Raw genomic sequence first — 144179 nt, forward strand, 5'->3', positions numbered from 1 at the left:
GGTGGTCATGCCACCCTGCTCCTAGAGATGGGAGCTGGAGGAGGGAGGGGGAACTCAGAGACCCTGACGGAAATAGAAGGAGCAGTGGAGAGTGAGGTGTCTGGGCAGTCTTGGCACTATTTATGACCCAAAGACCTTGTTCTGGGTGGACACAAACCTAAGACCACCTGTGACTTCTCCATTCAAAAATAGGCAAATTTTACTGCTACACACTGATAACAGATAAGAATAATGTAGACAAGACAAACAGTTCTATATCTACGAGTCCTAAGGCCATCACAGAGGGAACATATGCCTCACTAGTGTGAGATTCATCTTGTAGTTCTTTCTTGAATGTCATATGTCAGCAGCCTGGAGGTCGAAGGCCAAAGCCCTCTCCCAACTCCCTCCTCCTGCAGTAGGGTGGGTGAGATGGGCTGGTGGTATGTCCTCTGTCCATGGTGGCTTTGGGTTTCCCACTTGGGGACCCTTTGCTGCTCTGAAATCTGTCCTTTTGTATCCTTTGTCCCCTCTCATGACTCTCCATCTCTGGATACTATTGATTGGTTTGTCATACTGTCCATGTTCTGTCCTGTCCTTTATTTCAACAAGTCCATCATATGCGCACACATCTTAATTTAGCCATTTAAGGGTGTCTCCTAATTTGGTCCATCCACCAAAACCAGAAACCCCAAGGGTCCTGCAGCTGGGTACTGTTACCTAATGCTACCTTATCTCATGTTACGGAACAGTGTAGGACATGTCTTCTATTTCCCAGCCTGTATGTCTGCCAATATCTACTTTACCTATAAGCCTATTCCCAAAAGCAAACCTCTAAATATAATTTTCTAGCCATCAGGCAGAAGCCTACGGGCCACAAATTGACCCCATGTGGGTGCCTTGTGTTGCAGTATTGCCAATTTACAGTTTGCTAAGAGTCTCCTAATATTTATTGTTTTTTTCTTGAAAGACTGAGCACAAGGATTGATGACTACCTGAGAATCTTAGATTTCATGTAAAGTCAAAATAAGTGCCTAGCCTTCATAGTTGAAGAAAAGCTTGAAAACATGAACCCTAAAAGCATCACAAACTAAAAGGAGAGAAACCCAAGATTTACTTTTAAAAAATCTCATGAATTATAAGTCAATATCATGACTATGAGTACTTTCTGTCAACATTCTTAAATGTCTAAGGTTGGCAACACTGGATTTATGTTTTTGGTTTGCATTTGGCCTGATTCCCAGACTCCAAAGTCTGAAATTCATTAATGGAAACCATTTTGAAACCAAGCAAATGCTGATGTCTCCCAGAGTAGATTTATCCTCCCAATGTCCTTGTCAGTGCTAGTGAAACTATGGCTTTTGTCACTTGTAGAAGAAACTGGAGAAACAGAATTACACTTTTTTGAAAAATGGTGAGACTTCCAAAATTTGTCTTCATTCTGCACCAAGACAAAACTGAGACCTTTGAAAATTTTCACAGCCCCCCCTCCCAAACAAAACCCATAGACAACCAAACAAAATGAAGTCAGCCAACATACAATCCTCACATACACAGAAAATGACCAGTTACAGAGTTTTGTGATTAGTGCACTTGTTTGGGATGTGAAAGGCCAAGATTCAAGTCCCTGTTTTGAGTGGAGCTGGAAACTGGCTGCTGGCTATACAAGTGTGACCCCTCCTGTCAAAAAATTCCTGACCATCTCTGCCTTCTGTATCCCTAGAACCCTGAGACAGCTGATTGTTTCCTGCTACAGCCAACATAGGGAAACAGAGTGGTCTTAAGTATGATGCAATGTTAAGAGAAAGGAGGGAGGCACATGAAGAATTGAAGTGGCTCAAGATGTGACAGACATTGACAACAATGGACTACTGTGATTGGGAGAGCAGAGGACAGTGGTTATTTAAATGCAGTCTGACACTAGTGTTTTTTGAATAGGAGTCTAGCCAAGGTGAGAACAGGTGCAGACACTTTCTTTCATCCATGTTCATATCTCCCATTTGAGGTTAATGAAATTTAGGAGCCTACAGTGAGAGGAATGGTGTTCCACAATATGAACCACGGTCTATTACTAACGTTCTGCTGCTCTGTGGCTAACAGCTCATTAGTATTGAAATTGGTACATACATAGTTCACTTGCAATTTAGGATTCAATAAGCTTCCTATTTAGACCCTGAAATGCTATGAATTTATGTCCAACCCAAGCCTGTTATAAAGCTACTGCAAAGACATGCAATTTCATAGAGAGATAAGATATAGATCTGCTGTACTCTGGTGATTCACTTTCAAAAGTGCATCTTGTCAGACCATAATTTGATATTCTTTTACCATTTCTATAGGGGAAAAAAATCCCTTTAATTTAAAAAAAATCACATTTTTGCCCTTTTGTTCAGTAATGACACAAATAGTAAAATGTTCAGATTACATCAGGGAATGGAAAGGCATCATGAAGAAAAGACACTGACAAAAGTTTCATTTTCTAGTGAAATAGCATCTAGCTTAGAGAACTGCATAATCCTAGGGGTTGGGGGGGATTGGGTAGGGGGGAATAAAATCTTTTTTCTTCCTTTATTATGCAAATATAACTCTAAATATTAATAGATTGTACATGTTTGTTTCCAAGAGGAGAGCAGATTGCAGAGAAAGGTGGGGTTTATTCTTTGTAGTGGCTTTCAGGAACTAAAACGGGATTTATAACCAAGTTACATATAAATGCTTCCATGACTAGGTAGACCAATGCACCAAGTACATGTTTTCATCAACAATGTATATCTAGCTGTGATCATTAGTACCTCTTTGAAAGAAGAGCACCTGCATTTCCCCCCCTCTGCTTTTACAAAACTCCCATCTAGACATCCCTCAGTTGGCAAAAAGAAGGAGCTCAAAAGGTGATGACTTGAACAATACAGAACTGATGCAATACATAAGTGAATGGTTTGTTAATAAAGTGTCAAAGTATTTGTGTAAAAGGATGTTGGCCTGTTAAAGGCAAGTGGAGCTCTCCACACCTTGGATATCTTTAAAGCCAAGATTCTCAGTATTCCAAGTCTCCAGTGGACTTCTGCAACTCTTCATGCAACTAGGTTAAAATTAAAGCCTCACATTGTGAACAGGGAGAGAGTCTATGCAAAATGGTTCTCCATATACAAACTGGTGCTTGGGATCTTCTGGGCCTGTGAAGAAGACTGGCTGTTTGTACTGTGTCCTATGACTTGTTTCCATAAAGATAAGATCCTTCTACTGCTTTCAGTGTTACACTAGCCACTACCACTTCTACTAAAAGGAGTGTTTGGAGTCAAAAATTTACGTCTCCAGTGTAAATTGGGAATGAGAGTTGCTACAAGGAGTAGCAAACAGACACTTATAATCAGAACAGGTGATTATTCCTGGTAAAGGGAGAGAGCTGCCAACATGCAATCCAAGCTCCAGAGTGTGAATTATTTGCATCTAATTATTGTTATTACTTCATTAGTCCCTGCCTACATGCCAGCCCACCTCCCCTCACCCCTTTCCATCCAGGTCTTCTGTCTTAAGTGACAGACTGTTTGTGGTGACAGAAATTAGCTGCAATATTTTTGCAAAGTGCCTGACACAGTGATACCCAAACCTACCTTAAATAACAAGAATACCCACTGGAAAAGAGCAAAGCAAGGCTCTCTGAGAGACGACAGAGGCTGAGCACTGTGCTTTAGTCTGAGAAGTCTATAGGCACAGACAGAAGAGCAGCTCCCTGTTGTAACTCATGACACTTCACAGGAAACAGCATGAGTTACAAAGATTCCCCAGATCCAACAAATGTTCACTGTTGGGTCTTGGGGGTTGCAAGACTGAGCTGCTGTTCAGAACAACTGCAAGCCAGCAGCTGCTCTTCCCTAACAATGTCCCTTCCTCCTACCAGTCCTGGCACCATTTTCAGAATAAGAGGGGGGAAAGGGAATGGAGGGAGTTCATTCTGGGGGTTGCCCAACTGATGCTGGAGGGTGGATGGGGCGGCTCCCATCCACCCACTCCACCTTCCAGCACTGGCTGGAAAAACTCCAGACCAAACTTCCTGCACTGCCTTTCCCCCCTCCCATTCTGAAGACAGTGCCAAGAGCAAGGCTGAGCTGCATCAGCCCAGTCCTGCTCCAGGTGTATGCAGGCAGAAGTTACTGAAGGCGTTACATTTTGGAGCATCTTCATCTGAACCCTCATGCTATGAGGGTTCAGACTGTCACAGGATCAGGCCCTTTTAAAATATTCTGCAGCTGTGCACATGTGTTTAGTCATGGCTGCAGAGTGCTTTCAGAGGCTAGATCAGGCAAAAACTGTCACTTCTGTCTGCATGTTATGGCTACTGAAGTTTGCATGCAATACAGATATTTAGAAAAGCAAAGATTCAATGCACAGATGACCAGTCATCTCAGTTTCATGAATTTATATACCAACTGCAATTTATGAGTAATCCTGTTTGTGAAAAAGACTTTCTGAAACTGGGAGGCGGTGGGATGCCATGCCGTAAGACGAGCATAGGAAAAGTGAAACCACGGTGAGTGGAGCCACCACAGTAGAACTTCAAAGGAAAAAAAAAATGGACACACTGGAAGGAGCAGGGGATGGCTCCTGCATCAGCATGGGCACGTTTTTTACGTGCCTGCCAGGGCCGATTGGCTGGTCAGACACCTGGGGATAAAATTAAAAGCCCGGCCAAAGAGCAGCAGGGGGTGCTGGGAGAGGAACCCCCAGCTGGTCTGGAGGGGTGGGAGTGTACCCACGGTCCCAGGGAGGAGACCTGGTGGGCTCCCCAGGAGGGGGGAGCCTCAGGGACCCGCAATCAGCTTGAGCCAGGGGAGTTGCCCACAGAGCCAGAGTGGGCACTGAACGGTGCCACTGAAGAGTGGGGTCCATGGGGACCCAACAGCAACTTGATACAGATACTACCAGTGGGCAGTAATGACTCCATCCAAGGAAGGGATGACATGATGGGGAACGAGACAGCCAAGGACAGACAATGCCTAAACAGGAAAAATGGGGCTGCAGAAGATGCTCAGGGAAGGAACACCACTGATTGATTGTGGCCATCAGACCCTATGACCTGGAGCATTGAAGACCACCCGGAACATCACCCTTGATGACGCGAGTGGTAACATCGTGGTTGGTGGTAGGTGGGGTGTAGGGAAGGCAGAGCCCCACAGAAAGGGACCAGAACAGACAACCAAGGGAAGACTTCAGGGGGCAGGACCAAACATCGTCCTCCCAATTTAAACCAATTAAGCATCAAAGACGTGGCAGGCAATGCCCCCTGGGGAACCACCCTGCAGTCGCTTGCTGACTAGAGCATCTGGCCCAAGAAGCCACAGCAAAGTCTGAGAAGCATCCCTACCCGTGACATACCAGGGAGAGGCATGGGAGGTTACACACTTCTTCCTGATTTTATAGGAACTCTTTCTCTAGACATTTTTTCTGTCTGCACCTAGCTATGAAACTGGTTATTAGCTCTTGCTTCAGCAAGTAACATTCCTGCTCACCTCCAAATTAGAATAAACCAATGTTCACTCACAGGGAATAAACCCCAAGAATCCCTGAAAATGTTAGAAAGTGTAGAGCACCTCCCCACTTCCTCATTGGCACTTCCCACAGAAGTCAGATTGCACCTGCACTCTTTGATCAGTGTTCTAGACCAATGGAGTCTGGTTTTGACATTCCTCTACCTGTAAGTGGCTCTGACCCAGGCCTACAAGGAGGCTGCCTTTCTTTCTCTTGCATGTTGCTGTGCAGCAGTAGAAATCAACCAGAGCAAAGTGTCATGGATTAAATGGTAAAGAGTTTGGTCTGATGTAAAGGGCCAGTCAAGAGAGCCACCATAACAACAGCAGTGTATAACTGAGCTTGGATTTCTTACATAAATCCATGCACTCGTTCTCTCCCCTGAGGACCAATGCACACAAGTAGCTTATGTTAGAATTTATGGTCTCATTCTAATTAGGTTTTATAAGATCAAGATGTCATTAGAGCCTCTGTGTTTCACATCCACATTTTTCAGCTAACAACCCTAAATAAACAGGGCCCTCAGCAGAGAGAGAAGCACACAAAACAAGCTGGATCATTAGAGCACCATCTGGCTACAAGATCCCCCCAGCTGCATGCAGTTGGCACAGCACATTGCCAGTAGCTATGTATAATGGCACCAAATAATTTCCACCCCCACTCTCCACCATTTACGACCCCTGATTCAAACCTTATCAATATGGCACGGTGTTCCATTAAATTCTTTAATGTATAGCGTGCGGGTAAAGTTCACAAACAATAGAGAAATTGATTAGTGGAATAATAAAGTATTGATCAGGCATGCGCCTAACAATGAAGCTTTGAATCAATAATGAACCCAGATCCATTCAGGGCCCTATTAAATCAGTAGCAAGGTCTCCAGGAATGGCAAATGGGAAAATAAAACCACTTCATATTGCTGCATGTTTTCTGCATGCATTGCTGTGTTTTGTGCAAGGTATCTCAGCTCAAATAAACAAATACCTTTTTCTATGCACCACCTCATATGCATACAAAGCTACAGCAGAGCTCTTCTACGAATTAGAGCAATATACAGACTTATCCTCCTGCAACACATTATATATATATATCACACAATTAACTGGTTAATCACGCACTAAATTTAGACCAGCCACATGTGCAAAGTAATTATCATGCCACAAAAATGACTTTCCAGCTAGAAAAAGAGCCAACTAGCTACAAAGTTAGTGCTTAAAAATGTGTAATAACTTTATAGCTGCTTTGTATGCAGTTTTAATTTAAATGTATATTAGGGCCCTTATTTGGGATGTCAACTTTCAGCTAGAGTTGGTCAGAAAATGCTGATCAGGTGCCCATTGGAAGCTTACCTACTTCCCTGACTGCTCACTTGGTAGGATGGTTGGGAGCATAAGGATCTATTCTCTGTGGCTTCAGTGCAGCGTTGCCATGCAGATGGCCACAGTGCTCTGGACCCAGTCCCTTGGGGTCCCTGGCTAAGAAGCATCCCACCCTGCAGACTTCTATGAGGTCAGTGGTATCAGGAATCCTGGCACTTATTGGCTCTCTGCCATGGAAACAGAATCCTGGAAGCTCTGGTTCCATCTAGAGTTCTGCTTCTTTCTTTGCAGCTTGGAACCCAAATGCATGGGAACTGGCAGTATTGACCAAAGTCTGATGGCTTTTAGCTATGCGCTGGGAAGCCTGCAAGTACTGACACCCAACAAGTCAATCCATGGTTCTCAGGACTCTCAGGCAACCTTGGACCTCCTAGCTGAACCTAAGTCCATCCTGACTTCTAGGTCTCTACTCCACAATGTGGAATTCCCTAGTTTCCCTGGACTTCAGAGGAGTCAAGCTGTGTCCAGCTTCCCAGGGGAAGCCCAGTGAGTGCCCAGGAGTTGAGCCATCTCATTCAGTTCATCCAAATCTAACTGAAACAGTTCCCCTTCTTTAAGAACCAAACAGATACCAGAATTGTCTTTCTGGAGGAAGTTCCAACAGTTTTCTTTTCATGGACATGAATTTTGAGCAGCTCTCTTTCCTTCCAGTATATCACAAAGCAAATATGTTCAACTTTGATCTATTTAGAAAGCTTTCTGTATGTGCTATTTTTTTTAGTTATCCTGTGAGGGCCAAAGCTTTTGGCAGGTATGCTACAGGTTAGCCCCATACCAGCCCAGAGTGGGCATATCTACACATAAGCTTTAATGCTCATTAGCCTATTTTAATGCACATTAAAGCATCACAAAAAAAAAATGTCTTTAGCTAATGTGCATTAAAATAGGCTAACGTGCCTTTTCTGGTACCTTACAATGTAGGTACTAGATTTAATGCACACTAATTAAATCACATTAATAAGCATGTAAGCCACTCAAATTCCCTTCCCCTGCTTCCCAGCTTTCTGCTTCTGGCCCCATGTGCCACTGTGCTGCCTGTCCCCTTCTCAATCTGCAATATGCCACAGGTTGTCCACCCCAGAACTACTACAATCAACTCATTCTCCTCCTTCATTGTTGCCAGCTAATGAGATTCTTCTTGGTGGTCCCTGAGTGTATGACCTTATGCTGTACTATTGACTAGTCTCCTTATTTTGATTTTCTCCAGTCTTCAAGACCATCCAGTTCTTCCTGGGTGACATTCTGATCCTCCTCTGTATTGAGCATGCTGTCCAAATTTGTACTATCACAAAACCTAATCAACATGCCTCTAAACATATATCTTTACATACTTTGAGTGCATAAAGTTCCTTATGTGCATAAAAGATATTTGCATGCAAAAAGTGATGTGCTCTGTGTTCATAAGTGGTTTCAGGAATGGGGCTTTAATTGCAAGTCAAATTATTTACAATGCGTAAGTTTTTCAGCTGTTGCTTTTAATGAAGCATCAAGTTGTAAAGACTGTGAGCGTTCTTATCACCCCCCCCAATACTGAGCTGACGGGATACACATATATGTTCAAAAATAGTGGTAGGATCCCTTTGGGATTTACTCATTTGGGGACAGAACCAAAGCTCATTGTAATAAATGGAAAGCCATTGATTTCAGTGGACTTTGGCTATGGATTTTATGTCCCCATTCCTTTTTTCCCTCTGGTTACTACCATGTTGCCAATGCCTGTGACTGCATCTCAAGCCTCATGTTTATGGTAGAATTCCAGCTGTGTAGAAGCTGACAAGAATTTTGCAATTGATTTCTCTGGGGCCAAGAAGACAGTTTTGTGTTTGCCTTCACATCCCAGTTGCTGAATTTAAGAGATTGCCCAAGATTTTCAGCTTTCATTTGGAAAAAAAAAGGAGGGTGTTTTTAGCATTTATTGTTGTGTAGAAAAGCTTGAAAACCTAGTGAGGATCAGAAGCCAGGAGACAAAGAAAATGGACCCAGTGTTTCATATTGGAAATTAAAAATGGACCCAAAGTTTCACAGGAAGTTGAGTGCCTCAGTAGAAGGACTCAGGTACATTAATGCAAGGAGCATAGGAAATAAACGGGAGAAACTAGGCCTCCTGCTCTCCATTGGCCATTACAATCTAGTAGGGATTACAGAGAGCTGGTGGGACTCCTCACATGATTGTAGCGTACCCATAAAGGGCTATACCATGCATACAAGAGACTGAGTAGGGAAAAAAGGTGGAGGTGTAGCTCTCTATGTGAAGGAGCAGTACACCTCCTTGGAGGCCAACATCAGCTCCGAAGATGAATGGCTTGAAACCCTCTGGGTCAACTGGGGTGGGGAGGGGGCATGGCAAGAGAGATCTAACTGTAGGTGTATGCTATAGACCACCAAACCAGGGTGAGGAACTTGATCTACAGTTCTCCCAAAAACTAACAGAGGCTGCATGGGCAAGGGACATGTTCATCATGGGTGACTTCAATTATCTAGACATCTCTTGGGGGGAACACTCAGCCAAGTTGGATCGGTCGTGTTCCTTCCTGACCTGCATCGAACAGCTTTTCCTGACCCAGGAGGTGCATGGGCCAACCAGAGGTAATGCTCTTCTAGACTTCGTCCTGGCCAAAGGAGATGACATGGTGACTGACTTAAACATACAAGGCAGCCTGGGTGATAGCAACCACGAAGCCATTACATTCATTGTCCATTGCAAGGCAGACAAATTGGATAGCAGGCTTGAAGTTTTGGACTTCAAAAATACAAATTTCAACAAGCTCAGGTCATGAGTAGGGAATGTGCTGAGGATCCAGGGACCGAAGGTGAAAGGAGTGTATGAAGAATGGTTGTTCCTAAAGGACACGATCCTTGAAGCATAAAGAAGTCCATTCCCATGCAGAGGAAATGCAGCAAAAGGGCTGGGAAGCCCTCTTGGCTAAACAGGGAAATCATGGTCCTCTTAAGAAAGAAGAAAGAGGCGCACAGTCAATGGAACATAGGGTCAGCCCCAAAGGAGGACTATATAGCAATGGCCCGCTTGTAGGGATCAGATCAGAAAAGCTAAGGCAGCGACTAAACTAAAATTAGCAATGGGAATCAAGAACAATAAGAAGTCCTTCTTTAGGTACATAGGGAAAGCGAGGAAAACGAATGGGAGTGTGGGGCCATGGCTCAACAACTCAGGACTGCTAGTCACCAGCACTCAGGAGAAAACTAAACTCCTGAATGAATACTTTACTTCGGTCTTTCACTGGGCCAAGGGGAAAATCAAGCCAAATAGAGTACAGAATGAGCAAGGTTCAAATGACTGCACCCCTACTAGTGCTAGAACTGGTGTGTGATCAGTTAAAGAAATTGGACCTATACAAGTCAGCAGGACCAGATGAACTTCATTTGAGAGTGCTGAAGGAGCTGGTTGAAGTCATTGAGGAACCCCAGTGAGGCTCTTCCAAAACTCATGGGTCTCTGGTGAGGTCCCCAAGGACTGGAAGAGGGCCAATATTGTGCCCATCTTCAAGAAGGGGGGGAGGAGGGAGGACCCGGATAACTATAGGCCAGTTAGCCTAACTTTTATCCCAGGGAAAATCCTGGAAAAATTCATTAAGGAGTCTGTGTGTGATAGACTTGCAGAAGGTAGGATTCTGAATGACAGGCAGCATGGCTTCATCACAGGCAGGTCTTGTCTTACCAACCTCATCTCCTTTTATGATCAGGTGACTCACTACCTGGATAAGAGAGAGGAGGTTGACATTATATACCTCAACTTCCAAAAAGCTTTCTATCTGGTCTCCCGTGATGTTCTCCTGAGAAAACTGGAAGACTGTGGGCTTAACTGTGAGCCAGTTAGGTGGGTAGGAAACTGGCTGCGGTGTAGGACCCAGAGAGTTCTAATGAACAGATTTGTGTCCTCTTGGCAGGAAGTGGCCAGTGGTGTCCAGCGGGGGTCAGTACTTGGTCCAGTGCTATTCAACTTCTGCATCAGTTATTTGGATGTGGGGGTGAAGAGCTCACTGGCCAAGTTTGCAGATGATACCAAGTTATGGGGAAGTGTAATCATGCTTGAAGATAGGCTTCAGATACAGGCAGACCTAGACAGGCTGGCAAGTTGGGCAGACCAGAACCAGATGAAGTTCAATGTTGAGAAACGTCAAGTGTTCCACCTGGGAACGAACAAACCCCTGCACACCTACAGGCTTGGCAGCACCAACCTGACCTGAACTATGAATGAAAGGGAGCCGGGGGTAATAACAGACCACAGTATGAACGTGAGCAGGCAGTGTGACGCTGTAGCTAGCAAGGCTAACAATACCCTGGCATGCATCTGCAGCAAAATCAAAGAAGTGATTCTCCCACTGTACTCATCATTGGTGAGACCACAGCTGAAGTAGTCCATCCAGTTGTGGGTGCTGCACTTTACCAAGAACATGGTAAAGCTTGAGAGAGTCCAGAGAAGGGCCACCTATATAATCAGAGACTTGCATGGCAAGCCATACGAGGAAAGGCTGAGGGATCTGGGACTTTTCAGTCTGAAAAAAAGAAGGCTGAGAGGGGACTGGTAGCAGCGTACCACTACATCAAGAACTGTTCATCAGGGCACCCTTGGGGAAAACTAGGAGTAATGGTCACAAACTATTGGAAGACAGTTTTTCTTAAGGTTGAGCCTAAAACAATTTCACAACTAGGGTGTCCAGACTGTGGAATAAGCTCCCTCCAGAGGTGGTACAATCGCCTACCCTGGAAATCTTCAAGAGGAGACTGGAAGGTCACCTTGCTGTGGTCACCTGACCCCAGTTGTCTTTCCTGCTTGGTGCAGAGGGCTGGACCTGATGATCTTCCGAGGTCCCTTCCAGCCTTACTATCTATGAATCTATATGTTTCTGAAAATCTTAAACACCATTCTTAGATGAATCACAAGGTTGTCTGAGGGACTAACTTACAATTTTTAAATGCCTGGCATTGGCTATACTTTTAGTATATTCAGAAAAGAAGGAAGTTGCACTTACTATCCTAGTTATTAAAGCCAGGGTCAGCAACCCCTGGCATGCATGCCAGAGCATGGCATATGAGGCCATTTTGCACAACATGCCACAGCCAGTTCATGGTCTGGACAGCTACCATCAGACATGGAGTCCAGGTTGCTCACATCAGGCTGCAAGCCCTGTTGAAAGCAGCCTGGACTGTGTGGCAAGTAGCCAGTGCCCAGAGCCAGGGCCAGCTCTGGCAGGCAGCTGGGAGACTGCAAACAGCAGCATTGGTGTCCAGAGCCCTGTGGCAGCAGCGGCTGCATGCATGCCTCATGACACATGGCAGGGAAGAGAATGGGAAGTGCAACCCTGACCCTCTCCTGCCATGCTCCTGGAGGCATGCATGCACCTGCCTCCAGCAACAAGGATCAGGCCCTTTTTGGCTGCCCCTGGCATGACAGGTCAAGGCATGGGTTGTTGTTGGGGTATTTTTGGCATTCCGGCTGAAAACATTGCTGCCCCCTGTATTAAAGCATCACTTGCTTCTCTTGCTATTTGCTAGGACCACTCAGAGGTCACAGGTCTGTTTTAAACTCTTCTTCCTGGTTCATTTCATTTGGATTTTTTTTAATTGATTAAATTAGTTTGAAAACCACACACTTCTTCTTACTACCAGTCAATGCCCTAGTCACCATCTTTATTAAAGCCTCAGTTTCTTCTTGGATGATACATGCTCATTAATTGTTCAACGCTCCTTTTCTTTACTTTAGAGATCCACCATGCCTATGGGATCTAAATAAATAATAAGCAATAACGGCATCTAATAATAATGCAATAATGATGTTTGTATTTGACTCATTCCAGGTTTATGATATATTGAATGTCTTAATGAACGAATAGAAGGAATCTTGAGCCATGTCTGCTGGGTGAATACAATTCCACACAATTTCCAACATGGTATGATATTTGTGAGCTGCATCCAAATCAGAAGCAGTGCTAATTAGTATGGGAGTGGTCTAGTTAGCCCTGTCACTAGTGCTAATTAGTCCACCTAAAGTGCTAATAAGAAGCTTAGTCTTGTGGTCAGCAGGTTGATGACCCCATCTGGCCCACCAAGTGATTTCATCTGCAGCATTTAGCGACAATTCAGCAGCAAGGGGAAACACCTACCTATCACAGACCAAGCTTCATTTCAACCCATCACTCTCAAAAGGTTGCCAGCCCCTAATCTGTACTACTTCTGGTTCAGGAGGCAGATGGCCATGTTTGAAAGTGCCAATCCCTGGCACAGTAAGGATAGTTTCATACTTGTTTGGGGCTGGAAGGGACCTAATAGATCATTGGGTCCAGCCCCCCTCCACTTGGACAGGAAAGACGGCTGCTATCAGATGACCCCATCAAGATTTTTGAAGATCGCCAGGGTGAGGGACTGTACCACCTCTGGGGAGAGCCTGATTCAAACCCTCGGCATTTGACTTGTAAATAAGTTTTTCCTTATGTTTAGCCTGAAGCAATCCTCAATCAGCCCATTTTTTCTTGTCCTCCCTTAGGGGTCTTGGTAAACAGTTGTTCCTCCAGGCCCTAATGTACACCCTTGATATAGGTTTATAGGCTGCCACCAAGTCCCCTCTGAGTCTTCTCTTCTCCAAGCTGAACAGTCCAAAGTCTTTCAGGCTCTTCACATATGACCTGGTCTCTAGGCCTCTAATCATGCATGTGGCCCTCCTTTGGACCCTTTTGAGCTTCTCCACATCCTTCCTGGAGTGTGGTGCCCAGAACTGGACACAGAACTCCAGCTGCAGCCTCACCAAGGCCAAGTAGAGAGGGAGGATGATATTGTTAGCCTTGCTGGAGATGCCTCCGTAGATGCATGCCAGTGTTCGATTAGCTCTGCAAGCTACCGTATCGCATTGGTGGCTCATGTTCATTTTGTTGTCTATCACAACACCCAGGTCTCGTTCAGATGCGGTGCTAGCAAGCGTATCACTGATGAGCCTGTAAATTTGTTCTGGATTATTTCTCTGCAGATGGAGCACTTTACATTTCTCTGTATTAAAAGACATCTGGTTGAGGTCCACCCACCTTGCAAGCCTGTCCAGGTCAAACTGCATTGCCATCCTGTCTTCCAGCATGACTACAATCCTTCATAGTTTCATGTCATTGGCAAACTTTGCCAGCTTGCTTTTAATACCCGAATCAAAATCGTGGGTGTAGGCATGCCTTTATTTACCATACGGGAAATATTTCATCACATGGTAAGCAGAAGCTAACCCCAAGTAATTAGCTTTGCTTTCTCTCCCAGCTAGGCTACAGTTTAGCTTCTGCTTGCTGAGGGGTAAGAATGGGCATTTGGATAATTCCTGTGGATAAGCTAAGACACCACATAACTTCACCTTCTTTTATCTCATGGTAAAATTATGTACATGTCCATACCCTAAGAGGCCTTGAAGTGGAAAGAAAGAGCTCCATGAGATTGTTCTCTGTTCAGAGGCCCTTATTGCCCAGTGACAAACTCTGCTCTGGCTCTTTTTTTTAATCTTTCATAGAGGCACAAATTGGGAAGATATCTGGTGTCCTCTGACTACTCTATGCTTCCCAAGGCCCTTTGCTAACCACAGAAAGCAGAGCATCCCTGTGTTGCTTCTACTTACGTCAGGTGGCCACAGGACCCCAAACTACAAGCTGAACAAAGGTGACTGAAAGCTCTTCCCCAGCTCCATGTATATTCCAATCAAGGAAACAGGGTAAGTGGGTATCAGGCATGGAGTCTGCAGACAAGTTCTAGGAGGCCAGTGGAAAGCAGGGCATGTTTCTGCAAGGAGGGTTAATAATGAGTGAGTATATTCTGCATTTCCCATTGTGGGACCAATGCCTCTTGCTATTAGCGATGTCATCAAAAGCTATTTGCATTATGTTAATCTCTCTAAAGAAGTCCATGAGACTGTGTTAATTATACCAATTGATTATCTGGCCCTGGGTTTTTACACCCAATATTATCTTTGAGGCATGCTATGACACTGCATGTAACCTGCTTTTAACAGGCAAATGACATCAGTGAGCCAGATTTTCGGCTGATGCAAGTAACTCGATTGACTTCAAATGGAGCCATGCCATTTTACACCAGATTACATTCCAATCCAGAGTTATTTTTTTTTTCTAATGGAGGAGTATGTGTTTCTCTTTGCTCTTGGTATCACTTTATGAACACTGCAAGTGATTGCGTTTTCATACATCAGGTGAGTGAAGCCACCCCCTGCCCCAGCTAGACAAGCAGAGATATCAAATTGCTCCTTTTAGCACTACATTTACTGTTTCCAAAGGTTTAAGAGAGCAAGAGCAGCTCATTCAGTTATTCACTTGGACTCAGAGCTGTTAGACATGGATCGTAATGGATAGTATTGATTGAAAGAAACAAAGCAGTTTTTTATCAGGGGATTTCTAGCTAAGATGAGAGGAGTTTGCTGGCTCACTCACTTGACAGCAAAATACTGTATTACAAGATCCACTGAAATCCCTGTGGATGGCACACCAGTGAAAGATAGATGTGCTAAGTAGTAAAGGTATAACAAATGAATAGTGAACAGAATTAGCAAGGGAATGGTTGGAATGGAGTCTCTAGTGCTTCTGGAATCTCCAGTGCTGGGGAAATAATTCCTTCTTGTGTAAACTCCAGAATGGGAACTTGGAGAAATTGGGAACCTCTTGGCAGTTAGAGTCACCCCTAAATCACCTGTGATTAGAAAGGTGAAGTTCTTTGTGATATGGTCATTGTGGAGGCTGTTTGTTGGGGAACCCAAGGCTGCTTGTATTACCCGAAACGGTAACTTAATCTTGACTAACAGGCAACATATGGGATGATATAGGTGGCTATGGTCCTGCTTTGAGCAGGGCATTGGACTAGACATGACCTCCTGAGGTCCCTTCCAACCCTCTTTTTCTATGATTCTGTGATTCCTGTGGAACAGACTGTGAGGAATGTCCTCAAAACCAGGGCTGTGTAAAGACCAAGTGGTTCAATAGTAGGTTATATGTGTATACAGTATATTGAAAGGCTTTCTGCCTCTGCATAAGGCTTTCACTGGCTGAGCTGTTCTGTTCAGTTGTCTTTTTTGCCCCAGAATCTATCAACCCATAAAACTTCTGGATAAGCAGAGACTGACATTGCCTAAATGCCAAATTTCCATACATTTCAATAGGAATTGTGTATGCAAATCCCACAGGCAGCTTTGAAAATCTCAGCCGTGGACTCATAAAACTCATCCACACTTAACTTCCGAGTCTTTTACTGTTCTCCAGCCTGCAATAAAATATTGATCTGAGAAATGAGTTAAAATCCCTGATACTGTAACATTCACAATCTATTCTTCACCAGTGCAAAGCCCCACGTCTTTAATTTCTAGCTTGAGTCTCTTGTCACTGAAGAAAGAAACAGGTCATGGCATGGAGCTTTTCGTTTCCTTTATTGACTTCACTGATTTTGGATGGGTCATGAAGGTTACAGACATTTTTGGAGGGAAAAATACCTTGCAGTAAGGCTCATTTATGAGCTAGGCAACACTCTATAATAGTTTCTCTTGTGCTGCTTGAACTTCCTTTACAATACCACACTGCCCTCTGACTGTGGTGAGTCATTCATTACCTGCCTTTGAAACAAAGTGGTCCCCTGTCTTTCCTTGATCCTGCTAACAAGAAAGCTCTAGGGGGGCTCATTACCTACTTCTGAATGCATGTATAACCCCTCTCACAAGGGGATGTGGGTGTGTGGATGTGGTGACTCAGTTTCCCCCAAGAGTACCTCAGTTTAACAAGAGGATACAGACAAGTGGGATTGATTTATTTATGCCCACGGTTCATTAGAACACAATTTGTGATATAACCCAGGGAACACTGCATGGAAACCTAATGACAAAACAACCCCTTTCAACAGTGCAACTTAAAACCCCAACTCCAAGTCTCACAAGGACCCTTTGTGGTGAGAGTCTTCACCTTCTGCAAAGCCCCAGATGTCCCAAATAACCAAAGACTTTCACCACTTCACAATCTCACTGATCACACTACCGTCAGCAGCCTTTTAAGTGCACTTCACTCTGTAGCAACCATCAGTTCCTTTCCTTGCTGGGGTCTCCTCCATTGGGAAGCTCATCCTCCTCCCAGCTCAGACCAGGCTCCTCCACAATCCCCCTGAGGCCTCTTTCAAAAGTGCTTGGAGCGTATCAAGGAGCAAGGCCTCTCCAGTGCTCTAGCCGTGCTGGCAAAATGGTCCTCACGTTGCAGCTCCTCTTCCCCTCCTGCTAGCCCTCAAAGCAGCCTGGGAGCTGTAATTCAATCCATTGTCCCCACTTCTTCATTTTCTTGGGCTTGGGGTGGCCCCACCTCTGTCTGCTTAACCCCTTGCAGGGGCAGAGCTTACATACGCTTTTTTTCACCTTAATAAAAATACATTAGGATGGGCTTTCCAAACACAAGGTTCACAAGCAGTTTTCAAGGGTTAAAAGACAACCTGCCTTTACTTATAGCTAGAGGGGAGTGGATGCCAGAAACTTATCCTGTTGTAATATGGGGGCCAGGTATGGAAGATGCTGACACCCATGTTTAGGCAGGGCTCCAGCATGTGAGAGAGGTCTTGGAGAAAATGATCCCTGCACAAAGAGTTTACAATGTAAGGACATGGTCCTTATGGCAGTATGTGTAGAAATGAATGCATGCCTATGCACTTCCTGTTCAGGGGATGATTCACCTGTGAAAGGCAACTTGAGCCTGTGTTTTCAGGATTGGGGCCTAAAGTTAATCAAACCTGATGAAGGAGGAGAACACTTTGTCTTAGGAATGGTTCATGACCACCTGTCAAATGCAGGTCACACACAGACTCACTCATATGAGGGATCAATATCCCAGCTTCCAGATGCACCAACAAAATGTAACTCCAACCATCACCAGCCTCCTGTCTTACAGTAAGGCGCCTTGGACCTTCCCCCTCTGAACATCTGAAATCCTGTGTGCCACCTCAAGCATCTTCTGCCACTGAGGTTGCACTGCCTTAATGTGCTCCAGCTTCCCACTTCTTCTTTGGCCCATAGCAGAGATCACCTTCCTCTTCCCAGTCACTGACAGTTTTGTGGCCCACTCCATGGCCCACCTTTACTTCCCACAGCCTTACACAGTTCTTCTCCCCTCTCTCTCTTGCCTCCATAAGGTCTCCTGAGAAGAAAAAGAAACAACCTTGTCAGTGCCCACTTCTTCAGACCCCCCTCCCCTCCCCAGCTTCTTGAGACTCTCCCTTTGATCCTTTCCCCCAACATGTTCCCATTTCCAAGCATGCCCCATCCCACCTATGCCTGCACATTTGCCCCAAACCCAGAAACCAGCTGGTGAAGCTACTATTAGCCTCTGAAGTTGCTCTGGGATCTGTGCCACCCTTTACTGGGACTCATGCATAACACAAGGGACATGTTGAAGGAAGGTCACACTTCTTTAGTGAGGTCACTGGAGCTGTACATTGAATTAAGGCTCACACCCCACACTGTACATCTAACCAGAGGGTCCCCCTGCTTCTGCTTTGTCCAGGGCTCTCCAGCTTTTCCCCTGACCCACCCAGCCTCTCCCATACCACTTCAGTCAGGTCCTTTCCTGTAGGCAGCAACATTAGGCATCTTAACTTTGTATTTTTTTGGTTTCAATTTGGTTTCTGTGTTCACAGGAGAGGCAGCAGAAGGTAGTGAGAAGGGCTCAGATCCACTTCAGAATTAGAAGGTCCCAAAAGATCTTGACTCTCACATGGGAGGGCAGGGGAAAGAGCTTAGACTCCCCTAGAGATCCCCCTAGGATCCATGCACACACAAAAGAAGGGAGAATGTAGAGCTGAGAGTCATCCCCACTTACAGTCTCCTCACTTTCCTTGTTACCTATCTCTGTATCAGCATCCAACTATAAGGAAAAGTGTTGGGGGGGGGGCATATCTCAGGAACCCCTCCTTTTTTCAAATGATCTCCAAATTGGAACCCTCACCTACTCTGATTGGTCATGAAGCACTCCCAACTTCAGGACAATGCAAGGAAACGTGTGGATTTTGACACGCTTAGCTAAGTCAAACTAAACCAAAAAGCATTCTCAACTTTAACCATAGCAGAACTGCTGCTCCAGTATAATTAAGCCAGACAAGTCCTCCGGGTACAGTTGGACTCTTCATCTCCTTTAACCCTTTTGGTCACCTGTTTGGGGCTTAGCACTCTCACACATTCACTCATATCAGGATTAAACCAGGGAACTTCACAAGTTGCTATGTAGCTGGAGCTGAAGGGCCAGGCTCTTCTATGGATTGTTGTAAGAGGCTCATGTCCTCTATGGATCAAGACTCAGGGAGCCTCCAATACACCCACGCACCAGTGCCTTCTAGAGAAGATCTGCCCAGGGCCAATTCAGAGGCATTATGGGACATATTGAAGCCCAGCTGGCCACAGCAATGAATGGTTCTGCTACTTGTACCCAAGGATGGCTGCAGTGCATTTAGTTCCCATTTATGAAGTTTCCACAGAGGGCTAGAAGGAAGGTTTGCAGCTTATCCTTGCTTCCATCTAGCTGTTCCACGCCCCAGGACAGAGAACCCTGTGTGAGGTGTACACTTAAGAGGAGGGCAGAAGAAGTGCTTCAAGGACATCCTCAAGGTCAGCTTGAAAAAAATGCAACATGCACCGTATCCCATAACAAAACCTCTGTTAGTGCCAATAAAACTTTTTAAACATTAATGAATCTTTGCTAACTGACATGAGTGGAGATGTAGCAATTGGGTTCACTAAATACAGTTTAACAGGGAATCCTAGTCCTGTTACTAAGAGGCAGGGATGCCCCTTAAAGACACAAATCTACAGGAACACCAAGCACCAGGAGGGTAGGGGTTAATAGCTCAAACCCCCAGGCCAGTTAGCTGAAAGGAAGGGGATAGGCTTCTGGGCACATATAAACCACAGGGCCGAGGCTGGCAGGAAGAGGTCTCTGACAAGTGGCCAGGGGAAGAGAGCTCCTGCACGGCAGAACTACCCAGGAACGTTGTGGTTGCTGGGCAGACTGTTGCTGTGGCTAATGAGGCTCCAGGAGTTTACAATGTACCCAGAGCTGGAGGGTACTCAATACTCAAGGAGTAGTTTGGGGTTTTTAAGGGGCCAGAGCCTGGCTTGTAGGACTTGTATTATGTTATAGCCCAGGGGCTCATATTTATGTTGTCATTTTGTGGACCAGGCTGAGGCTATTTGGGGAGGGGGAGGCCTCATTGGGGCACACTGCTGTGCAAAGCCCCAGCACCAGAGGGCACAATGATAGGGGGTGATCAGACCCCAGTACCAGGGGGTGCAATGTCAAGGGTGATCAGACCCCAGCACTGGGAGGGCATGATGTCGGGGAGTGAGCCGACCCAACACCCTAGGGTGCAGGTCAACATGTATATACCATCTGTGAGGTGTGAGCCACCACGTAGGGGAGGTTTGGAGTAGTGGATAGTGACCCCTAGCATTGGGGTAGTAAATGGGCAGCCTCCAACCTGAAAAACATCATAACTATTGTTCCATCAAGGCATGGCAGGAGAGATAGGTGGGTGGATAGCCCAGAGACAGAGGGTCAGGCCTCTGTTAGACAGGCCCAGGGATGGACCCCTGTCACATACAGACATACCATGAAGGAGAAGAACTAACAACAATGAACATTATTTGTGGAGCAGTAGGTAGCCTCTGCAAAACCTTGGTCCTTCTCACTAACAACTGATCTAAGGGACCTCCCTAGATACCGCAATAAATGGGAGTTTGTATAGCTTATTTTTATACTGGATGATAGCAGTGCTTCTCCCTCTCACTGGTATGTTTGGGTGTTTATACACGTATTCTGAGAGTGGGGGTGGGGGAGTGCTTTAATTAAAGCACCCAGAGTGTCTTGTGTATAAGCATCTCTGCGCTTAAAAGTGGCAGTAGGGGTGCTTTATCTAAAGCTTGTCAGACGAGCTTTAGGTAAAGCATCCCCACTGCCATTTTTAAGCATGGGGATGCTGATATACAACACACTGGAGGTTGCTGGAGTGTGATAATTACCACACTCCAGCAGACTCAATTAATTACAGCATGTTGGAGCAGACTCACTGCTCATGTATAGGTGCCCAATGTTCCTAAATAACCATTTATTTTGATTCACTTTTGATCTTAATTATAATTTCCTATATTCTTGTTCTGGTAAAATATTAACCTGAGTGTCAGTGTCCAGGTTAAATGATACCAATGCTCCTTGAACTTCCACTGGCAAAATCTAGTCCCTTTCATTCATTCTCTTGCTCCAACTATGTCTATATAAAACTTGTCTGATACGCTTTCAACTATATGCCCTTGAAGTTTTAGTGTGTAGGATCTGCAGCATGTAGAAAAATGGTTCCTCTTGTTAGAGTTAAAGCAGAACTTTCAAATGTTTGGGGCCATGTTGCCTTCCATGCTTGGTGCACGTCTGCCTGTGAGCTCTCCTTCCCTTAGAGGGTTCCTTACTAATAAAAAATTCCACCTTATGAAGAGCTTTTTTTGCCAGCAGAAAATTCCACCCTATGAAGTGATTTCTTCTGACCACATTGTTTCATGCCCACTGAATGGACACCTGTGGGTGCATTCAGCACTGCAGCCTGGGCCCTCATATTTTCTGTTACCCTGCACATTTGGATAGTATTTTCCTAGGGACAAGTCTCTCTCACACAATAGCCTTTCTTGTGAAATGCCACAAATAATCCTATTTCTAAGCAGAGATTCTCTGAAGCTCCCAAAAGCATAGTTCTTACACATTTTCTTTAGTTCACTAATATACTGATCTATGTTTGCCTGCAGATAAAAAATCTGTGATGTTCAAGGGTCCTATTCTTTTTTTGGCATGTAGGACTCCTCAAATTTGGACAGTTGTTTATTTAATTTTATATTCTGATCTTTTGCAAAGGTAAAGGTTTTATAAAGAGCTAGGGCTTCCTCCTCCAAAATGTGCAAGAAGATTGAGGATTTAACATAGTCATTTTTCTCATGTGCCCCTGTGGCTGGTAAGGAGCACTCAACCTTTGTTTGAATGCCCTCCAGTTCTCTGGTACATTGCCTGACATAAGAATTGCAGGTGGATGTTGCAACACTTCTGTGGCCAACTGTCCTTAGATTATAACTGTGCAGGAAGATTACTTACAGTGGCTCTTATCCTCCCATGTGGCTGTGTTGCTCTACGTGCTCTCAAGTCCCATTTTTTTTTCAACTTGGAACTCAATTTATTTCAAATTCTTTCTCATTTTTCACTACTGACACCATGTACTGACCACCATGTTCAATATAAACACAGGCATATGTGAATATGAAGAAAAGATAACTATGCACTTTATTTGTAGAACAGTAGGCAACCTCTGCTGTTCCTGTTGCTAATTAACTGCTGAACTGAGGGACCATCTCCCAATTACCAGTTTCCTCAGTCTTTTTTTGTTAGGGATCATCTTTAAAATATAACTTCTATCAATACAAATTAATCTACATGAGTTTGAGGATCCAGTCAAGATGTTAGGAGTGCTACAAGCTTCCTGCCAATCCCCTTCTATTCACCAGGGCTAGGGACAGAATATGCATATAAACTGGCTTAAGTGATCAGAAACTGGTTTAAACCTGTAACAGAACAGAAGTTCTATGCATAAACCAGTTTCAAAGTGGCCGAAACTGGTTTAAGATAAACCTGGTTGAATGTAATATCAGACTTAACTGATCTAGGTCAAACTGGTTTATGGAACTTCTGTCCCAGACCAGCAGTTTAAAATGAGACAGATACCTGGGGCTTGATTTTACTCTACCTTTTAGGTATTTAAGTAGGCTTAAAGGCCTAAGTGTGTTTCTATTCCATCCTGTTGGAAAACTGTTAATGCATCTACTTCTGTAATACACCTGCTATCTTACCCTTAAGACTGAATCACAAAAAAACAGTGAGGTGGAAGGACCCACCCACTTTTTAAATTGACTATTTTTCAGGAACTTAAGCAGATGCTTAAGTCCACTTACACGTCTAATAGGTGGAATAGAGTCTGGCCTCAAGTTTATGTCTGCAGAGCATCATCCTCAGCATTTCCAGAGGGCTGGCCTTAAGTATGTACCAACCGCTTGCTTCCATTCACCAAACTCAGAAATGCGGCAATGAAACCACTTCAAGTTGGCCAACCACATTTCTGGGTTTGGTGCTTATGAGCAAGTCCACACGAAAGTGGTTCTTTCCACATATGCTGTGAATGCAGTGCAAACAGATCAGTAGAATAGCTGTGAAAATGAAGGGAATGAGGAAATAATAGGACTACTTGTATTATCCTTGGGGTAGCGTTTTTTTGCACCTTCCTCACTACCCTCTGTTGAGCTTAATGCTCACAGGGACATTGATTACACATCTGGACAGAAGTGCATGTACCCTACCAGAGGGACTTTCACAAATATTATTGAGCTCTGGTTGTTACCATGATGCTTAGGGACCTAATGAACACCTAATTAATTTGTGGCTTTGTAGATTTTGTGGAAAGAGTGAAATATGGGGTTGTCTGCAAAGTTTGCACAATCAACAAAAAAAAAAATGTTCGTTCCCTGTGGGAGCCAGGGTCCTTGCTGCCAGAAAGGGAAGGGCTGGCTGGTGTGTGGGTTGGCATGAAGGGCAAGAGACAAGATGGCTGTGTCCCCCTCATCCCTCCTTCCCCCACTGGGGCCTCTCCATCAATCAGCACTGAGAGCAAGGCTGCATAAAGGACAGCCAGCAATCAAGACGGCAGCCATCCCATCATTCCTCCTCCCCACCCCCCAGCCCCCAAGACCTCTGCCAATCTGCCCCAAGGAGCAGGGCTGCCATGGAATAACTGTGGATTGAGAACTTCACACCATGATCAACCTGTGAAAATTGGTAAATCCCCCTATGATTTAGGTGGACCACTATCAATAATCATATAATTTTTATAGTACTAATTTTAGAATAAAAGCAACTGCTGCTGGCTACACCTGTACAGAAAATAGGTGTCTGTCCTGCATAGTTTATCAAGATTTCAGAAGATTTTCCTGCTCTGCTTTGGGATAAAATTCAAAATATAAAAACTAGCAAACCAAAAGCTGGGCACAGGTGAAGAGTGACTGCACAATATTTAGTTTAGATTGTTCTGAAATGTTTTGCTATGATCTTAACATTTATTTTACTTATTTTAAAGCTACAAAGTAATTAAATGAAAACATAGATTTGAATTGAAAAATGGAAATTTCATTTAAAAAATACTGAAGCAGGACCATTTGATGATTTTTTAAACATTTTTTCTTCCCTATTTTTTCTTCTGCAATGGGGAATATGGCCAAACCCACCCCTCTTTTTGTTGTTTCACTTTTTATACAGGAAAAAAATATGTAATTGAAAAATTCCTGACAGGCTATACTTAATTCTGGCTGAGTCCCCATAGTATTACAGGTAGGAAAGTCTCTTATTGCTATTCTAGTGAGTGCCCTAAGAAGTCTGTTTTCCCAAACTGCTTTCTCTTGCACACAATTAAAATATATACAGCTTTTACATACAAAGCGCCTCAGCAGGAGTCTCTGGCAGCAAAACAACTGTAAAATCTACATTAATGGGCCAGTCAGGATGAGTTTATGACTGCCTTGCATCACCAGAGTTATACAAAGTAGTCCAAGCTCCTGAAGAATCTAGCACAAAACACACATGGGAGTTCATCTCTGCATTAGCAGGTATTTTGCAGGGGTGTGATATATCTCTTTTATGCCTCAAAGAGGGAAATGAGGAAGGGTGGGAATGGGGGAGAGAGTGAGGTACAGATGATTGGAATATTAGGCACAGACAAAAAGGCATCTCCCCATTGTAACTCATGGCACTGTACAGGAAACTCCATGAGGTACAATGATCCCCCGGATCCAAAAGACATTCCCTGTGGATTCTAGGGGTTGGGAGACTGAGTTGCTGTTTAGAGCAACTTCAAGCCTGCAGCTGCTCTCTCCTAGCAATGTCCCTCCCTGCCTTGTCACTGTTTGACAGAAAGGGATGGAGGAAAGGGAGTGGAGAGAACTCATTCTGGGCGGTTGCCCAGCCATTCTGGGCTGGTTGCAAAGCAGCCAGCACTGAAGGGTGAGGTAGGGGGTTCCAATCCACCTGCCCCACCCTCCAGCACCAGCTAAAAAAAGCACAGACCAAACTCCTTTCACTTCCTTAACCCCCTCCCATTCTGAAGACAGTGCCAGGTGAAAGGGCTGAGCTGCATCAGCTCAGCCCTGCTTCTGGGATGTGCAGACAGAAGTTACTGAAGGCACTACATTTTGGAGCACCTTTGTCTGAACCCTCCTGTAATAAGGATTTAGATTGGATCAGGCCCTTTTAAAGCACTCTGCAGCCGTGCACTTGTGTTTGGTCATGGCTGTAGAGAGCTTTTAGGAGCGGATTGGGCAAAAATTGTCACTTCTGTCTACACCTATTAAGCTTTGGTCTGAAGCTTATCTTCAGCCCTTATTCAGCAGGCAAATGCCTAACTGTAAGCTCAGGGCCTCACGAACATTAACGGGACTATTCATGTTTTTATGGTCAGACACAAACAAAGGGAGTTAATGCATAACAAATATATTTCTTTCTGGTCCTTAATGCCTAAAAAAATGCATGACTGCTCATTCGTATTGATGGCTACTTCTCATGGAATAGAGCATATGATATTTTGAGTGTAGTTTAAGTGAAAAAAAATTATGTTGGCCTTATAACTAGAATTATTTAAGCATACAAAAAAAAATCTCTGGCTCACTCACTCTGTTACAACAACACAAGTAGATGCCCCCCCCCCCCCCACACACACATACACTCAGCCTACACGACCTATTTCAGTTGGATTTTTTAGAAGTGCAAAATATATTCAAATCATCATTTTGAAGGGAGCATGTCAGCAAAGACAGAGCAATGTCCCATGCTTTGTTGGATGTGTTCAACATGGCTTATTATTTCCCACCTCCTACCACATCTCCAAATTTTCTATTTCCTACAACAAAGGCTGATTGTGGAAGAAAACATTCCTAGGCAGACTCTAGACAATTTAATCCAGGACACAGTTTAAAGCATTGGAATCTCTCTTTCACAATGAGAGCTGAAATGAACCAAACCAGAGTTTTCCACAAAGTAGGGATATGTAGTATTTTAGTGTTTAGATTGGAGGGGGGGTTAGGTCTTCCCTTTCATGGAACAATGAGGCCACCCAGTGGTGAAAATGAATCTCCATGTTGTAAATCAGGGCCTGCAGTACTGAATGGATCGATACTTGAATGAATTACATTTAGCATTCTCCATTCTAAACATTAAAAACATCATGCGTTAGACTAAACAAATCATGCCACTGGCTTTAAAATAGGGTGTTTAAAGAACAGTGAGCAGTAGGTGCTTTGTATTTTCCTTCCAGCTTTGTAAGCTTGTATGACACACACAGCTCACGTTTTTAAATCTTTTCTCTACAACAAAGAGAGCTAAAGTATTTTTTTTTTCTTTAATGAAAACTGAGACTCTCACCTAATCTGTGGAAGTAACAAGATCTGAGGCTTCATGAGATGCACAAAATACCACAAGGTTCTTTACAAGAATCAGCAGCACTGTGACTTGCAATCCTATGCTTTGGGGCTCAGCTGACTTTGTAGCTCATACATTTGTACAGAGGGGAAGGTAACTGCTAGCTCTCCTCAGATTTGCACAGATGCTGGGGAATCCCAGTGTTTATAAGCTAAATCCCATTCCTTTCCCAGGGCAGGGAGAAAGCAACAGGCCCCCAGTGGAAGAACACAGAGGAAATTCCAGGAAGCAAACTTTGATTATTGCCTGACCCTTCCCTAAGGGGGTACAAACCTCCCACAAAGGGGCCTGACCTGCCTTTTGCCCTGTGTTCTTAATGCCATAATTGAAAGCAGCACAACTGGCCTGGACTCTGCTTCAAGCAGTCATGGTTTCTGCGGTGCTTCTGCAGGGATAGGAATATGAGCTTCAGCCATCACCAACAGCTGAGTACAGAGGAGTGGAATAGAGGTTTAAGGCTGCTTATCAAACTGGTTGAGGAAAAATGAGCCTCACTGATTTACAAACGAAGTAAATGTATATTTATATTTCTACATATATCTATATGTCTGTATTAGAGGACTCACCTTAGTGCCTGGGTATACTTGAGAACAATGTATTTCAGCTTCCTTTCAGCTGCAAGAACAGAACTCATCTCCGCATAGGAATCGGAGTGGGAATGGCATTAAAGCTGGGGTTTGGTTCACTAGTTATATTCATTCAGCACTTTCAAATTAAGTTCCAGGAGAGACGCATGCACAAGAAATCATGGCTTTGCAAAAACATTTAATGCTCATACATCTTTATAAAAAGGTGGCTGTCTGTTTAGCCATGAGACAGTAGAGCATAGCAATACTTCTGTTTTTAGTGGGCACTTCTACATGTGTGCATTTACTGCACAGTAACCAAAATTACTGCGCAGTAACCAAAATAATGTATCGGGTAACAAATTTACACCCAACTAGTTACTGTGCAGTAAATCATGTGTAGATGCCTTATGCGCAGTAACAATGTGTATGTGTGTAGACTGACTTGGGACTAACTTTAGCATTAATGCACCTTAACACCTGCACGTGTAGAGACCGGCCTTTTTCCACTTATTGCACAGTAACTTACTGCACAGTAAATTTAGCTGGTGTAAATGCATGTGTAGACATGCCCACTGTCCCATGAAACAGATGAAGTGGAGCGATAACTGAAGTGATATCAACTGGATAGTGTGGTTATTTTCACTCCAGAACCACCTTGGGTTCTAGATTCATGCCAAGGGAATGGATCCAATGGTCACACTGAGAAGCTGCCACCCTACTATTAGAGGTGGGTTATTGAGCCTGGGGGAAGTGCCATGGGCCTGCAAGAAGCCTCATGGTCTGGGTCAGGCCTGCAGGCTAAATAAGTTGGATGACCATGTTTTACATCAACCCATTGAAATTGCTTTGTGAAGGACCCATGGTCTTGTACTAGACAGATCCAATTTTCAAGTAGTCAGTGCTGTTGTAAAACCCCAGCACACCAGTTGGTATTATTATGCTTAGTAAGTTGAACATCCATAACTGATCATGTTAGTCAATTGTTTTCTGCATCTGCCACCAAAGAGTTTCATGAAATGAAGAAGTCAACAGTGAAGCACACTCCCTTCCTTGCTATTTTTTGTCACCAATTTCTATAGCTACTCTGCCAGGATTACTTCATTAACAGTAACAATTGACGTCCCTCACCACACACACACACACACACACACACACCCCGCTCTTTTTATGCTTTTATTCTGTGCAGTTTTGCTTGGCTGATGGAGGTAATATGTCTGATCTTCCAGAAGAGTTCCCATTGTGCAACACTGTCTGCTTTGTCCTGCCATCCTTTATACTTCTCTCTGGCTACCTTAGTGCACCCACTTACAATATGACTGGTGTGTGTCCGGGGGGGATGGAGGGGATGTTGTCTCTTGATGCTTACAAACCTAAATTTTTCATACTCGATCTATGTGTTCCCTGGTATATTTATAGACAGCAATCACATCTCCTCAGCCTTCATTTTGCTAGACTAACCAAGCCAAATTCTGTTATTCTGCTCTTGTTTAATAGGCTTCTCCTATCCATAATCACCCTACTCACTCTTCCCTGCATCTGTTTCAGTTTAGCTTCATCTTGAACATGAGTGACCGGAATTAGATACAGTAATTTACATGCTTAAGTCTTATGCAATGTCATTCAGATTTTCCCTTATATTGGACATACTTTTCCTGATATATTTTGGGATCATGTTTGCTTTTAATATCATGTACCTTATTAGTAACTTATAATCATGCTTCAGTTGATAAATATACCCGTACCTTCTGTTCCTCTGTTATTTCCAATAAATGGGCTTCCAGAAATTCTTGTTATAAAACCCAAGTAAATGACTGTGCAGTCTGTACTATTAAATGTCACCTCATTTCTATTATTCCAGGTGTCAAGGGTTTCCTGTATATTATCCCAGCCTGCCTTGGAATTGATGCTACCCAATTTTGTTTCATCGGCAGATTCCATCAGCACACTTTTACCTTTTTGTGAAGTTTCTTAATGAAAATATTAAATAGAACTGGTCCCAAGATCAATCCTTCAGAAACTCCCTCCAGCCCAATAGTTCCTCTTCAGCACATGAGATTGTTATCTTCTTTTTAGCCAGTTCCTTGCCTGCCTTACTGTTCTTGTATTAATTTCCATCTTCTCCACTCAACTAATAAATTCCCATGTGGTACCATATCAAATGCTTTATTGAACTCTAGATAGATTAGATCTACTACATTTCCCTTGTTTAGAAAATCAATTATCTTATCAAAGAAAGATATCAGGTTTGTCTGACATAATCTACCTTTGGTAAAGCTGTGTGGCATTTTTTCCCCATTTCCCATTAATCTCTATGCCTTTAATTATAGTTTCCTTCAAAAAGTGTTCTGTAGCCTTGCCTTCTATCGAAGTTATATGAACTGGTCTGGAGCTACTCAGAGAGTGTTTTTTGCTGTTATTGTTTTATTGTGTTCTCTTATACCCAGGTACTATAACTGCTTATAGCCAGTTGTCAATAGTGTCCCCCAGTTCGATAAGTTTATTAAAAATCCCTTACGTTAGACCTGAGGTTTCCTGCACCCCCCCCCCCCCCACCTTTTTTCAGAATTCTGAGAATGATGCGATCTGGTCCCTTGTCCTTGAGTAGTACATCAAGATCGTTAGTTGTGCTTTCACCTCAGGGGCTTTTTTTCTCTCCAGACCTGGCATTCCCATCTGCCTGCCCAAGGTCAACATCACCATCATGGATCACTGAAAAATGAGGCAAAGAATTAATTTCGCTTTGGAGCCATACTCATATTATCCCTACTCTCTATCCCATCCTCATTGACTAGCATCCCACTTTTTCCTTCCTTCCTTTCTTTTTCTGTGTATGGAAAAAGGGCCTTTTGTTATTTCTTTTATTCTGCTTTGCAAGCTCTACCCCAACTTGGCTTTTGACCATGCAACACCTTCTGACTCTAGAACATAGCTTTCTTCAGTGACCATCCTCTTTCTTCATACCTGTAAGCTCTTTGTTTATCACTAATTATTATTCCTCTAATTAGATCTTGGAATGTTTTTCCACAAGATTTTTCCCCCTTTTCTTATGTCTTTATAATCCACCCACACTCTGGGACATGCTACCCTCCTGCTTTTACCTTTACTTCCATCTTTCCTGGACATTGCAGATTCCTTATTTCAGTGCAAGTCTTGGTTACTGTTTCATAATCTTTCCATTTGGTTTCATACCCTGCACCAGTCACTCTAGTTCCTCCATATCATTTCCCAAGACCCTTGCATTACTCTATAAAATGTCAGTTATTTACTAATTACATCCGATTCCAGTAGCTGGATCAGACACAGTCCTCTCACTGATTACACTTGCCTGACAGTGGCCTCAGTACTTACTTTTTCTTGCTGTCCATCCTCCTACCCTATGGTGTTCCTTTCTGCACTTCTGTACCCTCATTTACCCAATGTTCCTCTGTCTGTGTTCTAGAATCAAACATGGTGTTGACATGGGTCTCTGACAATATTCTTGCCCCCTCCTCCGAGTTTGCTCCAGCCCTCATTCTAGAAGGTCAATACCCAACTACTCAGGTGGAGACCATCTGTCAGAAGTCCATTTGTCATGCTTTCAGCTCAGTCAGATCCAGGACTTCTTGTTTAAAAGCATGAGTCTTTACTAACTGGAATAATCAACACAGCTTTGCTGGCCAGGGCTGCAGCTGGTTCTCTAATCCCTCTATGTGTCCAGCTCAGCCACTACTAAAGGGGGACATGGAATGGGTATGAATTACACTAAACTTACTGGACAGAAAAAGAAACTGTCATTCTTATTACACATGTTCATTAGCTCTCAGGAATATAGGGACCTGGATCCATGATTACTAAACACTAGTGTAATACAAATAGTAGAGGGGGAAAAAAACCCTTTCTTAGGAGCAGTCCTGTTTCTAAGGTATCTAAATACCAGCACAGACAGCACTGTTCACTGGAGAGATGTCATGCCCTCTGTGACCTCATAGGCTTACAGTTCATATGCAGTGGGATAACTGCTCATCTCCCACACACTTTAGCTAGAGTGATTGCTCCAGCACTTAGCTTAGTCACTGGGAGACTGTGGCATTATGTATCCCTGAGTGTCTAGGAGACGATGACATGAGTGAAAACAAGGTAAAACTGGAAATTACTGTCTTCCTACTGCTGTTGGAGTACAGCAAGGCTGACTGTCTCAGATAAGGCATCCAGAGTATTTAGGAAACCATCCCAAATCTTGGGTATGGAAAATAAGTGGATATCTCAATGTGATAGTGCATGTTAAAATGGTGGAATCTCATTGTCTTCATAATGCAAAAATATGTTCCTTGGGAGATTGCCTAAGGGTAAGGGTAATGGGTACAACAAAGAAATTGTCTGGAAATTTGGAGGAAATGTTACTTAGAAAATGAAACTTGAATGAATGCCTGAATAAATGAGGAAAAGAATAAAGAAGATTATGTCATTCTCTTTATGTGGAGAGTGACCCTGAAGAGCAGGGCTGAAAATACAGGGGGGATCATATGTGAATAGAAATTTAATCAGCAGCAGAGGATGGTGGCAGGTTACATACATATACTGATAGTCGGAACATTGGATTGAAATGACTTCTGAGGAGAGACTAAGGGAAATAGGCTTAGTAAGCTTGCAGAAGAGAAGGCTAAGGGGGGATTTAGTAGTAGCCTTCAACTCCCTGCAAGGTGGTTCCAAAGAGGATGGAGCTGGACTATTCTCAGTGATGGCAGATGACAGAACAAGGAGCAATGGTCTCAAGCTGCAGCAAGGGAAGTTTAGGTTGGATACTAGGAAAAACTCTCTCACTAGGATGGTAATGAAGCACTGGAATGAATGTGTTACCCAGAGAGGCTCTGCAATCTCCATCCTTGACCCGGATCGACAAAACACAGACTGGGATGATCTAGTTGGGGATGATCCTGCTTTGAGCAGGGGGCTGAACTAGGTGTGACCTCCTGAGGGCCCTTCCAGCCCTATTTTTCTATGATTCTATGAAAAACCATCTCCTTTGGGTCTAGAGATGGGAAGTTCATGCATTGCTCCTCTTTTTTTATATTATAGTAATTATAAATGCCTGTCCCACAAAAAAAAAAAAATATCAGGAGGCCCGTTTATGTTAGGTGCTGAGTACATACCCAATAACCCTAAAACAGTCAGTGCAGGCAGGTGGGAAAGTAGATGGACAGAGAAATGGAGTGCATTGCTGGAGGTCATCCAGCAGAATGTGCAACACAACCTTGCTCCCTATGTCCCATGCAAGTGCCTGCTCCCCTGGAATGTTACCTTTTTGCATGCCCCCAACAGGGAAAAAGCAGACTTTGTAAAACTGTAGAAAGTAGATTAAAGCCATTGATTTATTTTTGGTATATATTAAAAAAAAAAAAAAGAATAAATGTAAATAACTGTTCCCAGCAGATTCCTGGAACCTTTGCAGCTGATAGTGAGGAAACCATTACTCCCTGGTAGGTGCCTCCCTTTGGAGCTCTCATATGAAACCTGAATTTTAAGTCAGTTATTAAACAAAGCCCTTTTAGCAATGGCAATGCTATGTGATATAGCAAGTGCAGTACCATGTACATCTGGCTGTTACATGGACCCAACAAGGGCATGACTGATGCTACTTCAGCATCTCACCCTCTTTCCTCATCCTTTCATTCAACTTTCCCTTCTATTCCCTCTGCAACACTTTCATTCAGGGGTGGGATATTGACATTACGAGTTAGTAGAACAGGGAGGTCAGAGATGAATCAACCTATAATCTGTTTTCTTGATGTCGTCCCCCCCCCAAAATCTCTATTTATTGCCTACTCCAATTCTATTTTGGAAAACAAATGCCATTTTAAACTTGTGATCTGTAAAAGCTAACATTTGAATCACTGTTTCATTAGCATCTCCATCTACAATAAATTGATCCTTCATTTGGATCGGAATGGTAGACATAGTTTAGTGTTCAGTGAGCATTACTGGATAGGATATTTCGGTGATATAATGCAAGCACCAGTAGCTACCTGAAAACTCATATTCTCCAGTTATTGTGTCATATTTTATGGTTATCAAATATGCAAGGAGCAAGACATGACAAGGTGTGGGGGAGTGTGATTTATCCACATGCCTTAGGAGAAAACCGGAGTGCTTTATTCCACTTATAAAAGATATACTTTAAATGGAGATATTGTTCTACTGTTTGTACAAATCTGATAGCTCTTGTTCAAACAAGAATAATTTCAGGAGGGCTGTCTGGGCTGTCTGGGCTGCAGGAGGGCTGTCTGGGCTGCAGGTCTGAGCCACCTTCACAGTCTTTGGACTATGAATTTATTGTCTTGAGGTTTTTTTCTCAAGGCTGCAGGGAGACCATTATCCAGGAAGGACTGGGTCTTCAGTAGCACATCTGAGGGCCAACAGTGAGTCAAGACCCTGGAAGCCAGGAAAGTACCAGCTCTGCCTCAGTCCATTTGCCAGGCTGCTACATATTTGGCAACAAGGAGACCTAGGGTACCCATCTCTAAAGGAATCTGCATGGTGGGCTGATCTGGAACCATGGATTCTGGAAACCCAAGCTCCCAAAAAAACTGTGGAGGAGCCAGCTGAGTGCGCTGGCAGGAAAGAAAAGGCCATTTTTGATACCCACCTGGCTGGATTGCATGGGAAACTTGCTGAAACCCAGCATTTGCACAAAACATTTTAATTTCAAGGTGGAATCATAGTAGTGGTAGTAGTAGTAATAGTAGTAGTAGTAATAGTAATAGGAGAATTTCTGTCCAGTACTAACTGCAATCCCAGAAGAGAGACCACAGACTGAATAGGCACAAGGATTCACCTAATTCCTTGCTTCAAGTCAGGAGTTAGGCATATCAGCAGAACAGTGTGGGCAAAGTGGAAACTGGAACAGTGAAGGACAGCCAGCCAGCAGAATGCATTCTGGGAACAATTCTCTGAGCATAGGCTCAGGCAGCTGCCAAACCTGAGCATTGCTAAGGAGGCATTCTGCACAAAAAAATAGTCTATTGTTCCAGTGTTTTAGCTATAATCGTTTTAAAATGGTATTACTGAAATGAGCTCCAAAATTCACACAAGCATTGTGTACCAATCTCATCTGAGGTTCAGGGAAAACTCAGTAACTTGGAGTGAATGCTTGCTGGAGTCTTCCTCTGTACTTCTACCTCCACCACAGAAGCTCCGCTGACAATTCCCCTAAACCTGTAGATCTGAGAAATCTCTGTACCTTCTTCAAATGACTTCAGGACTTATCCAGGTGAGGTCCCCCTCTGAGGCACGGTGACCTTCCCCATGGTCTTTCAGAAATGAGGACTAGACATATCGCCTCAATAGGGTCTTCAGTGAGGAAGAGAATATGCCTGCTACTCCTAGGGCAGCTCTCTAAGTGGGCAAAGCAAAGCATAAGGCTTCTCCTGCCTCTGCCAGCTCTACCTGGCCTAGAACACAATTACTTCATAATTTGTCCTAGCAACCACATGTTGAGAAAGTGAAGCCTGCTACTGCCCATCATGCACTGGCTATAACAATTGAGTGGCTCTCTGCCTATGTATTATGGGGTCTCCATATCCAACTCACCTGATGGGCAGAAGGATTACCCCTTTTCTACATGCATGGTTTTGAAATAGCATACCATGTATGTGATGCAATAGGAACAATAAAAAATAATTCAATTAAAAGTGGGAGCCTGAATGAGTGAAACATCTTGGTCATAGTGCCTTCTCCTGCTAATGATCTCTCCTCTCTCTTTTCTCTAAGTCTCTCCATTGTAATGTTTTAGCTGGCCTGGTGACTGTCTCTGCTCCCTCTCTTTCTATCCCATTTCCTATATCCTCATTTCCCTACCCCATTTCTTTCCCTGCAACCTTGTAAGGTGGCTGAACTTATTCCTTTCCCATAGGATCCCTGGCATATCTCCTCTCTTTCCTCTATCCAAAGGCCCCTGATATTTTCTATCCTCCTGTTCCCATGCCTATTCCTGAGATCCATTTCCACCCTCAAGCTCCACAAATCTACTCCCTGGGTGGGTTGACAATGATGCTGGCTAAGGCTGTGTGAGGCTTTGGACAGAGCCTCGGACCCGGAGAAGCTTTGGATGCTTCGGGGTCTGAAGCAGCATATCTGGATCAAAGCACTGGCTTTGTTAGGCTTTTTGAAGTGGTTCGGATCTTCTGAAGTGCTTTGGAAAAGCTTGGGAACCGCTTTGGAGATCCATTATACCATAGGGTATAATGGAGTAACAATGAAATATCCATAACTTTGTTGTATTTTGTCTGATTTGGATTAAATTTTCTGTAATTGTAGCCTCTGCTGAGAGTATGAAGTATGCCAAATTTCAAGAAGATCGGTGCAGGGGTTCAGGGGAAATTGCACCCCAGATTCTTGAAAGCAAATATGATGTCACATCTATGTGTTACATCACAGGGGGGTGAAAACTGCAGGAGTGGTGTCTCTGACTGAGGCCACAAAGCCTGCCAAGTTTCAAGAAGATCAGTGCAGGGGCTTGGGGGGAACTGCACCCCAAATTCTGGGGGTCGGACTCGATGATCTATTGAGGTCCCTTCCGACCCTAACATCTATGAATCTATGAATCTATGAAAGCAAAACTTTTGTCACATCTATGTGTTACACCACAGGGGGGTGAAAACTGCAGGCATAGTAGCCCCCAGTGAGGCCACAAAGTCTACCAAGTTTCAAGAAGATCGGTACAGGGGTTTGAGGGGAACTGCACCTCAAGCTGTGGACAAGCAAAACTTGTGCCATACGTGTGTTAAGGCGCAGCAGAGTGAAGGCTGCAGGCCTGCTAGCCCCTGCTGAGGCCACGACGCCAGCCAGCTGTCGAGGAGATTGGTGCAGGAGGGTGCTGCTGACAGATAAAACTGGTGCCATGGTTGCTTGTGCAACTGACTGTCTCTGTCTTGGGGCAGGGAGGGGAGACACTACTGCAAGCATGACTGCTAAGCTACTGTGTTACCAGTTACCAATCAATCATGATCCACTCAGGGACCAGCTCAATACACAGTACCTAGCTAATGTAGCCAGTTAATTGCCATCAATTAGCACCTACAAAAGCAGAGACTAAGGAGAGGAAATAATCAATACAGACAATCAACTGCCCCAAGACAGAGACAGTCAGTCCCACAAGCACCCATGTCACAAGTTTTGTTTGTCAGCAGCTCGGGGTGCAGGGCCCAGAACCCCCCTGCACCGATCTCCTCCACAGCTGGCAGGCATCATGGCCACAGCAGGGGCCACCATCCCTGCAGCTGTCACTCTGCTACATCTTAACACACACACTGTTACCCATGGCACGAGTTTTGCTTGTCCACAGCTTGAGGTGCAGTTCCCCCCAAACCCCTGCACTGATCTTCTTGAAACTTGGCAGGCTTTTTGGCCTTGCCAGGAGCTACCACCCCTGCAGTTCCCCCTCCCCCCCCCCCCCCCCCGCTTCCCCCGTGTTGTAACGTATACACGTGACGTGAGTTTTGCTTTCAAGAATATGGGGTACAGTTCCCCCCAACCCCTGCACTGATCTTCTTGAAACTTGTCAGACTTCATGCTCTCAGAAGGAGATACCATCCCTAGAAGTTTCATCTAAATCAGACAAACAACAACAAAGTTATAGATATTTCATTGATTCCCCATTATACCCTATGGCTGGATCTCCAAGGCGGCTCCAAAGCTTCGGAGCCGCTTTGACCGGATCGAAGCAGAAACCTGGTCCAGAGCTCCGGATCAGATCCCTGGCATCTGAAGTGGCCAGATCCAAAGCCAGATCAGATCCCTGCTGACTCACACAAGCCTAATGCTGGCAACTCCCTTCAGACTAAAGCAGCCACTGACACACATGTGCCTTTCTTTCTGAATGTCTCTTCATCACTAGAGCTGTATCTCAGCCTGGTTCCCATTTCCCATTGACTATCATGAATTACATCCATTATCCCCTCAGGTCACCCTCAGACTTTGAGAGCAACTTCTTAAACAGGCAAAGGTTCTACTCCATCCAAGTGCTGAACATCCAGGATTATTCCAGTTTTCCACCTAAACCAGCATCCAGTTTTAATGCTGGTATCACCAGACACAAACTGGTGGTAATTACTGATTACATTGGGCAAATTGTCCTAACTTTTTGTCTGAAAGGATTTATTTTATCAATACTTTTTGAAATCAGCAGGACAGATTGATCTGTGAAGTCAATCCATGGACTTCCATGAAGTTACTTGAGTGGCAGACTGATACAAAGTTGCTTGCACAGTGTTCAAGGTCCCTGGTTTGGAAATGGGTAAGGAGAGTGTCCAGAGTTAATTCCAGCCAGAATTTACAAAATACATACAGAGTAGTTGTTTCAGTTGTTTGCAGGCTTGAATGACATGTCAGCTTGAGTAAAAGGAAAAATGAACAAGTTGTAGGTGATGCACTAAATGTTTCTCTGGGATTTTGTACTGGAAGGAATGTGTGTATGTAGAGATGTCTATATCAGCCTACATTGTTGGGGGGTTTTTTAATACAATTTTTAACTGTTCTGTTTAACCTCTCTCATTCTTGTAAAAGAGTCAAATTCTATTTGTAGTGAAAAGACCTGCTGGGACCTGTCACTGCAATATGTTACAGCTCCTTGAGATAATAATAAAAATGCCCCCTCACCCTCAAACACCACCCCCCTCCCCCCACCCCAGACCTTATGATCCCTTCCAGCCCTAACATCTATGAGACTGGCCATGCTCTTTTCTTTTGCTAGTGCCACATGGATATCAACAGAAGAAGACTCTGTTTTCCAGTCCTGGCATATAAACAAGTTGTTGAAAGAGCAAATTGAATGCCTGCTAAAGGAAGAAGAGATCATCGAAGCTAATATTAGAGATGTAGAAAAAGACATAAGCAGCATGGAGGTAGAGCTCAGCAGGTAATGTCTAAGAGTGTGTGGTATGAAGCAAATATCAAACGCCCTAATGACACATCTAAGAGTGCTATGGGACCAATTATTCATGGAGCTTTCCAAAAATAAATCCTGCTACACCCCACCCCATCTGAGCAGTCTTCCAGCCTGTGCTCCTATCCCATGAAGAGAAGGACACTCGAATCGGTGTTCTGCTTCTAATAGGTGGTTGGAAGCCACAGTGAAGGGGGGAAATGTTAGCAGTACAGTTTTTGGATTCACGTCCCTCTGCTAATGGCCCTGACATTAACGCACCATACTAGGCTTTGTAATGGGAAAAAAGCCCTCTTCCCATGACATCAGGCTTTTATCACAGGGTAGATAGAAATCACCACACCGAATCAGACCTAGGGTCCAGCTCATGCTGAATCCTGTCTCCAGAAGTGGCCAGAGAAATGTGCAAGACAGTTATGGAATAACTGACCCCCAGAGAAAGGTTCTTCCTCCCTCTCATCAGTTAGAGATTGGTAGATGATTTGCTGGAACAACAGCTGGACTAGATATTTTGCTGTGAAAGCAGGGTGGTCCAATTCCCACCTGTCTATGCCAGCTTTAAACTTCAGCTGGGACTCAAGAGATGCTGCCTTTGACATGTGTGAATTTAGCACATTGCCAGGAGCTCCTGGCTTCACCCTTTGCTGCCCTCCACTCCAGTTTGTAGATAGAGCTGACCATCTCCAGCGCCACTCCTCCCCCCACCCCCACCAACCCCTGACCAGCAGAACAGTTCATAGGTTCGTGTGTGGCTGCATCATTTGTCACCAGATCCAAATGATCCCATGTGTACACTCAAAGCCTCTATAGGAACTAGTGTTCTGGAGCACAAGGATTTTCTTTATACTTCATATGTGACACAAATATTTCCATCCATTACCTGCTGAATAGTCAGGGCTATATAGGTGTACAGATTGTACCTAGAAAGAGAGATACCTGTCCTTATTCATGGTGTATCCACACAGCAGTCACTTCTGTGACACTCGTGTAGTATAAAGTTCCCAACAGGCTTTAAACTACCTAGATTGGGCACGATGAACAGTGTAGCCCTAGCAGCACAGAGCTGAGTCCAGAATACCATCTGAAAATGTACCCAGTGTATCAGGTAGACTTTGCAACCCTCACTGAGCTCCATGCTGATACAGCTACATTACCAAGGGTACTCAAGGTAGCTACTTGAAAGCCAGTTGTTACCATTTTGTGTCTCCATACAAACATCCAGGAATCCTAGATTTAGCTTAGAAATAAAATTGACTTGACAGACTATAGTTGGTTTGTTCCTTACTTTTCACTTGTTAACTGTATGTACGTGCTTTTATGGACTTATATTTGAAGCAGAAAGTCAATGGCCCTTGCATTCCCAAGTCAGTTAGGCACTTTTGAAAAGCCTAACTTTAAAGTATATAATGAACTGACAGAGTCAGAGAGGCAATGAAATGAATAAACTAACTGGTGAATTGGTGACTACTAGAGGTGTGTGATATAGCTGCATGCATGGGAATCTGAAGAAATCAGCAATCAGAAATCAGCTCTGTATTTCCGAGCCACCTTCACAGTCTTTGGACCATGAATTTATTGTCTTGAGGTTTTTTTTCTTTCTCCAATGAGCATAGGATAAAGCAGGCAGAAACCATGAAAATACATTTAGAAGCAGAGCTGCAAACAGCCCAGAAAACTTTGGAGGAAGAGCATGTACTGGAGTTGGAAATGGACCTTTACCTAAGGAAGCTGGTAGTATTACATTTCACCTATTAACAGCATTATTGTTATTATCATCATCAAATGCTACAGCAACAACAGTGAAACATTATTATTACATGGTACTTACTAGAGAAATTCATGTCAGTAGCACAAAACAGTATCAATTATCATTGCTGAAGATTTTTTTTAAATGAAAAACCTTTTTTATTAATGAAAATAAAAACAGAGTTCTCTATGGTTTCCTGAGAAACAAGAACAGAAACCTTATCAAAGTTATATGAATAGTTCAAACAGCATTTTAATAGAACAACAAACATTTGCTAAGGATGTTCTCTCCATTCCTCTTTTAGTATTAAATTATAAAGGCAAAGTTCTTTGAGTAGATGTGATATCTTTTATTAGACCAACTGAGTAGTTGGAAACAAGTTCTTGGCAAGCTTTTGGGTGCAATCACTCTTCTTCAGGCATTGGGAGTCTCTGCTGGTCTGAGACTCCAAGAAATGAGAGAAGCTAAAAGTGTGGCAGGATATCACCTTCCATAGATGAGCCTACAAACTTCACTTCGTAAGTCTACTAGATAAAAAAAAATCATGGACTTTATATAGACATTGGCTTTATGATACATTGCAACCTTTCTGACATCTGATTCACCAGGTACCTGCCTGATCTGACCCCTTACATTCTTTTTTTCCCCCACCTTTTATCCCCTCCTCTCCCCCACTTTTCTGCCCTTAGTAATAAATTGGGAAAACAATTTTCTTCTTAATTGAGAGCTTCTTTCTTACCCTGTAATATTTCCTTTTGGACTTTCTTTTCCCCTGCTTTCTTCCCCCTTGTTCCCCTGCTTTACCTTTTGTTTCTCCTTTTCACCTATTTATATTTTCACTACATCCTCTCACACTTTTTACTTCTCTCAGTCCTGTTTTCCTGATCTCCTACTATTTTCTTTTTCACTGAGAGCTTCTTTTCTACCTTTATATTCTATCACTATAATGTCTCTCTTCAGCCTTTTATTTCTTTTCCCCTGCTCTCTTCCCCATCCCCCTGCCCCCTCTGTTTTAGCTTTTGTCTTTCTAATTTCCACCTATTTTCACTGACATTTTCACTGACATTCTGCCAGACTTTTAGCTTTTCTCATTTCTTGGAGTCTCAGACCAGCAGAGACTCCCAATGCCTGAAGAAGGGTGACTGCACCCAAAAGCATGCCAAGAACTTTTTTCCAACTACTCAGCTGGTCTAGTAAAAGATATCACATCTACTCAAAGAGCCTTGCCTGCCTATGTCCTTAGACCAACACGGCTACAACCAAACACCATTGTTACAGATGTCTCTGAGAAAAAATTCCAGCAAGGTGTGTCCCCCATCCCACTTTACTGTCTGTGAAAGATGTTACCTTGCCATCTCCAAAACATTGGGGGTAACAGTTTAGTGTTCCCTGGTCATCTACAGGGCCAATTTTTGGTCACAGTAGAGCTGTTCAACTAGCAGCCTGGGAGCTGCATAGGTTTATCTTCAACCCCCTCTGGCCATTGCTGCCTTCATCCCTCCAGCTGCTTCTGCAGCCAGGGTCTCCAGTCTCCCCCTCCCTTCTCTGACTTTCTTTTCCTCCCCCTGACCCATGGGGTAGGGCATGGCAGGGTGGCATGACTCGGTGCAGCCTGCAGCGCTGGTGAAACCCACAGCCAAGGAGATGAGAAGAACTGCCCATGCAGTGCAGTAGTGGGGAGGGAGCTGTCTGATTACATGGTACCAGGGGAGCTTGTAGCTGGGGAGGTGAGTGGGTTGGTGCAGCCCCTGCTCATGGCTGTTAAGTCAGCCAGCTCTACTCTATAGGATCAAAGCCAGGGAATTTTATTCTTTGATGCTTAAGGACAACTATGTAGTCACACAAATAGTCAACCAGAAAATGAGAGTGAGAGCTCCTATCTTTTCCCTCTAAACAGAATGGCACCTCCCTATACTCCTACCTCCCTCCTAAGACTAAATCGGGTAGTCACAGGATTCAGCCACAGGTGTCTAAGTCACAGCTCATCCATGAGGGTCATGTGTTCGTGTGATGGCTGCTACTGCACATCCTTAGTCTATGTGACTACATAGTCATTTGGAGTCATCCACACGAGCATGGTTATGGGCCCAGGAAAAAGGAATCTCCTGGCTGCATAAAGTGCCAAAAATGCCCCTTAAAAAGCCATAAAATGGGCATTTCAATGATTTGGAAAGAATAGAATGTCACTACAGGTCTGTATATGCATAGTTTGTAGAGTCAGAAGACTCCAGTCACAGGTTACATGCTGGCAGGTTAGATTCACATTAGCTACTCAGTGGGCGTGTCTACACGTGCACATTTAATGTATTTTAGCCCAATTTAAGGTGCATTAAAGTTGCATGTCTACATGTGAGCACCATTAACATGCCTTAAAAATAGTGATTTAAGGCTATTCAAGCCTAAATGTGATACCTGCATAAAGCAGGTATCAAATTTATGTGTGAATAGCTAAATCACATTATGTGCATTAAGGCTGTCTGTATCCACTGACTTGAGAATAACATTAGTCCCAGGTCGATCCACACACTCGTGTTAATGTGCACTAGTGTGTGCACATGTGGACACATGCAGTGACATAGAAACTGTCCAAAATGGAGCAGATCATGTCACCAGGAATGGCCAACAGTAGCTGCTTCAAAGGAAGGTACAATAGCCCCCATTTCAGGCAGATGTAGCTTGCAGTTCAGTTCACAGAACAACTCTTATTTTACCACAAGCAAAATATTAGCGTGTCCAGTCAATGACATAACAATTTGATCTTTAAAGTAATCAGTGTTCACAACTCCCATGTCAAATATTTGCCCCTGTTCTACTGAAGCTAGGTGGCTACCAACCAGTTGCAACTGGTTTGGAAGTAAACCTAAGCCCTGGTCCAGAGGTGGAGTCAGTGGAGCACCTTGCAGGAAACCTATGTCTGGCTCAGACGGCAGGGACAAGGCCCCACATAGGATTTCCAGCCACTCTGTCCACTTCAGCCTTCTTTCTGCGTTGGCCATTAATATTAGGGCTGTGCGGGGCTTTGGACAGAGCTTTGGATAGGCTTTGGATGCTTTGGGGTCCGAAGCAGCACATCCGGGTTGAAGCGCTGGTTCCGTTCATCTTCCCGAAGCGGTTTGGAGCCGCCTCGGAGATCCGGCCATAGGGTACAATGGGGAAACAATAAAACATCTATAACTTTGTTGTTTTTGCCCAATTTGGATGAAGTTTTCAGAGATGATAGACTCTGAAGTGAGAATAAAGCCTACCAAGCTTCAAGAAGATCAGTGCTGGGGTTTGGGAGAAACTGTACCCCAAATTGTTGAGAGCAAAACTCCTGTCTCGTCTACGTGTTACAATGCAGGGGAGTCAAAACTGCAGGGCTGGTAGCTCTTGCTGAGGCCACAAAGCCTGCCGAGTTTCAAGAAGATCAGTGCAGGGGTTTGGGGGGAACTGTACCTCAAGCTGCGGACAAGCAAAACTCATGACATGGGCGCTTGTGGGATTGACTGTCTCTGGCTGTGGGTGGGGAGGGGAGAGACTGCCGCAGGCCTGGCTGCTAAGCTACTGTGTTCCCAGTTACCAATCAATCAATCGTAATTCACTCAGGAACTAGGGACTCAGGGACCAGCTCAGTACACAGGACCTAGCTACTACATAGCGACTTAACGAGCATCAATTAGCACCTACAAAACCAGGCTAAAGAGAGGAAAGAATCAATACAGACAATCAACTACCCCAGAACAGACACAGTCTTGGCATGAGTTTTGCCTGTCAGCAGCTGGGGTGCAGGGCCCAGAACCCCCTGCACCGATCTCCTCCACAGCTGGCAGGCATTGTGGCCTCAGGAGGGGCCACCATCCCTGCAGCTGTCACCCTGCTGTGCCTTAACACACACAGGGTCACCCATGGCACGAGTTTTGTTTGTCTGCAGCTTGAGGTGCAGTTCCCCCCAAACCCTTCCACCAATCTCCTTGAAACTTGGCAGGCTTTGTGGCCTCAGCAAGAGCTACCAGCCCTGCAGTTTTGACCCCCCTGTGTTGTAACACATAGACGTGACAGGAGTTTGGTTTTCAAGAATTTGGGGTACAGTTCCCCTCAAACCCCTGCACTGGTTTTCTTGAAGCTTGGCATGTTTCATGCTCTCAGTGGAGGCTACAATCCCTGCAAGTTTCATCCAAATCAGACAAAAAACACCAAAGTTATAGATATTTCATGATTCCCCATTGTACCCTATGACCGGATCTCTGAGGCGGCTCCGAAGCTTCCGCCGGTTCAAGGCGGAAACCCGGTCTGGAGCTCCAGATGGGATCGCAGCCATCCGAAGCGGCTGGATTTGAAGCCAGATCGGATTGCTGCCGACTTGCACAGGCCTAATTAATATGGCTGCCTGAGTGAATAGTAGGCTTCCCACCACTGTGTTCTTCCAGCTTCCCTTGGTGTGATTTCATTGAAACTAGTGATGCCTTATGCATGTAGAACTGGAGAAACACGTTTCTTCATATGGGACTACTTTCATAAAGTAGTCACTACTTCTGACCAAATCATGTGCCTGGCTGCTGGCAGGAGCAGAAAACCAGCTCTGTGCCCTATTATTTCAATGAAGGAATCTTTTTTTCTTCCCACAGGAGAAAGACAATGAAGATTTCAATTTGAGAATACTCATGCTCTCTGAGGAGGTAAGTGGGAAAAGCAGACAACATCCCTTGGGATGGTTTCCTCTTCATTTTAGCACAAAAGATGAGCAGCATGTCAGCATGTACTTGTAAGAGCATGAAATGCAGCACAAGGCAGTGACACACCTCTGAGGTTTGGGGGAAATTGCATGTAGGAATGTGTGGAGCTGTGTTTAGAAAATGAACAGAAGGCATAGGATGAATGCTATAGGACCATGTTTTCAATAACCTATGCTGCCAGTCAGGACAGCAAACCCCGCCCACCTCATCATTTCATCATGGCATGGCATGTTGATTAGCTTTATTGTTTTAGCTCAGGGCTGTGTAACTTCCAAAGAGCTGGGGGGGGGGGGGGGGCTGCATGCCCCATGGACTGCACCAGCGAGAGCCATGTAGGCCACACCAGGGTGAGCCTCAGGACACATGGACCACCCTGCCATTGCACCATGCACCCACACAGGCATCTCCTTCCCCAGTGTTGCACCGTGCACCCACACAGTCCTGGGCTCACCCTCTGCTCCATACACTGTGGCCTCAGACCCTGGGGTTTGGGTAGCCAGAAAAATACTTTGACCAAGACTAAGGACCACAACTTAAACCCCTTAGCCTATATGTGGCCCTTGGGCCACCAGTTGGACAGGCCTGTCTTAGCTGTTATAGCAACAACTATGACTGTTTGCCATACAGTTAATCCTATTTCAGACCCAGCTTCATTATTCCAGATAGAGTTTTACCTTTTAGCTTTTGCTCTCCATAAACGGTCTCCTGATTTCAGTAGTTCTATCCTGTTGTAGAACCAGTTCTCCCTAGTTACCCACCCGGCAAGAGAAAGGGTGTGCAAGTGGTAAAGGTACTCTCCTGGGAAAATTGAATTCAGTTCTTCCTCTGACATCCTGTGTGATGTTGAGCTGGAGAAAGCAATCCCATTCCAGGATCTGCACCAGCATGAATAATCCAACATGGCCTTTTTCACCATGGTGCTACCTAAGACATCAAGCATTCAGATGTTTCAATCCAATAGGAGCATATCAATGGTGCACAGAATGATTCAGGGGTTTGCCCCAGGTCAGAAAGAGTTATGGACTGACTAGAAAGTCAAGAGAACTTTCTTTAATCCTAGTTCAGCACTTCCCCTGCTAAACCAAACTTCCTACTTTCTGTTACCAAGTCTCTCTGGTGTTTGTGGGATCTGAGTTAGACTTCTTGCTTTCCTTTAATTTGATCAGGTAAAGGTTTGGTTAAAAAGGAAGATGTGAACAAAATCCACAGATCCTTTCATGCTTTGGAAAAGTTTATTCACTTCTTTCTTCTAACTGCCCAGAGCTTGTTCCATATTGCTTTATTCCATACTCTTTCCATCTGTGCAAAAAGCAGGCTTAACAAGTGATCAAAATAGCAAGGGAGAACTTTATGCCCACACTACAAAGGTATAAAGAATTGCACAAGCTGAAAGGCAGGGAAGAATCAGATCTCTCTTTTCCAGCCTGGTTAACTAATGTTTGGTCACCATGCAGTCCTTAGTCCTATCTCTGTTTCCTTCCAAAATTTGACCTCAGTGGGAGTTGGTTCTGATTAAGCCTGAAGAACATGGCTAAACTTTTGTGAGATCTTGCTGACAGGTTGTTGCTGCCCTTCAAACCTCTGCTGGGAAGGGCCAGAGAAGTAGTTAAGCTGAAGTTCCAGGCAGTTTAAGCTTTGATTCAGATTTGAGCCAAAGACTGTCTCCAATTAATTCAGCTGTAGATGGATGCCTCGTGCTGGGGAGCCAAACATGGCTTGTTGCAATGCCAGCCCTATCATTCTCTTGTGTACCAGTGGCTACAGAAATTGGTGTGCCTTAATCATACTAGCTGGTTGGGCAACTTATTAGATCTTTGACATAAAAGGACCTAATACTGTAGAGAGTGTATGCTATTTTTCAATACGACAAGGTTATATCTAGAGTATTATCACTATCTATCACTATCAGTTCATGCATTGGGCTCTTCTCCCACATCACTGCCAAGTGCCATTGACTGACTGACTTTGTCATGTCTTCTTTCATCTGTCAAGATGTCGGTCGGCTATCGATCAGTATCTTCTCTACTCCTTATATGGGAATTTGATAACAGAGATGTACATATATCGTTGCTATCCCTCACCTTCCTCCCGTGTTCCTGTTGAGGTGGAAGGATAGTCCCTGCCAGTGGAGAAGGATAACCCACTAAGGTAGTAGCCTGGAGATCTGGATTCAGTTCCAAATCTTCTATAGACTCTTTGTGCAACAGAGTGTTGCAGTGCCTTAAAGACCCTGAGATGGTTCTGAGAACAATACTCCAAACCTAATGTCCTTAGTGAATACATATGCATATACATATACATTATAATAATAACTACCATTATCAATATTAATTATTAATAACAATTAGTATTAACAACAATAATAATGATACACTTTGCATTACACTTCAGCCCTCCAAGCAGACCAAACAGCTTTACATATTTATGGCACCTACACAGAGCTATTCAGGCTAAGAAGTAATACCATGTCCATAGTATTACCATGGCTGTGCATATTGACAAGTATTGAAATTTCCATGCTGGCATGATTGGATTTCTTTCAGTGCTTGCTTTGGCCTACGCCACCTCCAAGGATAGCAGACTTGATTCACTTCTCACTGCCATCTGTTGTAAACTTATCCATCTCTACTGAAATCAGTGGAATGACTCCAGCTTTATGCCAATTTAAATGAGAAGAAAATTATGTCTACATTTTCTGCTCCCATATCATATCTCCTAGTGTAACTCCAGGGACTCTTAGTGGAGTTACTTTTAGTTCAGAATTAGGTCTGTAGCAGATAGTGTTGTTCGAAATATAATGAGTTTATGTGCAAGTTAGATATGTAGGCCTAAGGCAACTAAAATACAATGACATATCATACCATCTAATTTCAGAGTTCAGCTTTAATGGCATCAAGAAAAGCCAGCCAGAACAGCCATAGGCAGCTGCAACTTCAGATCAGGAAATTAGAGGTAAGTAAAGACAGAACCAGGGAAGAGGAACGTTTGGTACACAAAAGGAGTCTGTTCGAGTAGACTTGATTGACTTCACATCCCAACTGCCTTACAGGAACTAACAGAAATCTCTTCATTTGCTACAACAGACTGTGAATTCAGGTTCCTGGTGTCTGTGAATGTCAGTTTGGTCAGATTAGGGCACTTATGTACCCAGCTCCCTTTGAAATCCAAATGCATTTGGGCCCCTACCCCTCTTACATCCATTAGAAACCTCTAACAAAATCTGGAGGTATAAATAATATGTGCAAGTTGAGGACATGGCTGTGTAAGGTTTTTACTAGATACAGATCAAACAAGTACTGGAAACCACCTACTATCATGAATCAGCTCTTCTTTTCCCTGACCTATTACTCAAGCTTTTTTGCAAGATGCAAGGACTTAAAGAGAGTAACTGTCAATGTTTTGGTTGATCCAGCATAGCTGTAAACATTGTGGGTATAGTCTACATATATTTAAAGCCACATCTAGGTCAGGTGGTGCCCAAAGAGCAACACTTTGTGTTCAGGCTGATGACTTGAACTGGGCACAGTGAAAAATAAAATCATGGGGTTTAGTTGAGAGTGAGAAGCTGTTGACTATAAAACCATATTGATAACATAATACTGAACTGAATATTTTTGTTTATTATTGAATGTTGTCTCCCATTAGAGAAAGCTACAGGAACGTATACTGGATTCTACTGCTGAAGATGAGGTTTTCATAAAGGTAAGGTAATCACACTGGTACTTGTATCAACATATCTCTTTGATGATGGAGGGTAGAGGAGCATAGCTATAAGTCAATCTCACTGGTTGAATATGATCAATGAAGTACAAAAAGGTTCATTATGTTCTCAGTTGCTCAGCCTGTATAAACTACCATAATAAATCCACATTCAGGAAGGAGATTTTTGGAAAACAATAATGTCAAATGAGGCAATGAAAATAATTATTGGTGGTGTTTGCTTTAGAAATGCTGAGCTACCTGAGAGAGGTGATGCTGCTTTTGGTTGCAAATATGTAGGCATATTACCAAAATAAAAGGTCCTTTTCTCAATGATATTGATGGGGCTATACATACAGTGTTGCCTTCAATTAAAGGCCCTTCATTACAAAAAAACGACATTGATTAACCAAAAATGAGTCAGAGAATAGCAACTAAGATTATGTAGGACAGACTGAAAGAAAGCTGACACTTTTGAGCGTAGCAGCACAGATTTTGGCTAAATTAAAGCTGAGGTGGAAACAGAATATTCACCCACACGCATTTGAAGAATTCACACAGGAGAAAAACAGGCATCTTAGGATCTCTCTCCAAAACTTATTTAGGCTATGGACATCAGACAAAGCAAAGAAAAACATCACAGGGGTATTTTTAAAAATAGTGACAAATGACATCCTTTTGGTCATAAAGTGAGTGACTTCTCTATCCTTATGCTCAGATTGATAGAAAAGCTTTCTTGGCATCCATTCTCAGTGGTGACAGATGACAGAACAAGGAGCAATAGTCTTAAGTTGCAGCAAGGGAGGTTTAGGTTGGATATTAGGAAAAACTGTCTCATGAGCAGGGAGGTGAAGCACTGAAACAAGTTACCTAGGTAGGTGGTGGACTCTCCATCTTTGGAGGTTTTTAAGACCTGAGTAGACAAAGCTTTGGCTGGGGAGATCTAGTTGGGGCTGGTCCTGCTTTGAACAGGGTTTTGGACTAGATGTGACCTCCTGAGGCCCCTTCCAAGCCTCATTTTCCATGATCTATGATTCCAAATGTTAATACAAAAATATTTTTTCAGGAGTATTTTGTTTTATGATAGGCTATAAATTTTAGTTCCCAGCATTCCTTTCTGTGAAATCCGTGTAAAGGTTTGTTCAGCTTCCACTCACTACAAGGGTTACCTTTGGGTGAGCTGACATGTAGGCTTTTCCTTGGGAGCCTGTAGCAGGGATGTTCTACCCAGTTTGAATCACCTCTTTTGATAGAGGGTAAAACACAGGCTTAAGAAGATACTCTTCACCTATTGGTGTTTGCATTAGTGATAAGTGGTAATAATAATTCCCAAGTAATATGTATTGATTTTCAGTAAATCTGAGTAAACACAATTAAATAACAAGTCATATCTTTATTAGTTTCTGAAATTAGAAGTTATGGAATCATTTTGCACAAAATAAGTAGTTCTAAGTAACTGCTTCATAGCGTTAAGTAGTAATTATTGTACGTTATTAGCCGTTAATACTACTAATTTATTTCTGCATAAATATGCAGAGGGTTCAGTCCCAGGGCTATCCAGTTGGTTTTGTTAACAACCAAATTTCCCTATAAACTTACCCTAGACATAGTTCACAGCCCCTCTGACCCTCCATTATATTGAACAACAGAGTCTGGTTCAAAGACCATTAAAGTTAGTGTGGTAGTTTTCATGTATTGTGCTTTGGACTGGGTGTTATGCTGTAAAAATAAAATATCAAGCCCCAAACCTAAAATGAACTGCATATGCATACACACCTCATCACAGGAGCATGACCTAGAAGATTTCCCAGTACCTTACATCAGTATAAAGAGAAAAATGGTTTCCACCAGATTTCACAAACAAAGAGCCTTAAACTCTGGGGGTGGAAGTAATTATTGCTTTTCATCACTTTGGTGCCACCATAACATTTTATGGTGGCACCAGGCAACAGCAAATAGATGCCCATATCCTTTGTTGTACCATAATGTTGTGGTGACAAAGGGTAGTAATAATGTGTGTCACTTTATTGTAGTGGGCATCTATTTGCTTTATGGTGGAAGAGCACATACAACCCAGAGCTGCCTGTACTTTCCAACTGCCCTGGGCAGGTGCTGGAGGGGCTTGAGGTGCCCAGTCATGCAGGTCATAGAAATTCCCATGCAGGTCAGGCCACTCATGTCTTGGGAGCACCTGTCATGCCCCCAGCAATTTCTGTGAAACATCTGGAACTGGGGAAAGGCTTTTCCTGTGCCTTCAGATGCACCCCAGAGAGTTCGGGAGCCCATCTCTGGAAGTGGAAAATGCGTTGCCTATTGTCCCACAAGACCAAGGGATGGGACAAGGGGCAATGTGTGATTTAGCCAATAAAGCTCTGCTAGGACATATCCCAGCACAATTGATTAATTTTATTTAATGGCGTCTCCTTCTCATGGCTGCCATACTGAATAATCTCTACATCTTCTGTACTGCTTTGCAGTAACCCCAGATAAAGGACGTTTTGGTGCAATGTAGTTCATAGTCCATAGGAAATTATACCTACATTTGTATCTTTTAGATGCAACATCAAGCTCAAGAGCTGGAGGAATCCATAAAAGAATATGAGGCTGTAATACAGGTGAAGATTCCAAACGTTAAAATAATAGATGGTGGTAGCATCACTTATATAATTAAACCTGCAAAACAGAAGGAGGACAGTTTTCCAATTAAGAAACTGGATTAGTACTCAAGTGACCTGCCTTTGATTTTTGGCTCTATCACAGTTTTCCATCTGTTAGATACAAGTGCATTATATCTTTTCTTTATCTCATCTATTTAGATTGCACGTTGTAGGGGTCTCTTGTGTCTCTGAACAGTTTCTAGCACAGCAGATTGCCATGTCAACAGTAGTGTTTAATAATATTAAAGGAGTGTCCAATAGAACTTTGATTTCAAATTAACATGTCTGTCCGAAATGTAATCTTTTGGTCTACATTGCTATGACCTTTGTGTTCATGCAAAGGGAAAGAGGATCTCTACGGCCACGTCTTCAGTTCTAGGAGAATAGAAAGACATTTAATTTTTATTTTGAAATAACTTCTGCAAGTTTGGCAGGTGGGGGGAGAATGAAACATGAAATGGTCATAACTATGCACTTGACAGTTATCACATACATAGATGCAAGCCTGAACATTATGGTTTAGCAAGCATCAGAACACGGGTGGTGAAATTACTATGATATCCCTTTGAAAGCCTGTTTCACTGTGTGTGCACAAGGATATTTTACTCTCTTTGAAGCAGCAATATAGTTTCATCCTTGTCCCCTGGCTTGCTATGTACCAACCCAAGCTACATTCCTGAGATATTACTCTACCTGGTCACACACTGAATATCTCCTACAACATGTTGCCAAGCTGAGTTCTGCATTTGTTTGACCTTACTAAGACATCCTGTACAACTCACACTTTCTTGTAGAAGTAGAGACAATAAGCCCAGTATTTCAAATTAGAGACAAAACCGAGTGACATAAATTTGGAGGAAATGGAGATTTAATGGGTTTGTTTTGAAGGTTCTTCAGAATAAAGAGAAGACTCTTCAAGACCAACTGTTTGCTGCTGAGGAGGAAAAGGCTCGGTAAGTCCCCAAGTGAAAAACAAAGCCCTTCAAAGCCAATGTTATAGCTCCTTTGACTAGTCTAGTGAAATCTGTTGTGGAATGATTACTAAGTGAGTGATGAATGTTACTTGGACAAAAAAAGCACCGCGAACAAAGTTGACAGAAAATCAGTGAATGGGAACCTTCTGCTAAGTGCTGTTTGGCAGTAAAAAAAGGCTGGGGTTTCTACTCATAACTTCAATTCTTGTTAGCCTAAGTGAACCAGAAAACTGGGGACAACCAGCTCACATGCTCTGCGTGCTCACAATGAGCAAAATGTCCTCATTTGACAACAATTAATTAATGAAACCTGGTTTTATTAAGGGAAAGGGAGAAGCAGTCAATGGGATAACTTTGGAGGACCTAGTCAAGAGACAAATAGTAGATGAGGCAATCTTAAAGGTCTTTGGAAACATTGCTGACACAGTTCTTAGCCCAACAGCTGCGAGTGGCAGGTGGAATAGTTAACCACTATCTTCATCCTCCATTATGTCCCACTCATGGTTCTTAGCTCTAGCTCAATGAAACCCTGTCTCAAAGCAGGTTGCTCCCTTGCACTATTGGACTGCACAGAGGCTTCACAACCTTTTCCAGCTAAAATAACAGCTTCTGCCCAGGAAAAGTGCTCACCCAAGATCTTTATTGCTACTCTACTCTCAGGTCTTCTTTCCTGTTCCACCAATCTTCACCACAGTTCTAGTCCTCACTGCCAATCACATGTTTCTCCTAGGCACCTGAAGCCTAGAAGCTCTTTTCAAAATGAGTCAGTAGTAGGCAGAACACAAATCTAATCTTTTCCTGTACAGAGAAATATTCTTCAACAAAATCTTAATTTTCCTTTCCTTAAAGGAAATTCAGTGGTACACAAGGCACAACTAGATGCTGACTCCTTCAGAGAAAAAAAAAGAATGTAACCAGCATTCTCCTCCCTTTCCCCCACCTTTTTGTCCGGGGTCCCTTCTTCACTACAGTCAACTGCACTAGGAGGAATTTAGACCTAGGGGAACCAGAATAGAACTTGCTTAAATGCCCACTCTCAAATACAGGGATTGGTATTTTCTACACCCCTCAATTACCAATTATATGATATTTAAAAAAAATGAATTCATATCATTACATAAAGCCATGAAATTGACAGAAAGGCATATTGACTAAGATACCGAAATTAAATGTCAACAAGGCCTGGCTTATAATTATGATACTTCTGGGCATCATAGAGTTGTGTGACAGGTTACCTTTAAACCATTTTAAAGGCACTTAAAATGAGAGTGTGTACACATGAAAGGGTGTTAAACTGTAGTAAGTACCTTCAAGCAACTTAAAGTTATGTTAGTTAGGCAAGGGATATCTTTGACCTGTTCTACCTAGCTCAAGCTAAGGTATTGTTAGTTTGCTCCACAGAGATAAAGCAACCAATCTGCAGTCGTCCAGTGTCCCAAGATGCACAGTTCCAAGCCCCTCTAACCCTGGCAAACTTTCCACCCTCCCAAGCTCTACTGCTCAGGGGATGGTGCTGGCCCCAAGCCAACACCCCCACCCACCCTCAGTGTGTATGACCCTATCCCACATGGCACCATGCTGCCAGCTCCAAGAACCCCCAGGAGACAAGATTCAGGACCCTGGACCAGGGTTAAGGCACATACCCTTCACCTCAGAGGGCTAAAGCTTTGCTCCACATCCAGGCATCTCTTCCCTAGCCGGAAGAATTTGGAGTAGGGGAGATGAGGCTTCCTTCCCAAACCTCCTGCATTTCTGGCAGGGAGAAGGGCAGGGGCTGCCTAGTGCCAAGTGTGTGGATAGAGCATGGAGTACAAGAAGGCATGCTTTCCCAGGGTCATAGAGTCATACAATACTAGAGTCATAGAGAAACAGGGCTGGAAGGGACCTCCACAAGACATCCAGCACAACTTCCTGCCAGAGGCAGGAACATCCCTTTCTAAACCATCCCATACAACCATAATGTAAACTCTACATAAGACTAACTTCAACTCTTACACAACACAGAACTAATACCCTAACCTGCCACAGGTAAAGCAGGGGAACCATGGCACCCAATGTCCTGCTTCTATAAAAGGTTGCCAATATACACCCAAGAGACCCCGGGTATGCCCCCTGCTACAGAGTAAGACAAAAACCCCACGGTCCATAACAATCTGACCATGGGGTAACATCAATCAGCACACTCCATTTGAAGTCCCCAGCCTTAGCTGTAGTGGTAATAAATGCCCCCTCCCCACCCGCCACAGTCTTCTACTAGTTTCAGAGCAGTTGCAGGTTAAGGCTTAATGATGTTTCCAACCTGCACAACTGCATCTTGCCACTCAAAAGCTTGGTGAGCAGTAGGGCTGTGCGAAGCTTTGGGTAGTGATTCGATTTGGAGGAGATTCAGCCCAATTCGGTGGCTGAATCTCCGAATCCGATTCAAATCAGGGGACCAATTTAAAGGCCCAAATTGATTCAAAGCTCTCCAAATCTTTGGAAAACATTCAGAGAGCTTTGATGATTTGGGCAGTCCGTGGTGGCTGCAGCAGGGAGCTGCAGCCACTCTGAGCTGGTAAAGACTAGGGGCAGGGGAGGGGACCATAGGGGGAGAAAAAAAAAGCTGAGAAAAGCCTCAGGACTCACTGCTGCTGCAGCAGCCTCAGGGATTTTGGGGGTAGTGGGGCACAGTGGGGGGCAGCGGGGATTGCCCATGCCAGCAGGAGTGGTAAGTCTGGGGTTTGGGGGTTTTGGGGGGGGGGGGGGGTTGTTTTTTTTCTTAAAGGGCCAGAGCTGCCCCAGGCAGGGCACTCATGGTAGGGCTGGGGGAGCAGGGGGGGTGGGGACAGGGAGCTTGTGCAGAGCCCCCATGCAGCGTGGGGCAGTGGGGGGGCAGCGGGGATCACCCCCCCACCCAACAGCACCCGGTGAACACTGGGGCTTTTTTTTAAACAAGTGCCAAGAGTTATAGCAGCCACTGGTAGGCTGGGAGAGCAGGCAAGGGATGGGCCTGGCTGATTCAGAGACTCGGCTGAATTGATTCGGAACAGTGATTCAAATCACCGAATGGAATCACTGTCCCCCAAATCAGCTGAATCTGAATCCAAAACAAATACTAACCGCTTCACACAGGCCTAGTGAGCAGGGGTGTGACTTCAACTCCCTGCAGGGTGCTTCTAAAGAAGATGGAGCTGGACTGCTCTCAGTGGTGCCAGATGACAGAACAAGGAGCAATGGGCTCAAGTTGCAGCAAGGAAAGTTGAGGTTAGATATTAGGAAAAACTCTCCCACTAGAAGTGTAGGAAAACACTGGAACAGATACCCAGACAGGTTGTGGACTCTCCATCCTTGGAGGTTTTTAAGGCCCAGCTAGACAAAGCCTTGGGTGGGATGATGTAGTTGGGACTGGTCCTGCTTTGAGCAGGAGGTAGGACTAGATGTGACCTCCTGAGGTCCCTTCCAGCCCTCACTGTCTATGATTCTATGGTCTAACATTCCACACATTTAGTATGGTTTAAGGGTAACCTGTAACTGCTCCCAAAATACTGAGGAATATAAAAAGTAAATAGTGCTAACTTATAACCAAGTGTTTCATATATGGACACCTACCATAGCTTTTTCAATATGCCATAAAGATGGTGTGCTATATTTTACATATTCTGATATTGGACCTATATCAGGCACACTCCTGAATCTCGGTTTTGTGATGTGCTCTTATGGGCAATAGGATAAGGCTGGCAAAATCATATTCAGTTGCATTTTTATCTAGGATGAGAAATAGAACCACATTATAGCTTCACTGCACAGGTAAAGGACCAGAATAGTTTCCATCCTGACAATTAGTCATAATACATTAGAACAGAGAGACTTGTGGGCCATTGAGATAAATGTCCTAGCTTCTTGAACGGTTGTTTGACTGATTCATATTACCTGTACTTCTCACCTCCTCCCCTTACCTGATAACCACAGGAGAATTACTCAGAGTATACCTACGTTTACTAGAGCTCCTCTCCTATAGATCCTAAGTTGCCCACACAGTGGCACTGGCAGGACAAGAACTGAGCCATATCAGCATGATTTTGTCTCTTTTTCCCTCTATATCTATGGTACTATTTTACCTGGATAACACTTGTAACCATATGGGGTGTGCCCTTTATGTGCCCTGCACGCCTTATTTTCCATGTTGGTGCTTCCACTGGGTGGGGCAGCAGTGGCCTGCTTGCTGCCTCTCCTTACTAAATCTGTAGACATGCTCTATGGTATGTGCTGCTCCCTCCACCAATCATAACTACACTATTCAAACTAGGATCTGGCAATGTTCAGTCCTAAATAGGCCCGTTGTGTTAAAGTACTGTATCTTATTTGAAAAAGACCACACTCCAACAGTGTTTTTTTGGAACTGCCTAGTGATTTGTCCTTATATAGAGAGTTGTGTGTGCTATGCTCTGTAGCCTTTGAGCTGTCTGCTTTTAGATCCTTGCTCAGTCCTTCCTGCTGCTTCACCACCCAGATGTGTCATGTTATACTTTCTTAAAAATCAATTTGATTTGGAAACCTCTAATATAAAGGGAAGACTGGGTGTGTTTTGAGGACTTAATATCCCATAGCTTCTCTTACAGCCATGGTAGTGTGTCCTGCTATCTTTGGTTTACCTAGCAAAGATGGAAATCCTGGTCATTTTCAAAGATGGGCATAAGGACTTATCAGAAATGGTAGCCTTTAAGAAATCTGCATGCAAACAATATGAAGGAGCTTAAAAAAATTATGACTTGTGCTCCTAATATTTTTAGCTGCAAGCTAATCGTTGCCTTTCTTTGTGTAATGCTAGAAATGTGTATTTAACCTACAAGTGAGGCTGATAAGCAGTACTTCAATCGACACACAATATTCTTCTAATGTCTCCCTCTCTGTTCTTTTCTTTTTCTTTTGCGCTCTTATCCCTCTTGCTTCTGTAGTGAAGTCTTTGTAGAAGACCTGTCTAACTTTCCCATTAGATTTTCTTCTTTCCATTTGTCTTTGTTCCTATTACACAGAGACACATTAATAACTGAATTGCTCTCTCTCTTTGACTCATATAACTTTGTACCCTGTGTAACTTAAAATTTACTTTTAAAATGCCCAGTGAGAGATAGGTAGGCATTGGGTTGCAAAAGGGCATTGGGGAAAATTTGATGAGTGATTTGGAACGATGAAAAGTTGTACAGATCTGCCAATTATCTAGACCAGCAACATGTTAAGTGTAATTATGGTAGTTAAGAACCTCTGCCTGAGGTGATGTCTTACTAAGACTTGTGTAAAAGGAAGCTAATTAAAGGGAGGAATACATGCAAGGAAGGAAATAAGAAAAAAGAAAGGTATCTGGAAACATGTGTGAATTGCAGAAGTGGTGCTCCCTAGTGTCATTGTAAAATAGCAGTGGGAGATGTTGTCTAGCATTTGAAACAAAGGAACTGGGGAGACTTACTTCCAATACCCCAACCCATCTCTTATGTGCGGTTTGAATGAGCAGGCTTCTTAATCACTCTAGGTGCATCTATACACATAAATAACGCGACTGAATAAACTCCGGCAAAATTTGAGCTGGAGTAAATGAATCCTAACGTTACCATCTACATATGCATTTAAGCGCAGTAATTTACTCCGCTGTCAGATAGTACCTGTGTCTGATGGGATTATCCTACACCAGAGTAAATTAATCTACTGTGCCCTAATTGTGGCACATGTGTAGACGATGTTGCTTTAGTGCACAATAAATTAGTCTACTGCACAGCAAAGCGCATGTGTAGATGCACTCACTGTATCTTGAATCTCCATCTATATGGTGGAGGTAATAACACATACTGCATGCAGGAGGGACACAAGTATTTCAGTCTGCACCATATAAGTGTGTAGTATATCCAGGCAACAGTAAAAGACAAACAAGAAAAGTACCCAGCTTGCATGCAATGCAATAGCTGCCTTATGTCAATAGTGGGCAAAAGCATCTGATGCTTTATGAGTGGAAAAGTAAATATGCCTCTTGTTACCATCCAAGAAAATAAAACACCTTTCTTAGATCTGGGATCACCTCTTCAGAGCTACAGCATATGTTCTTATATGACAAGCCTCAAGTGAGACTGTCACAGCCATACAGCAAACTGCATAGGAGAAAGGGAAGCATTTTTATGGGTGATTTCTTCTGTTGAACCAACTGCATGGCCAGGAGAGATTTAGATAAGGGTTTGGGTACAGGTCTGAGATAAAAGTAGTTGGGGCTTGAGCTAAATGGCATGTGGAGCAATGGTCTATGTTAAACTTGATATGTAAATAAAAACAGTCTGCTGGGCTGCAAACTAGTAGATATCAAACTAGAAAAATGCAGAAGAGAGGATAACCTGATTAGGGAATGAGCAAGAGCATTCAAGAAGGAAGAGGTCATTAATACCTATGGAGTGCATCAAGATTAGGAAGGATGAGGTAGATTATAATGAGTACCATAAGCCATAAAGTCTGCAATTTATCTGAAGCTGTGTCTGCATCTTTCTCAGACTTAAAGAAGTCTGATCTGATGAAGTGAGCTTGAGCTCATGAAAGCTTGTGAGGTATGTGTGTAGTGGGGGGGAGGGGTGCGTGTTTGTGTGTGTGTATACACATACATACACAAAGAGTCATAGAGAAGTTGGGGTAGAAGGGACCTCCAGAGGTCATCTAGTCCAACCCCCTGCCTGAGGCAGATTCGGCTCTATTCAAACCATCCTATATAAAACCATCATTTAAACTCTAGATAAGACTACCATCAACCATGACACAACACAGACCTAATACCCTAACCTACCACAGGTAAAGCAGGAGGACCACAGCAGCCAATGTCCTGCTTCTGTGAAATGTCAATATATGCTCAAGAGATCCCAGGTAGAGGGCTATGCCCCTTGCTACAGAAGAAGGCAAAGACCACCCCTCCAAGTCCATACCAATCTGACCATGGAGTAAAATTCCTTCCTGATCCCAAACATGGTGATCAGTCTGATGCTGAGTGGAGGGGCAAGATTCTCTAGCCAAATCTCTCCCATTGGGCCCAGCAGGAGCATTGGCACACCACAGTCAAAGTCCCCAGCCTTGGGTGTAGCCAACACCCAGTGCCTCTGAGGAAGCCTTAAAAATACCCTGACACGTAGCAGAAAGTGTGTGTTTGTGGAGAGGAGAGGATTTGGGGGGGGGGGGGACGCAGGGGCAACCAGCAAAGCCCAGAAGCATGGAAAGTACCCATAGTAGAATATAGGCACAGCTACACCTGGATCATTCCCGATCACTGGCTGCCCAACCTCTTGAACACCTCCAGTGATGGAGAGTTCACTACTCCCCTGGACATCTATTCCACTGCCTCACTGTTCTTACAGTGAAGAAGTTTTTCTATATATCCAATCTAAACTTAGTTTGCTACAACTTCAAGCTATTCAATCCCCCTCTCTGAAGCAAAAGAGAAAAGGTGCTTTACCTCTTCCTTATGGCAGCCCTTCAAACCACATTCAACTTTTGTGCAGCCAAATTATACTGCAGACGCATATTGAGTCTGTGGTTTACCAAGGCTCCCAAGTCCTTTTCCATAGTGCTGACATCCAACCAAATGTCACCCATTTTTTATTTGTCTTTTTTATTATTCCTCCCAAGGTGCAGCACCTTGCATTTGTCCACATTGAACTTTATCCTGTTAGCTCTAGGCCCAATTTTCCAATCTGTGGAGATCCTTCTGAACTGTGCTTACATACTCTAACATGCTCACAATCCTTCCTAGTTTTGTGTCGTGTGCAAACTTGTTCACTAAGCTTTCTATGCCAGCATCCAAATCATTAATAAACACATTGAATAGCACCATGCCCAAGACAGATTCCTGTGGGACTGCACTCTAAACCTCCTGCCATTCTGATATGGACCCATTAATAATTACCCTTTGCTTGCAGCTATTGAGCCAGTTACCTAACCACCTTATAGTAGTTTTATCTAGCCTGCATTTCTCCATTTTGTTCAAGAGAAGGCCATGTGAGACCTTGTCAAAAGCCTTCTTGAAGTCCAGATACACTGTATCCACAGTATTCCCTTGAGCCACCCAAGTAGCTATTTTGTCAAAGGATATCTTATCAAGTTTGTTGGACATGATTTATTTTTCATATATCTCTGCTGGCTTCTTGTGATCAGCTTTTCTTCCTCCAGATGCTTGCAAATGACCATCCATAGGATACGCTCATGTAATTTCCCAGGTATTGAGGTGAAGCTAACCTATCCCTGGGTTTTCCTTTTCACCTTTTTTTTTTAAGGAGCACTACATTGGCCCTTTTCCAGTCATTTGGTACCTAGCCTGTCTCCTATGACTTCATAGTGTCACAGTTGGTAGGGTCAGAAGGGACCTGAGCAGATCATCAAGTCCAACCCCCTGCCATGGCAGGAAAGAGTACTGGGGTCAAATGACCCCAGCAAGGTGTTCATCTAGCCTCCTCTTAAACACCCCCAGGGTAGGAGCCAGCACCACTTCTCTTGGAAGTTGGTTCCAGGTCCTAGCCGCCCTGACTGTGAAGTAGCGCCTCCTGATGTCTAGTCTGAATCTACCCTCTGCCAGCTTGTGACCGTTATTTTTTGTCACTCCTGGTAGCACTCGGGGGAACAGGGACTCCCCCAATGCCTGCTGGTCCCCCCGGATTAGTTTGTAAATGGCCACTAGATCCCCCCTCAGCCTTCTCTTGTGGAGGCTGAACAGCTTCAGGTCCCTTAGCCTCTCCTCATAGGGCCTGCCCTGTTGCCCCCTGATCATGTGGGTGGCCCTTCTCTGGACCTTCTCCATGTTGTCCACATCCCTCCTGAAGTGCGGTTCCCAGAACTGGATGCAGTACTCCAACTGTGGCCTGACCAGTGTTGCGTAGAGGGGGAGGATCACCTCCTTGGACCTGCTTGAGATGTACCTGTGGATGCATGGCAAGGTATGGTTGGCCTTCCTGACTGCGTCCCCACTTCTTGCCAAGGGCTCTCAGATCTTCTTTGCCACTTCCTCTAGGACTCTGGGAGGAAGTTCATTCAGCCCTCCTGACTTTAATTAATTCAGTCCCAACAAAAGCTCTCCGACCATGTCTTTTTTTATCTCCTCCTTCAGCTTCCCCTCTTCCTTATCCAGATAATCCTCATTAGGTGTCTGGCTTCAGTTTAATTTTTTTTTGTGAAGACTGAGGCAAAGCAGCTGTTGAGTAGCTCCAACTTTTTTGCATGTTTGGTTAGGAGTCTCCCCTGGTTTGTCAACAGAGGACCCGCAGTTTCCTTGGTCCTTCTTTTCTGGCCAACAGACTTACAGAACCCTTTCTTACTGTCCTTATTGCAGCTTGTTCTTTATCTTTCCCTTCCTGACCTTGTCCCTGCAGGTTCTTGCTAGTTCCTGGTGCATGTCCTTGGTGACCTGCCCATGCTACCACTCCCTGCATGCTTTCCTTTTGCATTTGAAGCATTTTAGAAGCTCCTTGTGCAGCCACACTGGTCTTTTGCCATTCTTCTTGTGCTTCCATCATGTCAGGACAGTTTCTTGTTGGGCTTCCTATCTTGTGCCCTTTAGAAGCTCCCAGTCCCTTTGGGTGCCTCTATCCTTTAGGCTATCCTCTCATGGCACCATGCCTATTAATTCCTTGACTTGAATGAAATCTGCCTTTTTAAAATCTAACCTCCTAATTTCCCTCTCTCGGGATCTGGAATTCTATTGTATTGTGTTTGCATCCTCCCAAGTTACCCATCATCTTCACATCCTCTGCCAGTTCTTTCCTGTGTGTCAGGACAAAATCAAAGATAGGTGATCCTCTAGTTGTATCCTCCATGGTCTGGAACAGATACTTGTCCTCTGCACAACTTAGGAACCAACTTGACATTTTATGTTTGGTTGCACCGATCTTCCAAAAGATGTCTGGAAAATTGAAATCTCTCATTAGTACCATCCCATAACTTTTGGATAGATTTATTACTTGCTTGAATAGTGCCTCATCCACCTCCTCTTCCTGATTTGGTGGCCTATAATAAACCCCTATGATATTAGTGCTGCATCTTTCACCTTACATCTTCCCTGAAATGCATTCTGATTTGCTGTTTTCTTCCTCCTGAACCAGGGAACCAGTGTATGTATTTTTGATGTACAAGGCAACATCACCACCTTTTCTCCCAACCCTGTCCTTCCAAAACAGAGTGTAACTCTCAATGTTGACATCCCAGTCATAAGAGCTATCAGATCATAAGAGCTATCAGATCTTTTCACAGGCTGCAGCTTCCAGCTCATCTTGTTTAATCCCTATACTTCTCACATGTGTATATATACATGGGATGTATTTATCATTTTAACCTACTCATAGTTGCTTCTTTGAGTCCTTTCTCCTCTAGACTGTGAGCTCTATTTCCAGAGGATTTTGATTACCATCCCCTGTGGAACCTAGTTTAAAAACCGTCATACAAGGTTAGCCAGGCAGTGCCCAAAGTAGTGGTCACAAAGTAGTGCTGACAAGGATGATTGTACATGGGAAAGACACTTCAATAAGTGGTGTATGTGATGGTTCCTCAGCTTGCTCTTTTTCTCACAAACTGACTCAATGAGAAGATGGACAGAAGCACTGGAAGTATATGAAAGAAGCAACATTGATGAGGAAGTTGTTAACTCAATGAGCTGAATTGAAATGTGAAGATCTTTTGAAATCCAATGCCCTAGGCCCCAACTATTTGGGAAACAGTTTAATGTCAGTCAGTGGCCCATTCAAGCTGAAGAGCCTTCACTCCACGTGGAAGCAGACTTGAGAACTCAACTCTCTGAGCATTTTTATTTTCTTGGACAAGGTCATTCAGACACAGATGTAGTTTCCAGGGTCTCTGGATTCAGAGCTCTCTCTGGAGGAGGCAAATGCAGGCTCTTCACCAATTGTGTTTTAGGCAATACAGTTCTTCAGGTACCCGTGAGACCCAGGTCACTATTTCAGTAAAACCTTGCAGAGGCTGTGGATCCATTCATAGAAGGGACTGATAATATTTCCTGTGATAGGGCCCAGCCTCCCAGGGCTGGCTATGATACCCGCTGATCATCACACGGCCCTGACCCCATCCTGGCTCCTTGGGGTACCCTCCCCTTTCAACCTCACCTGCCTTGATGTTTCTTATGGAGTACAGGGAGGCTACCCTTGGGTCCCAAAGTAAGCCCCAAATCCTCAACCAGCCAGTCTCAGTCTTACCCCTTAGGGCACTAAACTGTGGCCCTCTTGGCCCTGTCAGTGCATTAGGGCACCAGGAGCCTTAAGGGCTGTATTCATGGCCATGAATACCTCATGCCTCCCAAGACTGGAGGGGCATGGCGATCACCCACAGGTGATGGCAGCAGGGGTGTGGTGGCAGCAAGTGGGAACCACTTGTATGTGGCCACGGTGATATCGGCAGTGGGGTGGGCTGAGTGAGGACTGCCCGCAGGAGGCTGCAGCAGTGTTGCTGGTGGTGGGGGTGGGGACAAGTGCCAAGTGGCAATCGGCGACCGCACTCAGACACCACCGGCAGTGTTGGCAGTGGGGGGAAGAAGGGGTGGCAAGCAGCTACCACCTGCAGATGCCACCAGCAGTGGCGACCAGTCTCAGGGGGTGAACGTGCACCCACGTGCACCCCATACGTGTCGCCAATGTTGATGGCCTCCATCCTTCCCTGTAGCCATGCCTATGCCTCACAGATGCTGTTCTGACAAGGCTCTGGACCTTCCTGTAGGGGCCTCTGCCTTCTTGGCTTTAGCCAACTATTATTCTGGTTGCAGGCCTCCAGCCATGGCACACTAGTTCTGGCCCAGGTTTCTCAGCCTCAGCCCTCTCTGTATCTCAGTCTCTGGGCCCCTAGCCCCTGTCTTGGTCTCAGTCTCAGTCACTGTGTCTCTAGCCCCGACCTTCAGTTTCATCCCAGCCTTTTGATGTGCCTGACCCAAGCTAGGCTGCTCGACATCTGACTCAGCCACCCCTACCTCAGGCAAGGCTGTTCCCAGGTCAGCTCTGCTCAGCACCTCCCCCCTGCATCCCTGGCCTGGGGCAGGACTGCACATAGCCTAACCCAGCCCCCAGATGCCCCTGGCCCAGGAAAGACTGCTCATGTTTTGCCAGCCCCAGGTCCATTTAACTTGGCTCAGCCCCCTGCAGTTATAGCCTCATGTAGCCTACTAGGTCCTAGACCCTGGAAGGGCTCTGTGCTGGGTGCCCCTGAGGCTTTTCTGCAGTCTCCTATCTGCCTCTGTTAGCCATTTCCAGTCCTCTGGTCTTAAACTGAACTGCAACACAAACACAAGCACCCACTTCCAAGCTAAAAGTCTCCCTCACTCTGGGTTAATGTCCTCCTGCATCTGTACTGCCATGTGAGTTCTCACCTCCCACCTGTCCTAGGTGGTTTGGGTGCTTGCTTGGTTATCTTTTAGCCCTTCTCTTCCCAGAACTCACTCCCTGCTTTGCAGGGCCAGACTGCTTACCTTCCCCCCCCCCTCCCCCCCCCCCGTGCTGAGCTTATATACCTTGGCAGACTGCTCTTTCCAGTTAGATGACTCCTAGTCAAGCAGAGTGGTTTCCCCTTGTGCCTACTGGTCAGCATACCTCTCTTTGCTGCAGCTTAATCCAGCTGCTTGTAGCCTTTACTCTCAGACTTCCTGGGAATCTACTTCACATAGTAAGCTTGATGCAGTGCAACTGGCTTTTGCTCAGCCTCCTGCCTACACAGCAAGGCTAGCCTGCTGCACCTTCCCCTTAAAGTTTAACAGGAGCCACTGGTTCCCTGTTACACTTCCTTTCAGGAAGGCCCTGAAAAAGCTGAATGAAGAATGCCTTGCACTTGAAAGCTTGTCTAATGCTATCACAGCTACATATTTGGTCCAATAAAAGATATCAGCCTAAGAAATCCTTGCCTCTCACATTGCTTACCAAAGCATTTCCTTCACATATGAGCCACCTAACTGGTTCAGAGCATCTTAAAGACCTGTCTGTCAGGAAAGACAGTTACCCTTCACCACTGTCATTCTCTTCTGCAAAAAAGGACCCACTGGGTCTTGTTAAGCAATTGCTCATGTCATGGGCTATCTTGATGTTACGCTAACAAATTCTGGTGTCCCTTTCTGTCCAGTGTGGATAGAAAGCTGACTGGTACAGACGACTGTGCAGCTCTTTCCAACTGTGGGTCTCTAATAAAAATGAAACAACATATAAATGGTACTCAGCTCATTGGACCTGCTGTGTGCAGTTAAGAACCTGACTTCTTGTATTACTGGAGCTTAGGAGAAGACAAGTGCTCTCCAGAAATAATGCCATGATAGCCCATTATTATGATAATGGATGAGTCTGGATGTAGACATGATATATCTGGAGAGTGGGATTCAAAGGGCTTTAAACTGTTTTGAAAATAAGCCACAAGAATCTTTCACTTTCTTCGTAACTACATGGCAACATTGCTTGCTTGTTTTAAGTTTTCTCTGCTGGATTTTGTATTAACAGAATCCATTTAAATGGTTCCCAAATATTATGGGGCTTACACATTCATATCTCAACAACAGTGCTACTAATTTTTGCTAGGATTTCATATCTGAACCACATTTTCTCATTTTGATATTGAACAAGATAAGGCTTCAAAAGAAACTCCAGATATGAGCACATGGGAAGCGTTAGCAAAGGTCAAACCTTAAGTGACAATGAATCTTTATAGTTAATGAAAGAGAATCCTAGGAAAGTCCATGCAATTAAGAATGATTGCATGTAGGGCAGGGGTCATTTATACAATTTCCCCAAAATTATATGAGTTTAAAACAGAAAGAGGACTTCAGTCAGGCAAGACTGCAAACATCTCTAACATATAATGAAGATTAATCTACTTGACGAATGACCAGCTTGGGGCACTGAGGAATTAACCTGATATTTCTCCTACAACTCAAACTAAGGATTTACCTGTGGTAATAGAAGCATAGATAGATGTGATGCAAGTGGCTGAGAGTACAAAGAGTCTGGCTGTCCCTGATAAAGGTCCAGTGGACTCTGTTGGTGATGACCTGATGAACACACCAGTAAGAGCATATATTGGCATCTAAATCTATTTGCAGATCGCATTGTCCCAATTACTATAAAAAATTACTCAAATCAAAGCATTGAAAATGACTCCAAAGACTCCTGAGAAGCTGTGGACTGAAGATGGAACTATACAGATTGCTCTGTCCTTAAATATAAGGCCTCTATAGGTTGTATAAAGAGGGAGGGAAGTGTTGAAATATTTACATGCCTGTTTGTGCTCAGAAGCTGGTAGAGCCATCTTGGCATAGAGGGTAGAGAGCTGGGCCCTTGGAGATACAAGTTCTATTTCCTCATCTGCCACTGGATTCCCCTGCTGAGTGACCTTAGGCAAGTTCACTCCAAATCTTATCCATTGATGTCAGCAATCTCCAGATTATGCTCTAGCCCTTCTGAATGAGTCAACAACCTACATCTGAGTCAATAAATTACATTTGACTGTGAGAGTATGAAATAAGTGGCATTTTTTTCAAGTTTGAAAGTTTGCACAGTATTTTTTGGACTTGTAAATATAGTCAATGTTAGTTTGAGACTAGATGTATGAAAATATTATCAAATGGACCAGCTTCTTTAAGAAGTAAGTAAAGGCATGACAAATCAGATCATAGGAAAGTAGGACTGGAAGGGACTTCACAAGGTCATCTAGTTCAGCCCCTGCTCAAGGCATAATCATCCCTGACTAACCCCCTGCCCCCCAGCGAAGTGTCTGTCTAACCTGACCTTGCAAATTGACAGGGATAGAAATCCCACAGCTTCTGTAGGTAGCCTTTTCCAGTACTTGACCATCCTCGTGGAAGGTTCTCTGACCTAAATTTCCACTGCTACAGCTTGAGTCCATTGTTTCTTGTCCTGGTTTAGCTAAGTGCAGATGGTAGCCGTTCTAAGAAATTGCATTATAGAGCTATCTTGGTACCTCTCCCTACGTTGCTGAAAAGGTTTTCACATCTGGACCCTTATAGTAAGCTGTTCTTCCATGTCCAAACATTGTGCTCATAACTGACTGGAGATGCATCCTCTGGAGAAGTAGATCTGATGCTCTATTCTCTGTTCCCAGAGAACAGCTCAGATGAGCAATCTCAAACTCCCTTGAGAAGTAGGTAGTAACTGGAATCTGCAATCAAATCAATATCCTTTTATCTTTTACAGAAATCTCACTTTACCAGGTAACGTCCTGAACATCAATCCTAAGAGCCTGCTGTTTGAAATAGCCAATGCTGAAATGGTAAGCACTTATGTCTTACTGTATACAGTAAAGCAAGGGTTTTTTGGTGCTATTTTTTATTGGATCAACTGTAGAGTGATAGGTGCATGATTGCACTCTTAATATGTTTTACATATGTATGTGGAAACATTTCATGAAAAACTTGCTAAACTATATGTTATTTCTATTGCAACCTTGAGGACACACCATAGAAGTGACAGGACTCATTTTTGTAGGGCCCTATGCTAAGCATACCACCAGGGTGTTCACTTTGGCTCAAATCCTGTTTCACCCTCAGATGAACAAGTGATACTGAGTCATCTAAGGCAGACACAGAAATGGTATATACTGCTCCTTGAGCTGATTTTAGATCTTATCTCCATCTGTGTGACTAGAATGGTTCTTCTGAGCATGCTCAGAAGGCATTCTCTACAGCCACCTGAGACTGTTGCAATCCCCAAGGTCAGACTCTGTGTGTAAATCCAAGAAGACTTAGTTGGAGGATACTACTGGATGGAGGAGGGCCCATTTATTTTTTGTCCAGAGATCTACTGGTAATAACACTGTGCAGGAAGTATGAGAGACAGGTTCTAGGCCTACCTCAGCCAAAGGGGGCTTGAATCCACATCACCCACTTTCCAGCATCATGCCAGGACCAAGCAAGACCTCTACCCTGCTCTTGTACTTGAGACACTGGGCAGACAAGAAAGAAAAAAAAAGGAGTCAGAAGAAAAGCAAACCAGAAATAGCCTTTCTCTGGTTAAGTAAGTGGGGCACTGCCCTAGAAAGAATAGTGTCCTGGTATCTGACTCCCCGTACTGCCCTCAGTGTTGTTTTAATATTAAAATTAAATAGTCAATGAGAATTTTTTAAATTTTGAAAAATCCTCTTTATCCACAGGAAGCTAAAATAAGAGAAAAAGCAAAGAACCAGAAGAAGCAAATTTTTGGTGGTAGGTTAGTGAAGACCTTGCTTACAATTTTGAAGTACCTATATATTCATTGTCAGCATACATGGATAGGCAAGCTTATGGAAAGAGAAAAGTGGCTAGCCCTCTGGAGAGACATCTTTGTTGCCCTTCTATGATCTTTTATAGTAGAAGTGGAGGGAGGCCTCCCTACAAAGAGAGAGTGTATCAGCTAGGACTTTTCAGCTTAGAAAAATATGACTGGGGTTCAATATGATAGGTGTCTATAAAATAATGAATGGTGTGGAGAAAGGAAATAGTAATTTACTGTTTACTACCTTTCACAAAACTTGAACTATGGGACATAAAAGAAAAATATTAGCAAGCAACGTTAAAACTAATAAAAGGAAGTTCTTTTTTCATACATTATAGTATTAACTTGTGGAATTCATTTCCACAAGATATTTTAACCAGGCTCAAAAGAAGATTGGAAAATGTATGGAGGATAGGTCCATAAGTGGGTATTAAACGTGACAGAAGGGTTGCAACCTCTAAATTAGGACTTCCTTGGTCTCTAAATACTGGAAAATATAAGGGAAGAAGGGCAGAGGCCAGTTTAGTCTATACAGGCCCTGCATAAATATCTTTCCTTTTGGCATCTGCTCTGTGCCACCGTGAGGAAGGACAAACTGGTCTCGATGGACCTGTGACATGAACTAGTATGGCATTTCTTATGTTCTTGGGAGCTTGAGTCTGCAGTCCAGTGAGGCAGACACCCCTGGGCTTATTTCTGTTTAATCAAAAGATTGATTAATAAAGAAATCATGAGCAGTCCTCTCCCATTCCCTGCCATCAGGTGCCTAACCCTATTTCTTTGACTCATTCTTCCGGTGCCAGGCTGTACAGGTAAAATGTTACTTATTATGAGCCACAGTGCTTGCCAAAAGACTTCAAAGGAGAACATTTGAGACTGAGAGTTTGAAAACTCTCTACAAGCTTTAGGTGTCTAATTTCTACTTAAGTTAAATTTATGCATCCAGATTTCTTACACAGCTTCAAATATCCAAGCCTTAACATTTTAATTAAATCCAAAAAAGAAGGCATTTGATCATAAGGTCTTTAGCAGGGATTTTCCTTTCATTCTATGTTAGCACAATGCAGTACCAGTTCATGACTGGAACTGATAGGTGGAACCACACCAATAATAATAATAATAAAAACAGGAAGTAATTTATTTTAAGAAGTAATTCACTGTTATAATGAAAAAAAAACAACATTATAAGTATCAAATAAACAGTAAAAAGGAGGATGAAAGAGAAAGAAGTGAAAGAAGGAAGTGAGACACTGACAGGGAAGGCACTGAGAGAGTGGAAAGATTAGTGAGACAGGGAACAGGTTGCCAAGGGCTGGCCAACAAGCAGGTAAAGTGTGGCCAGACAAAAATATGTGGGTGCTAGGGAAAGCCTTTCCTAGCTTCAGAGACCATGTCTGGGTTTCATCTTTTAAGGACTTGTTCCTCCATACAGTGGGGTCAATAGGAGAATGCAGCTTCCCATGGGGTTGATAGATGTTATCTGAATTTGACTCCAAGACTGGACCTCAAAAAGCCATGGAGAGAATTTTGTCAGCATCAATAAGCCTGCCGGAGACATGAGCTTTCAGTGGGAATGGGACCAAACCCTTAAGGCAAATAACCTTCATTTGCCTTGCACTGTTTTTGGGAAAGTTCCTGCCAATGAGTGGGTTTGTGCATAGATGTGCCATGCAGGGAGCTGGTAGAACATCCATTGCATTTCTCTCTCGTTATCCTACAGGATGAATCTCAAGTGGATTTTAGTTCTTTTGTGGTGGCTAGCTGGCATACTCCTGGCCACTACATTAGTCACCTTCCTTGTCATCTGCACCTGCCTCTCAAGTCAGACAGTGACAGAGGCCTACCAGCGAACATCACGGCACTTTTGGACCTATTACTTCTGGTCTTACATGAAGCTGCACAACCCTGGCTTGTTGCCTCTGTGATCCCTGTTTGCAGAAACTGTCCAACCAATTCAAGCATGCCCACAGAAAAGCCTTGTCAGTCTACAACATTGTGGAGCTTGAAATGATGGTTTCCCTCCTAAGGTTTGTGATTTGTGATGCCCTGGGCTATAATTTTACACTATCCCTTCTGCATTAGTGACTTGCATAAGAAATTCAAACTTCAAACTCCTGGGGCCAGGGGGTCAGCTGCACATCCAGATAATTAGCAAATCAGCATGGTAGGAATGTGCTTTCATGTTAGGGCAACACTGTGCTAGATAACAGCTAGAACGGAACTGTTAATAACAGATAACATCTGTTTCTATACATGTCCGCATGTTAATATACAAATGTATTCTGTAGGCTTGGCAGGCACTATAGATGTTCACTGAGAAAGGACAGACTGGTATTCTCTATTGGCTCTAAGGGATGAATTCAGATTATTTTATTTCATTGCAGAATGAACTGAAAACTATCGATCCACTCTTCAGCTCTGGACAAGCCTTGGTTCGGGCAGAAACGCCCATGTTGCCACTTCTACTGCACATTGTGGTAGGCCAAGGTGTTTCTGGGTGCTTAGATAATTATCTGTAATCGCAGCAGTACATTTTTGTAAATTAAATACCCTTTGCCTTGCTTCCATGCCATTATCTCACAGCAAAGAATGAAATATCTAGATAGCATATCATGGTGAGTATTTGCTCAGCTCTGTTGAGGTAGCATTGACCTAACTTGCATCTTTCATCAGACCACAGAAACAGGAACCACATATTTCAGAAAGTAAATACAACAGGAGTTTGGCCCTATCGTCATGTTTCTGAAGGACCATGCAACTTAGGATCCAATAGAGCTGCAGAGAACTGGAACAAAGAGGGTAACTCCAGAGGTTTGGGGTTTTTTTATGATCACTAAGGATAATATGATTATATAGCCTCAGTGTGCTGTGTGACATTTTCCATTGGGCCCTGCCAGAGATCAGGGGAGGGAGGAAGAAAGGGGAAGAGTGGCTCTTAGGTGGCAGTATGCAGCTTCAAATTTCACATGGTAAGACTGGTGTGTGGGGCTCAAATATTTGCCCTTGCAATCACTTGTGTAACTGTGTTAAAGCAGCCAGTGCTAGCTAGTCTGTAGTGAACACACTGGTTAGCTGAGATTCAGCAGCTGGAGACAAACCAGCAGTCACTCAGCCCAGACACAACAGCGTGCTCCCAGGCCCCACACTGAGGCCTAGAGAGGAAGGGAAAAGGGAGTAAAGAAACCATAGCCACCATGGATAATACAAGAGATGATCAGCTTCCCAGTGCATGATGGACATACTGTGACTTAGCATTCTCAGCAGGACAAAGGGCCAATTCTTGCCAATACCAAACTCCTAGAATGAATTATAATACGACTTCTGTGTACAAGACCCAGGCTAGATCTGCAGGGATTACAGGTCACCAGCTACTGCTTGCAAACTACCACCTTCCTCTAAAAAACCTACAAGAGTGAACAGGAAAATCATTGGAGTTTGATATCCCGCTGTCAGCTGCTCAGGGCATTTTCTCATTGCCACTGTCTGCACAGGCACACTCAAGGCATCTCTACTTGGCCATGGGCATATGGGTGGGAGCACTGCCAGGAAGCATGGCAAACCCACTCTGCATATGCTGCACCATGAAATGATTTCATGCACTTACCCTCAGTGCTGCCTTGGACAGATGCCAATGCAGCTGCCTAAAACAGACATCTATTGGCATGTTTCAGGCGCTGCTGTAAGCCTGGCAGCTTCACATCCCTGTAGGTATGCAGCCCACACAGCATGGACTTTACTGTGGCATTATGCAGCAAGGTACAATAATGGTGTAGAATGAATCCAACTTGAGTAAAGGTATGAATTTGAAGTGGCTTCGTCAAACCAGATTATTTTGGGTTCCATGTATCCATGCCAGGGTATAAATTGATCTTCATTCTCTTTAATTTAATTCACTTTCATAATGAAGTAAGGTGAATTTAATTCAGAATACGAGTGTCCAGTCAAGGGTGTAATGATGTTTAACTAATCCAGTATAGAAGTTAATTTGAAATAACTTGCCCTTATGTACACAGGCCTTCAGTTTTTATAATACTACAGGAAAGGCAAGGTATAAGACCCCATCAAGGTTTACGGCAGTTCTCCCACTCTGAAGTCCTATATTTCTCTTCCTGTGAGAGCAGGAAGGAGCTCCATACTATCAGCATGAGACTTGTTATCATAGTTGAAGAGGTCCTCAACCACCCAAGATCTTAGTATCTACCATATCTGGCTTGGTAAAGAGAGTTATGGACCAGGAATTTGTTCTGTAGCTTGATACAAGGTTGGACAGAATCACTGCAAGGAAAAACTAGGGGAATATTTGCATTGCAGGAAACTCCTCAAAGCAGACTTTCCTTAGAAGTTTTGCATAGCGATGCATGCCATGCTACTGTAGGCATACCTCTCCCCTGCACAGGAAGGGACTGTTGTCCTTCCAGGATGCCAGCAGGACATGCCAAGCCATCTCTGAGCACAATTTCAGGCACAAGGAGGGAGACTTAAAACTTCTGTAAAAATATTACTTCTGCATGTATCTTCCAAGCATCTACAACTCAAATAGCACTGTGACAACTTTAGCATGAGCTACATTTTAGTTCCCACTTGAATAAACAGCACAAGCATCTCTCCAAAGCCCATGTGCCAGTTTATACTGTTCTGGGCCTATTTTCTCCATTTTGCTAGCCAGGAAATGTACACCAATTGGAAAGTCTTCATAAGAGCACTACAAAGGCATGTACTTGTGTTGCATCTCTACTTGTAGTATCCTAGTTGGTAGGGTCGGAAGGGACCTGAGCAGACTATCAAGTCCGACCCCCTGTCATGGGCAGGAATGAATACTGGGATCAAATGACCCTGGCAAGGTGATTATCTAGCCTCCTTTTGAAGACCCCCAGGGTAGAAGTGAGTACCACTTCCCTTGGAAGTTGGTTCCAGCTCCTAGCCGCCCTAACTGTGAAGTAGTGCCTCCTGATGTCTAGCCTGAACCTACTCTCAGTCAACTTATGGCCATTATTCCTTGTTACTCCTGGCAGTGCTCAGGGGAACAGGGTCCTCCGGATTCCCGCTGGTCCCCCTTGGTAAGTATATAGATGGTCACCAGATTCCCTCTCAGCCTTCTCTTGTGGAGGCTGAACAGGTTCAGGTCCCGTAGCCTCTCCTCATAGGGCCTGCCCTGCTGCCTCTGATCATGTGGGTGGCCCTCCTCTGGACCCTCTCCATGTTGTCCACATCCCTCCTGAAGTGTGGCGCCGAGAACTGGATGCAGTACTCCAACTGCGGCCTGACCAGTGTCTCATAGAGGGGGAGGATCACCTCCTTGGACCTGCTCGTGATGCATGACAAGGTACGGTTTTCCTTCCTGACCACATCCCCACATTGGCAGCCCGTGTTCATCTTGAAATCAATAATGACATCAAGATCCTTTTCTGCCTCTCCACTGATGAGAAGGGAGTTCCCCAGCCTATAGGTATGCTGCTGGTTCTTTCTCCTTAGGTGCAGTACCTTGCACTTGTCAGTATTGAATCCCATCCTATTCTCATCCACCCACCCCTGTAACCTGTCTAGATCTAGTTGTAGCCTGTCCCTCCCTTCTAGCGTGCCCACTTCTCCCCACATCTTAGTGTCATCCGCAAACTTGAGCAAGGTGCTTTTCACCCCCTTGTCCAAGCTGCTGATGAAGATGTTGAACAGTGAGGGCCCGAGGACCAAGCCCTGGAGGACCCCACTGCCCACATCCCTCCAGGTCAGAAATGACCCGTTCACCACCATTCTCTGGGTGCGGCCCTCCAGTCAATTTGCGACCCATGTGACTGCGTAGGCATCGACACCACATCGATGTACTCACAGTCCAACACCTTTGAAAATTTAGCTTTTACGTTTTCCTTTCTTATCTCAGTGCAAACAGAGTGCAAAGCCAACACCTGTAGAAAGCAATCCAAGAGATACTGCTTTAAACGTTCTCCAGGTATGAAGGTATAGGATAGGCAGTATGTATTCATAGGCATGAGGTAAATGACTTCTCAAGATGTTCTTGCTACTGCTACCTTTCTGAAGAGGCTTAATTAAAACAACTCCCCCCAAAAAACTCAGCATTGGTTTCAAATAGGCTGCAGACGTTTCTGATTGAAGAAGGTAAGCTTTGATTTCTTTATGTCACATGTAAAATCAAAAACAAGAAGGAAAATGACATAATAAGTATTAGTATGGCTTGCAAGATTGGCTTCAGGTTAATAGTTAATGTTGATGATCCTGAATATTAAATACTATATATTTAGAGTTGTTCCACTAGCTAGGGGGTTTAACATGAGATGCAGCTGACTCTGAAGTACATGTGCATGCCCTCCAGCTTGATTGTACTTATAGTTTAGTTTTGGAAAAGATACAAAAATGGCTCAAGTGGTGCTATATGAACAATTAATAACAGCATCTTTGGGGAATTCACTGCTGGAAGAAATAAGGACAATTATTGCATTCGAAGCCTGCAGAACTAAACAGGCAACTTGAGTCTTTGTGCCGACTTTGCCACTAAAGGTTTTTCAGTATTGCAGATTTATTCCCTTAAAACCAAGCTGCCTTTCTTCTTGCTGGCAACTCAGCCTCCACAGCAGTGAGAGCCAGAGATATAGAGAGGTATCTCTTGTGATGAGATGCACAATAACGACAGATAGTTTTTCATGAATATTTTTCACCTTTGATTGTAGATCTTAGGGACTTACATCTGTGATGTGGGTAAATCAGTTCAGATAAAAGAGGAACTTACAGTCACAGAGCCTTATTCCAGAGCTGAAATTCAAGCTCAGCTAAAAGATTTTGGAGGTTAACATTTTCAGGTGACTTAAAATTTTGCAAGCAAACTTCAACGTGGTCAAATAAAGGGAGAAAAAACACATCCAGATGGTAGATATGACATCCAGGTGATTATGCAGTGACCTACTCCTTAAACTCCAGCCTTAAAACTAAGCCTTCCAGATATCTCAGAGGAATTCTGCAGCTTTATTCTAAATACATCTGTCTCCCTCTCCTCCCTCCTTTTCTATACCATGGATTATCTAAATTGTTTTTATAGCAAATCTGATTCAAGCATTTATGAATACAGGATTGTAATAGGGGAAGTTCACCCATAGGGAACTGTTTATACATGATTATCTTACAACCTATAGCAATCCCCCTTTGCCAGGAACCATGGGGAAGGGTGGTCCCCAGGGAAAAGCAGGGAGGAGACAGGGAGGAAGCAAGATAGATGGGCTGTGAGATGCAAGTGCCCCTGACTTGTGGCTTCTTTCATGTTTTGTAACAACTTTCATGTAGTTATGGACTGACTGGGACAGGTGAGGAAGTCTTTTAAAGCCAGAGGGAACTATAGTGGGTTCCCTTTTCACACTTGCTCTAGGGGGACTGGGCAGGTTGGGGGGACTGTTCCCAGCCCAGCAGGAGTGGCTTTGAAGTTTTCCCGCCCCCTGGGACAGCAGGGAGAGCAGGAGCAGCAGGCAGGGAGCAGGGGAAGGCATGGGGAGAGACCATGCCTTTGCCTGGAAAGAGGGAATTCTTACATGCTTTGGGGACTTAAATGAGTTGTAGGCAAATACACCTACCCAAAGGAAAAATCAGTAGTAGGAAATCTAATGGAGCTCTCTGGCCCCTCTAAAAAGAGATGGAAACTCAGAGCAGAGACTAGAGTTAACACCCCAGCAAAAGTAAATCCAGCCTCTTTCGCCTTTCCTCAGCCACTGTTTTCCAAGAGGAGGAGGTCTCAGGACAGTAGACAATCCTTCCACCTGTTCTGTCAGTCCTGAGTCAGTAGCTTTAAGCTTCAGCCTACAAGGTGCCTGGAAAAATTTCCAACCCCAGCATGCAGTGGACTGCATGCATGATTGGTTATGAGTCAGACAGTTGTGGGGAAAAAGAAGATGCTGGAAAAGCTAAGTCCAGCATTGAAAAGGGCATAGAATTTGCTGAAAAAAGTAGAAAACAGAAGTGGAAAACATAGGGGAGGATGGAGTGGAGACAAGGTGGAGTAAGATTAAAAAGGGCAGAAGGCTGGATGGAGGGGGAAGGAAGAGAACTCAGACATTAAAAATAAAGCCGAAGAAAGGAAATGCCATGGTGACTCTTGAGGAGGTCATAGGTCCTAAAAATTCCTCAAAATATTTTGCTACCAGCATCACCTCTGTTTTACTGGAACAAATTTTGAGCCAGCTGTTAGCAAGCAGGTTCTTGTTTCTGCTCAAATGCTGGAGATTTGCCTGTACCTGATGAGACTGAGCTGAAAGCCATCATCTTCTTGATGAGAAGACTTCCCATAGCATCTCCTAATCTGACACTTCCAGGGCTCCTTAAGAATTCCACTAGTCATGTGTGTTTGCAAAGTAGCAAACATGGATTTACGTGATATGTAATTCACAGGCAAATCGAGTTGGCCAACCCCTTCAGCAATATGCCTATCCAAAGAGGTATCCTTAACTGGCATTCATCCTATGTCGCACTTCACCAAATGTCTGGCGGGACAGCAGGAAGGACTTATCACACAGTGTTGCATGCTGAAACAGGCTGTCTTTTTCCACAGGGTCCCATTTTCATATTGGATTTGAAATACTAAAATCATCAAGAAGGAAAAAAAATTTCACAAGGAGGGCCATCAAGTCAATATCTTGTCTGCTGTGTTGGGTGGGGGGTGGGGCGGGGGGGGAGGAGGGGAGCAAACCACTTGACAGGATAATCTATTCAATGGCTAGGATTTATTTTAACAGTCAGTTCTGCAGTCCTTTTAACTTGAGAAGAGAAGTGAACATTCTGATAACAGCTGCCTCCAGGTCAAATGTGATGAGAATTCATAAGTCACCGCCTAGCGGCTTTGGAAAACCAATGAAGCAAAACAATTTCCAAGAATAAGTCGATGAGGTTTCACATTTTTCTTCACAATGTCATACACGGTGCTGATATCTGTTGGAGTGGCTGCTTATTCTCTCTCCACAATTTGCAAATAAACTGCCTTCTAGACTATGTTGAATGTGAGCTGTTACTGTAACCACAGTTTTGCTGGGTTCCCATAAAGGATTGAGATGTCAGATCTTTAGGCCATCAAAGAAGAAATAGTAATCCAGCAATAGGAGTATTCCCATTTTTAATCAAAATAAAGTCTTGTTCCTTTGCTTCAAGCTACCATTACTGGGGAGTGGAGCCAAGACTAACGTTCCAGTAGATGTAGATATGGTGCCACAATATCACAAACACAATCCTGGTGCCAATAATGTGAATGGCAAAACTTTCATTGACTTCAGTAAGGCCAATTTCTTGCCCTATATTTTGAGATTTCACAAGCATGATGAAGGGTGGGTCTGAAAAAGAGCCAGACAGCTGTGAAATGTGAAGATCATTACACCTTTCCCTACTGATTGTTTCTTAAGTCCTTCCACTGGGTTGCACTATTGCTTGATAACATATTTATGTTGCAAGTAAAGGCTGCTTGAGCTTCCATGTGGCACTACACCTTAGGTTAGTAGGGCCTTCTCCCCTCCAGAACAGTGATTCACCCTCCCCATAGCTTATAGTCTTTCTCCTGGCTGCCCAGGGGGCCACCCAGGAGGAAGAGGCTAGGAAGTAATTTGGAGAACACTTAGCCAGGGGTAGAAGAGACCTAACGGGGTGTCTTGCTACTTGGGTAAGTGCCCTAACCAGCAGGCGATTGGCCTAAGGAGTGTTTTATACATGCCCCAGCCATTTTATTCTCCCTAGGTGCCTATTCAGCTGCAGTGCAGCCTTCTGAGCATACTCAGAAGGGAATTGCACAAAGGGCCTAGCTACCTGGGATCCAAACCCTGCTCAGGGTATGTGGTTATGCAAGTGTCACTTAGGTGCAGAAACAGGAAATAGAATTTAACTCGTTATGTTTTGGTTGGAAAACTAGGACCCCTTGCTCCAGAGCCAAAGATGGTCTTTGTAGGTAAAGCATTCTCTTTTACAATGAAGCTGGACAGAAAGACCCAGGTGGTGAATCACTTGCTAAGCAGGAAATGAAGATTTAGAAATGAAAATGGAAGAAACAGCAAAGGAAGAAACTTGGCACATGACCCTCATAGTCCACATAGACAAATGGATGCACATATATGTGGTGTCTGACCGGCTTGCCAGGCTTTGGCTGGGAGCCCGGAATGTCAGGTGGGTACTTCGACGGGTGGAGTGGAATTAGGCACAGACACGTATTGGTTGCAATTAAGTTGTTTACTTACGCTACTGATGTACACAGCGTAGGCAGAAAACTGGCTTAAGTTGCGGTTACAAACGTAACAAGGGCCCCTTGGAACGAGATGAGACATTTTATAGACGGCTTATCGAGCATGCAGGGGAGGGGGTACATCAGGAAGGTCAGTGACGGGGAGTCGTTGGTGGATGATCAGTCCGCCAAGTTTACTCCAGGATGTGTGCGGAGTTCTCCGACTTGGGCAGAAACTGCTTTTACTTTTATATGGATAGCAAGCCAATTGCTAGTTGCCAAGTGGGAATAATTTGTAACCGGCCAATGGGTGGCGCTCATTTGAACGATGCGGCCATTGGACTTGGCAGGCTTTTCTACTGTGGCGAAATTTTTACTGTGCCAATCACGAGGGCTCAGGGATTTTCCACTGTGCCATAGGCATTCAATTAATGGGTTCTGACAATATACATTACCATGCACACAAATGCCCATATGTAATGCATGAACACATATGCAGACATGTACACATACAAGCATATTTAACTCCTCCTTCCCTTTCTACCCTCACCTTTGAGCTGCTAACAACTCCTGCCTTTTCTTCCTCTACCACCTAAGAAGAAACATAGCCTCATGGTCATATTATCTTATTTGATATGAGTGCTACTGTGCAATCATTGCAAAACCCTCCAACTTCCCTCAGGTAATTTCTCCAATGCCATTACAAGAACTGATGGTATATTGAAAACTGAATAAGCAGTGACAATGATGACAAAGGAAACTTAACATCCAAATAAATAACACTGCGTGGAAGGCTGTACTGGTTGGAGATTTTTTTTATTTCATACAGTGAGATCCTTCATTTTTAAATGTATCAGACGCTGCCACCAAATTACCACCATAGGATCTGGGAACCTTGCTGCACAACTTTGATATAGCTTGCTGTGCTGCCCTGCAAGAGGGACCTAGTCTATATTCTGGTGTGGTTACATGGCAACTTGTATTAGTATCTAAGCGGGTAAGAAAGTATTTCTTTGCATTGCTACTCTAAAAACAAATTGCTCAGTTTATGCACAGACTACTGAATACTATAGATGGCCACTGAAGATTTTAAAAATGTCCACCATACCCTCTAAGATGGCCCAAACACCTAATTCTCAAACACATTGATAATGGTTGCCTAGGCACATATGGTAACACTTTTGGACCACCTGCCTTATTTAGGTATAAAACAAGGGATCCCATAGGAGCATAGGGCTGCACTTTAAAATTTGTCCTGTTTTGGGTTTTTTTGAGTCTGGCTAATAAGGATTGGAGCAACTTGCCATAATAAACATGCTCTGGTAACAGTCCTGTCTTGCACATCACAACAGTGTCAAGTGGAAGGACAAAATGCTTCTTTCCTGACCTTAGAAAATTAGAGCCTAGTGGTTAGGGTAGTTTCCTTGGAAATATGAGCTGGAATCCCCTCAGGCAGGAAAGGGAATTGTCCTTTCATTTACCCACAGCTCTGGATGAGCAATCTAGCTACAGAGATACTATAAAAAGGGATGGGTGCTTGATCCTTCTCTTGCACTAGCAAATAAAGCCGAAATCTCAGCTCTTTTTTTTTTTTTTTTTTTTTTTTTTTTAAGAAAGATGCCTACCTTTGGGGGAGGGTTCACAGCTACCAGTTTCAAAGGGAAGATGCCTCTTCCATTTAGCAATGAGCAAGTTGCCAAAGCCGCCAGTACTGGGCAGAGTTGAACCCTTGTCATCATCACTTCCTATTAGCTAGGTCAGATGGTTCTTTGCTAAGTGTGCTGGTCAGTTTGGGTACCATTTGGAGACACTTCACCCTTCCCATGCCCCATTCAGGGAGCCTAGGGGCCTAATTCAGTACTCTGGATTCTGCTGAGGGCTGAATGCCTAAAAATTAGACACTGTGGCACATGAGTCCCTTAGTGGACTTAGTTTTAAGTGACATGCTCAAGGTCACACAGGATATATGTGACAGAGAAAGAAATTGAATTTAGGTTTTCCCCCTAAAATATAAGAACGATGTCAGCATAGTTTAGCTCAGATGTTTCCTTGCCAGTGGCACACCACCCATTAGTGGGAACATGTGTTCCCCAGGGACAGATAGCAGTGGCCCATATTTGTGCTGCTGCTAGTTGCTCCCAGGGAACACCCCTGCATATGCACTTTGGCACCTGGGCTGGCCCTAGCAGCCTTACCTGGGATCCTGGTGGCCTCCCGGGGCTCCAGCGGTGACAATCTGGGCACATGGAGCCTGGCCAGCAGCTGGAGCGTGGCTCTGGCTAGCCAGGCTCTGGTATCAGGAGGTGTACACTGTCACCACATGCACGACCCCGCTTTTTTCTAGGGGGCACTTTTTGACACCAGGATCTCCAGGTATCAAAAAAGCTACCACACTGCAAATTAGCAGTGCGAGGAATGCCTGCATGCGTGGCACGTATAGTTTGCGGTGCCACTGATGGGTCTGCGGTGCTACAAACTGCATGTGCACGCTTTTCTGGATGTGCCCAAGGGCATTTTAAGGGAGTTTCTTCTTTTTGCTTCAACTTAGGGCCAGATCCATTGCCAAGTGAAGGCAGTAGACTTCTTTCCCTTTACTTATCCAGAGAACCCTTCTGGTTTGGGGATTGAAAACATCCTGGCTCTAACCCAGAGGCAGCTTACAAGGCTTCTGGTTAAAATGCCAGAAGCCACACCAGCTGACCCCACTGCAGGTTTAACATGGGGGTTCCTGGCTTCATAATAATACATCAGCCTCATAGGAAATGACCAAAGGAAGAGATGGAGCCTATCTTTTGGAAATCCTAACCTGGACCTTGTCTTTCCCAGAGATAAACAATGAACCACTAACACTGATCTTTCTTTCTCCCCCCCTTTAAGATTCATGGAAAAGCCAGAATGTTGAGGAAGATCCAAATTTTGCTTGGTGTCTTTTTTGTCTTTGCTTTTGGCATTTTGTATGAGTTCTCTCGACACCCAGGCTGCCTCTTCTCATGTATGCCCATTGCCAAGAAGCTCCCAACATTCAAAGGAGTTATCAGCCAGGGCAACAGCATCATTTTTCTGGAGACCACTGACCGGCTTGAACCTTCTCCATTGGTTTCTTGCTCTGTAGAATCTGCTGCCAGGATCTACCATGACAGACCTATTGTTTTCTTCATGAAAGGGCTGAAAAGCAACATAAGGTGGGATCCAAAGAACACCTCCACAGCCTTCTCGCTTTTATCTGCTCTCAAGAATGTCTTCATTGTCCCTCTCCAGATGGAGACTTTACTCCAGAAGACACCTCTACTTTCATGGTACCATAAGGTGAGTGGAAATATTAAGGGGGCTGAAGTGCTGAGTACATGGGGGCCTGAGGGCCCTGGCCCACCTCAGGAAGAACAGAATGAAAGAAATGTGAGATTCTGCATAACAGGAAGGGGTGACCAGGTTTGATGAACCTTCAGGCCACTGCACACTGCTTTAATCCCATGCCTAAATTTTTGTGATCCTCACTTTGCTGGCCTTTTTTCAAAACCTGATCTAAATCTTACTGAACTTAATTGGAGTCTTTCAATTGAATCCCGTGGACTATGACTTAGGGAAGGAGTATGTAAAAATATTTTTTTCCTTAGTTTTTATGTTATAGAAATAATGACTGAAGACCCTTTTTCACTATTTGAAAGAAACACATTTCTTAGAAAATCTAGTAATTTAGCCATTAATATTTAATGGATGCATCTACACATTCATTAATGCATTTTTGCTATTGAGCATTAAATTTAGTACCTCTAATGTGAGGTACTAAATAAATGCACATTAGGCTGCCCTAATGCGCACTAGTGAAAGCATATGCTTTTTAGCGACACTTAATGCATAGTCGTCTATTTTTACTGCATATGAGTGTATTAGCACAGTTTTTTTACATAACACTTTAATGAGCAGTAAAATAGGCTACTGTACATGAAAGAACATGTGTAGCAATGACCAAAGTGACTGAGTTGAGGGTATGTACTGTAAGGATTTTTTTTTTGCAAGGCAGCTAACTGGCTCAGCTGTTCAGACAGATGCATTTTGGACTGGAGGCAATTGCATCATTATGACCCCTTTCCACCCCTGCAGGTAAATGAAACTCAGGAGAAGAATTGGGTTCACGTCAGCTCTGATGCCAGCAGACTTGCAATTATCTGGAAATATGGTGGGCTCTACATGGATACCGATATCATCTCTATCAGGCCTATTCCAGTAAAAACATTCATAGCAGCCCAGGCTTCCCAGGTTGCCAGCAATGGGATTTTCAGCTTTCCTCGCCATCACTCGTTCATTTGGCATTGCATGAAGAATTTTGTAGAAAACTATAATGCGGACATTTGGGGACACCAAGGTCCCTATTTAATGACAAGGGTGCTTAAAACCTTATGCAATCTTAGTAATTTTAAGGCTGTGGAGGACCAATGCTGTCGGAAGATTTTCTTCTTAAATCCCCAGCGTTTCTATCCCATTCCCTATCCATTATGGGAAAAGTACTATGAGGTCTGGGACATACACCTCAACTTCAGTGACTCCTATTTCAGTGACTCCTATGCCTTGCACCTGTGGAACTATATGAATCAGCAACAGAAGGCAGTGGTTGCTGGAAGTAATACACTGGCAGAAAATCTGTACAAAACCTACTGCCCCATCACATACAAAAAACTTATTCTGGACAGACATTGGAGTGTTTGCAAGAGAGAATAAAAGACTGTTCAACTGGATACAGCAGAACAAGGGACCTTTCCCATTTGGGTATTCCTCTGACTAAGATACACTGTTCACAAACTTCTCCTCCTCTTCATCAGTGTGTGGCTCTACAGGTGCATTAATGCACTTTAATTCATGCACATTAAATCTAGTACTTCTGTTGTGAGATACTAGGAAAATATGTATTAGCTTGTTTTAATGCACATTAACTAAAAAGCATTGGGGTGTTTTTAGTGATGCTTTAAAGAGCATTAAAATAGGCTAATGCACATTAAAGCACACGTATAGTTGTGCCCAGTGATTCCCACCTTTGTTCTGTCTCCAGATCTCTCTGTAATGAACTGCCTCCTTTCCCAAATTCCCCAGGACTGAGTGAAATGTGTAGAAAGGCAGAGGGTGCAAATATCACTTGAGCATCAATGGTAAACATGTCATATTCTTTAGGGGAAATAACTTATGCCTAAGTCCTAAGTGATTTAGGAGTCTCAGTCTAATTTTTGAAAAGCTGAATTGATGTTTAGGAAGCAAAACTTCATTTTTCATCAAGTCTTATGCCCTAAGAACCTAGTTTTAGAGGTATTTATGTGCCTCAAAGCAGATAGACACTTAATGGGATTTTCCAAAAAATTAGGTGTCTATCTATCTGCGCTGCTAAGCCCTTACTGCCATTACAAATATGACCATTTGTATGCTTTTAAAATGCTATCTGTGTACAGTGAATATTTGCAGGCAAGAGCTCTACAACCTGACTAGGTATGAAAGAAGACTAAAGGATCTAGGATATGTTTCTGGAGGGCATAGGACAATAGAAAAGGGAGTTCTGGCTCTCCAGTTAGGATGTGTAATATCTGGAAATGTGTCCCTCATGTGCAGCATAGAGCGGAGGATGTCTGGTTATCCCATCCTTCTGGACTTTTGCTGGCCATCACATGGAGCCAGGAAGGATTTCTTTCCCTTCCTAATTGCTATTGCTGTCTGGGGTTTTTTCTGACTTCCTCAGAAGCATTGGGTGCTGGCCACACCCAAAGCTGCAGACTTTCACTAGGTGCGCTGATACTCTTACTGGGCCTTAGAAAACCTGGAGGTTCCTGGCTAGGGGGTCTTGCTTCTCTGCTGAGGGTCAAACTGATCTCTGTATTTGGGGTCAGGAAAGAAATTTACTCCATAGTCAGACTGGAATGAACTGTGGGGTTTTTGCCTTCATCTGCAGTGGGAGCATGGTCCTCTATCTTGGGTCTCTTGATCATATGTTAACAACTACTTCCTATCCTTGCAGGGGCAGGATATTGACAGTGCCCTTGTCCCCCTGCTTTACCTGTGGTAAGTTAAACAGAGTGTGATTTTGGTGTCCTGAACATCATGTTTGGTAGTTGTGTGTGAGGGTTTAGTCCCAAAGATTTTAAGAACAGGCTAGACAAACACTTGTCTAGGATGGTCTAGACAGGGATGACGCCTGCCTTGAGCAGGAGGTTGGACTACGTGACGTCCTGAGGTCCCTTCCAGCCCTACTTTTCTATGAGTCTACGATTCCATAACAACAACAAGAAAAATAATAGCCCAAACTATTCCAAATTTTTCATTCACAGAGTTTATTTCCCTCTTATATACTGAAGCTTTGTCCTCAATGTTCCTAACTGTGATGTTTTAAACAAAAGTAGAAATAAAATGTTTAACCAAGTTCAATGGCTCCAAGCTTCTTTTCTCTCCTGAATCTCCTTTCATTCCATAGACTCCTTCCCCTCTCCTGTTTTTTATTTTCTTATTCTATTTCTTCATTTTTTTCTTCATTGCTTCTTAGTAAGACAGCTTCCTTGTGGTTTCTAAGTATGTATGGGGTTTCATCAGTCATAAGTATGTATATGGCCTAATCAGAATTGTTTCTGTGAATTCATCCATGCCACACTCCCGTGACATAAGGCAATGCTATTATAACCCTGCCTATCCACTTGCCATTCCTCCCTCCCCTCCCCATTTTCTTCCTTTGTGCCCAGGATTTGGCCGACAGGAGGACTAAGAAGATCTGGCTTCACCTTTTCCTGTCCTCCCTTCCTTTTAACAACACCTGGTCCTCCTTGCCTTACAATCTGTCTGTTCCACCAACCCCTACCCTCTGGTGTGATTTGCAAGCCAAAACAGTGAAACCGTTTTCCTGGCATTTGATCTTTGTATCTTTTGCCTTTACTTAGAAAACAGAGCTCCTGGGCTCTTTTCAGGTGCTAATTCATACCCTTTCAAACCCAGAGATCTAAAGAATTTAAATACTGCAAATCCCTTTGGTCTGAAAGGCTGTTAACAAATGCAGTTCCTGATGGATGGCAAGTTAGTAACCCATTACCCACTGTTTGCCATGTGCACAACGATAGCTTTTGTAAATACTAACAAGCTGGCAGCAATCTGCACTGTTTTTGCAGCTGCAAGTTACAGTAGAATTAAGTAGGAAAAGAACCCCCCCCCCCCCCACACACACACACTTTTGCTTAAATGAACCCTTTAACCTTCTTCCTTAGGGCCTGATTCTTCACTTAAAACACAGTTAGTCGGAAGTAACTACACAGATCCATGGAGTTACACAGTGTAACACCAATATAAGGGAGAGGAGAGTCGAGCCAAGCCTTTCCAGTTACCCGAGCAACAGCTTGGCTTTGGGGAATATTTCCCCATTCCTTTTCCAACGGAGCAGCTCTCTAGGCTCAGCACGGTGGGTCTGCTGTCATCACAGAGGTGCAAATCACATAGGTATAAACTGAGCTTTCTTTTTCTCTTTGCTTTCTGATGAGGGAACCTGCATTTTGGCTTGAAATCACCTGGGAGCTGCCTTTTTCCTGGGTGGCTTTGGATTTCCCGGTGGGGTAAGCGGGGAGGGTGTAGAGTTACAGCACAGCAAAGTCCTCCCAGTATTCCACGCAGCTTTGGACAACCCCTCTGTGCTGGGAACCACTCTTAACCTTCCACACACATCGTCCAATCCGGCCCTTTTAGACCCTCCCTTTCAATTCTCCCTCCTTGGGGACAAGTAAGTATTTGCTTTTCTTATGTCCCGGGGCTTCATTTTGCAGGCTTTCCATCCTGATTCAGCACTATACAGTGCACATGAAAAGGCAATGGGGGTGGGGGGGGGGAAGTGTGAGGGGGATTTGTTTAACTGGAACAAGCCACCGAGGCTGTTCGCACAGCCGTGCAGTCAGAAGAAAAGAATTTCAGAGGTTCTGCTTGGTTATGTATTAGCTGCTCTGTCGTCTGTCTAATGGGTGGATCAAGTTCAGCATAGTTTCTCCCTGTACTTTGTTGGGAGCTTGGTTTGCAAGCAGTCTGGCCTCTCTGGAGCAAGCCAAGGTGGCATAGATTTAGCTCCTTGAATCCTTGCTCTCTGAGAAGTTATAACAGGGGGGAGTGGGGGTAGGCAGTTCTCTTGCAGCCGTCTAAAAAGGAGGAAAGCCTTTGGATTGCATTAGGGGCTTCACTAGGTCTCGATCAGGCATTTTTGGCTTCTGACAACAGAAGACGTTTCCAAAAACTAAAAAAGGGAGGAGGGATTGCATGCTGTTTTCACTGGAGGCCTGGAGGAGGCCGATGAGCTGGCTAAGCAGCTTCTGGATCTGAGATCCAATCCTGAAGGCAATGGCGTAGTTCAGGACCCAGCGGGAGATTGTTTCAGTGAGGGATGAGTGGTTGGGGTCCCACCACGCTGCCCAGCAGTCATACTGCTCCCAGCTTGTGGGCACTGATCCCAACACGTAAATGTCCAAAGAAACAGGAGGCCTGGAAAGGAGGCATGGGGTGGCTGCTGGCACCTCTGTTTTGCACAGGGATGTGTTAGTTTTCATATAGCTTGGTTTTTCAGTTTTTTTAGAAGGGTGGGAAAACCAAAGGCTTAAGGAAATAATTAACCCCCCACTGGTACTAGAGAACTGAGGGGAGCTAAGGGGGAAAGACAGAAATAAAAGAGGGGAGGGGAGGCCTAATTTTATAACCCTAAGCTTACTTGGTAACCTGCCCCTTGACTATTTCTCTGTCCCACTCCACACCCCTCCTTGTGCATCACTTGCACCCCTGAGAACATGCTTCCAGTCTCTCAGCTCTTGCAGTTTCCCTAACTCCCCTGGCCCTCATTTCCTCAGGAGAAGCAGGATAAAGATTTAGGATTGCAAGGAAAGATGGTCCTGTGCCTCCATATTGAGCTAATGTGCAGGGCCAGGTTTAAATTGTAGTTTTGCTTTTTGGTGAAAACTACAAAATTAAGTGACTGATGACTGTGAATGCATTCCCCAGCGAGCAGCAAAAGCCTAGCAGCCCAGGGGAGGAGGGAAGGGGTCTCAAAAGGGACAAGGGAAGGTTAGGGATGGGTAGGGGAGGGCTACTTGCTCCTCTAGGTGGGAAAACTTGGGGGAGAGGGATGAGATAACATACATGTGAAGCAAACAGCCTTTACCCAGTGCCAGGGCCGTCTTCCAAGGCAGCCCCCAGGTGCCCCCAACTCCCCATGCTCAGTTTTCCCACCCAGAGGCGCAAATAGGTCCCTCCCTACCCAGCACAAGGCCATCTGCCAAGGCAGCCCCCAAGTGCCCCTAACCCCCCTGCATCCCAGTTTTCCCACCCAGAGGAGCAAACAGCCCCTCCCCTACCCAGCACCAGGGCTTTCTGCCTAAGACATCCAGCAGCTTCCAAGTCCAGGAAAAAGCCTCTTTGCAGCAGTTTGGCCTTGTGGAGAGACTAAGCATGGGAAGCCAGCACAGACCCATGGCTATAAAAGCAGCCAGTCAGAGAAGCAGGAGGCTTTTGGTGCAATTTTTCACGCAGCTATATCATTGCGTACCCACTTCCCTACCCCACTATATGGGACAGATGGCTACTACTGCTGTTCCTGCCTTTTCCAGTGAGGGGGTAGGGGGCACTTTTCAGCAGTGATCAGAGGCCTTGGGAGCAAAGCCTCTGCTGCTGCAATTAAACCTGGCCCTAAACCTGCCCTCTCAGTCAATCTGGGGGCATGAGGGGGTGCCACAATCTGAGTGTAAAATAGTGATCCTTGCCACAATTGGGCAATGATACTAGTGAGCTGGGCTCATGCTTTAAACCAGGACCTACTAATATGTCTGTGTTGCCAGCAAAAACAATGCAAAGAAATACCATGCAGCAAATCCTTTGTGGTGTAAATCCCAATCGCTCCACTGATAGCAGCACGCTGCACTGATTTGACACCAGCTGAGGATCTAGCCCCAGAATTCACTGGGGTATCAGTGCACTCCTCTCAATGGATTGGGCTATAATGGCTGCTAGGACACAGGGATGTGATGGGTTGCTAGGTTCACCTGTACGAGAGCTGCAATGAAGACGGCTGGCAGGCAAGTGAGAGACCAAGCAGGTCACTCATTAGCACAACATAAGGCCAACCCGGTGAATCACTGCCTGAGGATTTGAAATACCAGCCATGTACCATCAACACAACAAAATTACATTGTCCCTCTTCATTTGGGTTTTAGTAGCACCTTGGAGCCCTGGTTATGAACCACTGATCCTATTGTGCTAGATACTGTACAAACCCAGAACAAGGAGGTGGTCCTGGCCCCAACAAATTTACAGGTCTGACAGTGAATGATTTTACGGACAAATTTCACTTTTTTTCAGAGTAATGCACAAAACAGGTTGCATATACTGGCTATCCCAATCTCTCATGTTTGCACAGTTTTGAGTTTCAAAGCAAGGAAGCAACCTCCATATTCCATTTCTAAAATGTGGTGCCTTTTCTTACATGGTTTATCTCCACCTGCCACAGTCTTGTCCTTGCAATTTGATGATGCACTCAGAAAATTAAAGCCAGTTTAATGCCTTGGAAGCCAAAACTATCAATATTTTGGGGAAGGTGCATTCACATTTACCCAATGGAACATGAATGTAACTTGTGAAGTCCTCATGTTCCAAGTTACCTCTCTCAGAAACATCTGGCACCTGCATCCTGAATTCTGCCTAACATGGTCTTGTCATAATTGGGCCCCAATGGGGGCAGAGGGAGAAATTCTGGCCTAATCAGAGCAAGTGGGAAAATTCCCACTGAGGTTAGTGAAGAAAGCTGTCACAGTCAGTTCTTAGCCAGTATTAATCCTCATTGCTCCACTGAAACCAAGGGAATTATGCTATTTTATACCAGCTGACAATCTGACCCAGCTGAATTCAAATAACATTTTGAGGAAATAAACAGGTTACCCAGATACATTGTGTACTCTGCATCTTTGGCAGTGTTTAAGACCTAGCTAGGCAAAGTCTTGGCTGGGATGATCTAGTTGGAGCTGGTCCCGATTTGAGCAGGGGGTTGGACTAGATGTGACCTCCTGAGGTCCCCTCCAACCCTCATTGTCTGTGATTTGAAATAAATCTCTCAAGCCAGGCCAACTTATCAAGCCTGACACCATGGGATAGAGACTTTGACTTGTACAGAACAAAGCCATATTAGAAATGTACCCACCAAAGTCTCCCACATGGCACGATGCAGCACAGAGGCAGTGAAAAACATAGCAGCTTGGTCACAAGCCATTCTACTGCCTGCCCCAAGAGTGTGTTTTGGTGTCTGGGCCTAAGCTCCACATTCATGATGACGACCTGGTTAACACACCATTCCCTTGGCAGGTCCAGAGATGATTAATATTTACCAGGTTGCACAACAGCACCTGCCTCCTATGTAATGCAGCAAGTCATTAGTGGCTTCTAATGAGCATTCTGAGAGTAAACAGGGAAAAGACAAGGGTGAGGGAACCTGGGGTGGGTCAGAATCAGATTGTGTTCCTGGCCACACCTTTTAGCCTCCACTACAGGAACAGACAGGCTTTCTAGTGAACACTTTTCTTATCCATCCATGGGGCACAGGAGAACCATGTCCTTCTAGGAGCATTTTGGTGGGGCAGGGAGGCGCTGAAGCTTGAGCCAGCTGAGTTGTTGGATGGATCCAGCAAACCAGCACAGCTCCATCAGCTTTAAGGGACATTGTGAGGCCTTTTGCTTTAGACACAAGTATAATAGGAGGGAATTATGATATGGCTCCAATGACCTTGCTGACTAACTGTATACAACTTATAAAGTCTAGTTATTTACTGAACAACAAAACCTATGTTAAGGAACATTATTAAAGTGACGACGTCAAGCTCTCAAGAGCTAGGAAATGTCACAATTAAGTTGACTTGTACACCCTTAATTCAGACATGGCATTGTGATACAATCTTTAATTACATGATCACATCCTACTTTTCCCACAGGACCCTTGCCTAGTTCAGAGCCCAAGGGAAACGGGGGCTCACTTAATGAGCTGCTATTCAGTATTTCATATTCTCCTCATTGTGTGGCACCCGGCCTTATTTACTGCACACTATTCAAACCCTGCTTTGAAGACAGAATTATTAATGTCCTTGTGAGTTTTTCTATGGTGCCCATCACAACAGTGTCAGAGTGCTTCACAACCAGTAATGAATTTATTTTCATGGCACCTCTTGGAGGTGAGAGGCTAACATTATCTCCATTTTACATATATGGAACTGAGGCCAAAGGAGATTAAGGTCAGAGGTACCCAATAACTCCGGATGCTTAATCTGAGACACTGAGGACTTGACTTTTCAGAGAGCTGAGTATCCTAGGGCACTTCATATATTCAAAGCACAGCTCCTGCTGACTTCAGTTGCAGCAGTGAGTGCTCAGTGCTTCTTCAAAAAATATCCCAGACCTCAGAGCTACAATTTCAGGGAAAGTCCAGCTCATCCCTGTCTGGAGCATGCTCAGTGCTGGAAGAACCTGTTGGAAATTTAGCTGCTAAAATCTAAGATCTACTATCTAAGAAGTCCTGGTCAGTATTTGCAAGCTGAAAGAGCTTGGCTTCCAGTGCTCTGGATACTCAGCTGGGAAGCATGAATTATGGGCTCTATTCCAAGGATCATTTTTCATTCAATGATTGTTTCAAGTGACATCCATGAACAGTGATGGAAGCAGAGATTTGTCCCTTGTTCATCTCCCCTTCTGGCCCCATGAACCTTGCATTCTTTTTGGCATAGTGGCCTGCCTCTTAATAGGAGGGATAAAAAAAGCTCTAAAACCAATGTAGCCTCTAGTCTGGTGGCTGTGGCAGGCTATGGGTTTCCATTCTCCCAGCCTGAGGTGGAGCGACATCAAACCAAACTCTCTTCCTGGACACGTGCTCTAACCTCTAGGGTATTATGGGACCATCCCCATTTTTATTTAAAAAATGAAGCAGCTACAACTACCTTTTGTGAGGGGTCTGATCCTATCAGTGTCTGGAGCACGTGCACACCTACCAGATTGCGCTCCTCTTGCTGCTGAGGTTTCTGGATCCCACTGGAGCTTAGGGAGAAGCTAGCTGCTGAGACAATCAGGCTGGGGAACTTGTAGCCATGTGCACAAGGCAGAACTATAGACATTAGGGAAATACAAGGCAGAATAGAAGACGCACTGAGTTTAGGCCAGTGATTCCCACCCCATGAGGTGACAAGAGGTCCTTTTAAGGGTGATACAAGGTTCTGCCCAATATTTCCAGAGACTTCAAATAGGACCCCCCACCCCCAGTGTCAAAAACATTCTGACCTGCTGTGAGCTTTCTGAATGCTTTGCAACAGAATTGATCTATTATTTTTCTATATTCAAGAATCAAGTGAAAGCTAAGAGCTGGCATTTTCTGAGGGATGCTTTGTGTCTAATGAGGGATGTCTTGAGTCTAAAAAGGTTGAGAACCACTGGTTTAGGCAATACCCAAGGGTAGGCAGAAGCTGAGCAGGAGTTTTATGAATTAAATGTTTGGATTTAGCCACCTGAACTCTCTCTTAATCATGTTTTGGTCACCTAAGTCCTGAGGTTTTTTAGATTTGCCCCCTAGATCTTTTTCTCTTCCTTTCTCATCTCACCCTCACTTTGGAAAGTTTCCATATTTCCAGGCTGGTTACTCCTTTCTCATACAAAGGAATTTCCCCTGTCCTGCCTCTATGACTGTAAGGGTAGGAATGTAGGATTTGTCATGCCTACATCATCCCTTGATAAGCCATCACTAAGATCCTGCCTACAGCAGTGGCTAATGCAGTTCACAATGCTTCAGAGGAATGCAACAAGTCTCACAGGGCACATCTACATGAGATGCTTTAAGACACATTAGCCTAAATTTAAGGTGCATTAGGGAACATATCTACATGTGTGCACCCTTAATGCACTTTAAAAATGGCACTTTGGGGCTAATCGCACCTAAATTTGATACTTGCAAATGCAGGTATCAAATTTAGGCGCTAATAGTTAGGGCACATTAATGCACATCTAGATGCGTTAAAGTGCACAATGCTGTGCCGTGTGGACTGACTTGGAACTAACTTTGGGTATTTTTACACATGCAAATGCCACAGAGCCCAGGCACTTTGAAAAGTGCCTGGTGCTGGGATGCTTGCAGTTATATAAGTAGCGAAATGCACATCATTGCTGAGAAAATGGCGGTGGCACCCTTTGGAAGTAAAGCACATTGGAGGTCCTTTTGTTCAAAAGTGCACCACCGCCATTTTCTGCATGCTGACGTGTTTTGCCACTCAATTAACCGAGTCTGCTCTAAAGTGATGGATCTCCAGCATATCACGGGATGAAAAAGTATGTGTATAAATGCCATCTAGTCCAAAGCCAGTCCACATACAGCATTATTTTTAATACCTGCATGTGTAGATGCCTGCCTAAACCCACCTAATGCACATTAAGCTAATGTGCATTAAATTTTTGCGGACTTAAATGCATGCCTACAAAGAACTGACACATGCATGTGTACATAACTGTATTTATATGTGTGCATATATATGCAAAGAAAGTACACACTGCTCTATACTTCCTGACTTGCAAAGTCATCATTTTTTTTCTTAGAAAGTGAATTCCCCCACTTCCCTTCTCCAGCAAATTATACATACACACATATATATATATAATACATATAACAGCAGTAGGAGGCCTTCTGCGATCATTGCTAACTGTGAGCGGTACAGAGCACACACAGCTCTGTTAGTACCCATGTAACCATAACAACAGGAGCTGATAACCTAAGGACAGAAGTGATCCTTTCAGGTTTCTGTTTCATAGAGCACAGGTAAACAGAGCCTGGCTTCACCTCCCACGCCCAGATCATGTTGCAAGTCACACAGCCTGATGGTCTAGGTCTGGGGGGTTCCCTTTGTTTAATGTGGCAACAGAAAAATAGAAGTTTTCACAACAGATGGGACAGCAGTTGACTGGTTAATTTGCTTGCATGTGAATGGTTATCCAGTAGAATTAAGTGATTAAGAGTGGTGAGCTAGGGCTGTGGTTTTGTGTGGCTTTGTCTTGTTTTTCACAGTACCTGACAAAACTCAATTTAAACTTAATTGAGACTTTGCAGCACTCCCACAGTGCAAACAAATAAAAATAAACTGGTATCATTTAATGTGAAAAATATGTGAAGAGCCTGTAATTTTAGCCAACAGAAATTAGCCATGACATCCCTGCCCCATGTACAAGTGAGAAGGGGTGGATTGGACAGGACAGCTTTCAAATGAGGTTTTATTTGAAAACATATATGTGCCCCCTCAAAAATAATGAAGCAGGCAACAAAACAGGTCAGCTGTAATCCAGTGTGGTACTAGAGGAATAGTATGAAGGACTTTGAAGTGCTGGGTTGTGGGATTTTTTTTTTTCGCATTGCTTGAAAACTCAGACAAAGGTAAATCCTGGAGCTCAGCTGCTATATTGATTTGCTCTTTTCAGCCTTGCTTTTCATGAAAAGCAACAAAAGGCTAAAAAATGATGGCTCCTAAAGCAAATACTTGGACAGCTTCAAAATAAAGAAATGATCCGGTGAGATCCCTGAAAGCTTCTCTTTTTTACTCTGACATTGTCTCTGACAGGACTGCTCATGAGGGCACCTGCATGATAGGAAGGGTTTCACTTGACTCTCTCCTCTGTTCCTGGGTTGCCAGCAGTTTTTACCCTCTCACACACTGCCCAGTCTCCTGCTGTAGCCCAGAGAGAGACCAATGCAATAAGTCAGGTAAGTTCAGTGATGTTAGAAAGAGCCATCTCAACTAATTAACCTAAAACACTAACCTGTTTCTATTATTTATGTTATAGTAACACAGAGACCCCTGCCATCACAATAGGGACTGTATGTGAACAGTGAGACAGAGATGTGGCAGACAAAGTAAAGCAACTTGTCCTGTGCCAGCCAGCAGGCCACTGTGGGTCACTGGTGCCCTAACCAGTGAACCATGCCACCTCCCTCAGTCACTGAATTATTCTATCTATGTCAAGCATCAGATGACTCCATGAATGGGCTTGCTTTCAGCACAAGCTCCTGCAGTCTTGTGGCTGTCTGGTACAGTAATACAGTAATAGTGCAGCAGTTAGCCAGGGGAGAGTTGTTTGATGCACTAGAACTAGCAGGCAGAGCAAGAGCAGGCCTGGCAGAGAGCTCCAACGTCTCGAATGGGAGATGCCCAGGCTGGACTTTGTAAAGGCACAGACCCACATGGGACAGCAAGTGTGCAGCAGGAGTGAGGCCCTGATCATTCAGTGGGATCCCTGCAGGCAGCCTGATGCCCATCCACAGAGCCCCACTGCCATCGGTAGGCCTGCAGACAGGCACTGGGACGCATCAGTGAAGAGCTCCCTGCAGGATCAGGGCTTGCTGCAGATTAAGTCAATGTGGTGCCCCCAGGTAAGGCCAGAACAGGGGCCGGGGTGGGCACAGAGGAGGCTTTTGAATGCCCTGTGTGTTGCCTTGGAGGTCTCAGTGGGCAACGTAAGAGCTAATGCTGACAGACATGCATGCTTTTCCAATGGGGAATCATTTCCCTTGTGGAGCTGAAGTGGACACGAAATGTATGACAGGGCCAGCTCCAAATCTACAGGCCAGGTAAACCAACTCAGAAAGCCATGATGCAAGTAGTGAAGTCCAAAAAGAAATGGGGAAGGAGTTCCTAGTGGATATAAAAAATGAATAGGTGAAGGTTGCAAAATATCATACAAATCCATCCCATCTTTGTCTCTTTGGACTCCTGTCTCATTCGGTGCAAAGTGGTATAGTTCCACTGACCTCAGCGGGGCAAAGCTGATTTATACCCAGGGCGTGTATGTGGCCACATCATTTGCTTGGTCTAATTAGGTGCCCCTAAAGTAGACACGTTTCTGGTAATGTGCCTATTCATTTCAAACAGCAATGTTTGCTGCTCTCCCACTGAAAGAAAAAATTGTAGACAAACCTGTATTATCCAGCTGTGTCTGCAACATCTATTCCTCCTGGGGAACTACTGAGGGAATGCACCTATGGCAGACCCACAGTTTCTCCACACCAGGATACCACCAAGGTAGATGATTTGCAAATCTACCATTCTCTGGACACGGGACACAGTTCTCAGCATTAGATTCTCCCTGTACTTACACCCTTAAAAATCAGGGCAACCCACAGAAGACCGCACAGTCTCTCCCTTGTCAAACAGAGTGGGAGCAGGAGTCAGTCCAGCACATACAGCACAGGAAGACTCTTCTTAAGGGTCTTGGGTAGGAGAACACTCATGGATTTCTCTTCCCTTGGTTGTGGCTCTTGACTTTCTCTCCTTCTCCCTGTGGCATTACATCACAACAGTCCTGGAGAAGCCTATAGGGCCAAATCTTCAGCTACTACAATCACTGCAGCCCTTTGAGACCCTTATAGCTATGCCAGTTTACATCAGCAGAGGATCTGGCCTGTGAATCTCTCTTTATGCATTCTCCTGGCTGTGATCAAGTGCTCCCTTCCTTCCTCTGAGAGTTCAGCCCCAAGCAGAGGCTTAGAAAAATCTGGTGGAGCTCAGCTTTTCTGAAACAAGCCTGGAGTTGCATGAACAGCCACTCGGTTGCCTGGCCCTGTTATCACTTGTCTCCTGCATACACACATTGCACCTCAGCGAAGTTCAAACAATGGAGGAGGTGTACTCATGTGAACCCCTTCCATTCTGTAGTTCTCAGTTTAGCTATGGTGTGTACTCTACCACCGGCTGGCCTGCAGAGTATTATTATTGCTACACATGACACACCTAGTAACTTGCTGTTGCCCACACACAGTTCTCTGTTGCCATTTCTCTTGGTGCTCAAGTGATACAGACAGTGCAATTTTGATCTGAAAAATATGGTATGTAATATTTTATAAATGGCAGTTTTTATCTAAATATCTGTTAGGATATGCAACAGCAGGTATCACATCCTGTTAAAAGGTGACTGTGAACACTGGGAGTGAAATTTAATTTGTAGAATCCAATGGCTGTCACCCATATTTTAACTGTTAAATAACTTAGATTTTAATTTGTAGATTTTTTTCTGCACCAAAGTGTTAGCTATAAAGCTAATAATAAAGATTCCTTGACACCATAGAGTGAGAAAGAATTTTTTAAACCTGATTGTATCATTTCTACAATCAGTCTATATTTTAGGACAAAAGTGGGAAAATGAGCAAATGGCATTCTAGGTAACAATCTAGATTTAGGTCAGAGAAAGGTAATGCAGACAAGTCCTTTTGGTGGTTCGCTGGGAAAAACCAAAAATGTTGCAATATTGAAGTATAATAAATTGGTTTGTTTTCCATGTCTTGTTTGAAAGCAGTAGAAATGTGTGCCACGATCAAGTGTACGTGTATGATTCTGTGTATGTCCACATGTTCTCATGGAACTGATCATTTTAAACCTCTGTAACACAGAGAGGTTTGATTTTTTTTTAAATTTCTTTTGTCAGGTACTAAGAGTTGAAGCATAAGCCTCAGCATAATTTTGATCTGTTGATTCTCCACATACCCACCAATTGCCTTATCAATGAACTTGCATAACTTTTTTTTCAAACTTTAGAAACATCTATAGGCCTCATGTAGCCTACGAAGAGAATTATTTGAAATGATCTCTACTAGGCACTGTAGCTTTTATAAGCATGTACACTTGCATATATGGTATTGGGTAGATATGTGGAAGTTTTAGGCATAGCTGACTACTTTAAATATATGTGGGCACATATATGGAGAGGTGTTCTATGAAAGTTTATAAATGTATGTGCATGTGTATGTCATGAGTGTATGCAGGAATAGACCCCACAGCCAAGATATTAAAATTTAAACTGAGTGTAAAAAATCAAATTCTTATTTTTAGAAAAGTTAGTTCTAAATATTGCCAAAAATAGGCATTTAAATGTACCTCAACAAGGGGACTGACTTCGCAAAATGCTGAGCAGCAACTGGTATGGGCTTTACACAAGAAAATGTGTACACAGACAAACCCATGGGTATATGAGGCAGCAATATATGTAAAAGTATCAATCAGAGTGGGTAAAAAAATGTTCCCACAAAAAAGGTCCATAAAATATGATGGGTTTTCATACAAAAAAACCAGATTAAAAAAAGTTCACTTCCCTCCTCCCCCCCGAAAACAGAATTTTCTTGCAAAATGTTCCATTTTGTAAATAAAACTGTTTTTTGTCTGAAAAAGGACCTACTTATACTAGACCAGCACTAGTGCTGTAGAGGTTGTGTGTATACCAATAAAGCGTAGACCAGTAGACAGGCAAAACCAGCGTAGATCTTGATGTGCCTACAGAGTGTGAGCACATGGAGTTACACATGCTTTTTTGCCTTGTAGCCGTTCTCCCAGAATATTTATTATCCATGGTATTCGCCTGCATTCAGGACACAGTGGCCAAGTATTCCAGGGCACGGCACCCCCATGAGCTACCCCAGCAATGGGGCAGTCTTTGGGAACATGCTCACCAGCCCTGGTGGAATCCCTGCCTTCAAATTCCAGTCCCGCCGGGACAGCATTGATTGGAGGAGGTTTAGTGCCATCGATGTGGAACGAGTGGCCCGGGAGCTGGACATGACCACGCTTCAGGAGAGTATCAACAGTGTCACCTTTTGCAACCTTGATTCAGAGAAGTGCCCATATTGCCAGCAGCCGGTAGACCCAGTCCTCTTAAAGGTCTTTAAGATGGCACAGCTGACCATTGAGTACCTGCTGCACTCCCAGGAATACCTGAGTGCCAGCCTGGCACTGCAGGAGGAGCAGCTCCAGTCAGCAATGGAGAAGATCAAGCTCACCAAGCAGGAGGTGGAGAAGCAGGCAGAGGAAATGAGGGGAGTCAAGGAGGAGAGCAGGAGGCGAAAGAAGATGATCGCCACCCAGCAGCTTCTCTTGCAGGCTGGGGCCAATAACTACCACAAGGTGAGGTGAAGGGTGGAGGACAAAAATGCCTGACAAGCCTCAGTGCTCCTGGGGCCTTGAAGGGCAGTGGTCCTTTCACTGCTAGCAGTCACCTCTGCAGCAATAGCAGCTCAGTCACCAGCCCCGGACCTGGCACCAGTTGCTTAGACAGTAAATTTCCCCCTGAAGCCTTGGCTCAGCCAGGCATGTGAGCTCCTGTTTAAGTTTAACCAAGCAAAGAGCTGCATTGACTATTCAACTTCTTGCAGCTAAGCACAGGCATAACTGTCTTGCTAGACCGGATCTTAGCCCAGGCCACTGAGTGCCTTCAGAGGAACAGGCAGGAGTCGCAGGGGGGCGGGCATCAGGCACGTACAGAAATCCATGACCTTGTCCAGAAAGTACAATCACTTCTGGACACATTTCTCTAGTCACCAACTATAGAAATGACCCACTACTACAGCAGGTTGCTCTGCACTGCAGTAGGGAAGGAAATGGATGTTTGTGTAGACAGTACAGAGTTTCATAACTCTGGAGGAGAGCCCCTGTTGATTGTTGGTCCCAGGTTCAAGCCCCCTCTGGATGTGCAGGTCCTAGAACTCAAGCACTCTTTTTTCCCAAATAAGTGCCTACAGTCACCTTTACATATTCATATGGGGAGGGAAGGGAAAGTGTCCATAGTCATCCACAGGGCTACATGTCCTGGAACAGAATTCCTCTGTGTGCATAATGCCTTGCAGATGGCCAAGATGAGGTCACTCAGTTGACCAGGAAGCAGTAGACTCCCATCCCTGCTTTCTCTTGAGGGATCCCACCTGTTGTGTAACAATTTGGCCCTTATAGACCATGCTACATTCCCAGGTGGCAGTTGCCCCTAGGACGTCCCTCAAAGGGGGATGCCTAAAGGGCAGAACGTGAGCAGGAAGACAGAAAAGTGGTGCTCCCTCTTGTGGGCAACTCTGTCGAGCTGGGAGAACAAACCATCATTCCCTCTACAGCCCAGGCCTCTGTCCACCTACACTATCAGATTATACTTTTCACTGATTCCCTGAGGGAAGAAATTGGATTTACCAAGAGGAAGGGAAGATGAGGGATTAGGTCACCAACCACGGGTGAGAGTCCTGGGAGCTATTCTCTCCTTTGCCTTGGGTCACTTCTCATCTCCCAGTGCCTTAGTTTCCCATCTTTGTATACCTCCTCTCAAGTCACCATAATGATTAGAAACCAAAGAGTCACTACTCTGGTTAGCTACTACTTTTATTATTAGTGTCTGCGTGTTTATATTCATATATTCCGAACAGTCATATACTTGAAGCTATTCCTTCCTTACAAATGGCTCGAACTTCATTTCTCTACTTTTTGGTTTAGGATGCATTTGAATAAATACATACACAAAGTGCAGTAGTTCAACCCATCTTTGGATTATGACTAATTGCATAGGAATATAGGCATATCATCTTTTTCTTCATTTGTTAATGAACCTACTTCTCCCCTAGGACTGCTTTTCCCCTTGATGTTGTTAAAAAAAATTCTTCTTGTTCCCCTACACCACTTTGGTTGGCAGCATTAATTCCTTTTGCTCTTCTCTGGCCTGTGATTCCCACACCTCCCAAACCTCACACACCTGAGCTGTCTCTGAATGTGCTTGAGTTTCGTTGTCATCTCCAACCCTGTCATAAGGTCTCTCTTGGCCTTCTGTGAAGAACAATCCTGACAATCTTGCTGTCATATGCATCTGACTTATTACTCAAGCATTGTGGGAATTCTTTGTTTTAAACTAGTAGGATGCTTTTTGGGGCCAGGGGGACAGAATGAGATGTGGACAGAGTTTCATCCTTCTAAAGTGACTCCTTTTACTCATTCTCTTTCTGTGACACCCAGTGTCACCTGTGTGACAAGGCCTTCATGAACTACTCCTTCCTCCAGGCCCACGTTCAGCGCAGACACGTCGAGGCCAGTGAAGCTGGTGAGTAATGATGCTCAGTTTCTTTTGGAAAGGTTTTCTCTGTCAGTGATAGGTGATGGAAAAAGAATGGAGAAATGGGAGGAAATTAAAGGTGCTGAGTTCCTTTAGCATCTTTCGAGAGCTGACTGTGGCAAGCCCAAGAAAGAGAGAGAGTCTGTTTTGATTTTTTTTCAGCAATCCAGATTGCAGGTCTGTTCCTTTCTATCCAGGCCTCTTTTTTGTTCTTTTTTTTGTATCAGTTGATTTCTGACTGGGAGTCTCTATCTCCACAGAACAAAACATTGGGGGAGAGCTCTGCAAAGGCAGGGAGGGAGAGGAAGAGGAAGGAGGGGAGGTCAGAAGAAGAGAGAGTTGTGCCCATGAAAGGATGAAACTTCAAAATATCTTCTCTGAAATGAGGCCAGGCTCATCAGGCTTGGAGGTTTCACATGAAACGTCCTGGTAGATACTTATACAGGCACCTCACTGGGATCAGTAATTTGTCTTTTCTCAAGTTATTGACCCACCACTCTCTCCCACTTGAAATCACTTTGACTTCTCTAGAACAGTAGTTCTCTACCTTTTTTGTACCAGAACCCATTGGTAAACATTGATGGCCAGCCCTGACCCAGTGCCCCTCACTCCCACCCCCCTGTCCCCTGCCCCCAGGCCCCTACTTAAAAGGAGAATCTATTTTTAAAGTTTGTTCATGACCCTTTCATCTATTCTTGTGATCCAATTTGGGGTCAGGACCCACAGGTTGAGAAACGCTGCTTTAAAACATGCAAGTGCTCAGCACCTCCGAAAATCAAGCTTCATAATTAAGTTCCCATGTAGGGTCAAGGTGACTAAGATGAAGCAACCCAGTTTAAAAAGTCCCACTATCCTCCAAACTGCTTGGGACCCCAAATCAGTGATAAAGTACATGCATTCAGATACACAAACCAAAATGTGTTTTAAAACAGGTTCATGTGCATGTGCCCATGTGTGGTTTTCGAAACAGTTCTTTATTATTTAAAAGGAAGAGACAACATAGCCTAGTGAAATGGGCACTGGATGAGAATTCAAGGCCCCACTTTCTGTCCCCGTCTCTTAATTGGCAGAGCTTGCATAGACCACTGCCCCTTTCTGTGACTCAGGTTTCCCAGTGGTAAGACAGAGACCTCTGAACGCGGGAAGCCACCAGAGGAAGGAAGCAGCGCGTGGAAAACTCGGCACATGCCCTGCTTACCCTCCCCCTCAGCTTCTCCTTTCTGTCACTTTGTGAGACAGGGACCTATGATCTGACTTGGTAAATGGCAATTCTTATGTCATTATGAGATAATGATGCTCATCTCCTTGGGAACGGACTTTGAGATTGACAGATTAAACCTGCTAGATCACAGCTAGGTATCTTGGTTATTCATTTGCCCAGGCCAGGATTTGGAACCATGAATGTAGCAGATGGGCAACAGGAGGAGGCACAGAGTCTCTTTAGCAACATGCAGAAGGAAGGAACAATTTGAGCCTCAAAACAAGCAACATTCAAGGAATACTCTTGGGGGTGTGATATTAATCATGTCCAGTAGAGGGCAGTGGTGCCATGCATATGTGTTGCACTTTGTGTTGCATGTGCATATGTGTTGTACTTTGCAAAGCATCTTAGGTTATGATTTCAGATGTATGAAATATCTATAGTGAAAGAGAAGATGGCTTAGTATTTAAAAACCTTTCATATTTTGTTAACACAGCATAATATTTTTTTTTCTGTTGTTTAACTCAAAACTTCTGCCCCTTTTCTTGATGGACCGAAAGACTGATCCTGCAACGTTAAAATCAATGCAATTTTCCTGTTCACTGTAAGTGTAGGGTTGGATCCAAACAACCAGGGGAAGAATCTGGCAATTCAGGTCCCTACTCATGGTCTCTTTGTTTGAATGGGCTTTACAGAGAGGCAGAAGAAGAAGCAGGTGGAGCAAATGGAGGAGGAGATTGAAGAGCTGAAGGTGAGGCTGAAAGAGACCCGAGCCCAGCTGGAGGCTGAAAGGGAGGTTGAGAATCAACGAAGGGCTCAGGTATGAAAAAAGTTATTTGGAGAAAAAGAGGGGAAGGAAAGAAACACACTGAAATAAGCAAAAATTGCAATGAACTTTTTCTAACAAAAGGAAAACACCTGGTTTCAGTTTAAATTTTGCGCTGAAAAAATATATGTTTTCTGATTAGACCTCTAAAATTTGTCCCTTTTATAAGAGAATTAATTTTGAAAAAAGAAAAAAAAGTAATACTTGAAAAAAAGAGGTTCCAGTAAACTTAGAGTTTGTCTACACTAGAAGACTGCATTTAGCTGGACTGCTTTAGTTATACCAGCAAACATCCCTAGTGGAGATACAATTTCTATTCAGTGTTGTTTGCAGTACAGTGAATACCGCTTCCTAGAATGAAATAAAATATGCTAGAAAAAACACTTTTACTGCCAATTTACCTGTGTGACACTATGGATCTTTCTGCTATAAGAATATTGTCAAAATATCATACTCCCATCCAACTCCATTTACATCAGCCAGTTTCTAAGGTACACCTGGTCTGAGTCTGAGGCCTAATAAACAAAGTGGGTTTTTTGTGCTGATATATCTATGTTGGTTAGAGGACACCAGGTGATACCAGTACAATGTCTGCTGTGGATTCGGTTATACTGGAAGAGCCAGAATTATTTCAATCTACTTATTCCCCTTCCCCCTCTACCAGTATAACTGTACCCACTCTAAGACGATTGTACCACTTAGACTATACTTGTGTTCCCAGATGAACCCAACGCTTTGAGCAGATGATGGAGGAGGTGAGCTTCTTAAGAGTTCACTTCCCTAAAGCCCAGTTAGAGTCTCCCAGTCCCTCAACAGGCTCAGTTTCTCTCTCTATGACCAGCTCCTCGCCAGCTTGGAGTTTATGTTTCCTTGGTAGGAAGCAGAGAAAGTTCACCAGAGAGAAGAGGAGGGAAAGAGAGAATTTGAAAGATGGAAAGAGGAGGAGAGGACCAAGTTTCAGAAGGAAATGGATGGCCTGAGGCAATTGTTCCTCACGGAGTTCAAGGACATTGCTAGCAAGAACTCTGCCTTAGAAGGGGTAAGTGAAAAATCAAGGGTTAAAATTCTTCCAATTGAAAGAGGTGCTCAGCTTCCCATGTGTCAAGTATTTAGTTCAATAAGCCTCCTTGCTCTTTCATGTCATCTTAATGCCTTCACATCAGAAAAACAGGCTAGAGGGTGGTGGCAATGCTTTTCATCACTGTAACGCTAAGTGTAGCTCCTGCTTGAACCAGTGGTGAATAAGGATCACGCCAGGACATTTCAGTGTGAGCAAAAGCCTGGTCTGAAATGCCATTGGGGCTCAAACTAATAAAAGCACAGAGATAGGAAATCAAAGGCCCAAGCAGGAGTTGCTGCGCCTACTCAGCTGAGTCATTGGGATTTGGGAGACTGTTGCCTTGCACTAGTTCTGTGCTAACTCAGGCCTTTTTTATAATGTCACTGCATATCAGCTTAACCCCCAAGTGGCTTTCCCTTTGGTGCTCTGAGAAAGGAAAGCAGATATATTGAGTTGGTCAAGGCTATTCCTTGCCACTCCCTGGCATGTGGGTTTTCTCTTGGCTATTTCAGTGGCATGTCTCACTTCATGGACAATCCTAGCACTGTGCACTTAGAGGACTGGCTAATAGTTTGATAAGTGAGCCACAAGTGTCTGCAGTCTGGTCATTTCCCACCAGGTGTCACTGGTAGCTGGTGGAAGATGGTATCTGTTGGTACAATTTGCTCTTTCCTGCCTACTCCAGAAACTGCAGGAGCTGCAAGCCAAAAACCTGGTGGTGTCCAACCTGGGGACCCTGCGGGATGAGGACACTGATGGCAAGCGGCAGCGGGCAATGACCCAGAGAGAGTTCCAGGGCATGAGGGAAAAGATAGACCTGCAGGTGAGGAAAACATCTGATCCATTGCCCACAGTCACCTGTTGGGGACCTCTCTCCTTGAGAGAGATTAAATGAAAGCACGGGGCAGGTAGAAGCCAATAACTCCCCCATCGGGCCACACTAGAGCCCAAATTCAGGAAATCCCTGACACACATACTTAAGTCCAAAAAGCATTGAGGCACATGTTTAGCACGTGCCTATTCCTACATAATTTCCTAAATCGAGGCTGAAATGTATTCTCTGATCCACAGTCAGTTAGGGACATGGGAGTGGATGGGGCCTCCTAGACACTGAGTCCAGCTGCCTGCGTTCATCAATAACCAGAGAAATCCCCCAAACTGACACTGCAAACTCTCATTCATCAATAAAGCAGTCGTCCTCATGTAGTAGAGCTAGGTGTCCTTTGCTTTCTCTGGAACCCTAATCCAACCAGGGGTTTGTTTCACAATGACTCTGCTCTTCCTTTTAGTCTTTTTTTTAACTCTGTGGGAGGTTTATTATAAGTAACATGCGCCTACTTTGTGACCGCCTGTACACAAGCTCACTTGCTCACGCGTCCCTTGAATCATCATGTAGGATCATCTAAACCACTGGGCCAGCTCCTCAGTCAGCTACAACTCATGTGGCTTCATCAATCCCATTATGCCTATTTGAAATTGGTATACAGTAGGTTTCCTGACCAGAGTAATGTTCCCATTTCAGAGTGGAAGTTCATATTCACCAGGGAAGTTCATATTCACCTGTTATACAATCTCAGCAGCTGAAAATGGAGAAATATCTCAGGTATCAACCAAAAGGTTGCAATAGCCAGGGATCACAAAAGCCTAACAACCCCTGGAAGAAGAGACCCCTAGTAGCTTTAAAGTTGCTTTTTCCTACCAATGAGCCTCTTCAGAATACAGTGGCTGCACTCAAAGAGCCAGATATCATGGGGGAAGGAGACATCTGAGTATTGTTAATTTGGGACAAAGTTAATACCAAGTTATGTCCAACTCATGGCAAACTAAATGAAAAGAGAAACAATATGTGTTTTTCATCTCTCAGAAAGCAGAATGGAAGAGGAAGCTGAAGGAGCTGCAGCAGGAACACCAGGTGGAAAAGGAGGAGGTAATGACCAGACACGCTCATGAGGAGCAGAGCAGCTGCCCATTCCTGAGGAGTACAATAAGGTCTTGCTTATGCCATGTTTATGTCCAGGCCACAAGAACATTTTCAGTAGTTTTTCCTCTTTTTTTCCCTCCTTCCTAATTTGATGTGTCAGCAATCTTGTGTCACATCAAAGATGCAGAGAGCTCCATCAGTAGAGTTCAGCCCATCCAGTGATAACAAGGATGCCTGTTGCCTTACATTTGGCACAGACAGAAGTTAGATTTCAATGCCCTGCCTAACTTAACACACAGGAACATTTTTGATTTAAGGATTTGCAGGTTGAAAGCATTAGTATCTCACATAATCACGCCATGTAGTGCAGTACTAGAGAGGAACCTTCTTTCCTTTTCTCTTTCTGCAGTCGCTTTCCTAAGACATAGCTCATGGTGCTTTATAGTAAGGGTAGCACAGAGAAGAAACACTTTACAGAGCAGGTCGAAAACTGATAACAGCAACAACAAGAAAAGGCACTCAAAAAATGAGACTGACTCTTAGGCATAGTCAACAGGAAAGCATCACACAGGGTAGCATCAGTGGTAACAGTGGCTTTGCGCTTTGCCCACGTGCCTCCTTAGATGAGGGAAATGACCATCCACTGACATTTAGAATCATAGAAAATGAGGGTTGGAAGAGACCTGAGGTCACAACTAGTCCAATCCCCTGGTCAAAGCAGGACCAGCCCCAGCTAGATCATCCCTTTGTCCTTTGAATAGCCCAGAAACAGCAGTACCTCCCTTTCACTCACCATTTGAGTATAACCTGCATCTATGGCCCAGAGGGAAAAAAAAAAGATGTAAAGTCTATATAAATATGCCACTGGGTTGGACTGTATAGTGACAATTCAAGGCAAACTAAATATCCAGGTGCTTCCCTCCTTAGCAAAGGGGGAGACAATTGCTCTAAGCTAACAGGGAAGAAAATATTTTGACCACATTTTATACCCAGCGGGTACATTTACACATGCACACTTAATGCACAGTAACTTAGGTTACTGCACAGTAGCTGAAAATAACTGCATAGTATAGACACGCTTCTACATGTGCATGCCCATACTATGCAGTAACTATGGTGATTTATGCCGATTTGGGTGTAAATTTGCTACCTGCATGATGCAGTTAACAAATTTATGCCCGAGTAGTTACTGCACAGAAAGGCCCGTGTAGCGTTACTGCACAGTAACACTGTGTGTGTGTGGACTGTCTTGGGAATAACTTTACTGCACTGTAACACCTGCACATGTAGATGCCAGCTTACAAACCACTTACTGTGCAGTAAATGCATGTGTAGACACTCCCAGAATGTGTTAGTCTCTTAACTCCTCTCTTATCCCTTTCAGTTGAAGATTGAGAATGAGAGACTCCAGGCCTCCCTGTCTCAGGACCAGAGGCTAGCTACTAGCCACTTCCAGCAGCAAAAGGACTTGCTCAGTGCTCGGCTCAAAGAGCAGGCCAGGATCATCCAGGCACAGGAAAAAACGGTAAGATTGCCAGGTTCTCTTGTTGCTGTGTGTGTCATAACCAGTCTAGACATAGATGCTTTATAAGTATGCTGAAGCCTTACAGGAGTGCAGGAGAGGTTTCAAGCTCATATATTAGCAAGCTGTTGGTTCTGCTTCTTAGGGTCATGGGTTCAATCCCTGGTTCAAAAATTATGCAGTATAGGTCAGTTTGGACGCACCTATTCATATGAATATCTGCTTATGACACTGCTGATACTGTGGCAAGGTCTTTGATTTAGGGACAGAAAGAGAATGACGTACACTACATGCACAAAGATAAAGCTATTTCTTTGAAATGCTGACAGTATCTACCTAGGAATTAAGGGCTGAAATCTAAAAGATTTCAAGAGAAAATGAAGGGGAGTTAAGGTACCTAAGGCATCAAAATGCCTTTAGAGCTGGCAGTAGGCATCTTATAGGCTCAATATGATTTGACCTGCTTTCTGATTATTTCCTAACCCTCTGAGGATGTGATGGATGGAATGAATGCCAATTAAAGATAAAATATCACAATTCTGTAGTGACAAAATAAACTGATCTTTGAATGACAGATAACCCATTGTTTTACAGATCAAGATGCTATCGGCAAGGAAAGTTGAAGGTAATATTCTATTGTTTGGGTAAACTGGAGTAAGAATAGGCAAGATTTTCATAGCTGTAACTATGAAAACCATCAGCCATCAGCACACGCAGTCTTTGTCCACTCTTGACAATTTTTATTCTTGTAAATTTAGATGCTGGTTCTGTGAAAAAAAAAAAAAAAAGTAAGAAAAAATGTGTCACTAGCTTGTGCATCTTTATGACACAAGCATCTCATTGTGACTGTAGTGTGGTGTAAGCATGCAATAGAGAGCATTATATTGGGTAGCTAAGGGACTGGTTGCAGCCCAGCCATGACCGAAGACAGCTCAGTTGTGGGCTAACTACCCAAGTGTTTACCCAGTTCCTTGGGAATGTTTTCCGTGACTGAGGTATGGACATACCCAAGAGACGCAAATATAAAATCCAGCAACTCATTTGCATGAAAATAAGGAATTTTGCCATCTTCAGATTTTCTCATTAAAATCTACATTCCCCGTAATCGCAGTGCAGAACAAAGACTGCCCTCCAGACTCCTGCTGGTTGCAGAACTACAGAGAGCCCTGAAATCTGTGCAACTGCAGCCAAGTTTGACTCTCAGAATATAAAGAAACTAAACAGACATTACTAAAAACAAAAATATGTCAGCTTTGATTGCCAAACTCAAGTGAGTAGGGAAAGCCTTCTTGCTTCCTAACACCCTAATGTACCATCAAACCTTGTGAAGAACGCTGGCCTGTTATGTTACTAGTGACGAACGCCAGTGTGTTTCATTGTGTTCATTAGAGGACTGCATTTCTGGAGAGAAGGGAAGTCTCCCAGAAAAATGTAATCAACAGTCAGTAAGGCCCAGACTTTCAAAGTATATAGACCCCGAATCTTCTTTTAAATCATTGGCAGCTAGATAACTGAGTATCTTTGAAAATCTAGCCCTGCATCTCTTATCCTAGTCAAGGATTTTTCTTCTCTGCAGTAACCCAGGAAGTGACCAACGTAGAAGCACAAGAAGAATCCTCTGAAGAAGGTAGATATCACAGCAGTGAAAACCCTTTTCTCTTTGATCACCTCATTCTACGTGTGTGCAAGCGAGGGATTTCAGGACAAAGTAGGCCATGGGTGAGGTCATGAGGGTCAAGTCCATGCCCTCGATCTTTGCTGTTGCATTTCCAAGGCACTATGAGCATAAGGAAAACAACTGGTAGAAAAATGGGTGTTGTGGGGGTTCTTTCCCTGGAAATATCTGATGAAAATTACAAAATTTATTTAAATTCTGCACAGGGCAATTCACTTTTACAGTGCAGCTTCAAGTCCTGAAAAAACCCAGCCAAACCCCATGATATTTCAATTGTGAAACTCTGCTGTGGTACTTCATGGAACTCATAGTTAGGGTGATTCATGCTCCTACTAGCCTTTATAGGTTGGGCTTTATGGTTGGACTACAACTCCCAGGATACACTATGGAAAGGAGAGGAAATACAAGCAGGGGAGGTCATGATGGATCATGGGAGATGTAGTCTGGCATTTCTGGACAAAATGCAGCAGGGTTTACATGACAGTTCGTGAAGCAAGCAAGCAAGCAAGCAAGCAAGCAAAAAAGAAACTCCAGAGAAAGCAGACGCTTTATGTAAAATAATAATACTCAAAAGCCCAATTTTCAATTAAGACCAGACAAAATAAATTCTTCACCAAACCCTAGAAAGGAAGGCTGAATATGTGACACCATAAAAGTGGTATAAGAGAACCCCAGATGTACATACTACATTAGGGTCAACTTCCTCCCAGCAGCAGATTCAGGTGGGCAATGGTGGATGGACCAGCTACTGGGAAAGCTGAGACCAGAGATGAATCAAGGTCCAGAGCCCAGCTTGCAGATTTTTGCCATCATGTTACAACCTCCTGTTTCATGCATTTCCTGCTCATATGACTAGGAAGAAAAAGTTGAGCACATGGCCTGGCTTTAACAGATGCAGCACCATTTTCTGTGAGAAGGGGACCAGTAACCACTAGAAGCAATAATTTGGCACCCTGCTGGCCATTAAAGAAGGCCAGTCCCCTCCTCTGGGGCCTTGAATGGATGGTGGAGGTGGCAGCACCCTGGTGCTGGAGAGGGCAGGGGGAGGGAAAGTCCTAGCACCTGTCCCATCTCTAGCACCTGGTCCATCTTTCCCTAGAATAGTGATCTTGGCCAAGGGTCCTTATAAAGGGAGAAGCCTAATACTCGAGACTGCTCTGGCTTTTTCTGTGACATCAAGGGTTCAGTTTAATCACACCCTGCCTCACAGGTCCTGGATTTTTTTTCCCTGCAGAGCTGGAGGATACACTGGATAGGAAGCAGAGGCTCCTGGAAGCCCTGAGGAGGAATCCAAACCTACTAAAGCAGTTTCGTCCCATTCTGGAGGACATGCTAGAGGAGAAGCTTGAGAGCATGGGCGTGAGGAGGGTAAGCTTCTGCAGAGGGAGAGGCTCTGGGCAGGAGGAGGGTCATCTCCCCATGTCCAGTGCAACCTCTTCTGACTTTGGCTCTTCCAGGGTTTTAAATGTTGGTTATAGATCCAAAAGGAATCAAAACTCATGCAAGAGGTAATATCTTTTGTTAAAACAACTAGATATTTGCAAACAAATTATTTTATTTATTTGCAAGCTTTCAGGCATGCTCCCCCTTCATCAGGCATAGGAGAGAGCAGAGACCATAAAAACTCTCCCAGGTAGAAATGAAAATTCACATTTCACAGGAGAGCTGAAGGTGTAGTAATATCTCCTGTTTAGAATAGTTCATTTTGGCCAGGTTAAGCAAAGAGAAAGGTTGAAAAAGTCTCTTTACCTTGAAGTTGTCTGGTGGCAAGCAGGATGCATATTTCTATATAGTTATAGAGACAGGCACCACTGGTGCATGCAGGGGAGAGGGACAAGGCAGGGCATGGAGAGAAATAGCGCTTTGAACTGTATTTGAGTGGCCATAGCATCCAGAGTCCCCAGGGTATCCCAATGCCCCAGGAGCGGTACAGACATTCCCTGTTTGGAAAAGCTTATGCTCTAAGAAGACAAAGGGAGGAAAGGCAAGAGATTCACAGAGGGGCAAATTGAGACACCCACCACTACACAGAAGGGCAAGGAACAGGTCTCCTGCCTCTGTTCTCAAGCCTAATCCACCATTGCCTCTCCACTGAGCACAGGGGTATAGGTTGTAACCATGTTGATCTAAGGATATAGGCAGGCAAGGTTCTTTGGGTAGATCCTATCTTTTATTAGACCAACTAAAATAGTTGGAAAAATTATTTGCAAGCTTTTGGGTACAAATGCCCTTCATCAGGCTGAGGAAAAGGCTGTGCTGAGCTCACATTACTGCCTTTCCAGCAACAGCCCCTTTCAGTGCAGCCATTCATATCCCAGCTATTCCAGCCCCTCCAACTATAGGTTTGGGGGGGAGGGTTTGTTTGTTTGTTTGTTTGTTTTGTGTTGTTGTTTTTTTTTTTTTTAACTAGGAGGCTTCATTCAAGGGAATGGCTTGGGGAAGGAGGGTGGGACCAAGCAGCCAGTCTCACTGGCCCAAGGGAAATCAGGGGAGTTCTTGCTGTCCAAGTCCTTTTCATGTGGAGCTAATTGGACACCATTCTCTCTGACTCTCCCTGGGTTCTGGGGGATGCGTTTTCACAGCGTAACTGCAGCTGTCTTGTCAGGGCAGTGCAAAGACAATGAACACACAGGCAGCCTAGGGGACTGGGTCTTCACTGGAGACCTTGCCACTGGCGCTTCCTCAAGTCTGAGCGAGCTGTGCATCCAGACCAGACAGCCTTTGTGTTCTGCCCTTTGATTCATTTCCCCCGCTGGGATCCTTGTGGTACAAAAGAAATGCCTTTAATAAAATACAACTGCATTCCATTTCTGTGTCCATCCCGAAAACTCCAGGGGGTAAGGAGGTTGCAACTCATAAGGCAGACCAGGAAAAAGCAAAAACAACCAAGTCCTGGCCTTGCAGACTCCCAGGCTGGCCTGGAACAGGGGCTGAGAGCAACCCTATTCAGCTTCAGCTCCTCCAGGGCTAGCAAGTGTCTTGTGTGCAAGTGACTGAACAGATAGCGGGGCCAGTTCTCTAGGCTGCCACTGAAAGAGGGAACGAGCCCTGTGGGATTACAGTGAGAAGGCCATTGCATCTGTACAATGCAGCTGCTAAAACAGCTCTTGCTGCCCACATATACTTCAGAGGTGAGGAAAGTCATGGTGGGGATGGCATATTGCTTTACCTGGCACAGGGTAGGTATAATCTACATACAGCTTAAATTCTAGGGCACGGGTATGTGCCTCCATGGGGTATTAGAAGTGTTCCAGAAGTCACAGTATCAACTACAGTCTTTAGTGTAGACAGAACTTAGAGAAAAATTTAACTGAGATGGCCTGTGCTTCTGGCTTGTGCACTCTTCTCTCCTGAAATACTGCAAAGCAGGAGCCTTCAGGGCAACAGTCTGCACATAAATGACACCTAACCAGTGAATTTCTAAGGGGGGCAGGGGAAAAGGGTACTTATTTGCATGAGAATCTGGTGCCTTTAGAACTGAAGTGTTGCTCACGCTCACTGTGCAGGCAGCTGCGGAGAAATCTTCCTCAACACATCTCAGTTGACTGCAAGCTTCTTGGAACAAGCACAGGTTACACCTTCTGCAGCAGACCCTCTGCTTGGCAAACCCAAAACTAGTCCCTGGCCTCCAAGCAGATTTGCCAGTGATTCCTACCATGCCAGGACCCTTGTATTGCAAAGTTGCACAGGACCCCGAATCATATTCAAGGCAGACCCATGAGCAAGTCTACTTACCCTGATATCTCTTCTCGGGTAGGAATTGGTGCAGATAGCTTGGATTCTGCAGTAGGCACCGGCTGCCCTGTAAATACATACTAGAGCAGAAAAGGGCCAGCATTTAGATGTGGGAGGGCTGAATGCTGGTACCAGGGCATTTGTTTCTTGTATGAGCATCTCCATGCTCTTGTTAGGAAAATCAGGGATTGAATGCCTGAGCCTAGGGAAGAGGATAGAAAAACTCCTGTTGATTCCAGCAGGTTTGTACCTGGGCCTCTAATCTGGACAAAGCTGAGCTTTCTTCTAGATATGATGGGAGCTTTGGGGAAGGCTCAGCACACCACACAAGACAGTGCCAGGAGTTTCGTGGGTTTGTCAGAGGAGGTTGCAATGTTATGCTTTCTGTTTCAGGCTGCAAAGGGGATTCCAGCTCAGACCTATAAAACTCTGAGAGATCTGGTAAGGACTCAACAGCAACAGAAGGCCAAGAAGTTTCCACATCTCCTCAGCTTGAGGGAGAAGTTAATCCAAGATGTCACCTGGAAAGTCAAGCAGCAGCAGAAGGAGGACGATACTTTGCTGCAGCAAGTCTCTGTAATTTCAGGTAAACGCCAGTGTTCCTCTCCTTGGATTCTCATGCTGGGGACACGAGTTCATTCACAGCCTGTTATCATTGTCATGGGCATGGTTTCCACTGTCTGTCAAGCAGCCCCAAGTTCCACTGAGCAGGATGTTGTGTCCAGCAGAAATTAACCCTTTGCATCTGCTGTTTGCACTGCTCACTTTGACTAGGTTGACTGGGCTCCTCTGTTAATGCTCCTTGAAGGGAAAATTCAAGAGGAAATGGCAAAAAAAAAAAAAAAAAAACCCAAAACAAAAACAACCCAGTTCCTGGTCCTGAAATTCTCTTCCCTTTACCAGATATTAGAAAATGCAGAAAGCTGCTTTGTTGCCATCAGCTGGAGTTTCAGGGAGCTCCAAAGGAGAGCAGTGATAGAAAGCCATCTAGCAAGTAACAGAAGCTCAGTGCCACTGCAGAAAGAGTGGGAGGCGGAGGGTGGCTCTTCCACAGCTTTCTGCACCTCTAATTCTGCACTTGTTGAGAACCAAAAACCCCTCAGAGTATTTTAGAGCAGCCAGAAAGCTGCTCTCATATACACTAGTTGCTTTACTCCAGGGGTCAGCAACCTATGACCCACAGGCCAGATCATAGGACCATAGAAAGTACAGGCTTCATGAGCTCATCTATCCATCCCCCTGCTCAAAGCAGGATCATCCCTGACTAAACCATCCCAGCCAAGTATGTCTGTCCATTCTGCTCTTGAAAACCTCCAAGGATGGAAATTCCAGTTTCTCTAGATAGCCTGTTCCAGTGCTTGACTACCCTTATACATCAGAAAGTTCCTCCTAATTTCCATCCTGAATTTTCCTCTCTGCAGCTTGAGTACCTTTCTTCTCATCCTGTCCCCTATGGGCCCTATCTGCACCCTCTCAATAATTTTCTTTCAGGTATTTAAAGACTATTATCAGTGTTCCCTCTCCCACTCCAAGTCTGCCTTTCCCCAGACTAAATATCCCTAGTTCTTTCATCTTTCTCTCATGAGTCTTGAGTCCTAGGCCCCTGAGCACTTTTGTTGCTCGGAGCCAGTCTCTTTCCAAACTGGCCATCTCCTGCTTGAAGTGTGGGGCCCCAAAATGGACACAGTTCTCCAAGTGAGCTCTCACCAGTGCTAAAAACAGCAGAAGAATCACTTCCCTTGATATGCAAATGACACTCCTGTTAATACAACCCAGGATACCATTAGGTGTTTTTGCAACAAAGCCACACTGTTTGCTCATATTCAGCTTATGGTCCACCATAACTGCCGGGTACTTCTCTGCAGCCTAGCCACTCATTCTCTAACCTGTATTTGCGTATACGGTTATTCTATCCCAAGTGCAGGACTTTGTACTTGTCCTTGTTGAATTTCATCTGATTGTGGACCATTTCTCCAGTCTATCCAGGTCATTCTGGATCCCAGCCCTGCCCTCTGACCCAAGATGGGTTATCCCATTCCCCTGCCAGAAAACAATGCCAACCTCTGCCCTAATCTATCGGCTGAGAATCAGTCATGTACATGGGCCTTTTCTTCTTACATGAGGTGGGGGAAGGTGGTTTAGCAATTGATTTATGCCGCTGGAAATTTTCCCCTTAGTAACATTTAGCATACCCTTTCATCTGCTCATTTTGTACATTTTTTTCTTTTCTTACCATAACCCCATTTCCTAAGCAAGATTAACAGCACAGATATATCAAGAACGAAAGCATGCATGCGAGCCAGACAGTTTGAGAATATTTAATGGTTTTCTTTGCTCTCACCATTTTTCATGTCTTTCTAGTTAAAAGCCCAAAGAGCCCTGTGTCACCTCACCAGGTCACATCTTCCAAACCCAAAATGCTACCAGCTGAGCTACAAGCCAACATCTCAGAGACACCCAATTTAACTCCTTGCGGCAAAGTCACCTACCCCCCCAGCTCAACAGAGACACCCAAAATAACACCGCGAAACAAAGCCAGGGGTCCCACCAGCCCTCGCTGTGCTACCATCCTACAAGCCAGGTGAATCCCAACATCTATTCCTATCCTTACCACAGACATTTCTCATACTTTTCCCTTTTCCCTACAACCCTGGAACAGAGCATGAACAACCTTATTCTGTCACTGTTGCTTGTAGAGCAGTGATGCCTAGGTTCCCAAGACATGGACCATGGGTCCCATTGTGCCAGGCTCTTCAAAAACGTAAAACATTTGTAATGGAAGGAATTTAGCCAGGGGAGCATCTGAAGCACTGCTTCACCTGCCCAGCCTCTAAGAGATGCCAAGGCACCTGGCCACCCCCATTAACAAATGACATGACAGAGAATTACGTGTGGATTCTCAGCATCTAATGTGTAGCTTACTTGTATAAAAAGGTTGGTTTGGGGGCTACTCTTTAAAGCCTCACATCAATTCTGTAGTACATGTGGCATTCAGAAAAGAGTGATTTTGGCAATGGCATGACTGGGCTCTGCCTGCCATCTCAGTGCAGTGACTTACGTGAATTTTGTCCTCAGTATCATCAGAGAAGTGCCAGCACCTTCATATTTGCATGTCAGGGAAAAATAATTTCCCCAGCTGCAGGAATGCCTGGTTGACCATCTCTGTCTTTAAGTCATATAAAAACAGTGATCATGATGCCTCTTCAGATAGATCAGTCTATGACTGCATTATTGTCTTGAAGTATATTTGACCTATAATTGCTTCCTCTGCACACTGGCAATGGGCTCAAAAATGGGGAGTGTCATGCTTGGTAGAGCTATCATTTTTCCTTGGATGTCTTCCCCCTGACTGAGGGAATAATTCAGGTGGTTTCAGGCTTTTGGAGCACTGGAGAAATAAGTAGAGAAGTGCTTGAAGGACAAGCATGGAGAGACCATGCAGCTTAGGCAAAATGAAGATGGGGTGGGAGGAAGGGAAGGTGATAAGAGATGATAGCTGGTCTTTAGTACAGAGGAGCTTTAGTTGTATTGGGTCTGAGGACACGAAACAACAATGAGCACATGCTCACTCTAGGATGCAAGAAGTGAGCTGAGGGATTTTTAAGGGAGGCTGGACAGAGTCCAAGCAGTGGACAGGGTATGTGCATTTTGAGCAGAATTTTGGACTGGTGGAAAGAGAGGTCACATAGGAAGAACTGGCAATAGGCAACCCCTCCCTCTTCTTCCTGGCTGGTGGGAAACAAAGTAGGAACTGAAGGTTTTTGGGGACTTCGACAGCCCACCCCTGCACATGATGCTGTGCTGAGCTGCATGAACAGCTGCTTTAAGTACAGGTGAAATAGAAGAGGACAGTTGGCTCATGTTTCCTCCTTTTCTCCTGGTTGGCATTCAAGTTTCAGAGATTTTTGTACTAAAACTTTCTGTTTTTTTCTGTACAACCACCTAGCCAGTGGCTGAAAGTGCTATCAGCTTGTACTTAGAGAGATGGTTTAGGTGTCCTTATCACCAGTGGCCCAAGATTTCTATGACCCCACTTCTCAAGGCACTCTTCTCCCCCTTTCTCTGACATTTCCTTCTTTCACTATCTATCCCTCAGCACCCCACCTTTTAGCTCTGAGGAGGAGTCTGTGGGGGACCACTCCAACCTTCCCCCAATGAAGGTGAGACATCCCATGAACATGCAGCAAGTGCAAACCCCTTCCAGAATGACACATCATGATGCGAGTGAATCGGACTGGTCTGATATAGAGTCCTCAGAAGAAAAAGCCAGTCCAGTGATGGTTCTTTCAGCTGGAACAACTCCTTCAGGTCAGTCAGTACCAAAATAACCATCATTGGGTGCATCTACACATGTTTTTATGCATGCCTAAATTTAATGCACATTTGCCTAATGTGCACTAAGGCGATTTAGGCAGGCATCTACACATGTATGCGCTAAGGCATATTAATGCAATACACAGACTGATTTGGGATAAAGTTAGTCCCAGGTCAGTCAACATACACAGCATTAATGCACCTTAGCTCATCTACATGTACATTAAGGCACTTTAGCTATTCGTGCCTAAATTTGATGCCTGCTTTTGATACCCGCATTAGCCATTTTTAAGGTGTATTAAGGGCACACACATGTAGACCTGCACCCTTTATGTGCCTTAGAAATGGCTAATGCACCTTAAATTGGCACGTGTAGACATGCCCATCTACTACCAAACTGCTGAACAGTTAAGGCCAAAGATCTCTACTGTAGTTGATGCCTCAATGGTATTAAAAAAAAAGGAAGCTCAAATAGCTCAAATCCAATTCCAGCTCCATGTTCTCATAGCTTGGGTTGAGAAGCATATTCCACCTACCTTCTCGCTCACCATATGCACCAAAGCCCAGAAACTAGACATAGCTCACTGTGTCATGCTAAACTGGCTACTAAGCCACTCCCAGGCTCTCTGTCATGAGAAACTTCCTGAGGATTGCTCAGGACTGCACCAAACTGACTACAATGCCTGATATTTGGGGTTTGTCACTCCCAGAATAGGAGGCTGGGGGTAGGACATGCTTCTGGATGGTGCCCTGGGCTCACCTTGGAGGGTAGCATCGAGATACCCAGAGAAATGTTTATTTTTATTATGTAGTTATTCCCTTCTGGGAACATCAGAGCACAGGCCAAACCAAGTCCACTGATGTTAGAAAAATGAGTCAGGAAGGAAGAAGCCCACCTATTTCCCTCTCGCTGTGAATCTCAATGAACCATCTAGCTATCGAATCACAGAATCATAGAGGAGCGGGGCTGCAAGGGACCTCTGGAGGTCAGCTAGTCCAACCCCCTGCCTGCGTTGGGATCATCCCTGTCCAAACTGTCCTGTACAAATCATTGTGTAGCTTATTAGCAAAACTACATGGTCAACCCTGGCATAACACAAAACATAACACCCGAACCTGCCACAGGTAAAGCGGTGGGGATAATGACAGCCAGTGCCCTCTGCTGCAAGGCTTGTTAAAATAGACTCAAGAGAGCCAAGGCAGAGGGCCATACCACACATTACAAAGGAAGGCAAAACCACCACAGTCCATAACAATCTAACCATAGGATAAAATTTCTTCCTGACCTCAAATATGGTGATCAGTCGGACCTTAAGGGTAGAGGCAAGCCCTTCTAGCTGGGAACTTCTAGGTTTAAGTCCCAGTAGGAGCACTGGCACAGCCCAATCAATCCATGTGGAACTGATATTTACTGTGTGACTGCCTGGTCTTGGACTCTCATTCTAACCAGCTCTGCTCTGCATAGGGACACGGGTGGCTGCAATAGCGAAGAACCTGGAGAGCACACTGAACATGACAGCAAGGAAGCCTGCTGGTGGGGTGAAGCTCCTCCCAGCCCAGAGTACTGACTCTCCAAAAGCCAGTCATTTGGCCAAGAAGCTTCAGGTATCATGGGCAAAAGTCATATTGCTAGAGAAAGCCGTGCAGCAAGAGGGAAGGGTCTGTCTTTTCCCAAACCTGGCCTCTGGTATTCAGGAATGCAACAATTCAGTGTGGAAATCACCATAGTCCCAAAATACTTCCCAATAGAGATCACTTTATACTCAGTGTTTCAAAACCAACAAGGCATTGGTATGGGAAAGAAAACCGTAGAGCCTGCAGACTAGGGAGGATGAGCATGTGCTCTGCTCTGAGCTGATGATTTTCAATTAGACAGGCTCAAGGCCAGTTCAGACAAATCTGGGTTTCCCCATTTGAGCTGTTTGGTTGAGCCTCCTGGCTACAAAGCCAAAATATCAAGATGTGACTTTCCCTTCCCACCACGCCACCCTGCAGTCCAGCTCTACCATGTAAACAAAGCACGTGGGAAGTAAGTAACATGGTGTGTGGGAATGAGACTAGAAGATGTGTCCCAGATCAGGTACATCTTTCTGGGTGGAAGAGGGGATGGAAAGAACTTTTCCGAGAAGAGAGGAGAATTTGTCCCAGCCACTAGTAAGAGACATCCTCATCGCTTGAGAGAACTTGTACGTTACAGTAGTTGGCATAGGGAAATGAAGAGGAAAGATCACAGGTGAGCTTCCATCAGCCCCAAATGTTTAGAGAGCATAGAAAATTGGTTTTAGTGGCATTTTGAAAACTGTCCACACCTGTCTTAAAATTAAGTACAGAAGGCCCACTAGTTAGGTGGAATTATTTGATATAAATTCATAGTTCGTATAGACAGTCTCTGCTGAGAGGGGCTGTAGTTGCCCTTAAAGTCTCCAAAGATATGCCCCCTTATCCAGTTACAAAGTAACTCCTTTCTAATATTCATCCAATCACAGCTCTTGAAAAAAATGGAAATTCACATAGTAGTAGTAGCAATAGTAGTAACACGCAACTGTCAATCCTTCTGGATCATGGTGTATGTGTGAGAGGTCACCCAGACCTTCACATTGTAGAACCCCCCCATAAAATGAACAGGAAGCAAATGAAAAAGCCACCTCTGGAACATCACTAGAGATAACTGGAATGACACAATGGCAAAACTGTTCATCTACTACGATGGGACATATGCACACATAACCATGGTTTATATGGTAGCATCATTGGAGTCAAATTGCTTTTTAAATTACTTTTCCTAAGCAGTCCCCACCAAGTGTACCAATGTGTACCGATTTGCAACACATGAATATAACTAAAAGTAGAATTATATCAAATAGTGATAAAACATGTGCATCTAAATGTAAGATGGCCACAAGATGGTGTCAAGGGACCAGTAATAAACAGTCCCAATCAAATGACTATTGGAGGTTTCTTACTGAAATGGCAAAACAACCCGCAAACACTCCTCATAGGCTGAGGGAATGAATCAAGTTCAAAATAAGGCAAAATCTTTCCCAGGAAAAGAGACAAGTATTGAGATTTGGGGATGAACCAACACAAGGCCCACGCCATGGGTAAAGAGGGTTCCTCTTGAAAATCCAGCTGCAGCCCTGGGTTTTTAGTTCACTCAAGGAAAAGGAGCTGAAATAGGAAAAGTTGCTGTGCAATGAAGGAAAAGCCATTGGTTTTATTCCATTAGAAGTTAAACCACAAGTGAAGGTCAGTTTTGTACAGCAATGTAGGGAACAGAGACCAGAGACCAGAGAGCACAAGTTGCTGCTCAGAAATAGATTTCAGGAAGACTTGATGGAACTTAATCAACGTTCTCCCCAGTTGTTTTCAGTTTTGCCATTGCATTAGTACTTGATACTTTTGATGCATTTCCATCAGCTTTCTTTACTGCCTCTCCCAGACCTTTCAAGTCAGGACTGGGTGCCTGTATAAAAGAGACCCAATAGTGGCCAAATGTTTTGGGAGATGTGACCCCAGAGAAGCCCTACTTTCTCCCTGAGTGCCTCTCTGCTCCCTGCCTGATCTTCCACTCTGCTCCCTACTCCCCCTCCCATCAGCTGTGTGCCAAATACAAGGGCTGCCCTTGCTGTTTGCATGGCCAATGTATGTCAAACCCTTGCTGTAGCTGATGGCCAAGACATATGCCTTGTGTACAGGAGTGGACACCCACAGAACAGGAGTGAGTAAGAGCGATGTACTGCACAAGGGCAAATCTAGGCACAGCATAGAAGCAATATAGATGTGCCCCATAAATGTTATTGCTGGGCAACAGCCAGCCCTGCCTTGAACTGGGAATTGGTGGGGAGCTGTGCAAGCAAACCAGTAAGGGTGCCTTTTATACATTAGATGCTGGCCAATAAGAAATGTTGAGTACTTTAAAAGTGCTTGTAGGGGTACAAAGAAGGAAAACATTGCACTAACCTTACCTTAGCCCCAGCATTTCAACACGGTACATTGTGAACAAGGACGGTGCATAGTCATACTCACCCCATTCCCTAACTCCTTCTTCTTCCTGTTCCCTGTATAGTTTGTAGATGAGGACAGTGATTTGGAGATCTCCTCCTTTGAAGAAATCACTGAACATCTGGATGCCATGAGTCAGACAAAGATGCCACAGCAGCTGCCCCCTCAGGCTGCCGTGCGGCGCAGCGTGGATTCAGCAGGATCCCAGGCCACCAGCGTCTGGAGCTCCAGCAGCACAAAGACTAGAGGCTGGTGATCCCCTTCTCTTGATAGGAGGTAGAAAGCAAAGTTCGCTGAGCCATGTTGTGGAGCTGACAAAGCAAAGCAACTGGTGGTAGAGCAAAATGCTGACATGGCTGGGGACGGTTTTAGTTGTTCTAATAAAATTACCACATCCAGCCAAAGAACCTTGTCTGGGAATGGTTAGAAAATTTTCTTTGAAAACAAGGAAGGCGAAATCACCACTGGAGGGCTCCATACCCCAACAAATTTGCAGGGGCGGCACTTAGCCTGGACTCAGGAGGCTGCCGGAAGCTCCACGGGTGTCAGCAATAGTGGGCACAGGGTTTAGATTGGATCAAGCAAGTACATTATCCAAAGCAAACTCTAGAGCTTAATGGAGCCCTGTCAAATAAGCAGAAGGAGGCTGATTCAGCACCTTGTGCTGTTATCTGTATGGGAAGTGTAACCTTTATCCCATCCAAGCAGTAGCATTTTGCACCCTTGCTTTGGGCGTGTGTAAGATAAGCAAAGTGAAGCCCCGCAGAGAATCAGCCCAGTGGAGCCGTTAGCTGAAAAGTGTGGGAAACTCATGCAGATCTGTGGGAATTGACATCCCAGACTCTGCCCAAAGATACGCAGTGAGGTTCTGCGGCATTTCGTAGAGCCTCCGCAGCTACACCACAAGGACACAGTTGGGAGTGGTTATAGTCAGCAGCAGTATGGCTTGCAGCTGGGCCTCATAAGGAGCACAGGGATGCAGGCACCTTCATTTGGTGAAGAGACTGTGAAGAGACCAGTCGCCTTTGCAGTCCTTCCCCTTCCCAGAGTGTAGGAGATCGCTTCAGACTGAACATAAGGAAAAACCTCTTTACAAGTCAAGTGCTGAGGGTCTGGAACAGGCTCCCTCCAGAGGTGGTACAGTCACCCACCCTGATGATCTTCAAAAAGCGTCTTGATGTCCACCTTGCTGGAGTCATCTGACCCCAGCCGTCTTTCCTGCCCAAGTGCAAGGGGGATGGACCCAATGATCTTGTAAGTCCCTTCCAGCCACTAACATCTATGAATCTGTTCTCAAGCTATCTAGAAGAACAGAGACCCAGTGACACTACACAGTGTTCCCCTAGCACTACCTGGCGCAATACAGCAGAGCCTACCGATGGCCATTCCTCAACACCACAATCTGGACCACATCTTTACTTTTTAGGGTCAGAATGAATGAATACTGTATACCAATATGCAAGTAATAGACCATCCCATGCCAGTGCTATCTCCTCACTCACCTGAGGATATTTTTCACAGTAGTTTCCCAAAGTCATGATGTATTTCAGCAGATGCCAAAGTGTTAACTAGGTTCCACTATACATAATCCAGCTCCTTTGTTTAAAAAAAAAAAATAACTGCAGCTGCCTTGTTTTGTTCTTCTAATTCAGAGCATTTTTCCTGCAAACCTCCAGAGTCTGTTCCTCCCAGGAAAATATTCACTGCTCAGCATCTACACAAGACACTGACTGCGCAGTAGCATCGCGTGACATGATGCTACCGCACAGCATCACCAAAAAGCCATTCGGGGATGCTACTCTGCAGTAATTCCAATTACTGCACAGTCATTTAGTACTGGTGTATACAAGTAGTAAATAACAGCACGGAAACAACTGCGCAGTCAGCATCTCATGTAGATGCGGCCTATGAGACCCAGTCATCAAAGCCCTTTTAATCAACTCTTTCAAACAGCTCTTTGGACTTTTAAAGAAGTTGATCATTCAGACTTTAAGAAAGTTAAAAGCAAATTTCACTATATTTTCACTATATTTCATGTTTGAGTCTATGTTATTTACTGTTCTATTTTATAGGGAAAAAAATCTTTGAAGTTAAAATGTTACATATCTGGTTCTTTATGACCATGGATGTGTAGCAGATTCTCAGTTTAGGAAAATGGAAATATGATTTAAATCTAAAATAATATCACTGAGCTTTCACCAAAATTACATGCCTAGTGTGTAGCCAACTGTCTCAAAACATGTAACGCGTGAGTGCGTGTGTGTGTGCGCGCGCACACGCACGTACGCGCTTGTGCATTTTTAACATGGCTGTATATTTCACACATCACTTTAAAATCACACACTAATTAATGTCCCTGTTTTAATGAAGAATTGTAAATTATGTGTATTATTTATTATACCAGCAGTACCATAGCTGTGCAAGATACTTTACAGCTAATTTAACAGTCATTATCCTTATTGTTTGCTCATGATCACAATGATGTTAAATACTTTGTTCAATAAAACATGCTTGTTTCAGTGATTTTTTTCTTTTTTTTTTTTATAGGCTCTTCCCTGCTCTAGGGCAGAGCTGGTATTGGGGGAAATGAACTGATAGGGTTTCACCTAACACGTGCTACAATAATATAACTAATTCCAGGTGCTAGGTTGGACTTCACCTTACCAGCATGACATAAGAGAAAGCACACACAGAAGGAAGAAAAATCCAGTTTCTGAGCTGTGACAAGGAGGTCTCAAGCTGCCACTCTTGCCACTCTGTTATCATTATTGATCCCCCATCTCTGTGGGCCAGAGCTGTATTGTTACCCAGCACGTCCACAGGTGGCAGATAGCAGACTAATCTTCAGGGAAATAAGCAGGGATAACTCTGATGAATAAGCAGTCAGACCAAGCAGCAGCAGCACCACCACCAGGATATGTTGAGGACAGCAGATGGAAATGCATGCTTGCTCCTCAAAAGCCACATATATCCTTTGACAGTGTTGTGACATGGTGAGTACAGGTTGCCACTATAATAAGCCTGTTCGACCCCCAGCCATCGGTCCACAAGTTACAAGAGGTTGTCTAGAATTTGGACAAGACAGGAGTGTGATTTGTCAGTTGTAACTGTGACTGAGCAGCCCTCTTTGGGATCCACTCTGCTCATCCCACATAGGAAGGGAGTTAGGAAAGGTGCCCTAAACACAGCTTGTCTAATACAGTATTCTGTATTTCTTCCTGACTGGATAATCACATCCAGTGGGATCACCTTTACTGCTCTCGAAAAAACTAGCAAAGATGCACCATCATTTTTGGGACCTGGAACATCAGGACCCTGATGGACAGCCCTAACAGTGAATGCCCAGAGTGCCGCCCTGCAATTGTGGCCCAAGACCTCAGGTGACGCAGCATTAATGTAACTGCACTGCCTGAAACCTGGCAAGTGGGAGATGCACAGCTCAAAGAATATGGAAGTGGCTATACCTTCTTCTGGATGGGTAAACAGGAAGGAGAACACCTTCACGGAGTTAATTTTGCCATTAAGAGTGAACTCATAAACCAACTCAATGAGCTCCCTATCAGAATCAATAAGCACCTCATGATTCTCTGTTTTGAACTGGTGGAGAGCCAATATGCCACTGTCATCAGCACATATGCCACAACCCTTGATGCCACTGGTGAAACCAAGGAGGAGTTCTATGCCAACCTTGACCAACTCCTTTCTGACATTCAGGAGGCAGACAGGCTTATTCTTCTTGGTGATTTCAATGCAAGAGTCGGAAGGGATTCTAACCACTGGAACAGAACCATTGGCAAGGAAAAAGTAGGAAAGGCCAGCTCCAGTGGCATCCTCCCATGGGCGACTGGTGCCGCCTTGGTCAGGGGCAAGGGGGCACATGCCTCTCCAGTGCCCAGTCAATGACCAGGGAGGGGGTGCACCCCCGCAGCCAATCTCACCGACCGGCCAAATGCGCTGATCAGGAAGCGGCTGCAGCGCTACATCCGGCACTCCCACTCCCTGGCTGGTGCTTGCAGAGGGGACACCAGTGCTACCACCTGCCCCTGCAACCCATCATCACCTAAGCAGGGAGCGCAGCCTGTCAGGAAGTGCACCAGCACTCTCAGGGGGTGCACATGCACCCCTACGCGTCACCACAGCATCCTCCTCCTGACCAAATGCACAAAACATGGACTCATCACCACCAACACCCTATTCCACCAGAAAAACAGGCACAGGACAGCATGGCAACACACACAATCTAAACATTGGCACCTGATTGACTATGTTATTGTCCACGCCCAAGATCGCAAAGACGCTCTGCATCACCCAACCTATGCTAGGAGCTGATGATTGCTGGACCAATTACTGCTTCATCCGCTCAGTTATATCACTCAAACTGACTTCCAAATGACAGCTGCAGCAGAAGCAATGCCAATGGAAGATCAACGTTGAAAGACTCAAGGACCCAAGCAAGTGAGGCCTCTTCCACCAGTGCAACAAAAAACCTGTTCATTTCCAATCAACGACAATAGGAGAATGTCAGCAGCATGTGGGGTGCTCTCAAGGCCACCATCATCAGTGCCTGGGAAGAGACACTTGGATTCTCTACCAGGAAAGATCACAACTGGTTTGATGAGAACGACCTGGAGACCCAAGAGTTGACTGATCACAGGTGCTAGGCCTTTTGTGTTTGGCAAAATAACACCAACTCCAAGCAAAAAAAATGACTCTCCAACAAGCCAAGGCAGAGGGCCAAAGAAGGACCTGTGATATGAAAAACAAATGGTGGGAAGACAAGGCTAAGAAGATTCAACATCTTGCTGACATCCATGATATGTGAAGTTTCTTCAGTGCCACCAATGCTATCTATGGTCAAAGCACTCAAGGACAGTCCCCTTCAGACGTAAGGATGGAGGACATCTGATCAAGGAAAGGGGAGCCATCAATGCCCATTAGAAGGAGCAACAATCGAGACTGTCATTGATGAGAGTGACTAGGTGTTGTGGGATAGAGTTGAAAACAGAGATGATCCCAGAATCCCTCCAACCCATGACAAGGTGAGGAAAGCCATCAAACAGATGAAGAACAACAAGGCATCTGGAGCAGATGGAATCCCCACTGAAATCTTCAAGCAGGGGGGAGAGCAGCTCAAATCACAGATTCATGCCCTCATCTTAAGGATCTTGAATTATGAAGAAGTCTCAAATGACCTCATGATTGTGACAATCTTCAAGAAAGGACAGAAGTCTGCTTGTGGAAACTACAGTGGGATCGCTTTGCTGTCCACCACAGAAAAGATCATTTCAAAAATCCTCCTGAACCATCTTTTTCCACTTGCTGAAAAGCTCCTCCCAGAATCTCAGTGTGGGTTTAGGGCATCAAGAGGTACAACTGACATGATTTTCAGAGCTCACTAATTGCAGGAGAAATATCAGGAACAACATAAGCCTCTCTACATTGCCTTTCTTGACCTCACAAAAACTTTCAACTCTGTCAACTGAGAAGTGCTGTGGAGGATCCTTCTGAAGTATGGATACCCACTGAAATTTGTCACCATTCTCTGCCTGCTCCATGATGGTATGCAAGCAGTGGTTCTCAGTAATGGGTCTGTCACAGATCCCTTTGAGGTTAAGAAGGGAGTTAAGCAAAGCTGCATTATCACTCCAACACTCTTCTCAATATTACTTGCCATGATGCTACATCTGACCACCAGCAAGCTTCCAAGTGGAGTGGAGCTAAATTACCAAATGGATGGTAAGCTGTTTAACCTCAGCTGACTCCTAGCCAAAACCAAGACCACCCCAACCTCAATCAATGAGCTCCAGTACGCCAATGATGCTGTAGTGTGTGCTCATTCGGAAGCAGACCTTTAGGAAATCATCAACGTCTTTATTGAAGCATACAAGAAAATGGAACTGATGCTTAATATTCAGAAGACTAACATTCTTCACAAACAAGCTCTGAATGAACAGTCCCCAGCTCTGGTAATCCAGATCCACAGTGAGAGTCTGGAGAATTCTGAGTACCTCAGAAGCCATTTCCTGTAGAAGGCTGACATCAGCAAAGAAATCCAACATCACCTTAAATGTACAAGTGCAGCCTTTGGACACCTGAAGAAACAGGTGTTCGAAGATCATGGCATCAGATTTCAAACAAAGCTCACAGTTTATCAAACAGTTGTGATCCTTACTTTGCTGTCCTGAGCTAAGACATGGACAATGTATAGGAGACATCTAAAGTTGTTGGAGAAGTACCATCAATGCTGTATGCAGAAGATCCTCTGAATCCAGTGGGAAGACAGATGCACCAACATTAGCATCCTCCTGCAAGCAAACACCAGGACTATTGAGGTGATGATCATCCAACATTGACTTCACTGGGTCAGCCATGTCATCTGGAGGTTCAACTCCAGACTCCCGAAACAAGTTTTATTGTCCCAGCTCAGCCTAGATGTATGCTTAAGAGGAGAGCAGAAAAAGCACTTCAGGGACAACCTCAAGGCCAACTTGAAAAAAATGCAACATTGGTGTCACTTCATGGGAGATTATCACCCAGGACTGCCCCAAATAGAGGAAGAGTCTGCTGCAGGAATCTCAGTACTTTGAAACCTCACAACAACAGGAGATGGAAAAACAGGAGTGGCAAACACAGCACGTTACGGACCAGATCAAGAATCCAGCACCCCCACCCTACATGGAAACACATGTCCGAGCTGCAGTAAAGTCTGTCAATCTCAGGCCTTATCTTTGAACACACAGCTAAGACAGTCATGGAAAGCAGTCATCCTTGACTGAGAAAGATTGCCAAAGAAGAAGAATGCTATGTAATACAGTGAATTTAGCTCAAAGCCTGTCAATTGTACTAGGAGCTGTACAAACCCATAGGAAGAGACTCTCTCTGAAGATCTTCCCTCTCTAAGGAGACAAGCTAGAAGTGAAGGGCCTTACCTAAGACCATGTATCAGAACACTGGGAGAGCTGAGTATAGAAACTAGTTGCCTACAATTTTGTTATAGATAGCAAGCGGAGAAGATTCATGATACAAGCACAGGCACTCAGTCTGTTCAGGATACTGAATTTATTGAATATGTATGTAAGCAATACAATCTACTAAAGAAATCACGCTTCTATAGCTTTGCTGTCAGAGCAGGTCCTGTGAATTGATCAGTCTCCAAGGATGCTCTGGGATTCGCACATGCCAAGTTGTCATCTTGGCAGCAAGTCCACCTGGTATCTCATCTTCATACATTGTCTTTTCATATGTGTATATATGCGTGTGTGCATATGTGTCTGTGTGTGTGTGTGGGTATGAAAATATATATATCTCCCATTTTTTCTTTGCGCTTCTACAGTACTTTTCCACTTCTTTTGTTTCCAATCTCACTTAATACCTTTCCCCATTTCTACTTTGTTGTACTTATGCTCGCAACTCATAGTCAGCTTGTGACTGGCCTATATACAGACGGATATAACCATAATACTGTATGTTCAAATGTGATATTCTATTTTGCTGATACAGCAGTCACCATGACCTGACTCACAGTTATTGTGTGCATCACACAACCATCCAGCTAAAATGCCACTATATAAAGATCCAGCAAAGAGTCTTAATAATGACGCTTAGATTGACAGCCATTTTGTTACAGGGATTCTAAACCAGTTGTTCTCATGAACTTGGCCAACAGATGGTGCTTTGTAACCATTTTGGCATGTTAGACTCTGCAGAAAAATAAGGCAGAAGAGGAAGGAGCCACCAAAAAAACAAACAAAAAAAAAAACAAAAAAAAAAACACACACACATGGAAGGAAGAAGAAGGTTTCAAAAGTATCATTTTCAGGGTTGTGCCCAATACAATCAATAGGCAAACCCAAACTCTCTCAAAAACAAGAGCAGGAAGAGCTGCAGCCATGGTTAGTGACTGAGCTAGGGATGGTGTAAACACAAAACATGATAGAGGGGTTGCTGCTAGCTGACTTCCAGATGACCTGTTTCCTACGCATGCTGGGTGGGAGGTTAGCATGACATTGTGGTATCATGGTAGAAGTCTACAAGAGAATTGAGCTGTGAAAAATACTCCCCTTTCTACTAGACACTGGAAATTTATTTACCATCCATAGGCCACTGTTATTCAATTAGTCCTCATGTAGAGTATGGTTCTGTATTAATTAAGCATCATTATAGCTGAGGTATGCCTCAAAAGAAAATAAATTAGGTACAACCTGGAGAAGTAATTTCCAGCTCTGCAAAGAATGCATCGTAAGGTTTTAAAGAGCATGCTGGACAAAAATAGCTGATTTTGTCAATGTGCGTGGATGTTGTCTATATTTATCTTTTTCCCTAGGCTAGCAGTAAAAGGGTATTTTATAGCAAGTGGTGAACTCAGTATATTGCAATCACTCTCAGTGTCGTTCTACAGAAGAGATTTCTTTAGGCTGGTTGAAAAATTTCCACTGAGGCTGTATTTTGATGGAAAATTGGTTTTGAGCAAATGAAATTTTGCAAAAACAAAAAAAAGAAAATTTGTTTGCTTTTTTCCAGAAAAATGTTGATTGTTTAGCAGGGGGCGAGGGGGAAGAATTGGCCCCAGGTGAAAATTATGAGTCAGAAACTGAAACTGAACTGTTCTCCTCTCTGGACTGGGTTCCCCACTTAGACTAAAATCATAGAATCATAAAAAATGTAGGGCTGGAAGGGACCCCAGGAGGCCATCTCATCCAAACCATCTGCTCAAGGAAGGCATTGTTCCTAGCTAAACCAAACTGACCTAGACAAGTGTTGGTTGAATTTGTTATTAAAAACTTTGGGAACAAACCTTCATGCATAACTGCCCGAGACATTTAAAGCACGCTTTAACTTCCTCCAAGTGAAGCAAGGGGATGAGGGCACCGTGAATGCCGTTCCACTGCAAAGACAGAGCAGTTTGGTGAAATATACTGAAAAGATCTGAGGAAGAGGACCACATCCACTGCTACAAAGAAAGGCAAATCCTCCCTACAGTTCATATGAGTCTGATCACAGGGTATAATTCCTTCCTGATCCCAAATCTGGAAACTGGTCTGAACCCAAAACCTCACTAAGGCACCACGGCCAGGAGGTTTCTGGCATGATGACATGACAAAGACTCAAGCAGAGAAAACATGATGTTGAAGAAGTCCGTTTTGAGAGACTGAGTCATGGAGGAGATCGGTGGGCTGAAGCACTGAAGTTACAAATTCTTTGAGGTATTATGTATTACTTTAGTGTCATAAGTTTCGTTTTCTGGGATTTAGGAGCAAACGTGGGTTTTTTCATGAAAAAATTAAGCCAAAATGATTTTCCTTTTGGTTTTGATGAAATTTTCTGCAGAGAAGCACTTTTTCACCATCTTTGATAGAGATTTCCATGTAGCTGCTCACTGTGATGCAAAATTCAATAGTGTCTTGGCAGGCCAGTGGCTGGTTTATTGCATATTAGCATCATCAAATGTGCTTGACACGCTACACAGTGATAATACCCAAGAGAAATAGATGTGAATTCCCCCCAGCACATGGATTACTGACTCCAAGGAAATAAGAATAAGAATAATAAAAAAAAAAAATTGCACAGCCTAAGAGGGAGTTCAAAAGTGTGGGCAGGGAATCTGACTTTGAATCAAGTTGAAATACAGAGAGAGGTGTCTTGGCAATTCCTTCACACAAAGATTTTTTTGTAACAGCATTAAGAAAACAAATTCAGCTTCTCCCGCAAGAGAAACAGAAAGGAACAAAAGCTTAATCCAAAATGAATTTCCCCTTTTCTGTGAAGATGAGATCCCAAAACAACAGAAGACAATGAAACTATGTAACAGCAAATACAACTGGGACTCTGGCAGGCCAGCCTTCTGCGCGCAAAAACCTTGCATGCAAATTGGAGAAGCCGATGCCTGGTGCGACTAATGGACTGCTTTTGAGCATTGTGCTTTGGGTCACAGCTCAGTGTCAGAGGGGGCAAACCATCTCCTTGGTATCTCTGCCCCTGGCCTTCACCTAGTATAAGTCAGTGTAGTTCTACATCTAGTCCCTTATTTTTTTAGTGGGATTGTTTACTCTATACCATGTTGCTTTATATTCTAGGATGGTGGTGAGAGCCCCAGGAGAAGTTTCTGGCTCTCAGTCTTTAGATAAGAACTAGGGGGCTCAGCAGAAACAATTAGGGTTTGAGTTGCAAAAAGACGCTGTGGCCAAAAAGCTAAGTTCTGCCAGAAATCCAACCCCGCAAGGCTTAGGGTCTGATCCTGCTTCCAAAGAAGTGATTGGCCAAGTTCTCATTAGCTTAAAGGGTGTGATATCCAATAGTCGCAAATACCATATTGTCTCACATACAGTATTACCCCATATAAGACACGCACCTGGTTTTTAGAAGGCTGAATGTAGAAAAAGGATTTTCCCAGAGTCATGGCCAACTATGTGACAGAGTATGTCCTCCTGGAAACATACACAGTGCCCAGGAAGTGTGGAATCAGAGGAGATCCTCTGGGTGAGACAGAAAGTAGCAGGAGCTTCCTGCTGGGTAGGTTAGGCACAAGGGTAGGCCCCAGACCCTTGCAAAGGCAGTAGCAAGACTGCTCGTTCTTTGCTGTAGCTAATTTTTTATATAAGATCCTGTTAATAAAGCATTGTTTCTACATCACAAGCCTCATCAAGATGCTACCAGTGGCTAACTTGGAACCACAGCTGACCCAGCTTAGACTTGCTTTGCAGAAGGACAGGGTGCTGATTCCCTGTTGCTTGACCTACACTAATGTCACTGAAGATCTGCTGGCCTAACAGCAGAGTAACATAGTGAAGACTCCAGCCCAGTGACACATGCCAGGCCCCAGATTTGAGAATCAAAGGTTAATCCACATAAAGCAACCCAACCTCAACACGAAGCTCTCATCTTCAGCACCCAACTCCCAGGCTGCGATCCTAATCCCTGCTTATATTTGATTAGGGGCATCCTCTTCAGAAAAAGTCAAGACAGCAGCATTGTCTACCCCAGCAGCTGAGATGCCTCTGAGTGGCTGGGGATGGATGAAGAGGTCCTTTTCTGTCCTGCCATATAATGCCATCAGCAGGCATTGGGCTTCTGGGCCTCCACAACAACAGCCTTAAAAGGACTGGGTCAGGCCCTTCCTGCAGCTGTCATCTCAGGCTTCCTGCCAACACAGGCAGACGTCACCATAGTGTTTACACTGTGGTCACAAGGGTTAGAAATGAATAGTTTCTTTAAGTGAAAGCTGAGATTCTAACACAATTACTGGGCATGGGCCGACAGTATGTATGCCTTAATTTATTTTCGTCCCTTTGGCTGTATCAACCTTGGGATGCTACCATAAATATGCATATCTGGCCATGCCCCTCTATCTCAGCCATCAGTCAGTCCCATACTATTCCAGTTGTTGGTCCACCCCTTCATACTTCTCTACAAAGGCCCTTATTACCTTATGCTACGTACACACACAACTTCTTTCTAAGCCACATCTCCCAACTATTCCAATGGGCTCTCACTTCTGTCCCTCAGTCCTCCCTGTTCCAGCAGGCCATTGCTTCTGTCTACACTCATATTGCTCTGCTGATGCCCCCGCATCCCAGCCTACCAACTGCCTCCCTCTTCCAATCTTCTGCATTTTACACTTAGCTCCACTGAGGCTCCTCAGTCCCAACCTACACCTGCTCTTACTTCTTTAGCACCTACAAGACACTTACTGCAGAGCAGCGTAATTAGCTCCACAGTAAATGTTTCAGCATCTACATGTGCAGCCCTACTAGGCCGCAGTCAATTAATAAGCTCCACAGCAGATTAGTATTTGTAAATACAAGTACTGTCCTGCTGCGAAGTTTTTATGTGCACAGCAATACATGTATAGACACTGACTCAGCTGGCTGTAGCATGAGGGTGCTCCGGTGCAGAGCTTGGCCCTCCACAGCACGTCGAACCAAGATCTGGCAAACTGAGCCCCAGGACTCCCTGCCAGATGGGGCTGCTCCAACCAAGTTCAATGTGCTGCAGTTCTGGGTGCACGTTCAAATGTGGACCTGGGAGTAATAAACTCTGGCAAGATATGTACCAGAGTTTATTGCTTTGAATTAATTGCACATGTAGATGTGCCTGACCATGTCACAAATACTTGTGCAGTTATTTAAACTTGTATAAAGTGGGTGCAGACAGGGTTAATGAAACAGAGTATATAATGTGAGCATTTTATATTAGCAACATTTTACATCTGCTTTGTCAAGTGTTTGCGGCTATACCAATGGCAATACAACGAAAAGCAAAGAAAGAGCTGTCCATAATTAGAGCATGCTTTAACAATCTCAACAGTACATAAAAGCATCTGGCTAGAACATTTGTTTCTGACTCATGTGAGATGACTTTTATAGCAAAATATGATTAAATGAAAACGAAATAGTGACAAGAACGAAAAGGAACACACAATTAATAGGGTGAACCATGGCTTTTCAAATGTATTTGAAATGTATGTGTCATTTCAAATTTTCTATCCAACAACAACATTATTTCAAATCAAGCATGACAAAAATTGAATGAGGCTGAAAAGCAAAACATAAAAATTAAAATCAAGGGTTTTTCCCACCCTTCCTTCTGCTCCTTTGTCTCCATTCAAAATAGTTTGTTCTGTTTTGAGGACAAGTTGAAAACTAGAACTATTTTTTACTATCCTTTAGACGTGTGTCTTAGAAAATACTTCTCATGTTTGACTAGTACTGCTTGCTAATAAAGGGTTTCTCTAAATCTTCTGTTGTATGATCCCTAACTCTTATGTTTTTCATGAATGAAACAGAGAGATTGTACCTGGCCAAGTTTGGACCAAAATAAAAAAAGGTAACAGTGGGAAAAGAGTTAAGAAATATCAGAAAATCTCATTCTAAAATGAAACATGTTGATCTTTTGTTTTAAATTGGTATTTTACATTAAAAAAATTGACCTTATTCTTAAAAATTGAAGAATAAAGTATTACAACTGGTTAAATAACCCAAATCAAAAGGAAATGAAACATTTTATTTTGGAACAAGCAACGCATACCATGGTAATCCAAAATTAAATGGTTTTGTTTTCATTTCATTCAAAATTACAAAAGAAAAAAAAATATGGTTGGGTTTGACCTGAGCCACTTTTTAAAATAATGTTTCAGTTCAGCCACTGAACCAAAACACCTATTTGTCAAACTTTACCTGTGGACTCTGCCATATCCTACATTTTGGTCCTGAAACATTTCATACACACAAGTGATAAGGCAAGAAAAGAATTACTGAAGCACTGGCTGGGTCCTGACTGCTGCTATGGACCCACTAGTACTCTTCTGCTAACACCCATGATTCCACTACCAGCCCATTGTTCAAAAAAAGTGAGAAAGAAAGAAGAAAATTCAAGCAACCCTGGTGGCTGCAGAGGAATTTGGCTGCAGAAAAGTCCTTAAAAACTGTCATTGCCATGCAGTCAATATAGATTTTTCTTCTTACCTGTGATAGACACACTGAAGGATTGGTTTATATTACTTTGCTCTCATAGCTCCTCCTAGCCAATGTAACTAAACCTCTAGTGAACCACAGACAGCTTTGCCATCAGAAAAGTGCTTTGTTAGCTAAGCCTATATTGTCTGGAAAGGCTGCAGAGCTCCACCAGCTGAGAAAGTCCTTCTATTGGCATATGCTGTATCTCCACTAGCTATGTCAGCAGAAACTCCTTAGTGTAGACAGCCACACTCAACCCACAGAATATTTTTTGCACCATAGATCACTTTGTAAACCCATATGGTCTCCATTCAGCCCATGAGTTTAGCATCATTGTAAGAAGTTCATGTCTTCTTTTGCTTCACCACTTCCAGATTCTTCAGGAGCAAGATATAATATATTAAGGTCAGAGCCAGAAATGCAAAGATGTCCTCCAGAGTTGTCCAATTAGCAGGAGAGACAGCAATCAGGGCTCCTACCTGTGACTCAAATCCTTGCCCACTGGAAGGGACAAAGGGAAAGCTGCACTAACAGTGGAACAAATATTAAGCATATTTTACTCGTGTATTTGCTGGGGCATCTTTTAATCTGTAAATTTGGGGGGATTCTTTTAAATATTGAGGTAGCAAGTCTCAGTTGCAAGGCATATGATAGGCCCCAGCTGTTGTAAACTGCTGTAGATTCTTAGAAGTCAAATGCTGTTTCTGTGCATGAGTATGCGTGCATGTGTATGTATTTCCCTATGTACTGCTGGATCTATCAATATTATAGGGCATAGAAATGCCTGGGACAATTAGCAGGTAATCAAACAGCAGCAACGTCTGCCTTTCTAACAGGAACAAAGTGCACCCAAATATACAAAAGCTGAAAAATAAAGGAAAAGAAAAAAATCCTATCAAGTTTATTCAGCTGGAATAGCTCACCCTGAGAGCTATTCTCCTACAATATTTGGGGCAGAATAGTGTCATAAATCTTAGGTCTATTAATCCATAGCCTCATTCATCTCTGCTCAGCTCTATAAAGCAATAACCTTGTCAGTATAGGAAGGGAGATAGGGCTTTTAATTGCATATAGATTTCAGGAGAGTTCTTATCTTGCAGTCCAGTTTGTAGCTCCAGATATGGGTCTTTGCTTTTTGGTCAAATTCCATGCAAATCCACCACACTCCATAGCATTATAAATGTTTCAGGAGCTTGCGAAGGACCTTTATGGCGCAGCATTTGTAGATAATAGGGGTAACCCCTATTCAGCTTCTGTTTCATTTGCATGACCTATATTTAAGTAGCTGCTCTAAAACAGGGCCACTAAATGTTTCTCAGTAGCTGTTCATATTTTACAGATATAGAAACCTCTGGTAGCACACACAAGCCCCAGCTGGGATTAGGTGAGGAAACAGTCCCTGCCTCAAGGAGACAAAATACATAAAGGAAGGACCTCTGGCACAGAGGAACCTGGGACAAATGAAAGGTGAGATCCACAGAAGAATGTACAGGTCTATTAGCTGCTCAGCTGCCAATGGAGGACAGGTACCTAAGTCCATAGGCACCTAAAGCCCTTAGGCAGTTAGATTGCTGTCCAGTAGTGTAACAGTCTGCTTCCTCGAGTACTTACATTGTGATTGTGCTGAGCAGTTAGTAGGCATCTCTTACCTCACATCTAAGCCTAACCAGGATTCACAAATTAGGCATTTCCCTAGTTACTGCCTGTGGGAACTGACCTGGGAAGTGTTTTTGGAACGCTCCTCCCAGACCAGGGCCAACACATAACAAAGCCAGAAGAAGAGCAGTAGCTACTTTTCCCCAGTAGCCCAATGATTTGGATGCTTACCTAGGATAGGCAGGCTTGGGCTCCAGTCCATATGCCAATAAAGTATTTGACATGAAGTATTCATTAGAGCAGAGACCAGGACCCCCCTTTTCCCATGTCCTAGATGGGTACCCTAATTAGTAAGCTAAAAAAGTCATGCTTGCTTTTTCTCTCTCTCTGTCTCAATAAGTATTCAATTATTCCATGCAAAGTGGAAAAGAACTATTCCCTGTAAAGATGAGAGAGATGCCCAAGATACAGCCCCTAGGTGAGATGCTGCTGTGAAACAGACATATGAAGTTTAATGCCAGACAGACTCAAAAGGAAGTGATTTATCATTTCTGAACTGAGTTTTTTTTTTTCAGAAATGTTGCCTCCATGAAGAATATTGATATTTTAAATTTACCTTGCAACTTCAGATGAAATACTGGGATTTCCCTAACAGTAGAAATCCTATTGTTCTCTCACTTCTATTTCATCCCCTGTGACACATCAGCGTATGGTCTCATTATCCAGAGAATTGCTGGAAGCCTAGTACAAATTTTGCCTCAGTACCTGGGGCAGTGAGTTCATTAGGTTAATTATGCAGTGTGTGCGTGCATGAGTGTATATATATGTATATATGCATATATAAAAATATAACCTTTAAATATGTCACCTTGTGCTTTAATTTGGGTTAGTCGTTTGTTCTTATAAGATCAGAAGCTTCGACCTGTGATTTTTTTACTCCTTTCTATCCTATTCTATATAATCTATTATTTTATGGACCTCTCTCATTCCACCACCTATTTCTCTCCTATGTAAACTAAACACTCCTAGGTTTTTCAGTCTCTCCTCCAGCAAAAGCTGGCAGCAGAAGTGGGAGCATACCAGCAATATTTCTTCCATCTAAGAACAGTGAAGTGCTCAATAATATTTATTTATTTTTTTTTACAAATAAATAACCTCTCTTTGAAAGGTAATGAAGTGAAACTACAGTCTCAGTTGTCTAGAGCCCCATTTCTGCAAAGACCTACCCGTGTGTTTTGATCTTTACATGCCGGTAGACTCCGCCAGTCTGATGGAACAAGTCGCATGTAAGATTTTGTTTTAAATGTGTTTTGATGGGCTTTCGATAAGGAAATGATTTTGTGAGCTTTGGAAGACAGAGGCCCAATTCACTGCTGTGTTACTGACATTCTCCACCTCTTCGTTGTGCTAGAATGACAGGTATCATCTTGGCTAATATATTGGGGACTGACCCAGGGACATGCAGGCCTAAAGTGTGAGCTGCTGGAGGTTAAACTAAAACAGCCATAGCTGATTAGGTGGGGCTGCAACAATTTGTGTCTTCAGTGAATCAGGCCCACTCACACCAACTCACCAACTGGTTTCAGCAGTATCTGCCAATCTGCAGACAGTGACAGTGCCCCAGAATTTACTAGTATATTCAATGTGTCATTAAAGATGAAGAAAGCTTGGTTTTTTTCTAATATTTATGTTATGGTGATACGTGTCTGTAACAGTGCTATTGGCCAAAAGCACAACACAATCATAGGTTCTGCTTTGCAGTATAATAGAACTAGATCCCATAGCTGTCTGGCTGGAAAAACCAAGCAGAAACTTGTGTATTTTCTCATAGCTTACACATGGGGCAGGCTGTTGATCAAAACCAACACCCTTCTGAAACTCTTATTAGCTGGGAAAACCTCTAGTACCTTGCTATTGCTGGTTCCCTGTGTGTTTACACAGCGGAAAAAAAAATCTGCTAATATGTGACTTATTTAATTTTTTAATCAGGAGCACCCAGCATAGCTAACTCTCCTGGAAACCAGCTGCAGTAGGAGCATTTATATTTCTTGCAAGATTAATATGAGAGTTTTTTGGGTTTGCAGTAATGCGTGTTGGGAAAAATGGAGGTATTGGGTCTGACTGACATATTGATTAGCTTTACTCTAAATGCTTAGATGTAGTCTCCTAATTTTTCTTCCTATGTCCATACACATATTTTTTTCTGCATGGAGAGCATTATGGATAATAGATTATTAATACCTATAATTCTTCCATGTAGAGAACTGCATTTCCTAAAAAAAAACAAACAGGAAACCCTGTCTGAAAACTCAGCAAGGCGAACCCTTTCAAAGTCCCCCTTACTCATTTTTAAAAGAGCCCAATGGTCCTGTTTTTCCACAGTTGCACATCACATCAATAAGAGATTAGAAAACCCAAAGCTGAAATCAGTCTAGTAATGCAGTGAAAGTATTGGATATTGTTTGCCTAATTCCAGAGAATGACAACACAAAAGCAAAATGAACAAACAAACAATGTTGGATCTTAAAGAAACTTCTTTTTTTAATATTCAAATAACAATAAAAAAAGACAGAGCACGATATTTCCAGCATGCAAAACAAAGACACAAAAGCAAAGTACGCATTGGAAATTGCATGAAAATCTGTTCTTCAAAGTAACAAAAACATTGCTAAAAAAAAAAAAAAATTAAGCAAAAGTCTCAGATCTGTGTAACTACAAGGACCTGTAAAAATAAGGGGCCAACTCTTCCAGTGCTGTAAATCAGCATATCACCACTAACTTCAACAGAACTATGCTGATTTATGCCAACTAGGATTTAGTTCCAATGATCATATAGAGTTGGGAGTGCACATTGTATAGACTTAATTGTGCTGTTCAGCAAACTAAGGCTGATACAGGGGATAGGGATACACTTCATTTCTTTCATCTTTATGGCCATGACACTGTGCACCGTTTCTGAGCCATCGGAGTCTCATGGCTCCATCCCTAGTCTGCCTCCAAACTCTTTCAGACCATCCTACCTGGAGCCATTGTGGAAACACGCATTGCTTTGGAGCTCCTCCCATGTGGGTCCACTGTAGGGTAACTGTGTTGGGGAGAATATTGCATGGACTTCATTCTGTACGAGTACCAGTAGCTATGGTATGCTGTGTCTAGGGGTTTTATGGATAAACAACCAGTGTGGGTTAAACCAGGATGTTGTCACGGCCTTTATACATTTTCCTGATCAAACTTACAGTGGAAATTCCTATCTCAATTTCTGATTCATTCAAAATAGGAGGGGCAGGGGCATATATATCCATGTGTTCCCAGAATGAGTTCCCAAGCACATGGGTACACAGAACTCCAAATCTTAGTGAGGAAAGAGCAAAAACCCATCACTGGCATGTCTTAAAGTGATTATATTGGTGGGACAGGCTGTTTTCAGTGGTCCCAGCCTGTGGCTTGCATGTCAAAGCTACCAGTCAGAGGAAACAAAACAGTTAACACTGAGGTAGAACAGGGAGTGCAAAGATGGTGCCCCCAGAGCATTTCTCTCTCACTACTGTTGCACATGGGCCTGTGAAAGTTGGGGACCCCTTGCTTCACACGATCAAAACCCAACAATAACATGATCCTCCCTCTACTAAGAAACCCCGACCAAGGCAATTTCCAGAGACCCATCAAATTACCTTTGGGAATAAACTCATTAAAGTGGCAGCAATGCTTCCCATCAACTGTAGACTGAACAATCTCCTTTTCCTGTGTTCTCTGACTGACAAAAAACTGTATTACAATTTGTTTGCTGATATGATAACAGCATCCTCCTAAGGGGTTAATATTCAAATTAGTACAGAAAGAATTAATGCAAGGGACTCCTAATGTCAGTAAAGAAAGTTACACTTCTAATGCTCCCTGGGATTCCTGATCCAAATGTAACTTTAATTAATTCTAAATGAGAAATTCTTCTGACTTCGTTAAAGGTGACATCCACATGAATACCAGTTGTGCACAAAGGTTTTCAGCTATTACAGTAAATATCATGCATAGGAATAACAATGGATTATATATGTTCCCCAAGGAGATCAGAACAAATACACATTGGCTTCACAGGTTACAACAAATGGCTAAGTAATATAAATCAAATGCAATATCACAGCACATCAGCATCATGGTATAGTCTTCAATACAAGGTAAAGATGTATCTAAGTACAAGTGTTGACCAAGAGGATGTATGTTGTTATAGGATTTGTCTATACTCACTGTTAAGAAAGGGAGTGGAGATTTGGTTAATGCATACAGCATATAATACAACAGGAAACTGTTTTTTCTTTTCTCTTTTTAACCTGTCATGGCAAAAGTAGGTTGCAAAGATGCAAAGATGTTCAGTGAATCACGGCATTTTCAGACTATTATGAGAGACCATTAAGTTTTCTGGGCTCTAAAAAGGCAGACATGACATCTTGTATTTTGCATAACATTTTACTAGAATGGGGAGATGCAATGTGCTGATGTGGTGTGCTGTTTTGACGTATGAGCTCTAAAATCACCCACTTAATGTTTTGGAAGCAATTGCCTCTTTTAATAAAACAACAGAGTAATCTGGCTGAGTTTCCTGATTTGCTCAGGCCTTTTATAATCTTGCTGCTATTTAGCTTTTAGTCCCAGACACACATGTGATCATGATGGATTGACATGAAATCACAAACTCCAGCTGTGTTCTGTTATTGAATATGAATTTAAGTCTATTAAAAGAAGCAGAAAATGGTGCGGGGGAGGATGAAAGCTTTGGTTGTCATAGGCTGCATTTGCAATATGCACAAAGACAGCAGGTAAAAAATGCACTTCATTTGTTACAAATCTCACTTTGCCATGAACACTAGTATAAAGTCAACTCAGGGTCACGTTAAGAGCCAGTGAAGAAGGAGGATGTCCAAAACCACCTCCAAGCAAGGGGAACAAATTAAGAAAATACCAACCAACAGGCAAGTGCCTCTAGCTTGCACATTCTTTTTGTTTTGTTTCTAGACTGATATATGTTATACAAAGACAGTGTATCTTTCACCCCAAAAAGACTTCTAGACATAGTCATATTTTGAAGGGTAAGAACGCCTTCCATCTTCGCTTCGAGCATTTTCATCGTAGGTTGAAGTTTTCTTATTTTTCGGTTCAGGTTCATAGCCAGAGCCAACTTTATATGGCCCAGTCTTGTAGGAAATATTCCGTCCGGAGGCATTGTAGGACACAGTTTTGTAACTAAGAGATCAATACAGTGAAACATCAGTAATGGACCACCTCAAAAGTTCAGCTATGCATATTATTCCTGCTGGATAGAAACTTGATGCAACTCATTAAGCCCTGTCCTCATTCTTTTTATTTGCAGCATTGTAGAACCTGGCTGAGATCAGACCATAAGGAGAAAATTTATTTGAAAAATTATTTGAAAATTTTGAAAAAGTTTTTCCTTAAATACTGTAATATCTGCTCAGCAGATGGTTTGAACTGCAGACTGCAAATGTAATCAAAGACACTGGGGCTGCATCCCAGCTGGTATAAATTGACATCTCTCTCATCTTCTATTTACACAAATGGAAACAACTTATACTAGCTAAAGACTTGCCCTACAGTCCCCAGATTGCACTGCGGTTTATTTAACATACTTAGTTAACTAACACTCTGCAAAGGATGAGTTATATATTTAATTGTAAATGTGGTGGTTCATACCACAACTATCAGTCATTCTATCAGGGAAGCAAAATAGTACCATGTGTGGCTTGGACTTCTGGGTTATGAGGAATCATGAATTGGATGTAGTCTGTCTGATTTCATCTGTTACAAACCTCAACCAGCTTATTATTGAGAGTCATTGCATGGGATGGTTTAGCCAGGGATGATCTTGCCTGAGTAGGGGGCTGGACCAGATGACCTCATGAGGTCCATATTCCAGCCCTACTTTCCTGTGTGACTCAGGTAACTATGGAGTTACATACTTACTTACTATATGCTTACGCAACATAAAAGTAAGTAAATATTCTTTGGAGTTCACACACATCATGATAGCTTTTGCAGATTGATTGTCCTATATGGAGACAGCTATGGCTCTCATGGTACGTGGTTCTATACCAGTGATTTTCAATCAGGATGCCGCAGCACCCCAAGGTATCACAAGACCCTTTCAGGGGTGTAGCTGCTGGTGCCACTTCTGCAACCAGGTGGAAGTGCCTGCTCTTGCCCTGGCCCTTCCTGGTCCAGTTTCACCATGCTCCTCCCAGAAACAGGTGCTCAGGACAGTTCCACCTGTTCCACATGCCTCTTTCCAAGTGCAGGGTCAGATTAGGAAAGGCTGTGGCAAGAGCAGACACTCCTGTTTGCTTTAGGCTTGACAGGTAACCTTAATGCAGACAGGAGCCCATGCTCATGCTGCAGCCCTTTCTGCTCTAGTTGTGCACTGGGCACCCGTTTACATGGTGGTAACAGCAACATCCCAGTTGAGAAGCCCTGGAGGTAAGCTGAGGCAGCACAACAGTGGTTCTCAGCCAATGTCACCAAACTCAGAAGAGTCACAGAGGGGTGCCCTGAACCTAAAAAGGCTGAGAAGCACCATTCTACATGATCTCTTTACTCTGTGCATCCTGTGCTTGCCAGGGCGTCAAAGGTAGAGAGCTGTCACGTTCCACCATCTGTCACAATTCAGGATCATGTGTAGAAAACAAAGCTTTGTGGTGAAAAGCTGAAACACTTACTGGGTCTCTTTGGGCATGAGTCCTCTGCAGGCAATGCACATCATAATGCCTCCGACAAAAGCCAGGCCCCCAGCTACCCAGCCAACAAACAAGGCTGAGCCAAAGGTGTACCTACAAACAAAAAGGAGGAATCATTAGCTTGCTGCAGTGATGCAGTAAGGCTCTACAGTTCTGCTTTTTAGATGTATTAAAACTACTGAAATCTCTCCTGGAAAAAGGGATTATTTTGCCATGCCCACCTGTCTCAAACAAGGAATCAGTCAGTTTTTTTTCCCCTGTGACCCAATGGAAATCAAAATGTCTGTATTCAAGTTGATGTTTTGCATGGGATGGGTGTTTTTCCCCTACTCTGCCCTGTGTTGGCTTCAAAGGCAGAGAGACCCCATAGATTGCTTGGTTTATTTTTTTCCAAGTGCCCACTGTAGCCAAGAAAAAAGACAATCATTAGCTGCAGTAGACTTTAAATGAGGTGTAAATGGTCACAGGAAAACTGCCATCCCTTAGACCACATGCCATACAGGGAAATAATCTGGTGGTATCTACCTACCACAGTGACTCCAGCACCCTACCCTTTTCCCTGCAGCCAGGTGAGAGTTCTCACTGCTAGGTAGCTCTGTGCCTACATACTGTATCAGCCCTGTCTGATAATGTGCTGCAGAATAGAGTGAAGTCAAGGAGAGCAAAGATGTGCTGCTGTACCATTCAGACAAAGCAAAGGATCCAGTCCACTAGATCTACTCAGCCTTACAGCCAGAACTGAACTGGAAAGACAGATGAGATATTTGCTCTGCCTGGAGCAGCCATGGCTATGACAAGCCAAAACTCACCTTCTGCTCTGAAACCAGAATGCCCATCAAACACAAGGAAGGGGGACATTTGCTCACCTTGACTGGAGCGATGGCATCATTCCTTGGTACATGGAAGCTGTGGACATCCAAAAGTTTGTCACCAGCATATTGGCAAACACAGACACTCCAACGACTGCACACAGACCTGAGAACAGAGAGAAGATTGGACTGGGACTCGAGCCCGCTCAAATGGAGTCAGACTCCCTGCTGTCTCACACCTTGCTAAGCCGTTTACATCTTTGAAAAATACATGCAAAAATACCACCTGCCATTCTGCTTGCATTTGCTTTGCAGAGCTTATATAATAAGGCAAGGGGGAATCAGTCACAGTATATTTACATCTGCATGCAAATTACTGCATGTTGCACTCCGGAGTCAAGAGCTTTAATTTTCAAACATCTCTAATAGAGATGATAGGGTTTTTTAGGTGCAGAAAGACAACAGTGGACTGGTGCACACTGTGGCACAGACAAGGACAAGAGTACAACGGGTTATAACAGTTTGCTGGGATGGAGACTGAGGAATCAGCACAGCTTTTTTGAGAATTTAAAGTAACAAAGAGCCAAATCCTATTTCATCCTCACATGTTAGGTGCGACAAATGCCAAAACAGGCACTTGGGCAAATATTTGATTTTATTTTCACCTGTGGAAAAATAGAACTGTCTGGTCCACACAACTGCCTTAGTCAAGGGCTAGACATTTCCCAGACCGCTCTCCAGACTTCCTCTTGAAGCTAGACAATAGGGCAGCCAAGAGGGGGAAGATACATGGGGCCAGGAGAAAAGCAAGTCACAGGGAGTGTAGCTCAGGGAGGTAGGGACTTCCCTGAAAAGGAGATGATGCTGGGTTCTAGCCCTTGACTTCCAGTCATTATTCTTGGGATAGACAGAAGTTAGACAGCTTCTGTCCCATGTGGCAGGGGGGCGGATCAAACTACGTACGGCATGAATGAAAGGTTGGAGCTCATTTCCTTGGTGGCAGGACTGAGTACCTTGCTACCATAATGTATCTGTACCCTCTGAGAGCTGGCAGAGGGCACACTTTGGAAAAGGGACAACATGTTTGTGTAATGACTGGCACAACAAGGTCTTGGTCAATGACTGGGCTCATGAATTCATGGAATTGGATTCTGTGAATAGTTGGGTTTTATATATTTGTATGCCACTATGGGCACGCACTTACCAGCCACAATAAACATGACGCCGGAGGTCAGGGTCATGTTGGCTTTTGCAGAGTCCTCCATATTCCCAATGCGTATGCACTTGAGGGCAAAAATGGACACCAGG

The 144179-nt window shown here is 43.9% G+C and overlaps 4 protein-coding genes across 6 annotated transcripts in view; 3 read left to right on the forward strand and 1 right to left on the reverse strand.

The window, feature by feature from the left end:
- The first annotated feature begins 36914 nt into the window (after window positions 1–36914).
- Window positions 36915–70506, forward strand: LOC132243208 (uncharacterized). Its single transcript, XM_019489797.2, has 11 exons — window positions 36915–37102; window positions 37730–37894; window positions 39535–39652; window positions 44273–44323; window positions 47255–47332; window positions 48026–48082; window positions 50635–50694; window positions 51625–51689; window positions 66884–66959; window positions 69660–69966; window positions 70324–70506. The coding sequence occupies exons 1-10, from the start codon at window positions 36915–36917 to the stop codon at window positions 69948–69950; spliced, it is 1149 nt and encodes a 382-aa protein (XP_019345342.2). The 3' UTR covers window positions 69951–69966; window positions 70324–70506.
- A 6128-nt stretch (window positions 70507–76634) lies between these two features.
- A4GNT (alpha-1,4-N-acetylglucosaminyltransferase) lies at window positions 76635–84525 on the forward strand. The gene is made up of 2 exons (XM_059730789.1): window positions 76635–81434; window positions 82230–84525. The coding sequence occupies exons 1-2, from the start codon at window positions 81024–81026 to the stop codon at window positions 82842–82844; spliced, it is 1026 nt and encodes a 341-aa protein (XP_059586772.1). The 5' UTR covers window positions 76635–81023; the 3' UTR covers window positions 82845–84525.
- A 1232-nt stretch (window positions 84526–85757) lies between these two features.
- DZIP1L (DAZ interacting zinc finger protein 1 like) lies at window positions 85758–122798 on the forward strand. 3 transcript variants are annotated; one of them, XM_019489888.2, is made up of 17 exons: window positions 85760–85860; window positions 93737–93879; window positions 97484–98062; window positions 99923–100007; window positions 101916–102040; window positions 102924–103085; window positions 103792–103929; window positions 104971–105033; window positions 106412–106552; window positions 107144–107174; window positions 108126–108176; window positions 109459–109592; window positions 112353–112545; window positions 114321–114540; window positions 116056–116267; window positions 117739–117878; window positions 120340–122798. In XM_019489888.2, exons 3-17 carry the CDS (start codon window positions 97568–97570, stop codon window positions 120529–120531), a joined length of 2382 nt encoding a protein of 793 aa, XP_019345433.1. In that variant the 5' UTR covers window positions 85760–85860; window positions 93737–93879; window positions 97484–97567; the 3' UTR covers window positions 120532–122798. The 3 variants fall into 3 exon arrangements, with proteins under 3 accessions (XP_014460055.2, XP_019345434.1, XP_019345433.1); XM_014604569.3 differs by lacking the exon at window positions 93737–93879 and having other exon boundaries at window positions 85758–85860; XM_019489889.2 differs by lacking the exons at window positions 114321–114540; window positions 117739–117878; window positions 120340–122798 and having other exon boundaries at window positions 85759–85860; window positions 116056–116206.
- A 15121-nt stretch (window positions 122799–137919) lies between these two features.
- Window positions 137920–144179, reverse strand: part of CLDN18 (claudin 18) — a 15242-nt gene continuing 8982 nt past the window's right edge. The window contains exons 2-5 of the mRNA XM_006270889.3: window positions 144076–144179; window positions 142929–143037; window positions 142045–142155; window positions 137920–140557 (exon numbers count right to left, since the gene is read on the reverse strand). The exon at window positions 144076–144179 is cut by the window's right edge and continues 61 nt beyond it. Coding sequence (XP_006270951.1) covers window positions 140380–140557; window positions 142045–142155; window positions 142929–143037; window positions 144076–144179 — 502 coding nt within the window. The 3' untranslated portion in view covers window positions 137920–140379. The remainder of the gene's footprint in view (window positions 140558–142044; window positions 142156–142928; window positions 143038–144075) is intronic.

Source organism: Alligator mississippiensis, chromosome 7 (assembly GCF_030867095.1).
Source record: "Alligator mississippiensis isolate rAllMis1 chromosome 7, rAllMis1, whole genome shotgun sequence".
NCBI lineage: Eukaryota > Metazoa > Chordata > Crocodylia > Alligatoridae > Alligator > Alligator mississippiensis.

Coding starts and splice junctions, on each gene's coding strand:
- LOC132243208 (XM_019489797.2), top strand. CDS start 36,915: ATGAATTACATCCATTATCCCCTCAGGTCACCCTCAGACTTTGAGAGC. Junction 37,895..39,534: donor ATGGAGGTAGAGCTCAGCAG/GTAATGTCTAAG, acceptor CAATGAGCATAG/GATAAAGCAGGCAGAAACCA. Junction 47,333..48,025: donor TTCAGATCAGGAAATTAGAG/GTAAGTAAAGAC, acceptor GTCTCCCATTAG/AGAAAGCTACAGGAACGTAT.
- A4GNT (XM_059730789.1), top strand. CDS start 81,024: ATGTTGAGGAAGATCCAAATTTTGCTTGGTGTCTTTTTTGTCTTTGCT. Junction 81,435..82,229: donor TACTTTCATGGTACCATAAG/GTGAGTGGAAAT, acceptor CCACCCCTGCAG/GTAAATGAAACTCAGGAGAA.
- DZIP1L (XM_014604569.3), top strand. CDS start 97,568: ATGAGCTACCCCAGCAATGGGGCAGTCTTTGGGAACATGCTCACCAGC. Junction 102,041..102,923: donor AGAATCAACGAAGGGCTCAG/GTATGAAAAAAG, acceptor TTTCCTTGGTAG/GAAGCAGAGAAAGTTCACCA. Junction 103,086..103,791: donor AGAACTCTGCCTTAGAAGGG/GTAAGTGAAAAA, acceptor TGCCTACTCCAG/AAACTGCAGGAGCTGCAAGC.